The sequence below is a fragment of the Cotesia typhae genome, unplaced genomic scaffold (assembly GCF_013202065.1).
Source record: "Cotesia typhae breed Kobodo isofemale line unplaced genomic scaffold, CoteBio_Ctyphae scaffold_70, whole genome shotgun sequence".
NCBI classification, from domain to species: domain Eukaryota; kingdom Metazoa; phylum Arthropoda; class Insecta; order Hymenoptera; family Braconidae; genus Cotesia; species Cotesia typhae.
The window spans coordinates 1,926,377-2,070,555 of NW_027423780.1; the positions used below are offsets into that span (position 1 = coordinate 1,926,377).

At 33.7% G+C, this 144,179-nt stretch overlaps 11 protein-coding genes and 1 long non-coding RNA gene across 13 annotated transcripts in view; 9 read left to right on the top strand and 3 right to left on the bottom strand.

The window, feature by feature from the left end:
- Window positions 1-9,393, bottom strand: part of LOC141537271 (uncharacterized) — a 170,884-nt gene extending 161,491 nt beyond the window's left edge. The window contains exons 1-2 of one of the 2 annotated variants that reach the window (XM_074258159.1): window positions 9,196-9,229; window positions 8,273-8,886 (exon numbers count right to left, since the gene is read on the bottom strand). In XM_074258159.1, the coding sequence (XP_074114260.1) occupies window positions 8,282-8,886; window positions 9,196-9,214 (624 nt within the window). In that variant the 5' untranslated portion in view covers window positions 9,215-9,229 and the 3' untranslated portion in view covers window positions 8,273-8,281. Of the gene's footprint in view, window positions 1-7,761 lie in introns of those variants that run through there. The other variant, XR_012480898.1, reaches the window with a different exon arrangement.
- Window positions 9,394-18,614: 9,221 nt separating this feature from the next.
- Window positions 18,615-19,908, bottom strand: LOC141537256 (uncharacterized). Its single transcript, XM_074258127.1, has 2 exons — window positions 19,141-19,908; window positions 18,615-18,781 (listed from the first exon to the last, which is right to left on the bottom strand). The coding sequence occupies exon 1, from the start codon at window positions 19,879-19,881 to the stop codon at window positions 19,147-19,149; it is 735 nt and encodes a 244-aa protein (XP_074114228.1). The 5' UTR covers window positions 19,882-19,908; the 3' UTR covers window positions 18,615-18,781; window positions 19,141-19,146.
- A 25,266-nt stretch (window positions 19,909-45,174) lies between these two features.
- On the top strand, window positions 45,175-47,124 carry LOC141537176 (uncharacterized). Its single transcript, XM_074258023.1, has one exon. It carries the CDS (start codon window positions 45,175-45,177, stop codon window positions 47,122-47,124), a length of 1,950 nt encoding a protein of 649 aa, XP_074114124.1.
- A 10,380-nt stretch (window positions 47,125-57,504) lies between these two features.
- On the top strand, window positions 57,505-59,295 carry LOC141537178 (uncharacterized). The gene is made up of 3 exons (XM_074258024.1): window positions 57,505-58,252; window positions 58,417-59,013; window positions 59,201-59,295. The coding sequence occupies exons 1-3, from the start codon at window positions 57,775-57,777 to the stop codon at window positions 59,293-59,295; spliced, it is 1,170 nt and encodes a 389-aa protein (XP_074114125.1). The 5' UTR covers window positions 57,505-57,774.
- Window positions 59,296-68,068: 8,773 nt separating this feature from the next.
- LOC141537267 (uncharacterized) lies at window positions 68,069-73,924 on the top strand. The gene has a single exon (XM_074258147.1). It carries the CDS (start codon window positions 68,105-68,107, stop codon window positions 73,097-73,099), a length of 4,995 nt encoding a protein of 1,664 aa, XP_074114248.1. The 5' UTR covers window positions 68,069-68,104; the 3' UTR covers window positions 73,100-73,924.
- Window positions 73,925-80,029: 6,105 nt separating this feature from the next.
- LOC141537232 (uncharacterized) lies at window positions 80,030-85,426 on the top strand. The gene is made up of 2 exons (XM_074258089.1): window positions 80,030-81,539; window positions 85,261-85,426. The coding sequence occupies exons 1-2, from the start codon at window positions 80,513-80,515 to the stop codon at window positions 85,278-85,280; spliced, it is 1,047 nt and encodes a 348-aa protein (XP_074114190.1). The 5' UTR covers window positions 80,030-80,512; the 3' UTR covers window positions 85,281-85,426.
- A 3,050-nt stretch (window positions 85,427-88,476) lies between these two features.
- LOC141537279 (uncharacterized) lies at window positions 88,477-90,699 on the top strand. The gene is made up of 2 exons (XM_074258170.1): window positions 88,477-88,828; window positions 88,964-90,699. The coding sequence occupies exons 1-2, from the start codon at window positions 88,826-88,828 to the stop codon at window positions 89,519-89,521; spliced, it is 561 nt and encodes a 186-aa protein (XP_074114271.1). The 5' UTR covers window positions 88,477-88,825; the 3' UTR covers window positions 89,522-90,699.
- Window positions 90,700-92,880: 2,181 nt separating this feature from the next.
- LOC141537179 (uncharacterized) lies at window positions 92,881-94,357 on the top strand. The gene is made up of 6 exons (XM_074258025.1): window positions 92,881-92,994; window positions 93,055-93,240; window positions 93,305-93,382; window positions 93,452-93,637; window positions 93,777-93,950; window positions 94,053-94,357. The coding sequence occupies exons 1-6, from the start codon at window positions 92,881-92,883 to the stop codon at window positions 94,239-94,241; spliced, it is 927 nt and encodes a 308-aa protein (XP_074114126.1). The 3' UTR covers window positions 94,242-94,357.
- LOC141537239 (uncharacterized) lies at window positions 94,327-97,742 on the top strand. Its single transcript, XM_074258102.1, has 3 exons — window positions 94,327-94,993; window positions 95,065-96,774; window positions 96,863-97,742. Exons 1-3 carry the CDS (start codon window positions 94,432-94,434, stop codon window positions 97,219-97,221), a joined length of 2,631 nt encoding a protein of 876 aa, XP_074114203.1. The 5' UTR covers window positions 94,327-94,431; the 3' UTR covers window positions 97,222-97,742.
- Window positions 97,743-100,284: 2,542 nt separating this feature from the next.
- LOC141537265 (uncharacterized) lies at window positions 100,285-101,722 on the bottom strand. Its single transcript, XM_074258146.1, has 2 exons — window positions 101,642-101,722; window positions 100,285-101,503 (listed from the first exon to the last, which is right to left on the bottom strand). Exon 2 carries the CDS (start codon window positions 101,474-101,476, stop codon window positions 100,418-100,420), a length of 1,059 nt encoding a protein of 352 aa, XP_074114247.1. The 5' UTR covers window positions 101,477-101,503; window positions 101,642-101,722; the 3' UTR covers window positions 100,285-100,417.
- Window positions 101,723-117,249: 15,527 nt separating this feature from the next.
- Window positions 117,250-118,977, top strand: LOC141537264 (uncharacterized). The gene is made up of 2 exons (XR_012480897.1): window positions 117,250-117,281; window positions 117,385-118,977. It is a non-coding gene; the product is annotated as an uncharacterized LOC141537264 (long non-coding RNA).
- Window positions 118,978-136,374: 17,397 nt separating this feature from the next.
- LOC141537246 (uncharacterized) lies at window positions 136,375-137,574 on the top strand. Its single transcript, XM_074258110.1, has 2 exons — window positions 136,375-136,977; window positions 137,175-137,574. Exons 1-2 carry the CDS (start codon window positions 136,599-136,601, stop codon window positions 137,492-137,494), a joined length of 699 nt encoding a protein of 232 aa, XP_074114211.1. The 5' UTR covers window positions 136,375-136,598; the 3' UTR covers window positions 137,495-137,574.
- The last annotated feature ends 6,605 nt before the right edge of the window (window positions 137,575-144,179 follow it).

The following is a 144,179-nucleotide window of genomic DNA, read 5'->3' on the forward strand; positions in this document are numbered from 1 at the left end:
ATTTCGGCATAGTGTTATTTTGTTGTTGCATATTTGGGTTTGATCCAAAAACATTTATCAATAAATCATCTAAGTTGTCGCTCTGCGGTAAAGAGGAAGAAATCCTTAGAAAAATTATTATCGGGATTATTCGTATGACCCACATCTTATAATTCTAAAACAAAATTTAATATTTTTTCTTAAACAATAATATCATAAATGAATAATTGCATTGATAATAAAATAATTTAGGTGAGCATGATTCATTTACATGTTATTAAAGATGAGTACATGAGCGAAAACGGAAGAAAGTTTCTAAAATCCAAAAGTGCACGCCTCATAACGCTCGTTCATTTTTTAAGGAAAAAAGAAATTGTAAAATTAATTAAAAAAAAAAATCATAATCACATGCGCTATGAGCCGTGCAATAGTAATTTGTGTCCATATTAGGGTAATTCAAAAAAATCGAATATTCTTAACTTTCTGCTAAGAAAATTAAAAATTTTCATAAATTCGGAAGTTATTAGTTTTACCCCGTTTTGCAAAAATCAAGTTCCCATCAGATCTCGATGTTCTGAGGTCCCAAAAAAATGTATATATGCGGGTTTAGATTGCAAGATTGAGAAGCCTGGGAATTGTTTTCGAAAAATATAAGAAGAAATTTTTAAACAGCTGTTTAACGCGTCGATCAATGTAAAACTATTGAACGCGTCATACAGCAGTCTAAACCGACACTAAACAAAATTAAAAGGAAGAATGCTACTATTACAAAATTTTCAGTTACTTTAACAAAGATATTTACTGTATTAACTACCCAGTATTTGTTGTACCAATTGAATAGTTTTTGATAAACCCACAAAAAAATTTGTTACTCATAAGAAGCAGATCGGTTGTTTAAACAAAGGGATTCGTTAACTTAACTAAACTACTTTCTTAAAACAATTGGAGAATTCTAATACAACAACAAAATACTTTTGTTGAATTAATATCTGTAGGTAAGATAAACTGTGCGTTGTATAGCCTAAAGTTACTAAAAAAATCTATACTACTGATATAAAAAAATTAGGAATACGGTAGACCCTGGAGGCCATCCGTGCAACTTCCCGCTAATTCCATACTTAGGTGCATAAAACTGTACTAATGATGTTTTTGAGCTCTTCGAGCTCAAAAGTCTGATAGAACTATCATAGAACAATATTTTTTAAATTTTCAAACTGCACTAACTTTTCGATAAATCAACCGATTTTCGCGCGGTTGGCAGAAGTTGACGCAATTTTTTTAGTTTCATGATGAATCTTCAAGTTTGAATTGATAAAACTAGGAAATTTGGAGTAATTCCAAAAAAACACTTTTTTTGGGTTTTTTTGTTCATGATATTTCTTGAACGAATTGACCAATTTTGACCGGCTTGACGGTGATCGACGTAATTTTTTCATGCTAATAGCTGATTAGTTTTTCAAATCGATCAGTGCAGCCGTTTAAAAGTTATTCCAAAAAATGTCGGAGTTATGTTAAAAAAACACTTGTTTCCAAATATTTTATCGAGAATATCTTTCGAACCAATCGACCGATTTCCCCGTTTTTGGCGGCGATCGACGCAATTTTTTAAGCTCTAAAATTATTCTACATTATCAAAAACGATCCGAGAAGAAATGACGAAGTTATGTCAAAAAAACACTTTTTTCGATTTTCTTTCGTTCACGATATCTCTCGAACGAATCAACCGATTTTGACCGGATTGGTGACGATCGGCGTGGTTTTTCAAGCTTAAGGGCGAATTAGTTTTTGAATTTGATCGATAAAGCCGTTTAAAAGATATTCCAAAAAAACCACTTTCAAAAATGATTTTTTTCTTATTTTTTTTTTAGATTTTTCAAGATTTCTTAAAATCTATCGGTCCGAATCGGTTCAAATTCTTAGGAAATCTAAGTTTGAGGAAACTCTTTAGAATACCGTTTAGTTCGTTCCGATCAGTTCAGTCGTTCAAGAGTTATAAACGAGTTACATAGACACACACACACACACACACACACACGCGCGCGCGCGCGCGCGCGCGCACAGTGACAACATCGCGGGGGTAGTCAGGAAAGCTTCCTGTGACCTTCAAACGTCGAGATCTGATGAAAACTCGATATTTGCAAAACGGGGTGAAAACAATAACTTTCCGATTTTCGAAAATCTGAGACTTTTAGCGGGAAGTTAAAAATCACTTGTATCTGCAACGATTTTACTTCTTATAGATTACTGTTCTATTGTTTTAACTAATCTGACTTTTGAAGAAAAATGTAAACTACAACGTTCATTGAATTCGGCAAAACGGTTTAAATACAATCTAAAGCGTAATGAACATATCACGCCTTATAGACGCGAGCTTGGTTGGTTATCAGTCAAAAGTCGGCGTATTTATTACCTTGCTTATTATTTTTATAAATTGCTAGATACGGGCAAACCAGGCTATCTGCGTGAATTATTTCTTGATGATTTTGATACTAGATGTTCAGAAAGACTTGCAGTGAAGAGAAATAATGTAAATTTTAAGATGCCAAATTTTTCAACCACTTATTATGAATCCTCTTTTGTTGTCACTTCCATTCGTCTCTGGGAAGAATTACCAGTGGACATGATAAGAGCGTCTAGTATCGAAGTTTTCAAAAACAAGATGTTTGATTGTTCGTTTAATTTAGATAATTAAGTCATAAAATAAATAGTTTTAGTTTAATTCAGATCGAAATGTTAAAGTGGTTAAATCTTCAAATTTTATATATTAAACCATAAATATGATTGATTAAATTGTCATATTATATTTATACTATCTTTATGTACAAAATTGTTATATACGATGTAAATATGTTTGCTAATTGGCCAGCTTGGCCTTGGCATAAATAAAGTTATCTATCTATCTATCTATGTAAATTACTTATTGTAAGTGATGTAGTATTATCATAACATATCATTTGTGATTCCTATGTTAAATAACGATTTGTTGCCAAAACTTATTTTTTGCTATGACAAAACATTTTCATGCGTGTTAAGACTACGTCATATCCAATTACTCATTAATCTTACAAAAAAAAAATAAAGAAATCGGTTGACCCTGAAGGTCATCCTTACAATTTCCAGCTAATTCCATACCTAGGCGCTTAAAATTTCACTTATCATTTTTAATTTTTTAGCAGAACCTTAGTTTAAGCATTTCCGCTAAAAATTCAAAATTTGGCCGCAAGTGCCCAATTAAATCTCCTGTTAAAAATTCTATGAAAATCGAGCAAATCCTCTCCCCCCAAAATATCTCAGGAAATGCCCAAACACAGCCCCTGTTAAAAGCGGAACTCAAAATTCCAATTTTAAAAGGTCCTCCGCGGAAGTTACATTTTGGCCCACCCTAATATATATATATATATATATATATATATATATATATATATATATATATATATATATATATATATATATATATATTGTGACGTGGGGTCTTGACAGACCCGCAGTCATGAGCACGGCTCGATACAATTGCTAATTTTTTTTGTTTTATTTGCTACTTTGTTAATTTTAGATTTATCGTGATTCGCCGCGATCCAGTCGCCATCTAGAGACTACCAGGCGAGTACGGCGGATCCCGCAGCTCGAAGCGCGGCGCCGATACGTAATTGAAATTGAAAAATTATTTAGTTAGCCTAAGTTAGAATTAAAACTAGGATTAAGTTAGTATTAAGTATTTGGTAAGTGCCCGATAAAAGCCACTTAACAACGACGAGTCGACTTGGGAAACAACGCCGGATTCTACGCCGACAGCAAACCCAGGGGACAAGCCAGAAACTCAATCCCATATCGAACCGCTGCTCCAAAAATTGAGAAACGTTGAACACCCGATACCGTTGCCAATTGTCATCAATTAGTGCCATTCTATTTGGACAAGCCTCTGGAAGAACCACGAGACGGCGCGTCGATGCCATTGTCTACCGTCAAATTGACAAGTTCAAACGGTAGCAGCGCCAGCTACCGGCCTGCAGGACAACTCCGTAGCCAGCGAGAGTCGACGGATAAGAAGAGGAAGAAAAGATCAAAAAATTCTTCCTTCGTCGTAACCACCTGGTAGTGTTCGCCTCGTGCCTTTTATTTCTGTCTCGGTACTATATAATTAATTTCTTTTTCGATAATTGTGAAGAAGTGAATTAATTTACACCAGTATTTATATTTAATAATATAAATAAATCTTTATTTGACTTCTAAACAATCTAGATATTAATAATATGTTTATTATAATTAATGATATGCAACAATATAAATTGCAACGCAATAAGAAACAACTATCAGAACGCAATGGCACGTGGTAGTACGTAACACCGCCAAGAGTACATAGCATACCGTAGAATAAAAGAATGTAGGGGAGAGGAGTCGTATGCGCCGCCAATCGGCGCGTAGATCTCCGCCAACTCACTAGTGATAATAATAATGATATAGATATATATAATAATAATAAGCTTAAGCGGACTTGGGTAAATCTTGATTTCTTAACACTCCCTCCATTTTCCCACTTCCAGCTTCCACTGCGCTACTTCTTACGATCAATAGAGTTTTCTGTAACATAGTGAAAATATAATTATAATTAATTTTAACAATTTTATCAATTTCTAATTATTCTAGTCCAAAAGTCTATCTCTTAAATATCTAAATGATTCTGCAGGTAATGGTTTTGTAAGTATATCTGCTAGGTTCTCTTTCGTAGATATCCAACAAACTCTTATTCTATTTTCATTAATACATTGTTTAATGAAATCACCATGGGTGTTTGCCATGTGTTTTCTATTACCTGTTTTCTCTCTTTCTAGTAATTCTAATTTAATTTCATTTACACTATTATCGAACATCTTAAGTTTATGACTGCTATCTCTTTTAGTACAGTCATTTGCTGACTTGTTATCACACCAAATCGTCGTAGGAAATAGTGTTTTTCCAATAATAAATCTAATCGCTTTATCCAGAGATATTATCTCTTGATACGCATCGCTCATTGCTAAATATTCAGCTTGACACGTCGAAAGCGTAACGTAATTTTGTTTGTGACTTCTCCATGCTATTATGTCACCAAACAGTCTAATAATGTATCCACCTGAAGAAGTTGAGTCATCATTGTCTCTAAAGCTCGCATCGGAGAAAGCTTCTAATTCATCTGAGTTTCCTGCGTATTTTAGGCTTGAATTTACAGTACCTTTTAAGTATCTCAGAATTCTTTTAACATTTTTCCAGTCATCCTCGCTGGCATTTAATTGTTTTCTAGCTAAATAATGTACAGCAAACGCAATATCTGGTCTAGTTCCATTTGCTAAGTACATAAGACTTCCAATTGCCTCTCTGTATGGGACCTTTTTAGTCGTTGATGATTGTTCACATTTTGACGATCCTGATTCTTCTAGTTTTCCTCTTTTGCATCTATTTTCAGTCTGTCTTGTAATCATTGGAGTGTTTTGAGGATTACAATCTGTCATCTTGAATCTATCTAAAATACTTTCAATATAATTACTTTGATTTAATACAATGTATTTCTCTTGTCTATTTCTCTCTATTTCAATTCCAAGAAACTTCCTGGGTTCACCAAGAATTTTCATCTCAAAATTCTTGCATAAGTGATTTCCAACTTCATCTAATTTTGTTTTATCATTACTAGCGGCTAAAATGTCATCTACATAAATTAGCAACACAACTGATTCCATTTTTCCTCCAAGTATACAGACATGGTTCGTGTAGATCGTTTTCGAGACCAATTTCTTTTACCACTTGATTAAATCTAATGTTCCATTTCTTTGGACTTACCTTTAATCCATACAAAGATTTCTTTAATTTAAGTATCTTTGTTTGTTTTGTCTTTTCATCTACATCTAGACCTTCGGGTATCTTCATATAAATATCTTCATCTAAGTTTCCATAAAGGAATGCTGTTTTCACATCATATTGACATATTTCTAGGTCATATTTATTTACTATTGAGATTAATGCTCGTATGAGTGATAGTCTAGACACTGGTGAGTATGTATCTTTTAAGTCATAGTCATTCTTGTCTTTGAAACCTCGACATACTAGTCGTGCTTTATAAAGTACATCTTTATTTACTTCTACTTTCCTTTTAAATACCCATCTTGAATCAATGATGTTTAATTTTCTTTCAGTTTTACTTGCTTCTTCCAAATCTACGAATTTCCAGACGTCATTTTTAGTTATAGAATCCAGTTCATCCTTGATAGCTCTCATCCATTGACATCTTTCACTTGAATTGCTTGCCTCATCATAGTTGATTGGTTCTTTGTTTAACGAAGTGATTAGACAATTTATCAGTTCTTGTTCATCCTTCTTTGATTGATCTTCTGACGTATTGACGCTTCTTACAAAGCTTATGTCTTCAATTAATTTTCTATCTTTATCCTTTTTAGATTCTAATTTTCTTTTTATCTCACCTCTAGTACATGGTCTAATTTCTTCTGATGAATTCTTCTTTTCATTTAAGTATTTAACATCTAGTGGATTTTTGCAGGGTCTTCCTTTTTTTCTTTGTTCTGGTTTCTCCTTTTCTTCGTTGATTTGCTCTTCCAAATTGTTTGGTACATTTTCGTTTGACTTCCAACTTATTTCATCTTCAGTTTCTTCTATTCGTTTATTCTTATATACATCTTTGTACACTAATTTTTCATTAAATCTAACATGTCTTGATTCTAGAAATTTCCTTATATTTGAATGCCATAATAAGTATCCTGTGGGTCTATATCCCACCATGACTGCTTTGATTGCTCTCTCGCTGAACTTGTGTTCTGGTTTTGGGATTCTAATATATCCAATACATCCAAATCTTGTTTTAATTTTGTCAAAATGACAATTTTCATTTTTGTTAAACTTCATCAGTGGTACGTTGTAATCTATGGATTTATGTGGTGTTCGATTGTATGAGTGTACTGCTGCATCTACTGCTAACTCCTACATACTCTTAGGTAAACCAGAATCTAGCATATAGGTTCTAACTTTTCTTTGTAGCGTAGCGTTGAATCGTTCCGATACTCCATTGTGTTCAGGAGTATATGGCGGTGTTATGTCCAAGGGCGTTTTTAGAGCGGTAGCGTAAACGGTGGAGGTTTGGACTAACAATTTAAAGAATACGCAACGGAGGTTTTAATTCCGTTGTTTTAATTATTTATGTGGGACGTTTTCGAAGTACGAATTTACCCCGCCTTCGTTTGAGACTGTTCACGGATTTATTGAGAGTAGATGTACTTACTGTTACGGGAACTTTATTGATGGTCAGATCCGTGATTTTAGGGCAGCTGTTAGTGCCTGTTCCTTGATTGGGCCCTTTGGTTGGTTCTCGCAGCGGATGAAGTAGGGTGGATTTGGGCTTCTTATTTTATGAAATGACTTGTTGGAAACTGATTTCACTTTAATTGAGATTTATTTTTATTAACATTAAAACTTACACTTTCACAATTTGGATTTTAAAGAATTTAATTTAATGAATTTTAGTAATTTAAATGAGCTAACGTCCTCCAGTCCCCCGTAGGGTAAAGTGCGCAAATTTAGCTTTTTAGTGGTATTTTATTTAAACTTACTGCCCGGATTCTCGCCTAAGTGCAGAGCAAATTAGAACTTTGAGATTCCGGTTCTCTAGATTTTTAGAACTAATAACTAATACGTGGCCTGCCAGTTGAACCAAGTCTGAACTCGTCCTAAGTGCAGAGCAAATTAAGATGAGTGACTTTTACAAGGCACGGGTCCGTCAACTAAACGCGGAAGTCGAATTACTTGATCAAAGACAAGGCGTTGGCTGTTGATCGCCTTTTTAAATACTCGCGGTGCTGAGATTGCAGAAGTCCCTGCTAGTCAACCAGCAGTCGCGTAGCTTATATTTTATTGTGGCTTTCGCGCATGGAGAAGTTTTCCATCTGCGCGGGTGATTTAAATTTAAAGAAAAATTTTGGGGTGGACATAACAGCGGAGTTAATTCCAATTCTATCTTTTCTCTTCTTAAGACATCTAGAAATTTTCCACCAGTAAACTCTGTTCCTTGATCCGATCTAACATAGCATACTTTCTCATCTTTACCAAGTAGATTTCTAGTAGATATGAGAAACTTTTCTAATGTTTCTCCTGATTCATCTTTAGTCTTTACTACATATGCTCTAGCTAATCCAGAATAATCATCTATGTACACATTAATAAATCTTTTGTGTCCTGGGTATGAGGTTGGTTTTATCGGGCCCATCGTGTCCGTATGTATTATTTGTAGTGGTCTTGGTGCTCTTTGTCTAGTTTCTTTAAATGGTTATTTTTGCATCTTTGACATAATACATATTTCACAGTCTAAAATAGAATCATCAAATTTAACCTTCTCTAATTTGTTATATACTTTCTGCAATTTCTTGAGATAGTTCAATGAAGCATGACCAAGTCTTAAATGCCATAACATAGCTTCGTTTATTTTACTTGAGTCTGTTGTTCCTTGCTCTAATGGATTTGTTGTAAATAACTCTTCTAAATTCTCAATGTTCTCAATATCGTCTAACTTAATTGTATTTCTAGTTATTAAACTAGAATCCCAATGAAATATGTCGGTCTTTGAGTTCTCAGTGTGTTGTTTCATTTCTGGAGATGTTATATCTTCTTCCTTCCTTCTGATTGAAGAATCCTTTAACTCTTCATTTTCTGATTCTCCCTCCCTTCTTTGCAAATCTATTTCTACTTCATTTATGTTATAGTCCTGGATCATCACAGCTTTAAAGCGATAGGTGTTATATCCCCAGTCTGATTCATCTTCATTGCCTATGTAGTTCTTGACTTTGAAGTTCAATATCCAGTTGGGTTTTTCATATGTTCCTTCTAGTATTACTTCTTCTAAATTTTCACTGAATACTCGTAACAATTTATCATCTAAATAAATATTAAATCCTTTATCTACTAATTTTCTTAATGATAATAAATTATCTGATACATCTTTAGCACTAATAACATTTGATAATTTGATTATCTTGTTGTCTTGATTCGTATGAAGCAAAAGATCACCTTTTCCATCTATTAAAATATCAGCCGATTTATTCTTATTGGCACTCTTAATTACTTTGTTTTCACATCTTTCAAGGTTACTTAATATTAAGCTATTCTTTCCTATATGATCTGTTGCTCCTGATTCAGCAATAAATTTAATGTCATCTATTAAAACTTCATTTAATTGTTTCTTACCTTGATTTTCATCAGTCATTCGTTTTGCACTAATGCCATCCCGCTTGAATACATTTTGTACTAATTGTTGATTATTCTTATTATATTTTCTATCGCGTCTATCATTCTTATATGGTTTAAAGTTCACCTTATGTCTAACTCTATGAGTTTCCTGTCTATCTAGTTTACCTCTAAATTTGATATTATTATTATTTACAATCTTACTTTTAACTCTGCCATCCTTGCACTCTGAACCCTTATGAGATCTTATCTCCTGGCAGTAGTAGCAGAACCATAGATCTTTTGGTAGGGGACAATTTTCAATTTTATGACCAGGTTTGGCGCATCTGTGACAGTTTTTCTTGCCGTCCACCTTGACTGTTTGAGCCTTGATCGTCTCCTCCCCGTCGTTGGTTTTCCTCTCAGCTTCTAACTGCAGTATAAAAGATTTCATTTCATTTATTGTCATCTCTTTTGAATTAGATCTTTTGATGAAATCAGCAGACATTAATTGAGGATTCATTGGGGTTATGGCTTGATAAAACGCAGCTCTGATTTCTTGCTCAGTTAGTTGCTCCCCATCTCCGCAAGATTCATACTCTCTGATGATCTGGTCAAATCTTTCACAGAAATCATTGACCTTTTCATTCTTTTTCATCTTAATTGAATACAGTCTTTTTCTAACAAAACTTGAAGTGAGATTTATTTGTTCTTTTCTACAAGCTTTGATTTTCTTTAAGACTTCTATAGGTTCAGGAATATCGAGAATTTTCTTATGATAATCTTCATCTAAATGATTAATAATAATATCTCTAACCAGACATTTTCTTTTATGAATTATTGAATTTGGTAAATTATTTTCATTACTGTTATTTTCATCTATTACATCTAATAAATCACAACTTGTTAGTTCTGATTTTAAATAATCAAGCCAAATATTATAATTTGATTTTTGAGTTAACTTGTATTCTCTTTTAATGTTGATTTTATTTTGATTTAATAGTAATGCATCTTTAACCAAATTCAATTCTCTAGTGATGTTGTTATTCCCATTTGTAGTGTCTAACTGTGTTCTATCTGGTATATTGGGAATTATATGTGAATCTTTTACCTTAGTTGCTTCTAATTTAGCCTTCTCACGATCTAGTTCTGCTATTCGTCCATCTACAGTCATCTTAAGAGCTTTGACCAGTTCGTGAGTGACTTCCTCTAATCGTTTTGCAGCTCTACCGAGTGTTGCTGCCATCTCACGAGTCTGTTTGTTGGACTCGACCATCATCATCTTCATGTCTTCTAATTCTTTGTTGCCAATTATCATCATCTTTTCACAACTGACAATCTTAGCCTTGGCATTTTCAGTTTTATTCAAAATACCTTCATCTTTATCTGTAAACATATAATCTTAATTAGTATCTGGAATTTTGTTAACATCTAAGCGTCTTAATGTCTAAATAGGCCTCCTCTAATTATTCTTAAATACTTTCATACTTCTTAGAATGTATCTTCTAGTTTAGTTTACAGTTTCTAAATTATTCTATAGTCAATACTTACTTGTCGACTGGTCTGGTTTGACAGGTGTTGAGAAATTATTCATCTTAATCTGTAACTCTTGTTCCTCTTTATTCTCATCAGTTGTATTTGATCGTCCTGCATCGTTTTTATCTGTCAAGTGAATCAATCCCTTGTGGAATTGTGACAGACTATGGAGGGTATCCATATTTTTCTCAATTTTTATTTTTGATGTTGGATCTTGTCCAACATTCTCCAAGCTAGATGATGTTCTTTCATAACTTCCGTCGCTGTCATAGTCGACCAGTTGAGCCTTTTCTTCCGACTCTGACATCTATTTCGGATTTTATGAAACATAATTTAAATGTAATTAATTATACATTTAATTAATAATTTATCGTCTAATTAATAATTTCCATCTATCTCTTATTATTAATATTCTAAAATTCTATTCGTCTAATACCAGATACTCTTCATAATTAATTCTGTTTCGTGCTTCTAAATTAAAATGAACGCACTGCAATTCATTTCAATTTGAAACGCAAGATTAATTATCTACACAGCACCACCTCGAGTATGCACACCTATTCCAACGTACAGTTTCACGCACGGCAATGAGACAACGTTGAAGGCGGTTGATCACGCACACACTCGGGATACATTATGCAAACAAAACAACCTCACAAACTATAAGATACTTGATACCGAACGCAAGCATCGCATATCTCAAGTTACCGAAATATTTCTGATATGTATTTTATATTGATCAATATTTATGACATGTCCAAATACATTTTTATTTAATTTCAAAATTTATTATAATTCATAATTAAATCCAAAATCTATTTTAAACCATCTTAAAACATCGTAATCTAAGGTGTAATACACGTGATTTTTATATGTTATTATTAGTATTATGACGCCGTTATCCGACATCATGAAATTTTTCGCGCCTATCGGCTTCACTGATTCTTTCATCATAAAACAAAAGACAATCTACTCAATGTTAATCTCTTTGTCACATTCTAATATACTGAAAATTATTTTCAGAAATTTATGAATTTATTTAATGACGCAAATAAATATTTGTCAGTTTTTCCTAAATTGTCTAATTCATCGTCTGTTAATACGCATCTATTGCGATCTATCTTCTATGTGCATGCATGACTCACTCATCTATTTATATCGTCTTATCTTCTTACTTAATTTTTAAATTTATTTTCTAAATTAATGTTTGTAAATACTCTTACCTTATAATAAATCACTTCCACAAAATTTATTATATTTTTTAATAAGTAAAATCACAAACGCTGTGGTAGCGTGCACTGGGCCTCAATAACCTGTGAGGAAGTGAATTAATTTACACCAGTATTTATATTTAATAATATAAATAAATCTTTATTTGACTTCTAAACAATCTAGATATTAATAATATGTTTATTATAATTAATGATATGCAACAATATAAATTGCAACGCAATAAGAAACAACTATCAGAACGCAATGGCACGTGGTAGTACGTAACACCGCCAAGAGTACATAGCACACCGTAGAATAAAAGAATGTAGGGGAGAGGAGTCGTATGCGCCGCCAATCGGCGCGTAGATCTCCGCCAATTCACTAGTGATAATAATAATGATATAGATATATATAATAATAATAAGCTTAAGCAGACTTGCGTAAATCTTGATTTCTTAACAATAATACTATAAAAGATTCCGACCGTCATATTCAGCCCGTGTTCAAGTGCCAAAGAAAAATTTGTTCAACGCCGTACGAGGTTTCTGAAGTTATTTTGTTTTGAGGGTTTTGGCCAGGATCACCCTGGAAGGAGCTGTCTAGCCGCCATACACTCAACGTCCGCTGAAGCCATCCCACCAGCCTCTACTCGCAACGTAAGTGGCTTTTGTCAGTAGAGGGATAGCTCGTGTAACCACTTGTTGCATTGTTAATTTTGTTTCATTTTTTTTATTTATTATTATGAATTTAAATTCGGCGATTGAAGCCAATTATTATTGTGGTTGAGTTCCACGAGGGATCTCCTGGGTACCTTCCTATCAAAATTTTCCTGAGTGATCGACGCCATTGGGGCTCGATCAAAAATCTTCGTCTGTAATACTTGTTATTGTAAATCTGAGTGTGACTGCGCCGTTGTCTACCGCGAGCGAGGCGCCGCCTGTATTCGAGCTTCGGTAGTTTGTCGTGGTTAATGGTAATCAGATATCGGCCGCGGCTACGACTAGATAATTCAGCGCTCCGATAATTGAGCATCGATTTGCGATCTGATCGATCAATTATCCGCCGTTCAAGGAGCATCAATTTAGCGACCACGATTACCCGAGGAATGATATGCCGATGATTTGTCGATAATTACGTCCAAATACGCATCGATTCGGCGACTATTCGGATTTTCGTTGACTATTGTTGCCTATTATTTTGAATTATTACCTTGATTATAAAATTAAGTAAAAATTTGGAGATTTAACGCGATCATTAACTGAAGTTATTTGAATTATGACTGATTATTAGTTTTAGTATTAATTAAATACTGAATTTGATTATTATTTGAATGTTAATTAAATATTGAACTTGGTTACGTTTTGGATATTAGTTAAATAGTTTAACTTATGGGTTAATTGAATTGATTTAAATTTCCTCTGATAATAGTTACTTAATAATTACTCGAATTCTTTGTGAATTATTAACTTATGTGTTAATTGAATTGATTTAAATTTCCTTTGATAATACACTAGTCACAAAAATTAAGGGATATAAAAAAAATTCCAAATTTTTTGGTGATTTTCAGCGAGCTGTAACTCCGAGGAAAATGATCGCACAGAAAAAAAAAAAAAGCAAATTGTAGCTCCAAGTGTCTAGTTTTTAGATATGACCATGAAAATTTTTTGTCATCGTCAGGTCTGGAGAAATCCTAAGAAAACTACTGAAAAAAAATTTTTCGAAATTTTTTTTCGTCTTAAAAAAGGTCTACGGGCTTCAAAAAAATTTTTTCGATTGTTTCGTTTAAAAGCTCTTTTAGTAAATTTAATACCCTTTAATTTGACGTAATCAAAAAGCCTGTACGATAATTTGCCGCGGAGTTATCGTCAATCAAAGCAAAAAAGGTTTTTTTGACTTTGGAAATCAATAACTCTGGAAATAATGACCGTATAGGAAATCGAAGGAGGGTTTTGAAAACTACACAATATTCTTTATAAGGGAACGTAAACCGCTTTTGAAGAAAAAATTTTTTTTGAATTGAAAACTCGGACTGAAAAAAGACAAAAATTCGCATAATTAAGGATATTTGGATAACTTGGTATAACTTTGGATAAAATGGATGAACGAAGGATATCGTTGGTAATTTTTAACTTCAAAGTGTCCCCTAAAATCCCTAAGAAATTCAAAGCGCTGCGATTTTTTGTTCATAGTGCCCAGAAGCTTCAAATTCTGTGTTTTCGCAAAAATCACCATTATGAGCAATTTTGTGATTTTTATTCATTTTTCCATTGAAAAAATTTTTTCTTTCAAAATTCTTTATTTTTTCGATCAAAGAGATTGATTTTTCAAGAAATTTGAAAAAAAAAAATTTCAATTTTTTCGAAAATTTTTTCGAAATTTTTTTTATCAAAAATTTTTTTTTTTAATTTTTTTTTTTATCGTCTTCAGAATGCTTCACTATTGTCAAAAAAAATTAACTCAATTTTTTCTGTCCGCTACAACTGCCTTAGTTTTAAATCTCATTTTAAAAATTCAATAAAAACAAATTGATATACCCCCCGCGGAGTTCGGCTTTTCCTCACACAAAACTTGAATTTTACGTTTTCTTTTTAGCCTAAATTCCTTACGTGAATTTTATGTAAGCTTTTCTTTGATAAGCACCTTTTGATATGCCTCGTCGACATTTAGCTGCCACAGATGTGGCTCGCATTGTTACCCTCCTTCAAGAGGGCTACAGTCAGGTGGAAGTAGCAGCTTCTATGGGAGTGAGCCAGTCCGTTATCAGTCGGGCCTATGCCCGATTTAACGCGACTCAAAGTTACGATCGTCGTCCGGGTCAAGGTAGACTACGAATCACTACCGAGCGTGATGATCGAGCTATCATTCGAGAAGCTCGTCGAAACCCTACTGCGCATGCCCACACGATCGCTCATCAATTTCGCAATCGTCGACAACGTCCTCCCCAACAACACATATCGGCATCGACGGTTCGAAATCGCTTTCGAGAGCAAGGACTACGCGCTAGACGCGCAAATCGCGTGCCTATGCTCACTCCACGACATCGCCGAGCCCGATTGGCCTATGCTCATGATCATCACCATTGGGGTCGTAGACAGTGGACCAGTGTATTATGGACTGACGAATCTCGATTTTGTCTTCATGGCAGCGATAGACGATCTCTCGTTTGGCGCCGTCGTGGAGAACGAGATCGGGATGGTTTTACGAGACCAGTTACAGCTTTCAATGGTGGATCAGTCATGGTGTGGGCAGGCGTGTCCTTCAATACCAGAACGCCGTTGGTCATCGTTCGTGGGACGTTGACTGCCGATAGGTACGTCGACGAAATTCTGGAGCCACACGTCCTGCCTATGCGCACACGCATGGGGGCAAGACGGTTCATTTTGATGCAGGATAATGCTCGTCCTCACACTGCAGTTCGTACGCGAACTTTTCTCCGCGCCAACAACGTAACAACGCTTAATCATCCAGCGATGAGTCCTGATTTGAACCCAATTGAGCATGTTTGGGACATGCTTGGGCGTCGATTGCGGCGAGACTATCCGCAACTGCACAATCTTCATCAGTTGACTCAAGCGTTGTTACGTTGTTGGCAAGGAATTTCGCAACGTGATATTCGACGATGCATCAACATGCAAGAGCGTTTACGAGCTGTGATTCGGAACAGAGGTGGCAATACACGGTACTGAGCAGTTACTGCCGTGCGTACAGAGGTCATTCGGCAGCTGCAAACAGACAAACACGCAGACAAAGACACACACACACACACACACACACACACACACACACGTGTGTGTGTGTGTGAGAAGCGTAAATCCGACCGAGCAACCTCCACGTGGTACGCTTTGAGTAACGCTAATGCCGGCGGTAAAACAACAGTCGAAAAAAATTGAGAAAATTTCGAAAAAATTTTCGAAAAAAATTGAAATTTTTTTTTTTTCAAATTTCTTGAAAAATCAATCTCTTTGATCGAAAAAATAAAGAATTTTGAAAAAAAAAATTTTTTTCAATGGAAAAATGAATAAAAATCACAAAATTGCTCATAATGGTGATTTTTGCGAAAACACAGAATTTGAAGCTTCTGGGCACTATGAACAAAAAATCGCAGCGCTTTGAATTTCTTAGGGATTTTAGGGGACACTTTGAAGTTAAAAATTACCAACGATATCCTTCGTTCATCCATTTTATCCAAAGTTATACCAAGTTATCCAAATATCCTTAATTATGCGAATTTTTGTCTTTTTTCAGTCCGAGTTTTCAATTCAAAAAAATTTTTTCTTCAAAAGCGGTTTACGTTCCCTTATAAAGAATATTGTGTAGTTTTCAAAACCCTCCTTCGATTTCCTATACGGTCATTATTTCCAGAGTTATTGATTTCCAAAGTCAAAAAAACTTTTTGCTTTGATTGACGATAACTCCGCGGCAAATTATCGTACAGGCTTTTTGATTACGTCAAATTAAAGAGTATTAAATTTACTAAAAGAGCTTTTAAACGAAACAATCGAAAAATTTTTTTGAAGCCCGTAGACCTTTTTAAGACGAAAAAAATTTCGAAAAATTTTTTTCAGTAGTTTTCTTAGGATTTCTCCAGACCTGACGATGACAAAAAATTTTCATGGTCATATCTAAAAACTAGACACTTGGAGCTACAATTTGCTTTTTTTTTTTTTCTGTGCGATCATTTTCCTCGGAGTTACAGCTCGCTGAAAATCACCAAAAAATTTGGAATTTTTTTTATATCCCTTAATTTTTGTGACTAGTGTAGTTAATTAATAACTACTCGAATACTTTGAGACTTATTAACTTAGTGATTAATTGAGTTCTACTTGGAAAATTCAAATTGATAAATTAGTTGAAGTATTTACTAAATGATTAATGTGATTTTTAGTATCACATTGTTGAAAATTACTTGATTGTTACTTTTGGTATCATTTAAATAATTAATGCGATTACTAGTATAATATTGTTTTGACAATTAACTGATTATTATTTGAAATTGTTGGAATTGCGAACTTGATTATCAATTGAGTATTAGCGAATATTTAATAGGGTTATTGTTGCAAAATTAGTTGAAACGATCGTTTAGCCGACCGATTATATTTTCTACTTGAATAAATTGTTAATTTTTTTTTGGAATTTCGCTGTTAATTATTTCCTTAGGAACCCGCCCCCCCCTGAGCTAATTACGAAGTCTGTTGTTTTTTTTGTTTTGCTTTACTAAAATTTAACGATTAAGGATTGGAACATCCATACTGTTCCTGGCGCCCATACTGTAACCCGACGTGCTGGTAAGTCAATTATTTTGGACCCGTTGGCTCGTCGACATTTCCCGAGCCAATCGGCCATCATGATATATATATATATATATATATATATATATATATATATATATATATATATATATATATATATATATATATATATTTGGGTGGGCCAAAAAAAACTTTGAATTTTTTTTTTCTTAGTCACTACGAAAATATCGTTCAAGATGACGAAAAAAAAATTCTGGTAAAGTTTCAGCACTTAGTATTAATATTAAGAGGTGACTTGTGATGTTTGATTTCCCATTTAATTAATTTAAGAATTTTTTTTTGTTTAGATTTTTGATGCACTCGAACGAATGATTGTCTAGTAACAATAAATAGATATACTTGTAGGAAATTTGACGATCTACAAAAAAAGGTCTGAAATGATTTTTCGCTAAGTTGACTTGTTTAACAGTTATTCGAAGTTAAAGTTCAACTCCGAAATAGTTGATGATAACTTTTGCAATTTTTTATTCTCTATCACAAAATAATGACTCAAAAATATAAAATATCTTTGTTTTTGTAAATCTTATCAAGTTTTTTTTTTATGATTTAGTAGAGAAAATTTTGTGATTCATCACGATTCAAATAAAAAGCGTTAAATCGACATTTTATAACAACTTAGTTGGCAGTACTGTAAAGATTATAAATTTCATTATGTCATATAAATGTTAATTCGTTATTTAAAGTCAACTTATTACTTTTGTTGTATTTTACCTCAAAAATCACTGTAGTTTTTGATCATAGCGCCACTTCTATGGCATTATTTACATGTAAACAATACTTAAGGTTACTTAAGTCAGTCTTTTACAACTTTGTTTATACTGTGCGGCATCTTGGATGGTTTGATGTGTATTTAATTATTATATTGGAGTATTAGCAAAGTTCGCTGAGTTAGTTTTTGGTTTTCAATTTTTATTATTAAAACTTTTTGCCTTTAATTAAAAAATTAGCTGCAAGCCTATTTTTTTAATTGGTACTTCAAACCCAAATGTCTTTGGCCGTAAATTACCTACGGTTAAAGAGGTTATGTCTGTGTTTTTTTATCACCATGTTGTATTAAAAGAGACAATTAGAAAAAATACAGGGAATACCATAGTTAAAGTTGAGAAGCAATGGTATTCTGCCGGATTGCCTGTTTGTGGAAGAGAAAAAGTTGTAAAAAATTGATAGGATTACATTTTAAGTGGAAAATCTTACATAAAAATAAAAGCAAAAAAAAATTCACTAGCTCAGATGAAAAATCAGTCTCTTTTTCAAACAAAGTTGGCTGAACTCTTTGATATTACGGATCAGAAAAGCCTTCAATTAAGGGGGTATTCTGGTCTAGAAACATGAATTTCAGGTAATTTTTGAAATGTCGTAAAAAAAAGACAATTAATATTTTTACTATACATTTTTTTATTAGTTGTTTGTTAACATTAGAAGAATACAAAAAAAAATTAAAAACTAAAAAAAGTACAAAATTTTTAAAATTATAAGCTGACGGAGTGGGGGCTCTTTAAAAATTTCCACGTGACTATGACCATGATTTTAACCCTCCTAGTAATCTGAAACTAAAAAAAAAAAAAAAGATTATTAATCAAGAATAATGTCGCAATGGTCGGAATTAGGGAAAAGTTTGAAAAAAATTTTTCACAAAATGGCGACTGTTTAAAAAAATTTTTTTCGACCACTTTTTCTGACGGTTTTGAATTTTTAAAAATAGTTAAAATAAAAATTTGGGGATAGGGCTAGTTCCAACCATAGACAAGCCAATAAAGAAGACTCTATAAAAATTCCAAGTAAATCGGTCCAGTAGAACCTGAAAAATCGTGGTCATCGTTCCGAAAAAGACAGTTTTGAGAAAAACGCGTTTAAAGTTTCGCGTAAAATTTTTTCTAGTCTAAGTCATATAATGATATTTTAAACTTACATTGATTTAATCTGCCCTTCCTGCCGAATACATTGGACCTTCCTCGACTTCAAAGAAACTATTTTCTGCATTTCTTTCTTCATATCGAGCAGTTCTGGCCTCCTTTGAAGCGATGGATGCTCGTGTTTCGGAGCGGTCAATCCGGGCGTTGTCGCGTTTGCCAGCAAATGAATGAGCTTCTGGTCCAATTTTTATTCCCATCAGCTCCATCATTTTTAAAATAGGAATAAAGCCTTTATTGAAAATACAAACGCTACTAAATGTCGCTATCTCGATAATATGAAGTCCAGAATGAATGTGTTTCGGAGCAAAAGTCCAAATCAGAGAGTTCAGAGACTCATTATTATTCTGCGTTTCTGAACCTAAACATCGGGTCAATAATTCATCTGATGATAAGCTTTCGTAAATTGGCTTTATTACTTTCAAGACGTTATCAGACAGAGAAGGATTCTCGTGGTCAAACTCCTCTAATGTACGTACGGATGCAGCTTTTTGCCACTTACACCAACTGTCTGTACCAGGTGGGCAATACATATGTTGCGGATTTTCATTTGTAGAACTGCTATGATAGTAAGTAGCCCAAATTGCATTTTTCATGTTCTCAACAGAATCAGGGTGCCGGCGAATCGCTAAGCCATAATATAAAGACAATTTATTAATGACTTTATCAGTTAATTTGCCTTCACCCTTTCCACCAATCCCTCTATTTTCTTTTTTCGCTTTTCGTAACCTTGCACCCATTCTTTTTTGGACGTGACCTACGCATTCTTTTTTGGACAAATGGGTTACCATCGTAAGGATCCATATCGAGAATACCCTTGAATGTTTTAGTGTCACCATCTCCAATGTATTTAGCATATTTCACTCCGTGATTTTCATTTGATCGACAGAACATTTCGACAATAGCATCAACTTCCATTTTGCCTGCACTTCCTTTATGGTTTATTGTACATAATTCTTCATGACTTTCATACCAATCGTTATACGCAGCAATATCAGAATATTTTTTATTTTTCCAAACATTACAGCCTTGACAGAAACTAGATTTGACAACAGTATCAACAACCTTCTTGCAATTTTTTGCTACAAGTGTAGTTACTCCAAATAGAGAATTAAAACCCCTTTTTTTCCATGTCCCATCGCCAGAAACAGTAAACTCCGTAGAACAAGCATTAAGATCACTAGCTGATATTAACTCTTTTTCTTCATTCACAGCTTTGGAAATAATGAGGTTATAAACTGTACATGCGGCCAAATGGATGTTTTCGATGCAAGCGTAGTATATACTGATTGATAATCCTTGACAGATGTCCATGATACTGCAGAAGATATTTATTCCCTCCCTGCCAACTCCCAAAAGCCGCATAGCAAAAATAATTCTTCGGTTTACTTCAAAGGATTTGTCGACGAATGGACATGATGGTATATATTGAACACTATCGCAACCACATTGTAATGAAATTTTAAAACCTAATCCACGAAAAGATGTGCGTGAAAATTTAATCTCTTTTTACATTGAGCGCACAAAACTAAAGAAGAAGAAATCATCGAGAAAACCGTGAAAAACTCCAATACACAGTAGCCGTAATTATTTTCAATGATCACCTCTTCATCATTAGATTTTTTTAGTTTTGCTGCTGATGCACTTGTAAAATTGGTGTCTTCTTGTGCCGTGTATCGATTACCGTGAAATTGCCTTTTCTTCTGACGATGTGGACGGGTACGCCTTTCCGCGGAAGATTTTCTATCCATTTTATTTTTAAACAATATTTTTAACTGTTATTATTTAACTCACAGCACATACGTCCACGTGGTTCAGAGGTTAGAATTCAACTGTTAACAGCTGGATGCAAGTGAATACTAAATGTATCAGATACGGGTCACCTCAGGTTCTCATATAACTATATATGTGTATAACTATATATATATATATATATATATATATATATATATATATATATATATATATATTTGTATAGAGGAACAAATGGTTTTATTCAGAATAGGGATTCAGGTAGACGGAGAATCCCTAATGTCCTTTGTTCGATTAGTTGCGACCGAACAAGTTTGGATGCCAGGTCAGAAAAATACTTATATCTCCGAAAATAATTTAAATTTTGAAAAATCCTCTTGTACACATATTCTTAAATAGTTAAACTTTGAAAATATAAAAAACAAAAATTTTCGATTTTTTGAAATTTCTAGACCAGAATACCCCCTTAATAAATTACGATAAAAAGATTTTTTTAGAGGCGCAAAAATCTTCGAATCGAAGAGGAATTATAAATTTAAGTTCACATCAGACACTGAAGTCGATGTGATGATAGCCAATGAAATAAGTAAGTATTAAATTTTATGAACATGTACCAATTAACATTCATAGTGCTCATAACTCGATATAAATAAATTCCTAATTATCCAATTGTACAATACATAAATTGACGGTCATTAATCCTTTTAATGTATAATTATGATTTATAATCCATTTATTATTTAATTAAAAATAGTGTTAGCTATCGTTTTTTCTGAATAACTATAAGTAGATGACTAAAAATTCTTTTTACTTTCAACTTTTGATATTCAATTTTATTTTTCCTAAAATTAACAGACTTTTTTTCTACATTTAATAATATTTGTATGCTTATAAAAATATTCAAATTTTCAATTCTAGATTAGCCAGTGAAAGATAACCAGATCTCAATAATTAAACAAGAATCTGATCTAATAACATCTCAGTCATTAGCGAGCTTGACTCCGAAATCAGTCTCCGATTTTGAAAATGAATTAACACCGCCTATTGCTCCTAAAATTAACGTAATGACACCAGAATTAGTTGTTGCATTAGATCGATCGAATATTTTTTGTAGAAATGCCATGTACATTATTTTTGCGACTTTGAAAAGCGTTGGAGTTGATTTAAATAGTATAAATATCAGTTACAAAACAATTCAACGTAGCCGAATAGCTTTGCGAAAAGAAATTGCGAAGGGGTTAAAAGATGAGTTAAAGTTTGAAGATAATTATATTGTGCACTGGGAGGGGAAACTGTTGACAGACATCGCGGGAACCCATACTGTAGATAGACTTCCAATCTTTCTGACATCATGTAGTAGTGAACAAATATTGGATGTGCCGAAGTTAAAATCAGGAAGTTCCAATGATCAAGCAGTTGCTATTCTTGAAACTCCAAAGCAGTGGGGTCTTAGTTTATATGTCAAAGGGATGTCTTTTGATACAGCAGCTGTTACTACAGGTTAGTTATTTATGATATACAAGCTATTTATTTAAATCATCGATATTTTTCGATTATTCCATTCGTTTTCTAGGAATTCATCATGGGACTTGTGCTGAAATAGAAAAAGCTTTCAGTCGAAAGTTGATCCATTTACCTTGTCGCCACCACATCTTTGAACTCGTTTTGAAAGATGTGTTTGAGGTATATTGGCCAACCTCATCAGACCCAAACGTTCAATTCTTCTCTAGATTTGAAAATAAATGGAATGGCCTTAATAAGTACAATTTCAAGGCTGGGATGGATGATAGTATCGTTAATAAAATATTGTCAAAGTGCACACAAGCGTTAATTAATTTGATTGAAGAAAATTTACAGGTATGAATTTATAAATTTGACTTCACAAAAATTATACATGCTATATGTTCTTGATGAAGTTTCAGATCATCCTCACTTTATAGGATAATTTAAAATAAATTTTTTCTAAATACTTGACAGGTCCATCAACCGAGAGATGATGATAAAGAGTTGTTAGAGCTATCACTGATTTTTTTGGGTGAAAAGCCAAAAGATATCTTTACGTTAAAAAATCCAGGTCCAATTCATCATGCTGGTTGGATGTCAAAAGCCATTTATTCGTTAAAAATTTGTGATTTTAGAGATGAATTTAATTTAACTAAGCGAGCAATTAACGGTTTACGTCAAGTGTGTATTTTTCTATTAAAAATATATTTAAAAGCTTGGTTTACTGCTCCATCTGCGATTTTGGCACCAAACAATGATCTGATCTTCTTGCAAGATTTGATTGAGTAGAAAACTGTAGACAGTGACGTATCAAAAGCAGTTTGATCGAAAATGATCAATCACCTGTGATATTTGAGTGAACAGCTGGCAATTATTTCTCTGTTTGACGATAATGAGCCTCTACTCGTAAAGCAGAAAATGATTTTATCTTTGGAAAAAAATCAAATAAGCACTGATCCAAAAAAGAAGCGATTTGAAATTGAGAAAGAAAATTTAGATACGTTGTTATCAGCAGACCTGAGTGATTTTATTCCAAAAAAATCATTGACTACATTTCAAACTTTCGACTTGCCTACTAATTTCATGGACAAAAATGTTGAATTTCGGACACAGAATGAGAGCTATCAAGAGAATCTGACATTTTTTAAACGGTTCAACGTTGCTAATGATGTAGTGGAAAGAGGAGTTGCATTTATAGAAGAGTATAACAAATGTCTGACCAAAAATGAAGAACAGTTGCAATATTTATTGCAAGTAGTGAAAAATCACAGGCAAAAATTTCCCAATTGTAACAAGAAAAATTTAGTTTGATTTTGAGATAAAAAAAATGGCAAATTATAAAATAAATAGTTTTATCACGATTGAAAAATTATTGAAACATGATTCTTAATATTTTACATTACCTAATAGTTAAGTACGAATGAAGCACTTATTAATTTTTCAGAAAATAATTAATTTTTTCGTCATTACTCAGATAAAGTACAGTCCCGAGTTTTTTTTTAATTAGGTATGGAAATATAGATTTTTCTCATGATTATCGACAAATTTTATTGTTTAATTAAAAAATACTCGATATAATTTGGGAAAACTAAGATATTTTATATTATTATTATTATGAGTTTTACTTGTACACCGTTTTTCTGGTTTTTACAAGGCTGATTGTCTCAGCGTCTCCACATATAGTCTTTTCTCAACTCTCTATTATCAACATGTGCTCCCCGCTTTTATATTATCAACGCAATTTTTCAAATCTTATGATCAACATTTTCATCGACTTTTCACTTTTTGTTTATCAACATATCACTTTCAAATTCTTGCACGTATTTTTCTTTTATTCTCCATGCGGTTGTGGACCGACTTGTGCTTTCTGTACTGAATTTACCCTATTCCTCACCCCTTTCGGTCGGTTGTTGGAATAGTGGCGATGGAGAAACCACAGAGAAAACCCGTGCCAGTACAGTTCGGCTATCGGAGTGACCTCCGACGGTTGGTGTTGGAACTATTCTAACAATCGTCGGGGCTCGAATCCTCGCCTCACGGCATGATGTGCAACCGAACTACAGGGATAATGACTTAGTCCGCTTGGCCATCATGCCGCTTCAAAGATATTTTATATTTTTGTGTCATTATTTTGTGATAGAGAATAAAAAATTGTAAAAGTTATCATCAACTATTTGAGGTTGGACTTTAACCTCGAATAACTGTTAAATAAGTCAACTTAGCGAAATATATATATATATATATATATATATATATATATATATATATATATATATATATATATATATATATATATATATATATATAGGAGACTTTCTATAGATATAGTCACTCATCACAATATCTCTGGAACTATAAGATCTCGAGACTTGAAATTTGGCAGGAATATTTCTTACGCCGAGTAGAGGTCAGCTAAGAATGGATGTTACAAAATTTCCCCCACAAGGAGGGTTGCCGGGGCGTTAACAATGAAAAATTCCCGTTATTAAACTATAGCTCTTATCGACTCCAAATTTGATAGGAATCTTTTGTGAGATGTAGAAATAATCTATGAACGAATTTTACGATACCTCACCTCACAATGGGTTGCGGGGACAAGTATTAACAATCAAAATTTTGAATTTTCAAGCTATAACTCCTACCTAGAGAACACATAAATTTCATCTGACGTTAGTCGAATGTCATAAGAATGTCACAAGATTTTGACATAAGTTTGACGTAAAACTGACCTTCCCTATGATTTTACTATGATATCAAAATCTGTGATGTTATTTTTACATCATTCTGATATAAGAAATATTATGTAATATTAAAGTCATTATTTTACGTCATAATGGTGTAACTTTGCCATCATACATTTACGTCACTGGTAAGTCACGGTTTTATGTAATACCGATGTAACTTTCAAGTCATACATTTACGTTACTAGTAAGTCACAGTTTTACTTAATACTGATGCTACTTTCAAGTTGTACATTTACGTCACTGATAAGTCACGATTCTACCTAATCTGATGTGACTTCCAAGTCCCTATTTTACATCAGTAAAAAGTCATAGTTGTACGTAACATTGACATAACTTTGAAATCGTCTTTTTAGATCACTGAATATTTCTGATTGTATCTAATACTGATGTAACTCTGAAATCTTATTTTTACATTAGTAAAAAGTCACAATCGTATGTAAGGCTGATGTCATTTTGAAATCATCTTTATACCTTGTTAAAAAAGAAGTATTTAAGATAATAGAAACCATTTATGAAAAAACCAATACTTTTCAATTCTTTTTTTTTTTTGATCAGGATAAGTCAGTGTTAAGTTATGGTTTGAGATGATATTGATGTAACTCTGGAGTAATGGTTTTCCATAATAGATTCGTTGGAATCAAGCAGTAAAAAATGTATTTAAAAACAGTATGGGGGAAGGGGGAGGACAAAATGGGATATACTGAAGCAAATATTAAGTTTTTGGGGACCCAAATACCGTAAATCGTCTTCATTTTTATTCTCTTCAAAATAAATACCATTAATTTCGAACTGCTGTTTAGAACAAGATTTTTTATTTTTGTCGGCAAAACAGGGTACTCCATAAACAATTAAAAAATAATTTTTCCACAAAATCAGTATCAGTTTTGATAAAATCCAATTCTTGAGAACGATTGTGCAATAAAAACTCACTTTTGACCTGATGAATATGAAAGTAAATTTATAAGGCAAATTGTTTTAAAAACTTATTGTATTTTTCAATAATTATTGTATTTATAATGGGAAATGAAAAATTTAATAGTGAGAAGAAACCGTGATCATTGAGAAGTTGGAAAAAATTACTTTCTATGCATACTACTCACAAAGAATTATGAATTTTTCCCAATTTTTGACCTGCTATATCTCAGTGAAAAATGATCGTATTGGAAATCTAACAAGATGCATCTTAGAGCTTAAAAGCTTCATGACTCTAGTTTTTAGATTTTCTGGCAAAAAACGGCTCGAAGAAAAACTTTTTCAATTTCTTTTTTTTTCGTCTCAGAGAGATAGAAAAATATTTTAGTTTCACGACTTGATTGGTCCCCACAGAAAATTTATTTCAGGTTCCAAAAATGTCTCATAATTTGCTGTGCAACCATTGGTATCTGAAATATTAATAATTAAAGACAAATGGGCTTTGTAAAAGTATTGCTTTTATGAAAGTTATATAATTCTCTTTAATTATATTTTATGAATTTTCTAGAATTAAGGAAAAATTTTTCAACTTTAAGTGGCATTTCACGTTTAATTAGATAATCTAAACATTTTATTTCAACTTTCTGAATTTATAAGGTTAATATGACATCATTATGACGTTCTTATGACCAATGGAAGATTAATTTACGGAAATTCTGAAATTTTATAAAATTTAGAAAAAATGTATTTGATTAAACTTGATTAAAACTAATAAACTTAATCCTTTCCAACTCTTTAATTCATATATATTCAAACAAGCGTATTTGATATCAATCGTGGTGCAGACAATTGAGTAGCATTCAAGACTTCGAACTCGATGGACCCGAGTTCAAGCCCAGCATACGCCGGGATTTTTTAACTCCAAATCTTCTTTCTCAACATTTAATCAGTCTCGAAATTGTTATTCGAACCCAAAAACCCATAAGAGTAAATGTTATTTTTTTTTTCAATCATGAAGTGAATCATGACGTAGCATGACGTTATTCTAACGGCAGTTTGACATAATTGTGTTCACTGGGTACAGACTCCAAATTTTGTAAGAGTTTTCTGTAAGTAATGAAAAAATAATTTATGAACGAATGTTACGATATTCTACCCCAAAAAGGATTGCAGGGGCGGTAATAATGAAAAATTTTTGAAAAAAAGCCACGCAAATATTATAATGATTGCATATTGAAAGTTACAATGAATATTAACTGGAATAATTACATTGATAAAAGGTATATGCTAATTCGATTAAATTTGGCATTTGTGAAAGTCACAACAATACTCTAATTAAATTTCAAGTTTACATCTAAAAATACAAATCTATAACCCATACAAAGAATAAGGATCGATCGATCCTTGATGTCGATCATTGGACGATGATAGGCATCCGATCCTTGACGATCGGCCGAGAATCGGATTTTTCATTGGGCCAAGGCTGGCTGCGTATCGGATGTTAACATCGTCCCAAGACTGGCGATTAAGCATAGGCCGAGCATAGTAACCGAGCATCGACTGAGCATATTCAAACGGAAAAATGATTTTTAAATCAGACTGCAGTATCGCGAAATTATTGATATTTTTAGTCGTATTGTTATGTAGATTTTTCATTTCATCCTCGGGTTGCACAGGAGCGGCGAGCCTATCGAAGTTCCTTGAAAAAAATTTTAAGATTAAAATGCGATGGGAATCGAACCTGGTCCGTCTGCGTGGAAGTCTCGAACATTACCAACTGTTGCATGCCGTAGTTAACAGAAAGAATTTAGTTTAGCGATTTAAATGATCAACAAGTATTTTATTCCAATGGATACCAATAATTCGCTTTATAGGTACTTAATTTTCTCAATTTTTATGAGTAATTAATGAATAACTAATTGAAAAATTTTTGCAAATAAGAACGGTAAATTTATCACGGATTTTATTCGTTTGAGAATGTTTGTTATCTCCCATAAACATTCAATAATGCCAGTAAATAATATTTAAGAAACAGCTGATGTGATATTTAGAGGAAATGCATAGCAGAAAATTTATCATATCGGCCAAGCAACGTCTGATGATCGTTTGTCGTTGCTATGAGCTTAGTAGGGCGGTCGATGGTGATCCATTCATAAGCTGATCATAAGGCGCTGATCCTTGTCCAAGAATTAATAGCCTAGCCTCGAACGATACTCCGTACACAGTAAAAAAATTTATGTCATTGCGTCAAAAAATTTAATGTTAAAAATTTTTGTGTTAAATATTTAACACTTTTATGTGTTAATTCAACATTTTTATGTGTAAATTTAACAATTATTATGTTAAATCAACACAAAAAAGTGTTAAATAATGAACATAAAAATTTTTAACACAAAATTTTTTGACGCAATGACGCAAAATTTTTTTCTGTGTATGGGTATGAGTTTTTAACTTGAATAGTAATTCAGTCAATATATTTGTTAATAAAAATAAAATTTTTGTAATTTACATACAATTTTTGCATTTATTTTTTATAAGTTCTGCTGAATGTATTTTTTATAAGTTCTGCAAGAAGTAAATTCATCACATCATCGGTCACGGATAGACTGATGATCGTATGTCGTTAGTAAGAGCATGGATCGGTGGCCAATGGTGCACCAGCTATAGGGCGATGATAAAGTACCGATGCTCGGCCTAGCAGAAGTAGCCTAGTCTTGGCCGATCATCGGTTTTTTCCGAGCATCGGTGACTTCGTATGGGAAATGCCCAGCGAAGCGGGCAGGTAACTGCTAGTAACCTTATAAAGTTATATATACTTTGATAAACTTGAAAAACAAATCCGTGATCAGAGTTGATATAACTTGATATGGCTTCATATAGTCTGATATACTCATACCCTTATTACTACATAAGTAGTCTGATATACTTATATAAAGGCATACCCGAGTAATAAAATATTCATATAATGATATATGAATTATATGTAATTCTATATAATTTTTTTTACTCAGGTGAGTATTTTGTGATCACTATGAAATATTACCTTTTTTTATCTAAGATTTTGAAGAAACTCAAAAAAAAAATATAAAAAAAATTTTTTTTGATGTGATTTTTTTTGGAATGACTTTTGAACGGCTCTACCGATCGATCCCAAAAACTTATCAGTTCTTAACATCAAAAAACCATGTCGATCGCCACCAATCAGGTCAAAAGGTTTTTAAGTTTAGGAGCTACTACGTTTCTGGAACTTATCGATGAAGGCGTTTGAAATTGTTATAAGAAAACCACATTTGAAAAAATTTTTTTGTTAGTTTTTTTTAAGATTTCTCAAAATGTAACGGTTCGAATCGGTCAAAATTGTATTCAAAATCTAAGTTTAGTCAAGTCCCTTCAAATGGCACCAACCGCGGTAAAATCGGTCAAGCCGTTGAAAAGTTACGAGAGGCTTACATACGGCCTCACACACACACACACACACACACACACACACACACACACACACACACACACACGCGCGCGCGCGCGCGGCCGGACGTCTTGGCGGGAATAATCAGAATGGCTTCCTGGGACCTCAAAACGTGGAAATCCGATGAACACTCGACTTTCGAAAACCGTCACCGAAGTGAATATCTTTTCTTTTTTGAAAATTTATAATTTTACGAGCAGGAAGTTGCAAATATTTTTTTATAAAATTTTTTCGAAAAAAAAATTTTATAAAATGAAACACTTATATAAATAGTTTAATATATGTGATTATATATGAAAATCTCTTTTCGGAGACAATGACAAAATTTAGGATCAATAATTAATGAATAATTTTTCTATATGTTTTCGAGTGATTATGAAGACTCTGTTCAGAACCACGTAAATTTGACAGGGTCATGTTTATTTACCTTTCAACGAATATCGAGTTGTTATTGAAGAAAGGAGAGGGGAGTAGGATTTGAAATCTTTAACTGTGTTATTCTGTCTTCTTGAAATTGTAAATTACTGAAACTAAAACAGTATTCGGTTCGCATATAGGACATTATACTACTGCTCTAATTATCTAATATTTACTTTCGTATATATTAGATTGAATGATAAATAGATACCTATTTTATTCACGAATTCGTAAAAATTTCTGTTATGTGAGGACCAGTTTCTCAATTCAAGATTTGTATCTGAGTTTTATAATTTTACTCGGGATAAAATTGTGATCTTCAGTACAAATAAGAATGATAGCCTCTACCTTCACAACCGAATGCTAAAAAGTGGTGGTGGGGAGCCTCACTATTTCTGATTATTTTTTTTTCAAAGAATTTTAAAAATCTTGATACAGATACTTTATTACGAGTCTTGAGCTAGACTTACACAAAGCTTGAACTAAATTTCTACTAGGGTATCCATTTTTCGAGAATTGATGTGATTCATCATTAATTAATGGTTAATTAAAGAGAGATGATAAAAAGTATGGTATTCTTTTCCGAGCACTTTCGTTAAATAAATATATTAATTTTCCAGTTGTTATGTTATAGATTCGATGTTCGATTCTATAAGAATACAATATTCGCTGAAATTCTTGGTCTATAAACCTTATACTTGGCACCATGAATATTATATTTGGTAATTAACTGTGATATATTATGTAACTAGCTTTAAGATTTCTTCTCACTATTAATATCAATATTTACAACCTCTCAAATATGCAACTAATGTATATATTAACTTGATTGATAACTTTTGTGATAGTATTCATAAGCCACACTAAAAATATTGAAAGATATCTTCGTTGCTTATAGGATGAGTTATTTAACTTGAAAAATAATGTCAATTATATCGAATCATCTCCTCACTATTAATGATAAAGTTAATTTATTATTGATTGTTGTATTTATGACTTTCATTGCAATCACTGCTATTTTAAATAAATATTATTACGGCTATTTATAATCGTCTCGTGAAACAAAAAACTAAAAATTTTAATTAATAAATTTACTGTTATGAACTTACATGTAAAAAATGAACGTATTAATAAACTTATAAAACTCCAATAACGGTTTTTTGAAAAGTATAATTCTGTTGCTTGAATAACTTCTCAACTTCAACTAAAAGGCGATCTGCGAATCACAAAAATCGGAAGATTCATGATGACCCTGACCGATGCCACATGATTCCCAGTACGCCTATCTTATCCCTACTACTGATAACTTGTATGGATCTGAATCCTTCATTAATTAAAAGAAATTTTTTTTCCTCATAATAAAAGAATTAATCGATTCAAGTAAATATATAATTGGTTATATCGTTTTATATGAATGAAAATTTTATTTTTTCACTGCAAGGTCAAGTAAAATACAAATAAAAAAAACGTCACTCAGCCACACCCGACATAGATAGGTAGATTTCTTGTTTAAATATTGAGAAAAACACGTTATTAAAAGGCAATAATGTCCTAAAATTTATTTTTTATTATATTTTTGCAAATAACGATATGAGACCGACTTCACCGAATAGATATCCAAAGACATCTACCTAAAAAATAGGCTTGGTAACAGATGAAAGTCATTTGATGACAAAAGCTAAAAATTAATTTATTCTTGTTTTTTTTTTTTTTAATTTTTCTAACTGTGAACTAAATAGGAAAAAGTATCAAAGGGTGACGAAAAATTGCTCAAATTGAAGATAATTATAAGAATTTTGACATAAATTTGATAGATTTAAGCTATTTTTTACGGCTCAAAAGTTATTAAAAAAAAAGGCCGAAAAACGTTAATGTTTAGTTTTTTCCAACTTTAAAAATCACGGAATTGATCAAAAAAATTATCAAATTCCGACAAATGATAATTTATATTAGAGTTAATTAGATAAACTTTGAAATAAATTTGATAGATTTTATCTATCTGTTACATCTGGAAAATTATTTTCATGAAAGTTACAAAATTCAAAATTTTTTTGAAATGAAAAAAGTTTTTAAACACCCACAACTTGTAAACTAATCGGCCGATTTTGCTTATCTTGAAATTGATCTCGGTATTGGTCCACAGAATAAGCCCACAAAATTTCATATAGATTGGTTGAGAACTATGGGCGCAATCCTGCTGACATAGTGCGTTATGACACACACACACACACACACACACACACACACACACACACGCGCGCGCACACACACAGTGATGACATTGCGGGGGTAGTCAGGGAAGCTACCTGTGATCTTCAAACGTCGAGATCTGATGAAAACTCGATTTTTGCAAAACGGGGTAAAACCAATTGTGACCGAGATATAGGGAAATGGGACTGAGTCAGAGAGAGAGGGCAGATGGCCAGTGCAGGACAGCTGAGGAGTAGGGCGCGGAAGAAGGGACAAGGAGGGAAACAACGGCGGCTACCTACTCTTCGTCTGTTATGATCGCCTGATACTTCGACGGGAGTAATTTCTTAAAATTTATTGATATACAATGTAAATAGTCCGTTTTCCTTGATTTAAATTGTTTAGTTACGAGTTCAGTATTATTATTTTGATTATTGGTTATATTATCACCAAAGACGTGTGAAAATATTATTATTCAATTTTGTTTTGACTATTAATTCTAAAATTATTTTGGTTAGCGAATAGCGTTTTGTTTAAAACAATTAGTGTTTAATGTTTAGTTATGAACGGCGAATTCTAGACGGGCTAATAATTAGCAATTATAAAACATTTATTCGGATGAAGCGTTTTAGTTATAAGATATTATTTTGTCTACGACGATTATTAATTGTGATTATATTTCTTTTTTATGTTATTAGTGATCAGTACTATAACTATTATTATTTATACCATTATTATTACGAACGAGTATTATTTTGTTTATGATTTATCAAATTACTATTATATTGGACTTAGTTCATAGTATTTAACCAAGAGATCTCAGACAATAATTATTAATTATTGGCATATTATTATTTAATTTTGTGATATTTTGTTATTTTGATTTATAATTTTGCCAGGACTGATGCGAAAAATATTTCCTTTATTATAAGTCAAAGTTTATTGTCCACTAAAATTGTCACGGCGTTTTGTTTATAATTTTAAGATTGATTAGATTGAAGAAAACTTGTAATAATTTAAACGAGCGAAAATATTCTAAGTCCCGGGCGATATTTAGTATGGAAAAGCAAAGAATGATCAGAGAATGAAGGAAGACCGATTAAAATAGTCAAATCGAATTTCGAAACTGAGAATTTGACACAGCGAAGGGATAGATAATGAGGGAATTGCCAATTAAATAAGTAGTTTACAAACAATAGATAGATGGCAAAAACGATTATTCCGTTTCGTTAGAAGAGAATGGTTGGAAAAATAATAAGGCCCGAAAATTTGGCACGAAAAGGGGAGTCTTGTGACAGAGTGTTATTGAGGTGAATATTCTTCCATCATTAACAGCAAGAAGAGACATTACCTCGGTTCGTCTTGAACACGGGTAAATACCTTTATACTCTAAGCAAGATTCGACTCCCTGGATTTTTGACCCTCTGTCAAAAACCCAGTAGGTAATCACACGCCGTGCAGGTGGGGGCGAAGAGGACATTCTCCATTCGCTCTCAGGGTAGAGATTTAGGCCCAGGGGTGACGACTAGTCTCCTGGGGAGTGGGGAACCAGCTTTTGGAACCGTAGTTCGCGATTTTGACGAGTGCGAGAGTGTTTGGAATTTTGTAAAGACCACGTTTGATCGGATCTTCGTTGCCGACGAAGGCACGCGTATGTAAAACTCATTGTTCGTTGATAGGAGTTAGAATATTTCGTTTGTTTTGTGTTATTTGTAAATTTTCTTCACGTATTTAACTGATTGTGATAAATAAAAATACTATTTTATCGTTAACACAACCTGTTTGATCTCTCGAATTATTTCTTTAGATTTAATATCTGTTATGCCATTTATAAGTAATTGAGTTTGCTTGACATTTATTACTTTGTTTGGTTTTGTATATTAGTGCTATCCCCGTTTTGACCCTGGACTCCGGCGAGCTTCAGATTCGAGCAACGGGGGTGTTTGTGTCGCAGTATCAATAATTTCTTTTTGTTCTATCAAACACTTTGGTTTAGAAACTTAAAAGAAAACACTGAAAAATTACCCGTTACACAATAACTTCCCGACTTTTGAAAATTTTTAATTTTCTTTGCGGGAAGTTAAAAATACCACTTTCTTAGAATTAAATTCTGATTTTAATACACCAATCACCATATTTTTAAGAGCATTGTAACATCGCAGAAATCTCACTTGTCGACTAGACTATATCGGGTTGAGTCGTACTGAAACAGATTAAAAAACCGAGATTTCAGAAATCGTGTAAAAGTGAATAGGATGTTGAATCTAACTCAGTCTGATCCCGTTTGCTAGGAGTTTTCAATCGGCTCAATTGATTATTCTTCAATTTCCTAATTTCATTTTTTTCAGTATATCTTTTTTTAACTTCCCGTTAAGAAAATCGAAAATTTTAAAAAATCGGGAAGTTATTGTTTTCATCCCGTTTTTCGAAAATAGAGTTTTCATCGGATCTCAAAGTTTCGAGGTTCTAGGAAGCTTTCTTGACTATTCCCGCGATGTTGTCTGTATGTCTGTATGTATGTGTGTGTTTGTGTGTGTATGGATGTATGTAAACCTCTCATAACTTTTGAACGGCTCGACTGATTTAATCGCGGTTGGTGCCACTCGAAAAGGCTTGACTGAACTTAGGTTTTGAATATTTTTGAATATTTCAGACCGATTCGGACTAGTCAATTTTAAGAAATCTAAAAAAAAACTACGAAAAAAAATTTTTTCAAATGTGGTTTTATCCACAGATTCGGTAGAATCTGGCGCCAAGTTCCGTTCAAAAATTCCGTTGTAAACGGAGCGCCAGACTACCGACTGTGTTTACTGTAAGCATCACGTTTTTTAGAGGTTGCAAATTTATTTTTAATTCTACGGTCCTTTTTTACCTTAAATTTGTATTATAACGGTAGTTCATACCTTATTTTCCTGATATTAATTGATTATATCCAGTTATAACAATTAATCTGCTTAATATTATTAAATTTAATCAGCACAAACTATAGCAACGCAAAAATTTCGATCCTGACTTTTTTTCAATGGGCAAAGTGATCTGCCACAGACTAAATAATTCGAGAATGCATAGTAATCCTTCGATAGATGGGAAACTACAGTTAAAAAAAGATATTTCGCAGCTTGGATCTTCACTCGCCAGGGTGCACTGGAATTCTTTCTACATATACTGTCGCTTCAAGTAAACTCCAATCTTGAAGGGACTCACACACATATGTTCTAATGAACTACGGTGATTTGCTTACAATTACCTTCTTATTTAATTGCTTTGATTTACTTTAAACTTTTAGCGAGAAAGTATTAATAAATTCAAATTGAATGTGCCTAAAGGTAGGGCAAATGAACGATATGGCTCCGGATGTGTACGGAGCAATATAAATTCCCGGGAAATTCAAATTTTACTCGAAAAACTTCGCATGTATACGGAGCCGTATAATAATAATAATAATAGTAACGATAATACTGAAAATAATAATAATGGTAATACTAAATTAATGACAAAAATAATAGGAATAAAAATATTTATCTCTATTCTTATCATGATTGTTATTAAATCATTAATCATTGAATTATTAAATTCAAAGTTACTTAATTTTCTTTTAAAATTTATCTGAAATGGAAAGCTTCTAATTGATAATTTAGTTCATCAATATAAACTAATCTTCATTTCATACTTATATTTTTTCGTGAAATAAGTTTATATTTTATTTTGAATGATAAGTATTCTTCTTATCACAGAAATAAAAAATGAAAAATAAAAAATTATCTTTTTATTACAAAAATATAAAAATTAAAAAATTAAATTCATCTTTTCATTTTTCAATAGCAAAAGTGCTAGGGAGAAATTTTTTTATGAAAAAATGATTTATTTTTATAAATCAGAATTATTTCGATTCAGACAACGTTGAATATAACTGTTTAAATTAAATTTTTTTATTCAAAAATCTCTGCATAGAAACACTTCTTAACTAAAAATCTAATTTCCAATGTTTCATATTTTTAGACTACACTTAAAAATCAGTGTGATATTTTTAGGCGCTTTCAGATGTCACTACCTACGTTGTCATCCACAGATTCGGTAGAATCTGGCGCCAAGTTCCGTTCAAAAATTCCGTTGTAAACGGAGCGCCAGACTACCGACTGTGTTTACTGTAATGTTATGTCCAGTGAGGTCACTAGATTGCTCGTAACGCCTCTTCTGGACTGAAGTGTGAGTTGTAGTCATGCGGGATCAATTTAAATTTATTGTTGTTTATTAATTCAGTTTTTTGGTAATGGGATTTATTAGATTAAATTAAGAAAAGGGGAAAACTTTAGTTAGGGGGACTGTTTTAAATGATAAATAATAATTATCAGAGAGCTTGATTTTATTCAGTGGTTTCAGCTACAGCAAATGCTCGGTGACAGCTCTCAGGGAGAAGTGTCATTACAAGGAGTCTCGGTTTTAAGTTCAAGTTTTCCAGTTTCACTTCCTCCCTCTCCGGTTCACATCAATACACTTAACATATACATGTCTTCATCTAACGTTTACAGTACGCATACAATAACATATATTCGAATACACACTAATACTTAAAACTTTTATATGTAGGTTTACTATATACTAGCTAGGTACCCAAACAGAGACATACGTGAGGGCTGTCATGCTATCGTATATTATTCTTATACTTTTGATTCTTATATTTGTTAGTTACAATAGTTATTACTTTTGGTGTTTAACTAATTATTTCTACCCTTATTATTTATTATAATATTATTCTTAGTCAGTATTTTACTATTATTATTATAGTATTATAATTGCATGTATTATTGCTTATTAAATATTAACAAAGTTAGATTATAATATTTCTTTATATATTTTTAGTGTTGCGGCTGTGGTCCGACTTGTACCTTTTGTATCGCATTTGCCCTGTTTCTCACCTTTCTTTAGGCTCTAAGAACAGTGACATGGGGAAACCACAGGAAAAACCCATGTCGATACAAATATATATATATATATATATATATATATATATATATATATATATATATATATATAATTATACAAATTTACATTACATAAATTCAAGCGAAATCGTTTTTTCTCGAGTTGAAATTCGTTTGAAAAAATTTGGGGTACTCAATGACGCGCGCCAAGTACGATAAAAAAATTTTTTCTTAATTTTTAAATTTTTAACAAATTTTTTTCAATTTTTTCAACATTATGACGGTTTCTTGGTATTTTTTTGTATTTAACTTTTTTTTGTATAGAATGAAAATTATTGTAACGAGTCTTATTTTTTTTGCAAAGTGCAGATGTTATTAAGATGAGTTTTATGAACGTGGACTTGGCGCAATTTTTAACAGTGAAACTATTTTTGTTCGGATTTCATATCTTTTTGTTAAGTGTAATTCTTTGCTCGCCTCTTAATACATTCTTAATTTTAAAATTGAACTTTTCCAGCGCAAAATTAGAAATATGTAAATAAATTAATTAATGCAGGTAAAGCTATTATCATATAAAAGGTTATTTGTTCGTTAATTTTGAAAATCAAATCCTAACAACTGTTATGTAAAACAATTTTTTCTTTAAATAATTTTTAGAAATAATTTCTTTTTATTTTTCCATTAAAAACCGACATAATTTTTCCTTCGTCTGTAGATTAGATAATAAGATATATAGGGCCCATGTCCCTTACTCAGGTACTTAGTCTAAGACCTCAATGCATTTAAGACTTCAAAAACCTAAATAAACAGATAAATGGGAGTTTTATTATACAAAAAAAAAAACTAAATAAAAAAAAACCTTTAAAAGATAATATCCGAAATTTTCAAGGACATTCTTAAATGCATTGTGGCATTTGAACTTAGACTGGGAAATATTTTTTTTTCTCATTAAAAACTCATAAAAAAAACCCCCATTAAAAACTCATAAGAATAAAATAGTTTTACTGCCTAGACATATAATAAAAACTAATAATTTAAGTTTACAAATAAACTAAGAAATTTATTTAAAACACGCGTTGAATTAAATAATAAAATAGGCAAATACTGACTCAATATAAATAGTCTAGTTAACAATTATAGTACAATTATAGTTAACAAAATTATTAATTAAATCTTAATAGGGATTGATAAAATATTTAATATCAGTTAATTGTTCGATTAAATTATTTAAATATTAACTAAGTTTAATAAATAAAGTCTAATATTTAAAGTTCTAAAATAACGTAGTGTACATTAACATTGGGGTCTCTAATGCATTAGTGTGTGTGTATAGATGCGCCTATACACTATCACAGATGTATAGTACGTAACCTGTGACCTGTACTTGTACGCCAGTATACAGGGTAGACCGCCCTCGCAACATTTTCCGACGCCTCCGAAGAGAGGGAAAGCGTCCCCGAAACTCGAATGTTAATTGGACATTGAGTTCTCCCTCCAAGTAACAATCAAGGGACCACAAAAATCTTAGACCCGGAAAACTGCTGGGTGTTCCCTCTCTTCGTGCTTTGGCCGTCCTAGTGGTAACATCGCCTAAGTTTTAATAAGTCTTAACTGACCACGCGTTAATTTATCGTATCGAAACTTAAAATATTGTAAAAGAAAGTAAAATAAAGTAAAATAAAATCGTAGAGGAAACCAACTAAAATTAAATTAAATCGACAAGGCTCATCAACTTTATCAGGTATATTCTGAATTATTTAATATTTGTAAATTTGATATCATTGTAGAATCGTTATATGAAAGAAAACATTAATAGTTGATCACTGTGTAATAGCTATAATAATTGTAATAACTTTAATTCAACTAAGATTATAAATTTTCATCTACTTAAAATATATATTAAAATTATCCAACGTCCAATTTATTCAAAAAATCTATTCTCAATAAATAAAACCTCAGAATTCCCGGTCTATTAGCCTAACACGCTAGGACCAAATATCTTACATTTAATAAAAAATCAAATAATTTTTACATAATAATTTGGCGCTCGAACAGGGACACTGAGGTTTATTAATTGAGAAAAATACATTTATTAGAGAAATTTTTGAGAACTAAAATTTTTGTTAGTAAGACACAGAGATATATTTTTTTTTCTTGAAAACAGTGCAAATAATATTTTCTTTCAATTTATACTTTATATTATTGTGAATAATGAATTAATGTGTATAGTGTTTTATTATTTTCAAACGTTTGGAAATTGAAACTTGGTTGTTCAAATAAGTTAAAGATTGTACAATTAAAATAATTGATTTTGTTACGGTCATGAATTAATGTCGGATAACGATAAATCTTACGATCTAAGAAAACACGGACGAGCACTTTTTTCAGAAGGGTTACCCCCAACCACTAGGAAAAAATTTCAATTCTCATATTCACCCGACGCGACCGCGACCGTAGATTCAGGGATTGGAAAATCTTTGATTCGACCGGAAATCACTTCAGACGAGGACTCAGAGGAAGATCCGATCGCCAAAACCCCAAATAATTCTGATTTAGATAATCTTAGTGCTAATACTCTTATCGATAACAGCGGAAATAATTCAGTCGTTGACGATCTTAACGTAGAAGGTGATTTGCCGGTTCAAAATCAAGTTGATCCTAATTTAGATAATCAAATTATTCAAAACGATTTAAGAGATTTAGACAACATGGCGTTAGCAGCTAACCAAAATATCTCACTAAATGACGCGCTTACTTTTGTTCCTCGGTTTGATGGAGTCCCGAGTGAATTAATTGACTTTTTAAATTGTTGTAGAGACGCAAAGTCCGTTTTACCGGAAGCTGCGGAGAGTAATTTAACAAAGCTAATATACGGTAGTAAACTCAGTCCCAAAGTACGAACTTCCCTTAATAATCAAATACCGGAATCAATCGCGAATTTAACAACAGCTTTGAAGAAAATATATGTTCCTTCCAAAACCTTATTCCAACTGCAAGGGGAATTAGGTACGATCTACCATTTAGACCACGAATCTGTTGTCGATTTTGTAAACCGCTTGCGAAAAAAAGGTCGCGAAATAGTTGAGTATCACGTGTCAACAAATCCCAATTTAACACGTGAACAATTAGAACTTTTTAAGAATAGTATAAACACGTCCGTTGCAGAATGTTTTACACAAAACTTGCGTAACGAGATTGACCAACGCATGCCCGTGTGCGCTAATGTTGAGGAAGCGTTAGAAAATGCCATAAAAATAGAAAAAAAATTAAACGCCCGAAAAGAACTGCGCCGCGAAACCGAAGCAAAAACCCCTAATAAAGAACAGAAAAAGAGTGTTGAAAAACTTAAAAATTCTTTTAAAAATGTCAATTTTTTATCAACAGAAACTCAAAATAATTCTAAGATGTCGAACAAACCCTCCACATCCCAAATTAATAATAAAAACAAAAATAATAATGGTCAGAATTTTAATAACAATCAAAAATTTAATAGAAACCAGAATAATAATTCGAATACCGCAACTTGTTACAATTGTCATCAACCAGGCCATATTAGTAGGAATTGTCCAGACCTTCAATGTCAAATTTGTTTTGGAAAAGGGCATTCTGCCAAAAATTGTCCCCAATTAGCAGGGAGAAATAATCAAAATAACGTTTATACTCGCGCGCGGTGTCAGTTGTGCGGAATCCAGGGGCATACAGCGAAATATTGCGACCAAAATCCGAATAAAGTAAATTCAAACACAAATTCAAGTTCGCGAAGTAATAATAACTGCAACGCTAACATGAGAAAGTTTTGTAGCATCCATCAATCGACAACTCATAATACTGAAGAATGCAAATTTGCAGAACGACTACAGAATGCTCAACAAGCTCCTTTTCCAAGGGAGTCAGAGAAAAACAATCGACCGATACACATGGTAAAAACAGCGGGAACATCGAGCGGAGACGACTCCGAGTAATGAAAGTAAATTTAAATTTAGATTTGGATAATTTACCGTACGCCGTAGTTGGTAAATCATCCATAACGGGTGACGTGATAATGATGCTCGATTCAGGCGCGTCACCAAACTTGATCAAAGCTAAATATCTAACAGACAATACAGAAATTGATGTAAATAATATAATTGAATTGCATGGGATATCGAACGTCCCGGTTTTTACCTTGGGTAGTGTAAAGATTAAACTTTTTGATAAGGAAGCTGTATGTCACGTGGTTCCGAACGATATGACTATTCCCCACGCTGGTTTAGTCGGATCAGACTTTTTTGCGAAACATGGTGCGAAAATAGATTATAAAAATCGCGTTTTAGAAGTGGATCACGAAAAATATCCCTTCAAACAGTCTAATAGAGTTGAAAACGGGGTCATGTATGTTCCGCAACGCAGTGAATCCACCTTTTTGTTAATGTTAAGAACCCAGAAGTTAAAAAGGGTTATATTCCAAGGTTAAAAATTTGTAAGGGTGTTTTTGCCGGGGATTGTTTAGTTAGAGTCCGGAAAGGACGGGCCTATTTACAAATTTATAATACAACCGATAGTGAAGTCGGTATTATGATCCCTACTCTCAGGGTCCAAGAAGTCGAGCAAATAAATGAGTCTATCCCTGTTGATCCAAATGATTCCCAAAAAGATATACATCAAAGTCTGGGAATTTCTAAGCGTATTTTTACAGTTGTCAAAGATTTTGAATTCACTAACAGATTTGAACAAATTAAACCCTTTTTGCAGTTAGATTATTTAGATAACGATGAAAAAGACATGTCGAACGTTTAGTAAGAAAACACGCGGACCGGTTTTACATTCCAGGGGAGCCTTTAAAGTCTAGTAGTCTATACAAACATAGAATCCCAACAAATTGTAATTTTCCGATTTCTACAAAACAATATCGAATCCCCATCATTTAAAAACTGAAGTCGAAGCTCATGTTAAAGAGGGCCTCAAAACAGGCATTATAAGGCCTTCTGAGTCGCCCTATAATAGCCCCATTTGGATTGTCCCGAAAAAACCGGATTCACAGGGAAATAAGAGATGGCGTGTCGTGATAGATTTCCGTTTGTTAAATGAAAAAACAATTACTGACGCGTACCCTCTCCCAAATATAATAGAAATTTTGGATCAACTAGGTGGCTCGCAATATTTCTCGGTCTTTGATTTAGCGTCAGGTTATCACCAAATCGAGATGGACCCTAAAGACAGTCATAAGACAACTTTTTCTACTCCACAAGGGCATTGAGAGTATACTCGCATGCCTTTTGGATTAAAAAATGCCCCAGCAACCTTTCAGAGGTTGATGGATACTGTGTTGACAAGTCTTCATGGAGTCTCGATGTTTGTGTACCTTGACGATATTATTGTTTTTGCCAAAGACCTGGATGACCATGAAAAGAAAATCGACGAATTAATGAATAGATTGCGACGAGCGAATTTACAATTACAATCGGAAAAATGCAATTTTCTACGGCCAAAGGTGAGCTATTTAGGTCATATTATAAGTCGCGAGGGATTAAGACCAAACCCTGATAAAATAGATGCAGTCAAAAATTTTCCTGTTCCAAAGAAACAACGAAATATCAGGGAATTTTTAGGTTTAGCTGGATACTATCGTCGGTTTATTAAGAATTTTTCGAGAATAGCTAAACCCTTAACAAGGTTATTAGAAAAAGACGTGGATTTTAAATGGGACGATAAAACTCAAGCGGCTTTTGAGGAATTAAAATCAGCTCTATGTACCGCACCTGTATTGCAATACCCAGATTTTTCGCAACCCTTTATAATAACAACTGACGCTTCTGGACTCGCGGTCGGGGCTGTACTATCACAAGGGGAAATCGGCAAAGATCGACCTATCGCGTATTTCTCCAAGGTATTAAGGGGGGCAGAATTAAGATACGACACTTATGAGAAAGAAGCGTACGCCATGATTCAAGCGGTTAAAAATTTCCGAGCGTACGTGTATGGTCGTCCATTTGTAATAGTAACGGATCACAAACCTCTAGTTTGGTTTCGCACTGCAACGGACGGAAACTCTCGCGTTCTGAAATGGAGATTAAAATTAGCTGAGTATGAATACAATGTTCTTTATAAACCCGGCAAGATCAATTTAAATGCGGACGCGTTATCCAGGAACCCCGTGGAACTGGTGAATGTCACTACCCGAGCACAAAAAACAAGGGAAGAAAGCAACGAAAAATTACAGCCATTAAGAGATTATTACAAAGAACCTGCAGTAGAAACACCGAAGACTTCTCTGCAGGAAAAGGAACCTGCAGTAGAAACACCGAAGACTTCTCTGCAGGAAAAGGAACCTGCAGTAGGAACACCGAAGACTCCTCTGCAGGGAATAGTGGGCGCCCCAGCCAAGAAGAGGGGAAGACCGCCTAAACATCGAGAGAAACCTGATGAAATCAGGATCGACCCGAGCGAGTTGATGCCTTCATTAGGCCCCGGTGTTAATAACGAATCTTATTCGACGTCCGAGGATGAATCCAGTTCCAACGAACCGGACAGTTCAACTGAAACTACCAGCGAGTTAAAAAGGAAGGAATACGATAAAGCCGCGAATATTATAGTAACGAGAGATTTATTTCAGTATCGACATGATAATATGGTTTACTTTTTAAATGGAGATGGGCAACCTTGCGATGAGGGTGCTCGATCATTGAAATCAATTGGTAAACTTCCTAATGTTGGGTTTATCGACACTGGTCAAGTGTATTGGACCAAGAAAGGGAACACGAACCATTTCGGATTGGTGATTCGCGGAACAAGCGGGGAATCAATCATACGTATCAGAAGCAACATCGCTAAATATCTAGTGAAGCTCAAGGGAATATTGAAGGACAAAGGAATAACAAATTTTTCAATAGCATTCTCAGAATTCATCGAAAATATACCTTGGAAAGGAGTGTTATCGTTAATCCATGATATCTATGAAAGGGAACCGATAAAAGTTATAATCTGTCTTGGAACAATTCGCTATGTTCCATACGACAAACGCGATCAAATATTCTACGAAGCCCACAAATCAGCAATTGGGGGGCACAAAGGAGTCTCGAAGACGTACAATCGTATTAAAACAAAATATTATTGGGAAAATTTGAGGCAAGATATCCAGATACGCATCCAACAGTGTCTGGAGTGTCAGCTCAAAAAGCTCGTTCGCGTCAAGACAAAGCAACCGATGTTGATAACCGATACTCCCGGAACGGTTTTCGAAAAAATCGCTATGGATATCGTTGGTCCATTGCCGGTTACTGAACAGGGTTTTGAATATATTTTAACTATTCAAGACCAACTCTCTAAATTTTGCCTAGCGGCACCATTACATAATATGTTAGCAACGACAGTTGCTGACGTATTTATCAAACGTTTTATTTGTACATTCGGGGTCCCGAAAGTCTTATTGACTGACCAGGGCCGAAATTTTATAAGTTCCTTCATGCAAAGAATTAGTAAGAGATTTAAAATTAAAAAGATACAGACAACTGCATTTAGACCGCAATCAAATGGCTCCCTAGAGCGTTCCCATCACGTTCTGGGAGAATATTTGAAACAATTTGTAAGTCGAGACAATGAATGGGATAGCTGGCTTGAACTAGCGACCTTTTCCTATAACACTTGTGTTCATGAGGGAACTAAATTTACTCCCTATGAACTTGTGTTCGGAAAAGTCGCTCGTGTACCGACTAGTGAACCCCTTCATGAACTCGACTGCTTACCAACCTATAACGATTATATTAGTAAATTAGTGAGTAGATTAATAAACATTCGAGAATTAGCCCGCGAAAATTTAATTAAAGCAAAAGAGAAATATACGATAAACATATAAAAATTGTAACCTTTAAAGAGGGAGAAAATGTTTTTCTTTTAAAGGGGCCCAAGGCCAATAAGTTCGGGGACCATTACGATGGACCATATAAGATTTTAGAAGTTTTCCCTAATGGAAATATAAGTATAAAAATAGGGGGTAGAACGAAGATCGTACATCCGAATCGGTTAAAGAAAACAACCATTGAAGTTTCAACTCCCAAAAGGAAACGAACTAAAGTCGTGGACCCAGATCCCGACTTTAGACCTTAATTATTAATTTTTGTTTCAGATATGAATATCCAACTACTTATTGTAATGGTTATGTGTTGGGGCTGTTCCGAGGCAATAATCGGGTATGACTGTGGTAGTAAAATTTTAAATATGACTACGATATCGCTGGTAGACATCGATGAATGTGACATAGAGGAAGATCGGGTAGAAACGTCTCTCCCTGATATCGCACTCTTACAACTGAACGAGTATCAGCATACTAAAACAATCCAATGTAAAATAGAAATTCGTCGTGTCATCCAACATTGTGGGTGGCAGTCATATAATTCCATAGTCAGCCAGGGAATAAACGAATACATCTACCCGATCTCCCGCGAGCTATGTCAGGTCGCGCATGACCATAAGACGTTACGTATAGGAAATACATTCATCGATGGTCTCGAAGTAAATACCACCACAGTACGTAGTATCAGTTTGGCAGGCAGTGTTAACTCTAACGCTGACTGTACCAATTCCCAATATTCTGATCCCTTCGGTACGTGGAATAACGTTTTTGTAATAGGAACGGCTAAGATCACACTTAAGGTACAATCAATTAGAGTTAAAGTTTCAGAAAATAAGGTTTATTTCCCATCCGGACATCAATGTAATTTAGATAAAGGTAATTGTATTGATCCCGAGTACGGATATTTATATTGGAATTCGCTTCCACAAAGATTTTGTATTACCAATACATATTCAGTATTGTTTAAGGGTTTTGCAACTAGTTTAAAGTCCAAAACAGAAACAGTATACTCTATGAATGTAAAAGATACTAGTTTTTCGCTGAATACTATTGGAGCTGAGACCTCGTGTGGCGTAACGATTATCCGAACAGAACATCCTAAATTATTCATTGTCACAAATGAAGATCTAGAGTCATTGGAAAAAACAAACATAGTTCAATCAGATCCAGATAATTTGGATATCTTTATGTACACGAACGCTAAATTTGTTTACGTCGAGCGGTACATCCGGTCTCAGGTCCAATCGTTATACTTAGACGTAATGAAAAATAAATGTAAGCTAGAGGAAGAAATCTTGAAGAATACGCTGTCAATCGCCTCTACGCAGCCGGACGAGTTCGCTTTCCGTTATATGGAAGGATCTGGATATATGGCGGTTGTGGCAGGGGAAGTGATCCACATCGTGCAGTGCGTTCCAGTAGAAGTTAAGGTTCAACAGCTAGACAAGTGCTACAATAGAATGCCCGTTCAACGTGGGAACCAGAGTATGTTCTTGACTCCAAGGACCCATGTTCTCACAAATTTAGCAACAGAATTACCTTGCAACTCGCCACTTTTGCAGATTTATAAACTTGGTACCATTTGGTACAAGTTCATGCCGAGACCAGTAGAAGCTTTACCACCAAAAACTTTGAAACCCAGTACAAAGATGACATGGACTTATCAAAATCCAGCCAATTTAGCAGTCGGGGGCATCTACACCGAAAACGACCTTGACGCAACGCGTGGACGTATCATGTTCACAATGGAACAATCCGCTGTTCTCGAGACTGTAGCACAACAAATCATCAAAGACTCTCAAGGATCACCGTCGATTTTTAATGCATTCAATGAGGACGTCTTGGACAAATTAGCCGAAAGTGCATGGTCAAGAACTTGGGGAAAATTCACCGGGTTCGGCACCTATTGTGCTGGCATTATCGGAATAGTCATGTGCCTGAGGATCATCAAATTGGTTGCGGATACCGTCATCCATGGGTATGCCCTACACACGGTATACGGGTGGTCCATTTGTCTCGTTGGGGCACTGTGGGATTCATTCACTCATCTGTTGCTGCATTTAGGTAATCAGAAACGACGACAAGAAGAAACTAGTTCTATTAAACGGTCAACCTCTGAAAACAACGTTGAAAGAAAAGAAACATCACCCACTGCACCTGTGGGCTACCCCTGTCTGACCAACGCCACTATGCGAGTTGATCCGACGGATTCATCGACAACGGAACCGAAGAAAGGAGTTTTTGTTTAAGAATACATTTTAAGCGAATAATAAATTAAGTTAATAGGCCAACAAACAAAGGAAAAATCTTGGCGTCGCACTCGTTCATTTAAGGTTCATTCGTGCTTCCGTCTAACGGCGGGGGTGTTATGTAAAACAATTTTTTCTTTAAATAATTTTTAGAAATAATTTCTTTTTATTTTTCCATTAAAAACCGACATAATTTTTCCTTCGTCTGTAGATTAGATAATAAGATATATAGGGCCCATGTCCCTTACTCAGGTACTTAGTCTAAGACCTCAATGCATTTAAGACTTCAAAAACCTAAATAAACAGATAAATGGGAGTTTTATTATACAAAAAAAAAAAAACTAAATAAAAAAACCTTTAGAAGATAATATCCGAAATTTTCAAGGACATTCTTAAATGCATTGTGGCATTTGAACTTAGACTGGGAAATATTTTTTTTTCTCATTAAAAACTCATAAAAAAAACCCCCATTAAAAACTCATAAGAATAAAATAGTTTTACTGCCTAGACATATAATAAAAACTAATAATTTAAGTTTACAAATAAACTAAGAAATTTATTTAAAACACGCGTTGAATTAAATAATAAAATAGGCAAATACTGACTCAATATAAATAGTCTAGTTAACAATTATAGTACAATTATAGTTAACAAAATTATTAATTAAATCTTAATAGGGATTGATAAAATATTTAATATCAGTTAATTGTTCGATTAAATTATTTAAATATTAACTAAGTTTAATAAATAAAGTCTAATATTTAAAGTTCTAAAATAACGTAGTGTACATTAACATTGGGGTCTCTAATGCATTAGTGTGTGTGTATAGATGCGCCTATACACTATCACAGATGTATAGTACGTAACCTGTGACCTGTACTTGTACGCCAGTATACAGGGTAGACCGCCCTCGCAACATTTTCCGACGCCTCCGAAGAGAGGGAAAGCGTCCCCGAAACTCGAATGTTAATTGGACATTGAGTTCTCCCTCCAAGTAACAATCAAGGGACCACAAAAATCTTAGACCCGGAAAACTGCTGGGTGTTCCCTCTCTTCGTGCTTTGGCCGTCCTAGTGGTAACATCGCCTAAGTTTTAATAAGTCTTAACTGACCACGCGTTAATTTATCGTATCGAAACTTAAAATATTGTAAAAGAAAGTAAAATAAAGTAAAATAAAATCGTAGAGGAAACCAACTAAAATTAAATTAAATCGACAAGGCTCATCAACTTTATCAGGTATATTCTGAATTATTTAATATTTGTAAATTTGATATCATTGTAGAATCGTTATATGAAAGAAAACATTAATAGTTGATCACTGTGTAATAGCTATAATAATTGTAATAATTTTAATTCAACTAAGATTATAAATTTTCATTTATTTAATATTTGTGGACTTGATATATGAAAGAAAACATTAATAGTTGATCATTGTGTAATAGCTATAATAATTGTAATAACTTTAATTCAACTAAGATTATAAATTTTCATCTACTTAAAATATATATTAAAATTATCCAACGTCCAATTTATTCAAAAAACCTATTCTCAATAAATAAAACCTCAGAATTCCCGGTCTATTAGCCTAACACGCTAGGACCAAATATCTTACATTTAATAAAAAATCAAATAATTTTTACATAACACAACAAAACTAAAATTCTGTTTCTCTCATAGCAGCTAGTAGCATTAAAAAACTTAACGTGACTGACCCGTGTAAACTCTTCGGTTTCAATCAATTAACTAGCTTATCAATGGGGATTTTAAATTTTTTATGTATATATAGTTAAAGTTTAACATTTTTTTGAATTAAAAAAGTTGTTAATCTAGATTTAATGCTCTACTACACATTAATTTAACAATAACAATAATTATTTTGGTAATGATAAACAATGATAATGATACTTTTAACATCAAGTTATCATTACCGATATAATAAATTTCATTTTTATAATGATTATTATTGTTATTGTTACAATGACATTATTGTTAATAAAGGGGACAATGCATCATACGCATAATTGTAATATCTATGGCCTAAAAATTACAATTATTTGAAATCCACTCGATTGAATAACAATGCCACCTACAGGCAACGACTACAAAGTCGTAGAATGTGTACACTATCCAATGAGAATTGTCTAAATCTTGAACTGCTGGCCTGAAGGAAGCAAGTAATACTCAAACAATCTTTAGCCTGTTGTGTATTTAGTCTAGTTAATAAATGAAATTCAATAGAAAGAATAGGTTTGAAAACCATCCACATATGAAGTTGTTTGATAGTTTGTTCTTGAAATTTTGTATTTATATAGTATTTTAACATTCTTAATTTCAAAATTAAATTTTTCCCGCGCAACATTGATAATTTATAAATGAATAAATTAATGCACGCAAAGCTATTCTAATATGATAGGTTGTTTATTCGTTAATTTTGATAATCAAATCCTAATAAAAAAATTGAAGTTCTGTTTCTCTCATATTAGCTAGTAGCATTAAACACTTAACGTGACTGATCCGCGTAAACTCCGCGGTTAAAAGCGATTAACAATCTTATTAATAGGGATTTTACATTTTTATTTATATACAGTGTTATGCCGGACTCAATGTTCGACATTTTTATTTAATATTGAATCGGCTTTAATTATTTTAGTAATAATTTTGTAATTTTGTATTTACGAACATTTACTTTGTTATCTCAAATTTTTGTTATCTTCAAATTTATCAATAGTATTTTCAAAAGAAACTTATTTTAAAAAAATTTAGTTGTAGCTGGGCCTGACCACACTAAGAGATTTAAGCCTGAACAAATACCCTAATGGAATTTTAAACTTTGTCGAGAACCGAAATAGAAGTTTTCGATAACAAAATAAATGTATATATAAACAATAGTTTAAATAAAACGAAAGTAAATAATGATAAAAGAAAAAAATAAAAAGGAATCTCATGATAATTCTAGTATCAACAAAAAAAAAATATAAATGTTGATAATTTAAGGAACAAAAATTAAATAACTATAGTTTAAGTCTAAACAAAAAAAAATAATAAATAAATGTTTCTTTTATTTTCGAATAAAATAACGACTTAAGTAAAAAGAAAAATTTAGATCTAAGAAACTAATGATAATTTGTAATCTATGCACAAATTAATTTTTATCTAACTAATTTAATAATTCCTCGTGAGTAGAATAATAAGATATGATCATCGGAAATTATATTTTAATTAATAATTTAAATTAGTGAAAAAGATAAAAATTTAATAATAATTCTTTTCTAATTGTTAAATATAGAATTTAAGAAAAGGGGGTCAAAAGGCCCTTGAGACAACGTGGAAGGAGTAGTGCGCTACCCGAAGCGATGGGCTTTTTGAGAAGGGGAAACTCGGACCACTTAGTGTTATTGTAATTGGCCTAGAGTTTCCCTGGAACATAGAAATTAGGAAAATGTCACCGCCCACAAGGTCTTGTCGATTTCAGTTTTCCAAGTTTTTTCAAATCAGTTCAGTTCAAGTTTTTACCACCTCAACACGAGGTCAAGTTTGGAGTAGACCCAAGTTTCATCAGTTCAATTTACAATTTAAATTTTTCATTTCGTACGCGTTGTTTTAAAACAGATTCGATTTAATTCTTTCCTTAAAGCTACTGAAACAGACAAGAAGACACAGATATTGAGTAAGTGTAAAATTATAAGTTTCGTTTTGTGTATTTCTTTTATTCCGAATTGAAATTTGTATTAGAAGTTTAAAATATATCTATGAAATTTAACTCATATTTATTATTGTTCATTTCACGAAATTTTTCCTGTAAGCTTCAGATCCTTATCTATCAGCCTAACGGCTAGGATAAAAAGAATTAAATTTTAGTTGCGTTTTCGACGTTACAAAAGTAAAAATTTTAACATTTTTTTGAATTAAAAAAGTTGTTGAATTGGATTTAATACTCTAATACACATTAATTTAATAATAACAATAATTCATTCAGTAATAATAATGATAATGATATTTTTAACATCAATTTGGTATTACCGATATAATTAATTTCAGTCTCATAATTTTTATTATTAGTGTTATTGTTATTATGACATTGTTGTAAGTAAATGACACAATACACCATGCGCATAATTGTAAGACTTTTCACCTAAAGATTAAAATTATTTGAAATCCATTTGATTGGATAACAATGCAACCTATCGGCAATGACCACAAAATCATAGAATGGTACACTATCCAATGGGAATAACCTCTGTTTATGATTGTTCATGTACAAAAAACCTTTGTTCCCACTTCAAATTGTTTATTTCTTGTTTAATTAACATTTTTAATAAGCTGAATATTTGTATTCTAAATAGTTGCACTGCGCATGCGTCAACTTTACGTTTAGACTTTCAGCGTGGACTGTTGAAAATTATATTGACCAGCACAGTGATTAGAGTAAGTGTATTTTTCTTGTAATTTCAATTACAGAGGTCACAGGACAAAAGGGCAACATGTAGTTTTTAATAATTTTATAATAAGTTTTATTTTAATAAAGTATTGAAATTTTTTGTTAATTGTTATGGATTTTTTTTTTTTTTTTTTTTTTTATAGTTCGTAGTATTCATGAAAATAGAATTGATAAAAATAAAAAAAAAAATGTACATGCATTGATTAACAATTCTCTCGATATTTTTTAAGAAATTTAGAATGAAATGAATATTTATTAGTTATTTATTTATTTACTTAATGACATTGATATTGGCTGACGTCTAACAATTTTTTTTTTAATTATTTGAATTAATTAAATAGTAATTCCTAAAAATTACACTCGTAAATTTTTAATTTTTACACATGAGATGTACTTGTCACTATAATTTTCAAAAGACCGCGCTAAAAGTCTATATACGTAAAGTTGACGCATGCGCAGTGCAAATATTTAAATGCATACATACAGCTAATTAAAAATGTTAATTAAACAACAAATAAAAAATGTGAAGTAGGAACAAATGTTAAATATACATGAACAATCAAAAATAGAGGCTTGATGACTCAAATTGCTACCAAAATATTAAAAAATGCGACAGGGGGGCTAACTTAAAGGTACATTATTAATAAATTCTTTTTAAAATAAATGGAGAACGATCAAATGTTGAGAGTGAATAAATAAAGAACAAACGAAAAGCTAAAAACGTGATAGAAAAAAAAATCAAAAATTAAAAGAAAAAAATTTGGGGTTCTAACTTCAGTGAGCTATCCCGTTGAATCTACAGTTTATGTAGAAATAATTCCAGTGCACTCTGGTGGTTGTAGATGCAAGCTGTGAATTCACTTTTTTCAGTGTAGTTGCGTATCTATAGTAAGATTACTACACATTTTTATTTTATCTAGTCTGTGGCGGTGACTTTTCTCCAAGAAAAAAAAGTCAGGATCGAAATTTCTGGGGTTACTATAGTTTGTGCTGATAAAATGTAATAATTTTAAGTGAATTAAATGTTATAATTGATTATAATTAATTAATATCAGTAAAATAGAGTATGACTTACTTTTATGATATATCATTTTGGAAAAAGGAGTACCATAGTTAAATAAAATTTTGCAACCTCGAATTACCATTGTGCTTACAGTAAACACAGTCGGTAGTCTGGCGCTCCTTTTACAACGGAATTTTTGAACGGAACTTGGCGCCAGATTCTACCGAATCTGTGGATGTCCATATGACTTTCGGATACTGTCCTGTCGAGATTTGTATCGTCGGATCATGGGATGGAGGGTAAAATAATTTTCTATAGATGGCGACGTGGATATTGTTTTTTCGGTCAAATGACCATTCAGAAAGTGTTCATCTGTGCGAAAAAGAAGACCACCCGCAGTTTCAAAACCTTGATCAGGTTTAAACCTGTTGGATGACGTCATCTACTACGTAGTTTAAAAGTTCTGTAACAATATAAGTCATATACTGTTCAGTTACATGACCTTGAACAAGTTCAGACTTGTCTGATGACGTCATTAAGTACGCAGCAAAAATAGAACAAACAAAACTGCGCAGTTACCGTGACCTTGAATAGGTCGAGACCTGTCAAATGACGCCATGTATTACACAGCTAGAAGTAATGAAAGCTACCACCAAATGGCGTTTCGTAAAACCCTTTCCGCAAGTAGTTGTCATAACCTAATTTTACATATCTAAAATATGGACATATACATACGTCAAATGCGTAATCCTGAACTATTAATCTGTTACGGCCAAGTCGAAGGCAGGTTAGTAGTTGAAGATTATTTTGTCTAACCTAAAAATGGCGAAAATCAGACTCAAAATGGCCGAAAAATCCAAAATACCGGATAGCAACCACCAGATGGTGTATTTACAATTCAAAATGGCAGGATCACAATTTAAAATGATAGATAGCAGCCGAAAGATGGTAAGTAAATGGCGAGAAAATGACGGATGGTCTAGTTTAAAAAATAGTAGATTCAAATCGCAGAATTCATTTCCGGCGCCACCTATGAAAATATGAACCAAGTTGATAAGAAGACATCCACCATATCCATAACATTTTGGTAAAAACAGACCTGTCATATCTGCGGACGGCAATATGGACACGAACCAACCTTCGGTAACTTAGTATGGATATTGACCCGCAAATCTGTCTTACAGACCGGGCTCACATTTTCCCCGGTCACACTACTGTACAATAGATGGCGTTAACTTGCAAATAATTAATAGGAAGCGTAAATAATTTTGAATTAATAGGGCTCAACAATAGTTCGCCGTTGAGCAACCTTTCACTGGGTTAATTTCTCGACTGGAGACTTCAGCTGGGGAATTGAAGAAAATCCACTCTATCTGGTGTGTTCTACGGCACAGTTGAGTGGACATTATCACTCACGAGAAAAAGGCGACTCTCCACCTGGAGGTCTTCATCTAAAATGTGGTAGGTGACCACAGTCGAGTAGGTGGGGACAAGGTGGATTCTATATACTCTCCCTTGGGTATCGCGGGATAGGGCCGGCGAAGCAGCACTAGCTACCTGATAGAAGCTGGGAAATAAAAGGCCTATGATGAAAATGAGAGTTGCGCATTGTAAAAGCAACGGGAGAATGATTTTATCGACGATGATAAAATAGACTGTATACGCTGTATATGTGTGGGTTTAGTTTGATTAATCGCCACTTAAACATGTATAAGAATTATTGTTTTGTGTAACAGCCGATCACCTCTTTTTCTCGCGTCGCACTCACTGCAAGAAACGGTACCATCTTTGTTGCACTTATGATTATGGAGCTATTGCAGTTTTGTGTTTCTCTTCTAAACAAATGAAAATCTTGAAAAAAAACGTTCTGCTACGAAATAGATAATTAAAAAATCTATTACAGAGCAGATAATTTTTTTTTTGAGTTTACTCCTTAAGAATTGATTTTGATATAAGGCCCCCGGTATGAAAAAAATATGAGAAGTTAAATCTACTGAACGTAATCATCGTTTGACTGAGTGTGACTGGAAAGATACTAAGCTTTTAAAAAATAAAATTTTAGGTCATGTCCATACTATAATCATATCAAGTAATAAAAAATTTATCCTACGAACATCCAATATTATAAAGAATTAGACTGACTACCTGCGTAGGAACAATTAAAAAAAATTTTTTTTATTGTGACAGGTGGAACAAGTACAAAATGCGTACATGAAGATATTTATTAAGAAGCATTTATATTATTCTAACCTTAGAACCATTATTATTTATATACTAAACTATTTATTATTTAGGATAAATAAAATATGTAATAAAAAAACACGCATAATAAATTAAGAATGCTGTTAACACGATCTTGATAAACTTAGGTGTTAATTACTAGAGAACATAAAATAAATTTTTTTCTAAAACTCGTACGTTTTTTATCCTCTTTTCATCGGGTTATTAATGTTAGGAGAATAAAAAATATATATGTACTCCAATAATATACGAGAAATCAAGTGAGAATCGGAGAAGATTCATAAATCCGAACAAAAACAGTTCCACTGTAAAAAATTACGCCAAGTACACGTTCACAACTCTTGATTTACAAAAATGCCAAGGAGAAATTATCATTTTACAAAAAGATGTAAAATAAAAAAAAAAACGGACCAAGTAGCCGTTATGATCTTCCATAATTGAAAAAATTTTGTGATAAATTTAACGAATAAAAACAATTTTTTAGACGTACTTGGCGTGCGTCATTGAGTACCCAAAATTTTTTCAGATGAATCGTGATAACGTGATAATATCCCTCAGGTAACTCATTGATGTCAAATATCAGTAGTTCAATAATCACCTTATCTCCTGTTCTTTCCCTCTTCACAGCATTGCTGTATGTCTGATAGAAGTTTGATTAAACATCGTTTTTAATGTACAACTTTTAATACCTTTCCAATGAATGAACTGATTTTCAAGTGGCTGGCAGCATTCAACGCCGTTTTTAAGCCCCGTAAAGAATTTTTAAGTTCGCATTGATCAAACGTTAAAATTTAGGAGTACTTCCGAAAAAACACTTTTTCGGTTTTCTTTCGTTCACGATATCTTTTGAACGAATTAACCGATTTTGACTGGTCAAGCGGCAATTGACGTGATTTTTCAAGATCAAGAGCTGATTAGTTTTTGGAGATAATCGACTGAGCCGTTTAAAAGTTATTCCAAAAAGACACTTGAAAACAAAAATTTTTCTGAAATTTTTTCACGGTTTTTTTGAGATATCTTGAAACCCATCTATCGGAATCGGTCAAAATTGTATTCAAAATCCAAGTTCGTTGATGTTTTTTCAAATGGGCCAACCACGATGAAATCGGTAAAGTCGTTCATAAGTTATGGGAGGTTCACACACACACACACACACACACACACACACACACACACACACACACACACACACACACACACACACACACACACACACACACACACACACACACACACACACACACACACACACACACACACACACACACACACACACACACACACACACACACACACACACACACACACACACACACACACACACACACACACACACACACGCACGCACGCGCACACACACACACACACACACACACACACACACACACACACACACACACACACACACACACACACACACACACACACACAGTGACACCCTCATGGGGATACTCATGTAAGTTTTCTGTGACCTTCAAAAAATTTTCAATTGTCTTAGCGAGAAGTTAAAAATATACTGGTGGCAAGAAAAATGATTACTGAATTAATTATAAAAATTGCTTAGTAAATTAATGATCAAATTTCGTGATAAAATCCTGTTTTTTTTTTAATTTATAGTAGAAATAAATCTTACTTTAAAATAGGGCTCCGATGTTTCTTGAACATTTATTAATGCTATATTTTCTAATGAAGTGAATTTAACTAACAGTTCATTCAATTAATAACCTGATTCATTTTTTCTCAATCTGAATGAAATGTTTGGAAGCTATTTAGTTGTACAAATATCAATCTTATCCGTGAAATAATGAAAACAAGCATAAATTTCAATTGTTATCGATTCATATGGTTGCATCAAAATGATCATCAGTAGGGTTAATGACTTGGTGAGGAAGGGCTGAAAAAATTGTCCGTAAAATCAATTTTTATATCAATTCTCTGGCTCAGTTATCAGAAATGAAAAAATTTTGGGTACTCATTGAGTACCCAATATAGGGTGATTCAAAAAAAAAGAATATTTTTTTTTTCGTTTGGTACTCTGAAAAATAGGTTCCTAGACACCTCTAAGAAAGCCTCTCCAAGCATGAGTTCTTAATTGTAACGGGAAGGTCCTCCTTCTTACAGTTTTCTATATTTTCTTATTATCAGATAGAAAAATTTATATCTCGCTTCCAACTACTTGAAAAAATATCTTGTTCCTTAGATTTTGTAGGAAATTGAATGCTCTACAAAAAAGGTCTCTTACGATTTTTTCGTAAACCCAACCGTTTAAAAGATATTAACGGTTAAAGTTTGATTATTTTTGGGAAAATTTTTTATTTCTTATGAATTTTATAACTCAATGAAAAAAATCATTATGAATGATGAAACTCATAGTTTTGTAGAAAATTTACTGCTCTATAAAAATGGTCTCTTATGATTTTTCGATCAAGTTGAGCGTTTACGAGATATTCATCGTCAAACATAAATGCATATCAATTTTTCTAGTTTTTGATCAATAATTCGAAAAATTTCACTTTATTCTGTGAGTTTCAAGGAAATTTAGACAAATTTGAGTTTTTATTATAAAAGCAACTCCTATAGATGTTTTCTGTTCAAAAATTCATTTGAAAGTTTTTATTCTAATAATATTTTTTTAATTTTATCTTTAATAATTTAAAATCTTAATCGCGTTGTCATTTATTATTATGAAATTTGTTCAGTGCGTATTTTTAAATTGTTTTTCACAAAATATACATAAAATTTTCGTTCGAGGGGATTTTTGTTTTGAATTCCATTTCTTCTTCTGTTTGTCTTCTGAAACTAACGCCATCTATGTTTTTTACTCTCAACTATCTTCAGTATCTACCCATTTAATACCGTATTTTCAGTGTTCCTAAAACTGATCATCTTGAATACGTAATAAAATAATTCATTTTAAATAAGTCTTATAATCATCACATAAATTTATTTATCATCAATTAACCTACAATGAATAAAGAAATACGTTTTATCGGAATACCTCTACAAAGAATTTCGGAACGTAAGTTACCAAAAGTGAAAGAGGTTATGCGTGTGTTTTTCTACCAACTTAAAATTTTAAAGTATTCAATCAAACAAAGTGCTAAAAATTCAGTTGACCAAGTTATTGAACTGTGGAGAAAAAATCAGATTCCAACTAGTGGAGCTCCTAATGCAGTCAAAAAATTTCTTCGCTATCACAGTCAATGGTTAAAATTACAAAAAAATTTCGATAAAAAGAATTCAGCGCAAAACCAAAAGGAAATGAAATTTCAGACTGATCTTGAACAATTATTCGACATTGTGAGCGAAAAATCCTTAAAAGTGCTTGATGATAATATTAGAAAGTTGTATTTGGATCAAAAATTCGGTACCCATAAAGAGATTCTTTCTAATAATGTACCTGTATCAAACTTAACCACAACTATGATGGGAATAGATGAGAGTAGTAAGTATCTGAGATATTTAATTATTATAAAGTCAGGTAGTAGTGTAACTTTTCATAGATGACTAGATGACATTTGACTAGACAATTTTTGGAGTCCTTTCTTAATTATTTGTCATCAAAATGAATGAATTCTATACATTTTCTTCGTTTAATTTATAAAACAGATCTTATTCCAGACTTAGATCAACCGTCTACCAGTCATGCGATTGTTCCAAGTGAAAAATCAGAGTCGTTCTCTACGTATACATTAAGTGGAGTTACAAATTTTGGATCTGATTCAGAGTATGAACCTCCAATTCCGACAAAACGAGCAAAACTTGATGTCTTAACTCCTGAAGTCATTTTTGGACTCGACCGAGCTAATGTCAGCAGTAGAAATGCGATGTTTATTATTGCTCCGGTTTTACTAGCAGTAGGTATTAAAATTGAAGATACAACGCTCAGTTATAGTTCAATTCAACGAGCTCGTATGCTTCAAAGAGAAGACATTGCTAAAGGACTTAATGACAACTTTAAGACACACGATAAATACGTTGTGCATTGGGACGGAAAAATGCTGAATGACCTTGTTGGATCAAAATCTGTGGAACGGCTACCAGTTATTTTAACTGCATTTGGTACCGAACAATTACTTGGGGTTCCAAAAATGAATTCTGGGACGGCAGACAATCAAACATCAGCCATTTTATCGACATTGAGTGAATGGGGTATTACTAATTATGTTAAGGCGATGTGTTTTGACACGACGGCAGTTAATACAGGTAACTTATCAATGATAATTTAATCTAAAAAATATTTAATTATTAACGTTCTAGTTTAATTTTTATTGCTTACTGAATTTCACTTTTGAAATTATTGAGAATTATTTACTCATTTGGATTTTAAATATAATCTACAATTTGTTGAAAATATTAAATTTAACGATAGTTATCTATTTTCTTTATACAGGAATTCATAACGGTACATGTAAGGCAATTGAAAAGACTTTGGGAAGAGAGTTAATCTGGTTACCATGTCGTCACCACATTTTGAGATCATATTGAGAAGTGCATTTGAAGTATATTGGCCTGTGTCATCTGGGCCAAACGTACCAATGTTCGGAAGATTTAAAAAATCATGGGATGAAATAAATAAAACTAATTATAAATCTGGAATTGAAGATACTGTTGTTGCTGATATCATTTTGGATAAAAAAATGAAATATCTAGTTTAATTGCACAATCCTTACAGGTATGATTTAACTGCGATTTTAAGAAAAAAATTTTCTTGTTTCTGACAAATTTTTAATTGTTTTTGATAGTTTCTACAACCCCGAGATGACTATAAAGAATTGTTGGAATTGTCGTTGATTTTCCTTGGAGAAATGCCTCAAGAAGAAATTTTTTCAAACGTCCTGGTGCAATTCATCATGCTAGGTGGATGGCGAAGGCAATTTACAGTTTAAAAATGTTTCTATTCAGAAATGAATTTAAACTTTCTAATAAAGAATTGGACGGTCTTCGGCAAATTTGTATATTTATAGTTACACTGTATTTAAAAGCTTGGTTTTCATCAACTTCTGCAACAACTGCTGCTAATCATGACTTGCAGTTTTTGAAAAATTTATTCGAGTACAAAAATATCAATTCATTGATTTCTTCAGCAACTTGTGAAAAAATGATTTTGCATTTATGGTATTTAAGTGATGAACTTGCCATTTTATCATTATTTGACGATACCGTTTCATTGGAAGTAAAAAAATATTGTTGGAGCTGTTAATACTCGTAACGGTACAGATTCTAAAGCTAAAAATTTATAATTGATAAAAACGATTTAAATTCATTAACGCAAAAAGTCTGAGTGACTTTGTTTCTAAAAAGTCTTTAAATCTCTTTAAAATCTTTGATTTACCATATGACTTCCTTGATAAAGATATTGAATCGTGGCCTACTAATGACAGTTACATTGAAAATAAAGAATACTTTAACCAATTGAAAGTTGTTAATGATTCAGCAGAACGAGCTGTTGCATTAGTTAGTGAGTATAATCAATGCTTGACAAAAATGAAGAGCAATTCCAATACTTATTGCAAATTATCAAAGAACATCGAAAAAACTACCCAAACTGCAATAGAGGAAATTATTTACAGTAAAAGTGTACCGTTATGTTGAAAATATTGAAAATTATATGGCAGTTGATAATTAAATAAATAAATTCTTCGATAAAAAAGTGAAACACATGTGAAACACACTAAATTGAATTATATATTTAAAAAAATGCACTAATTTTTGTTTTAATGTAATCAAACATGTCCAAGACTAAAAAAACTAATTAAAAAAATAGTTCATAACATATTTCTATTCATAGAAACTCAAATTTGTCTAAATTTCCTTGAAACTCACAGAATAAATTGAAATTTTTCGAATTATTGATCAAAAACTAGAAAAATTGATATGCATTGATGTTTGACGATGAATATCTCGTAAACGCTCAACTTGATCGAAAAATCATAAGAGACCATTTTTATAGAGCAGTAAATTTTCTACAAAACTATGAGTTTCATCATTCATAATGATTTTTTTCATTGAGTTATAAAATTCATAAGAAATAAAAAATTTTCCCAAAAATAATCAAACTTTAACCGTTAATATCTTTTAAACGGTTGGGTTTACGAAAAAATCGTAAGAGACCTTTTTTGTAGAGCATTCAATTTCCTACAAAATCTAAGGAACAAGATATTTTTTCAAGTAGTTGGAAGCGAGATATAAATTTTTCTATCTGATAATAAGAAAAAATAGAAAACTGTAAGAAGGAGGACCTTCCCGTTACAATTAAGAACTCATGCTTGGAGAGGCTTTCTTAGAGGTGTCTAGGAACCTATTTTTCAGAGTACCAAACGAAAAAAAAAATATTCTTTTTTTTTGAATCACCCTAGTACTCAATGACGCACGCCAAGTACGTCTAAAAAATTGTTTTTATTCGTTAAATTTATCACAAAATTTTTTCAATTATGGAAGATCATAACGGCTACTTGGTCCGTTTTTTTTTATTTTACATCTTTTTGTAAAATGATAATTTCTCCTTGGCATTTTTGTAAATCAAGAGTTGTGAACGTGTACTTGGCGTAATTTTTTACAGTGGAACTGTTTTTGTTCGGATTTTACATCTTTTTGTGAAAATTTCTTCTTTTGACGTGATGAGCACTCGATTTTCGAAACACGAGGTAAAACCAATGACTTCACGATTTTTGAAAATCTTCGATTTTCTTAACAGATAGTTAAAAAAATCATCAAAGTAAATTTAAGATTTTTTTTAGAAATTATATTTACATTGAAATTTTTTTTTAATTACAATTTCCGCCATTTAGAAATACAGAAATTACATATTTCATAAAAAACGTTGCATTTGTTCTTTCGTTTTTTACATTCTCACAGAGTATTTAAAATTTGTCCCTTCCCATACAAGAAAATACGACGGGGCCAGGTATGGGCCTCGCTTGGCGCAATGCTGTCAATCTCTGGCCCATTCTCGTAAACCCGCTTTGGCCTAGCTTTGGTAAAAGTCTGGGATGATAACAGGGTGCCAGGCTTGGTTGTTATCATTGGCCCAGGTATGATCGCCTAGGCTGGTCCATGCGTGGTAGCCAAATCTTGGCCATGCTTGCTAACCAAGGCTGTCCCAAGCTTGTCAGCCTATCTTGGCCCAGGCTAGGTAATCAAAACCGCGCCACGTTTGATTGTCACTACTGGCCCATGCCTAGTTACCAGAACTGGATAATAGTTAATTTTCAAGTCTGGTTTATGCCATTTAATAAAAAATGATAAAAAAAGAATTTTGTAAGTGTTATTTTTTTATTTTAATTTTGATGTAGAGCTAGCGCAAATTCAGACCGTGACTCTTGATTTAAATCTAACTTTCGCTAATTATAGAAATAAAGTGAAAATCGCGTCCGTTCTAACCGAGATTCGAACCCGAGCCGTGCGCTTCCCAGACCGACGACTAACCTCTACACCATAGGACCGGTGAGTTGATGCACATCTCATCATTCTTATAAGCTAAATCTATATGGTGACCGAGTGTGACGATTTATTATTTATATAATTTATGTTATTTAATATTGTGTTTGGATGAAAATTAACTATTTTTTTACAAATGTTTATTAGTTATTAAAAAAATGCAAGCGTCACGTTCTTATATTACTTTAGATTTCGTACATCGTTCTGTATATTTTTAATATCTTATTATAAATTTTAATGTTTAAAATTATCAATATTAAAAATTCAACTGTAAATTTTATATTTTAATTTTCTAAAGACTATATCAATTTTGACGATACGCAAATGTTTTGGTTGAATAATGAATTTTCAATTTTAACGTTTGCTAACAAATATTCGTTGAGCAATAAATATTTACTGTTTAAAATTCTATTGTTTAATGATTAATTAACTTTGGATTTCCCATTGAATGGCCGTGGCTGGGGAATCTAATTCTGACTCAGGCTCGAGCAATCATTGGGCCGGCCAAGGCTAGGTTAGCAAGTCTTGGCCCAAGCTTGGGTCACCAATGAATGGCCAAGACTAGGTTAGTCAGTCTTAGCTCAAACTTGGATAATCATTGGCATGGCCGAGGCTGGGTGAGCCAGTCTTGGCCCAAGGTTTGGTGATCATTGGCATGGCCGAGGCTGGGTTAAGCATCCTGGCCCAGGCATGGGCCAATATAGGTACGCCAAAGCTATGTTTTCCAGTACTGACCCAAGCCTGGCCCCTTTGTCAACTCTGGGGGTTTCCTGCATGGGTTGTAGAGACTGAAAAAAATGGATTTATCAACCATATACATAGGCAGGCTTAGTAGAGGGTTCTATTCATAATTTACTAACAAATAGTTGTTACATACATAATATCTCGCATTTTTTGTTACAATCACATCTTTTACGCTCTTATTCTCGTTGTACTTCACTGTAAAGAGAGAATGATAATAATTACATGAAAGGAAAAAAACAGAAGTCGAGAAAAAAATTACTTACTGATCATTATATTATTCACCATGTAATAAGTCACCGTACAATATTTTGCAAGCTTTTTGTGCTTGGTATATATAACCTATACTCGATATCATTAATGGTAGCCAGTAATTGTTGCGCATGATAATTTCCATCGTTTGTTAACTACGGCAATTTTTCACAATTCATTGTCTTAATCATATTATTATTCAAATTAACACTCGAGAAATCAATAGTCTTATCAGCAAACGAAACAAAATAATGTGATTTAAAATTGATAGTAAATTTTGATTTGTACCTGGAAACACTTAAATGACTTACTGTACGTAATTTTAGTCGACTTATAACGATACAAGTCATACAAATAGTGTATGTACATCGGTATTAACAAATAATAATTATTATTTTAGTATAGCATCCTTCCCCTTCAAGGAATAAGATGTTATAAATATAATAATAAAATTTTGATTGAAATTTTGAAAATTGAATTTTCGCGCGCTATTTGGAATAAAAATGAATAATTTTCTTAATAACTAATAATTTAGCATCCTTTTCTAAACAGGAAGAATTATAATTGCTATTATTATTATTGCAATGATAATAATAAAATTTCATATGAATTTTTAACTTTAAAATTTCCCACGTTTTTTAAAATTATAACTACTATAATTTATATTAGTCGTCGCTATGTGTTTACTTAGAATTCCTTCGACTGAGGGCCGGATGTTAGATTAATTAAATAATAATCTTCATAACTATAACAATAACAATAATAATAATAATAATAATAATAATAATAATATCTCTATAACAATAATTATGATAAAGACAGAAATATACAAGTATTAAAAAAAAATAAAATAATAAAAAGTTTTCTATAATAAAGTTGTGTTAATTATTTTACAAATACATGTAAAGAAATAATCAATGAATTTAAATTCAAAATAACAGCTTAATTTTTCAGACATGCCAGGTGCATCTAAAAGCATTACAGCTTACAGCCGGGCATGTATTAGGATTATGTATGAGTACAATAAATTTGAATTAATTTTAATATAATATTTAAAATGAATTCAAATTCGCGCCTTTCTGGCACATAGTGACACCTGCTGGATACATTTAGGAGTATCCCAGTTCAAAGCTGAAAAAGTAATGAAAACAATTCACACTATATATTTACATCAAATGTCTACAACAAATATTCATTATTATAATTAAGTTAAACAATGATAACAATAATATTGATTATAATAATTAAAATTAAACGTTAAAATAGAATAAAATTACAATTTTAAATAGACTAGATTTGAATTAACCGCCTATTTTATCAAACTTTCAATGGGAATGGAACAACTCTTATACTATACAGTAGTATACTATTCTCACAAAATGTAATGTACCAACTTAAAAATAAAAAATCTGGAACAGAGTAACTATCCGGAGAGGATCTCAGGCGTTAAATGGAAACGGACTAACTCTAATACTCGGTGGTATACTATACGCAGAAAATTGAAAAGTACCAACTTCGAAATAAAAAATTCGACCGAAATTAGTAAAATCTTTCGTAGTATCGAAAAACGGGGGAGCGAAAAGTTTATAAATTAAGATAACGCTAAAAAATGAAAAAAATTATATAATTATTGCTGTTTTATAAAAAGAATTAATAATTAAACTATTTAAAGCGCGTGACAAGTGTTGACATGTATATAGTAATAAAATAAATCAAGTTGAAAATAAAGTGAGGTTATGTTGACATCTGACTCAAGAATCAAGGCACTGTAGCCTCGCGCCTACACGTTCACACACATTTCATGTGTGTTGTTGAACGTGTACTTGGCTTGAGGCACGACAGTGCCTCCGGATAAGGATGACATACAAAATCGTGAAACGTTCTACTTTTTTAAAATTAAATAATTTTGTTTAGCGGGAAAGAATAGAAGTTACAGTAAGTATTACGTGAAGCGTAATTACATTCAGGTGCTAAAAATATTCTAAAATACTCTACTGAAAACAAATCAGAGATATCCCGAGATGATGTTAAGGAATGATTAAATAAACAAGAAACTTTTACAAAACACCGTATGAACAGGAAACGTTTTATTAACTCAGGGTAATTGGGAGGATAACTAGCGAGAAAATTCAACAAGAAAAATCACCAAATTAGTGATTGTTTAGGTTAAAAAAAAATTAATCATTTAACTGAAGATCACTTACAGAAACAAAGATATAATTTCAGTACTTCAACTAAATTCGATGATGTATTGACTATAAACCAGAATCCACCAGTCACATGTGACTGGTGGGACATATGTTAAGTAATTCTGAAAACTATATTTTGGATTTTTTTGGCAGTTATAAGAAGTTTAAATGATTTTCAACATGTTTATGGTTACTTCTACAAAAAAAAAATTAAACAATTTAGATTAAGGTTGGGAAAACAATTTTTCTATCTTTTTGCGTGACTAGTGGGACATCTGATGTTCAAATACGATATATACAAAAACTGACGTATCATTTCGTTTGAATCGAACGTAATTTTTTTCTTTATTTAATTTTTTTCAAATAAAATGAATCACTAGTTGGAATTGATGAGATGATTAAAAAAACGTGTTGCTGACCTAAACAACATTTGAACCGCATACTCGTTAGTACGACTGAAAAGTGACTAGGAAACAAAAATCGATTTTCTTATTGATTAAAGAAAATGGTTCTACAAATTAGTATAATATAGATTTTGTGAAGAAGGTATCATAAGCGGGAAGGCGGAGGGGTATCGCGGGCAGCGAGAGCCGACATCGAGGGACTCATCGACGGACGCAAGCCACCGCTACCGCGACCGCGTCGACGGCCATGCCGCGAAAATTTATGTATTTAGTTTAATTTTGTTTAGGAAGTTAATTATTTTGTTTATTATTAATTATTGTTATCATTGTGATTATTATTATTAATATTATCAGTAATTGTTTATGGAAAAAAATATTAATACTCACGTCGTTTCATTAAGAATATTTATAGTACTGTTTTGCTTATTATTTTTGATTAAAGAGATTTTAGAATAGTTCGCCATCGCCGCAATAGATGGCGGATAATTTTCGGAAAACGGTGCAAAACTAATAACTTCCCGATTTCAGAAAATTTTCAATTTTCTTAGCGGTGTTATGTCCGAAAAATAGAATCTTGGAATTAGGTAGCTGGACTATGCGAGGTTCGGATAACAGATGAATTTCCCTAACGAAAGGATCGTTAGGTTTTAAGTTATAGGTTCGCGAAGGTTGAAACCTCGGAGAGGGCCCCTTGGAATAGACAATCGACCTCGGAAATAATAATAATAACCTCCTTTTACTATTACGAATCTGACTCGAATAATGATTCAGCTTTGGATTAAAGTTTATCTTTATCTTCTTCCACTGCTTAGCTGCTTTCTTTCTCCTGCTGACTGGAAATCGAAAATTGAAGGTTTTTAACTTAGAAATGATGATACGCTTCGATTCGGGTTTTTAGTTTGTATTTTCTGATTAAATGACCCTATGGATAAGCAAGTCTTAATTTACACTATTCACTAATTAACTATTAACAATATAAAATAAACATTGAAAATTTATGAGTTCGTAACTGGAGTAACAACTCCGGCAAACAAAAGTTCGCCGTTTAAAGTTCACAAAGAAAAATGAAATTTGAGAGGGGACCAGGTCACCGGAACTGCGGGAATCGCGATTATCGTAAAGACGAATCGTGGCTTGAAGAATCACTATCACAGAACTCGGAAATACCGTTAAGGAAATCGAAATGAATAATTAGGGAAAATATGACTAATTACTTTAATAATTGAAGTCCGCCTATACGTGTCAGGGTATAAGACTTAAACGGGCTTTAAAGCAGAACTGTTACCTTGTAAATAAGCTTTCGAATTATGGTGTTCTCGGTTTTTATCACCTTGGTCGCGATTTACAAGAGGGGCTACTAATTAAACATTTGGTTCTTTTAATGGGGTGACAATGCGCGGTAATGTGTATTCTTCAGGCACGAGTGAGTTGTCGTACAGTCCAGGTTGTTGTTCCCTAAATATGCAAGCGTTGCACTTTTCGGCGGGAATGGAGGCTCTGTATTATATACGGTATTCCGGATATAACAGCGGAAAGTTAAAAACCGAAAAAATTTTATTTCAACCGATCTTAAAAATTTTGTCAAAGTATAACAAAATAATGATCCTGCCAAATTAGAATTATCGATATTGATATTTCAAGGTCACAATATAATATTTTCTATTTTCTATTCCAAAAACATGAAAATATTTGTTAATTCAAATAGAAATTGTAAATTTCTGGTTCGCGACCACTAAATATCCATATTGAAAGCTTTGATTTTGATAGGTTAAAAAAAAGCTTCATTTTGGCATCCTCTGTCGAAATTTTCGGATCATTTAAAAAATTAAATTTGTTGGTTTCTTTGAAACTATTGTCTACGTTACCTTCTATTCTTTAGAGTCTTGGAGTGTACTTTCCGGTCATTACTTTCTCTATTATTCGAACAATAGTACATGCGTATGAATTTATAGAATGGACTTTAGTGAGAAATGTTGTATGACAATATAAAATATTCTAATACTATACTCGGTAACACTCGTAAAGAAAATTTAGACTAAAAGCAGTTTAAACTTTTTAATCGTGTATTAGGATACTAATGTCATAATTTATTAATAATCATAAAGCTATGTGATTGTCATAGTATTGTATAATAAGTTTAATATAATAATTATTTTTATGAATATATTACAAGCAAGTCTATGATGCTTATAATACTCTTTAGGTAGAATACTCCAAGTCAAATAAGTAGTAATAGTAAGTGTTCTAGTTTATTCTCTTACCAACAAGAAAATGGACTTCAGTCATAGTATAATTGGTGAAAAAAGAATAAATGACGGCGATGATATCACCGAAAAGTGTGATCTAAAACGTCAATGTAATCAAATTACGTCGATAGCACAATTATATCATAGTCATCTAAATAGCGCTAATCATAATGAGACTTTACTAAATGAAGATACTCTTAATACTTCCAATAATGAATACTTATCACAGCAAATTTCATATCAAGCCTTGAGAAAAAAAACTTTTGAACTTTCAAATGATGGAAACATCACTAATATGGCCTCAAGTATGAATTTGTTTTATGAAACATTTGATTCATACAATGTCACCAATGTTAATCAATATCAAGGCAATAAAATAGTATTGTATGATTCATTAAATAAGAAAACTTCATACTTTGTGCCTACCATTCCTCTATCACTGAAAAATTTTCACGATCTTTTTCATTTAACTGGGCATGCGTTATCTCTTGACTTGACTCGAAATTACGTCACAACATTAACGTTAATTTTAGATTGTGTACAATGTAAAACCAAATCATGCACATCAAAAACAATCAGTGAACGACGCGTTTTATATTATGAAGATATTTTATTTAATATATGGAAGGAAATCAATTTATATTTGGATCTATCATTTTTAAATTTTCGAAACAATGCGATAGCATGTTCACAAGATCATAGTTGCAGTGTTCATATTTATATAAATGCATCAGTGTCTATAAATGTTTATGAATACATCCTTAATACTTTGAATAAATCAAAAACGAACAATATGCAGTTCATCCTTCAACGATACGAAATCAGTCGTATGACTCGTGTACCGTTACCTTACTCAACAGACCATAGTGGATATATTTATAATTTATCTTCCCAAAGAGAAAATGAAGACTATAACATAAACATTGTTCCTTCTGTAATGAATTATATTGATTTTAAAATGCAGTTATCGAATAATTTCAAGATTGGAAAAGATATTATTTTAGCAAAAATAACATTCAATCATCACGGTGGATTAACGCAACAATTATGTCATGATGAAATATCTCGTGAATGGGATATTACAGATAATATGGAAACGGAAGTATTGTATGTGATAACAGTTTTAAAAAATAATCAATTATTAGAAAGTGCAAATGATCATAATATAACAAGATTAAGTCCCGAGTTCAATACCGAAGCATGTGAAATCCCTGCATTTATTCGTAGTCACAGAAATTTTATATTAGAAAGCAATAACCAGAATTTCCAGCTGTTTGTTGAAAATTTATTGCAAGAAAATTATAAAAATTGTAATAAAAACATTAATCATTTCCAACAACCCGTTTATCATGTCCATACTGAAGCCACTGAGTTGGAGCGTGATATTTTATTTACGCTTGATAGCATTGGAAGAAATATTGCTAGACATGTTTATCAAATTAACATATCCGAAACCAATGCATTACCACTAGTTCCGCAGTATGAACAAAATGAACTTAAAGACCGAACCATGGAAAATCATACTAATTTTAAGGAGACTTATTATTATTTAAATTACTTGATTCAGTTTTGTCATGAGCCTGACAACTCAGCTGGATATGCATTTTATATATTAATTCTGTCAGTAATGTATACGACACAAAAATTAATGATAATTTCCGATAATCAGCAAGTGATTTTCAAAGTAATTCGACAAGCTGTAACTGCATACGATACTTATGATAATCGACAGTTACTTTGGATTCTTGATTCTTTGACGGACGTTGACTGTATGGCTGAATTAGGACGTATATTCCCCGAGCCGTTGCGAATATTAAAACAACTTGCAACTTCAGTGTTTATGCGACGCCGAGTTGAATCTCGATTGATTAATGACTCACTTATTTCAGCTGCAAATGATATAAGTCGTGAACGTATAAAAAATCCTAATAATTCAACTAGTTTCGTTTCTAGTACGTCAATCAGCTATGATGTATTACTTTTCGATGAATTGTGCCGCTTATATTTACATGATGAATTACCTCTATACAAGCATTTAACAGACCTAATGTTGGAAGAAATTGTTACTACCATTTTTCGTCGTTACTTAATATTATTTTATCGTAACGTTATGAACAACAATGTGATGTACATCTATAAAGATCCTTTATATATCGAATACAAAATGTCAAATTTCGTTAGTGATACTACCGCGAATAGCAAATTAAGATTCATGTACGATAAGTTGCAAATGTATATAATACCGATATTTGCAAATAAAAACTCGTCAATTACTGAATCAAAATGTCGAAATTTAGCAATGAAGATTATAAAAAATGCATGGTATAATTATGTAAACGAACACATTCCTGTGAAAAATATTCACTTTGGTAAGTATCGCTATTTTGTTTGTACATTACGAGGTGTATTTAATAATATCACTGGCCTTTATATGAGTGGAATACCACAGTTATATTTTGAAAATGCAAGCAGCTTTTGTATTTTACCTCCGACGGGGATAAGCGACGCTAATATGGGTAAATATGATGTATATGATGATCAAAACAAGTATGACTATGAAAATTCTAGCTTAGAAGAAAATCTTACCTTTAGTAATGAAAATAATAACAACAACAACAACAACAACAACAACAACAACAACAACAACAACAACAACAACAACAACAACAACAACAACAACAACAACAACAACAACAATAATAATAATAATAATAATAATAATAATAATAATAATAATAATAACAATAGAAAAATTAAAAGAGCTAATAATACTCATAGCAAAGGTAGTAATGGCAGAAGTAGCAACTTAAATATTATGGCAACTGTTAACAATGTCAATGGACATAACTATCAAGCACAGTTACGTATTGTTAATGATGAATTGATAATTAAAATTGATAATTGGAAAAATCTAATGTACACATATTTATCATCACAAGATAAATTATTTTATTTATCAACGATGGTGCCAGGTTTGTTGAAAATTGGAGAGTCAGTATTTGATAAACAAACTCGTTCACTTGCAATTAATACACTCACAAATCGCATACTTAAGGATCAAAGCCCACAAAATGAAGATGAATTATTTTATCTATTACCAGTTATGCAATATCATTGCATTGATTGTGATTCGATAATAGCTATAGCTCATTGTATAGATTCATTAATCAAAGAAAACAATTTTATAGTGACCACGCCTTCACTGACCAATGTATTCAATAATCTTTATAAAAGTGACATAAACAATTTATATATAACGATTGGTGGTAAACGTAGTAGTCAATTTGAATATGAACGATATACAAATTCTCATGATTTGTATGAAAATATGGTAAGTTCATACTTATATCGACCATCTAAACGCCTGCTAGTTCTCGCATTCATTTGGGCTCTTGTGGAATATTATAATTCTGATGATGACATTATTCGTGTAAAATTTAATATTACAAGACGGTCTCGAAATAGCAAATTATTAAATGATTCCATCATATCATCAAAACATGAAAAAATATCCGTTACCTTACAAGGTGATCCGTTTGGTTTAATAAAGGAGAAATTCGATTTAAGTCAATATACCTGTGAAACGAACGAAAATTTCCGTCGAGCATTTAATATAACGTTCCAAAACATTTCATCATCAACTGTGTCATCAAGTGCATCGTTGTTGACTTCGGATTATGATTTTAAAACGATCGCTTTAAATGAAAATTCTGCTGGCTCTAATAGCCATAACAGTCAAAAAGATCCCTTTATTATGAATGAATCTTCGCAATCATTAGACATTTGTATGTATAATGCATTACTAAGTATATCGATTATTTTCCGTTTTGATACTAAAACAATAAGAGATTACTTAGAACACTGCACTCTTTTATTTCAACCATTCAATAATTGTCGAAAGTTTACTCTGTACTATGGAGAACCACGATGTGGAAAATCATTCCTTGCAAATTTGATTATTCGTGCTGCTGAACCTAGCGTATTCAATGTACTATCAGATCTTGCAACAGCTGCAACTGCAGCATCTCCATCACCAGATTTAATAAAAGCATTTCAATCGTACGTTGTTTGCATTAAAGAAGTACGTCGATTGGAAGAATCATTACTTAAAACAATAACTGGTGAAGATCATATGGATCAACGAGACTTGTATAAAGGATATCAAAAACTTACTCCAATTTGTTTTATCTTTGGGTGTTCTAATCAGATTCCTCAAATTGAAGCTGATGAAGCAATTAAAGATAGGCTATCAATATTCAAATTTACTAATCGTATTGAACCATGTTACAATTTCCGTGAAGTTATTGACGATAACCAACTACTTTTATTTATCAATGAATGTACTATTCAACCTTCTATTGAAGAATTAGCTACTTCAATTGGACTTTATAATTCTGTATATGCGACATTTTGTTTAACTCGAAACAAGTCCGGGCTTGTGATACCAACCATTAAAAATCGCTCTTCTCTTCAAATTATGAAAAAGTTTTTAATCCATAATAGTCTAATGTATTACGTGATGGATCTCTGCGGCTTAGAGGTAATGACTGGCTATTCAATTAAAATGGATGAATTGAAAATTAGAGCTGAACATGCTATTGAGAAATCAAAAAGAGCTTTACGAAATAATTACCAGTTAAATGATTTCATAAATGATTTCAGTCAACACTTTAGAAAAATGTGCAATCAAAATGAATATTCACATAATGATGTATCAATAGAATTTCTTGGTGTAGGCTTACCCCCAAGTGACAACAGTCATGTGAATTTAATTGAATCCGTTTTTTCTCAAGTATGCAGTTGTATTAATGAATTAGACGGTGACGGTACTTTCAGTACATCTATTGCACAAATGCGTCATCTGATTATTTGTAAAGTGGATGCAGTGACCAATGCGAATAATGACCGAAAAATGGATTATGTAACCCGTATATTACTTAAAATCAAAAACGTATATTACAAATATTATAATACCAATGAACAACAATTTGAAAACATACAAATTAAAGAAAAAAACTGATTCACTTTTGGAATGTAATGAATGCAATAGAAATTATATTCATTGGTACATTGTTTGAATGTAAAAATTATGTGTAGGTCATTCTATGTTAAATCCACCAATAGTTCAAATGAACCTCTATCAATTTTGATCAAATTTAATAAAAAATTGTGGTTTGTTCCGAAACAAAGTCTTACCAAGCGAAAAATTAATAATTTTTTTTGATAATTGTACAAAATCTAGGGCTTCACTCAAGCCGAGACACGACGAGATTTAGAAAGTCTTGTCTTGATCTCGAAATTTTTAATCGTGTCTTAATTTTGAATTTAAAATTTAAGTCGTATTGATCTTGGACAATGAGTAATTTGCAATATCATCTTGTACTGTCTTGCCACGATCTCGCCTTGGTTTTGAATAAATTATATTATTTTTAAATCGAGTCAAAATTTGTGAAGCCCTAATGAAATCCAAAATTCACAAGTCATGATGCGAAGCATCAGAGATTGCTTGACGATTGAAAAATTTGTATTGACTCAATTTCGCAACTATTTAATGAATCACACGATTGGTAATGCACGTAATCTAATTAATTTGCGCAACATTTGATAGATGATATAATGGAAATTAATTCTATCACTAGTGAAAATCAATTGAAGATAAGAGATCCAGAAAAAAATATTAAAATAATTGGAAAAAAATTCCTGTCAATCAACACTTTTTTCTGTTTGAAACACGATAACTTGCGTAAAAATTCACGACATCAATCAGTTTTTTAACTTCCCACCAGCAAAATTAAATATTTTCAAAAATGGGAAAGTTATTGGTTTCACCTCGTTTTGAAATAATTAAGTTTTCATCAGATATCGACGTTTGAAGGTCACATCAAGCTACCCTGGTTACACCTGCGATGTTGTCACTATGTCTGTATGTACAATTGCGTGCATTAATTCGGGTAGGTTTCTATGATTACAGTTTTTTCACTACTTCTGAATTTGGCTATTTCTAAACTTTAAACTTTGAAATATTTAAGTTGAGCCGTTTGTCAATTTAGCGAAACGTAAAAAATAATATCACTAAGATGGAAAAAATTAGAAAAACGGTTGACCCTGAAGACCATCCCTGCAACTTCCGGCTACTTTCGTAATCAAGCGCTCGAAATTGTATTTATTATGTTTTTAAGCTTTTCGAGCTCAAAAATCTAATTTTCGTGTAGTTTTGAGCTCTCCGAGCTCAAAAGTTTGATAGGGGTTTAATAAATCACTATCTTTTTAATTTTCAAACCGCAATAACTGTTGAATGAATAAACCGATTTTCACGCGGTTAGCGGCATTCGACGCAGTTTTTCAAATTCTATGATATACTTTCAAACACAAATTGATTAGACTAAAAATTTCGGTGTAATCCGAAAAAAACACTTATTGTCGATTTTTTTCGACAACGATAACTCACGAACGAGTCAACCGATTTTGACGAGCTTGATAGCGATCGATGTGGTTTTTTGATATTGAGAGCTAATTAGTTTTGATGATTGATCGGTCAAGCCGTTTAAAAGTTATTAAAATCCGAACAAAAACAGTTTCACTGTTAAAAATTGCGCCAAGTCCACGTTCATAAAACTCATCTCAATAACATGTGCACTTTGCAAAAAAAATAAGACTCGTTACAATAATTTTCATTCTATACAAAAAAAAGTTTTGGGAAGTGAGGGCGCCTTGAGTAAAATATGAAGTTAAAGTTTATTAATTTTATTTAAAAGATGTTAAGACTAAGTACACGCGTGTAAATTAATAGTTGAAGCTAATGGGTCAGTAGTCTAGTAGTAAGTCCCTAATAGATGACAAGTTTTTCAGTACCTCTCCTTTAATCAGGAGGAGGGGTACCTATAGGTATAGTAACATGAGTATTTAGGAGTAGGGAGTACAGAGTGTAACGAGAGTAAGTAATAGTAGGGCCTTAGAGTAGGCGTAGGTCAAAGTTGTAGATGTGCGAAAACAAGAGTAGAAGGAGTATTTTTTTGAGAATTGGTATAGTTAGAAGGAAGAGAAAGAGATAGCGATAGGAAAAAAGAGAGACAGACGAGTAAGAGTGAATTTTAATGACCTGAAGGGCTCGAGGCTCTGGTCAGTTGACCCGAGTCCTAATCCTTCAATTGTCACGTGGAAGATAATAAAGGAGGAGTATTTACTTGATATTTTACAGATAGAGATTTACGGAAGACCCATGAACTTCATTACAAATATTATAATCCTATAATTATGTCTAGCCGATTTCTAAAACCAAGTCTACCAAATTTCCCAACATCTGCCGAGCAATAACTATAAACATAAAAAAAAAATACAATGCAATAATCTTGCAGTTTATAACAGCCTTGGGAAATTCTCAGATTGGGTTTTTCTCTGTAAAACATCACCTTAAAAAAATTATTTTAAATATAATTTATGGTGATGTTACTTGAATGACAGACATACAGCATAATTATTAACACAATAATGCTGTATGTTTTAAATTATTATAATACCTAAAATTATTAACTAAAATTTTAACTATTTTGATAATGAAGTAACTATATTGCTAATGAGCATAAACTAAATGTATGACGTCATTAAGCTATTAGTAATTGAATGATTGCACATTAGGAATAAATAATTTACATTACTAATTGGCAATAATTTAAATAATTTAAATTAATACTTGTGGAGTGGACGTGAGGACTGACCCCCACAAAGTTAAATACAAAAAAGTACCAAGAAACCGACATAATGTTGAAAAAATTGAAAAAAATTTGTTGAAAATTTAAAAATTAAGAAAAAATTTTTTTATCGTACTTGGCGCGCGTCATTGAGTACCCTAAATTTTTTTAGGGTACATGAACATCCTTTTAATGTTTCAACATTTATAAGTAAGTCAACCTATAAAATCCATAAATGTAATTAATGAAATATTATTTTATGATACGTTTAACAAAAGTTAGGTAAAATCAACATGGCATACGTATTTTATTTGAAATTTTTAAATTCTCCGCACATCGTTTATGATTTCAATAAAACGCCCTCTCCTGTTCGGTTATGCAATTTGCTTACAAGTGAATACGCCTGCATACGTTGACTCTGTAGTGGAATCACTGCGAAAATTGAGTTGACTAAAAAATAAAACATATGGCTGACTAAATTGAGAAAATGCGGTGTGATTGCCAATTAAAACGTATTAATTACAATTAAACGAAGCACGATCAAGTTTCTTCATGAAAGCTGAATGACGGAACTGAAAAAAATTGAATTAAAAAATTTTGAGTTATTTCAGATATCTTCACCAGACTACCATATTGACAGTTATTTTCACTAAAAATCTGAAAAAAATTTTCGAAACGGATTTTTTCACTGAAACTGATATTAATCCAGTAAGCAGTGTTTTTAATTCGTTGAGTATACTTCACTGATGTGAATCTATAAACATAACAATGTATGAAATCATATATTATATAATTAGAGCTGATAAGATATAATATATATATATATAATTATACATATTTACATTACATAAATTTAAGCGAAATCGTTTTTTCTCAGGTTGAAATTCGTCCGAAAAAATTTGGGGTACTCAGTGACGCGAGCCAAGTACGATAAAAAAATTTTTTCTTAATTTTTAAATTTTCAACAAATTTTTTTCAATTTTTTCAACATTATGACGGTTTCTTGGTACTTTTTTGTATTTAACTTTATTTGTATAGAATGAAAATTATTGTAACGAGTCTTATTTTTTTTCCAAAGTGCAGATGTTATTAAGATGAGTTTTATGAACGTGGACTTGGCGCAATTTTTAACAGTGAAACTGTTTTTGTTCGGATTTCATATCTTTTTGTTAAGTGTAATTTTTTGCTCGCCTCTTAATACATTCTTAATTTTAAAATTGAACTTTTCCCGCGCAAAATTAGAAATATGTAAATAAATTAATTAATGCAGGTAAAGCTATTATCATATAAAAGGTTATTTGTTCGTTAATTTTGAAAATCAAATCCTAACAAAAAAATTAAAATTCTGTTTCTCTCATAGTAGCTAATAGCATTAAAAAACTTAACGTGACTGACCCGTGTAAACTCTTCGGTTTCAATCAATTAACTAGCTTATCAATGGGGATTTTAAATTTTTATGTATATATAGTTAAAGTTTAACATTTTTTTGAATTAAAAAAGTTGTTAATCTAGATTTAATGCTCTACTACACATTAATTTAACAATAACAATAATTATTTTGGTAATGATAAACAATGATAATGATACTTTTAATATCAATTTATCATTACCGATATAATAAATTTCATTTTTATAATGATTATCATTCTTATTGTTACAATGACATTATTGTTAATAAAGGGGAGAATGCATCATACGCATAATTGTAATACCTATGGCCTAAAAATTACAATTATTTGAAATCCGCTCGATTGAATAACAATGCTACCTACAGGCAACGACTACAAAGTCGTAGAATGTGTACACTATCCAATGAGAATTACCTAAATCTTGAACTGCTGGCCTGAAGGAAGAATGTAAAACTCAAACAATCTTTAGCCTGTTGTGTATTTAGTCTAGTTAATAATCGAAATTCAATAGAAAGAATAGGTTTGAAAACCATCCACATATGAAGTTGTTTGATAGTTTGTTCTAGAAATTTTGTATTTATAAAGTATTTTAACATTCTTAATTTCAAAATTAAATTTTTCCCGCGCAAAATTGAAAATTCATAAATGAATAAATTAATGTAGGCAAAGCTATTCTAATATGATAGGTTGTTTATTCGTTAATTTTGATAATCAAATCCTAATAAAAAAATTGAAATTCTGTTTCTCTCATAGTAGCTAGTAGCATTAAAAAACTTAACGTGACTGATCCGCGTAAACTCCGCGGTTAAAAGCGATTAACTATCTTATTAATAGGGATTTTACATTTTTATTTATATACAGTAAAGATTTTAACATTTTTTTGAATTAAAAAAGTTGTTGATTTGGATTTAATACTCTAATACACATTAATTTAATAATAAAAATAATTCATTCAGTAATAATAATGATAATGATATTTTTAACATCAACTTGGTATTACCGATATAATTAATTTCAGTCTCATAATTTTTATTATTAGTGTTATTGTTATTATGACAGTGTTGTAAGTAAATGACACAATACACCATGCGCATAATTGTAAGACTTTTCACCTAAAGATTAAAATTATTTGAAATCCACTTGATTGGATAACAATGCAACCTATCGGCAATGACCACAAAATCATAGAATGGTACACTATCCAATGGGAATAACCTCTGTTTATGATTGTTCATGTACAAAAAATCTTTGTTCCCACTTCAAATTGTTTATTTCTTGTTTAATTAACATTTTTAATAAGCTGAATATTTGTATTCTAAATATTTGCACTGCGCATGCGTCAACTTTACGTTTAGACTTTCAGCGTGGACTTTTGAAAATTATATTGACCAGCACAGTGATTAGAGTAAGTGTATTTTTCTTGTAATTTCAATTATAGAGGTCACAGGACAAAAGGGCAACATGTAGTTTTTAATAATTTTATAATAAATTTTATTTTAATAAAGTATTGAAATTTTTTGTTAATTGTTATGGATTTCTTTTTTTTATTTTTTTTTTTTTTTAATAGTTCGTAGTATTCATGAAAATAGAATTTATGAAAATAAAAAAAAAAAATGTACATGCATTGATTAACAATTCTCTCGATATTTTTTAAGAAATTTAGAATGAAATGAATATTTATTAGTTATTTATTTATTTTCTTAATGACATTGATATTGGCTGACGTCTAACAATGTTTTTTTTAATTATTAGAATTAATTAAATAGTAATTCCTAAAAAATTACACTCGTAAATTTTTTAATTTTTTACACATGAGATGTACTTGTCACTATAATTTTCAAAAGACCGCGCTAAAAGTCTATATACGTAAAGTTGACGCATGCGCAGTGCAAATATTTAAATGCATACATACAGCTAATTAAAAATGTTAATTAAACAACAAATAAAAAATGTGAAGTAGGAACAAATGTTAAATATACATGAACAATCAAAAATAGAGGCTCGATGACTCAAATTGCTACCAAAATATTAAAAAATGCGACAGGGGGGCTAACTTAAAGGTACATTATTAATAAATTCTTTTTAAAATAAATGGAGAACGATCAAATGTTGAGAGTGCATAATAAAGAACAAACGAAAAGCTAAAAACGTGATAGAAAAAATACCTCGAAATACCATTCTGCTTACTGTTAAATCCTAAAATATCATAGGTGTCGTTGTCGATGCATTACGCGGTAATTAATTTAAATTCAAATTACTTAACTCTATTTAAATATAAATATAAAATAAGTCTTTTATCTTGAAATCTCGAAAAACCGTTGCAACTCATAAATTTAGTTTAAATGCTCTCTCAAAACATACAATAAACAAAAGCATTTACTAAAACTTCTCAGAAACATAAATAGTACTTGAATAAAATGCACACGTGTTACTTAACAACTAGACCATTGTGAAAACTCATAAAAAGGAAAACACGTGTTGAACATTTCTCAAGGGTTTTCCTACTTAAAATTATTTTAGCTAAATATTCTCAAGAGGTCATAAATTATAAGATATAATAAATACGAAATAAAAAGCATAAAGCCTTAAAACATCCAACACTGGGACCATTTGTTAGATAAATAAACAATACTTTTAGGATATCTTATAATTATTAAATAATATTAATGTTTTAGTTTAACTAAAGAATAGTTTCAGATGGATTAATAAACAAATAATGATAGATTCATATTAATATTAATATGATGTATATAAAATATATATATATATATATATATATATATATATATATATATATATATATATATATATATATATATATATATATATGTCGGAGATAATATCGAGCTGGGTTTTCCCAGAGATTGGAAATTCCCAATATTTTAGTTTGTCTGTTAATTTTAAGCAAAATTGTAAAGCATAGAATATTTAGATATTATTTATGATTTAAGCTAGTTATATTTTTTATGGTTATAACGATGGGCTTAAGTCCGGAGTGACAATGGTCACCAAACGTAGCCGAGGTCACAGGATAGAAGTAAAAAGTATATAGTTAGAAATATCGACAGACAATGAGGGCTGTCGAAATAATTTTTGAGTGAATAAGTACTTAGGGTACTTGGGAGAGTAGTTCTCGTTGAGCATTGATCAAGTAAGGATCGCATACATCCTGCTGACCCCGGATTCGTTCTCGGTCTTATTCCCAAAACGTCTTTAACTGTTATATCAATCGCAGTAGAATATTTGTAATTAAATTTATTATTTGTACGAGTTAGTGTAAGTTATATTTTAAATCAAAGTCTTTATTATATTTGATTATTGTAAAAATAAATAAAGATGGCTGATAATGATCCAAAGGACCCTAACGATGCCCGAACCACTCTTCCTCCGACATCAGAAGTGGGATCAGGATCATCTGCTGCATTTTCTTCTGAGCAATTTAAACTGCTTTTGGAAATGCAAAACCAAAGTCTTGTAGAGTTAATAAAGTCTATGACAAAACCAGTGTCACCGAGTCGTAGTATTTCACTACCGAAATTTAACCCGGAAAATTCAAACGCGGATTCGTGTGCTTGGTGCGCGACAGTGGATATGTGTTTAGTGGAACGTCCTCTAGAAGGTAGTTCGTTAGTTATTGCACTAAGTGAAGCTCTTCAAGGATCTGCGTCTACTTGGTTATCTCAAGTATGTTACCCTGGGATAACCTGGACTGATTTCAAAGATCTTTTCATTACAAGGTTTGCCGGAATGGAGACATCAGCAGCAACTTTAATTAATCTGCAAAATAGTCGTCCAAAAGACGGTGAGTGCTTAGCATCTTACTCGAGTCGTCTCCTGGCGTCACTCATGTCAAAATGGAAAAATTTAACTGCGGAAGAAATTGCAGTATCAGTTGTTCTTGCGCATAACTCTCAGTTTGATAGTCGTCTTCAACGTTTGGCGTTCACCACAGACGTCAAGACCCGTATTCAACTACAGAAAGAGTTAAAGGCTTTTTCTTACACGCGCAAGAGACCTACATCGTCGCAAGATGAGCGATCGTCTTCTGATTTCAAGAAATTTAAGTCGGCTGTGCCTATTAAGTGTCATTCATGTGGGAAAATGGGGCACAAGAGTACAAATTGTCTCTCAACGGCAAATCAGAGGAAACCGGAGTCATCACCAAACAATCAGGTAGCTGTTAGACATATTCCAATGCACAACAAGCCTGTTACCTGCTACAAGTGTGGGAGAACTGGACATATCGCTTCCAAATGTCAATCTACGGCCAGCAGCATGAAGGATCAAGGAAGCAAGGAATTTAGAGAGCGACGAGTCGATTTCTGCACAGTGGCAGCTCCGTCAGGTTCCTTAATACATCGTGGTGAGTCGTTTTCATTTTGGTTCAATTCAGGAGCGGAATGCTCATTGGTTAAAGAAAGTATTGCGACTAGGATCGCGGGAAAGAGGAAAATAAATTAATAATTCTTAAGGGTATTGGAAATGTTAGCGTGAACTGTACGATACAAATTTTGTCTGAAATAACTATTAATAGCCATACGTTAGAGATACTTTTTCATGTTATTGCGGATGATTATTTAAAATGTGACATATTAATTGGTCGTGAAATTCTTGGGCAAGGATTTGATGTAAATATAACTTCAAATAATTTTAGCTTATCTAAAAGTAAACTGATTAATGCATGTAATAAACTCGAATCTATTAGTAAAATACATTTTAATGATATTGATACTGACGTAATTGGAGATGATAAAGAGAAACTCATTTCTATTTTAAAAGAATATACCGATTCATTTATTCAGGGGTTTCCAAGTACTCGTGTTAATACAGGGGAGCTTATAATACGTTTAGTTGACCCTAATGTAACTGTACAAAGGCGACCGTATCGTCTTAGTGCCGAGGAAAGGCAGGTAGTACGGGATAGAGTAGATGAACTATTGAAGGCTAATGTTATTCGTCCGAGTTGCTCTCCGTTTGCAAGTCCTATATTATTAGTTAAAAAGAAAGATGGTTCTGATCGTTTGTGCGTTGATTATCGGGAACTGAATTCTAATACGATAGATGATAAATTTCCCTTACCCCTCATAGCCGACCAAATAGCGCGACTCGCTGGTGCAAAGTTTTTCACATGTTTAGATATGGCCAGTGGATTTCATCAAATCCCTGTTGAGACAGAATCAATTGAACGGACAGCGTTTGTAACGCCTGATGGGCAATATGAATATTTGACCATGCCATTCGGGCTAAAGAACGCACCCTCTGTCTTTCAACGTGCTGTTATAAAAGCTTTAGGAGAACTTGCATATACATTCATTATTGTGTATATGGATGATATTATGATTATAGCTTCAACTATTGAAGAAGCTTTAGACAGACTTCAAAAAGTAGTCAGTATTCTCATTAAATCCGGATTCTCTTTTAATTTATCGAAATGCTCGTTTCTCAAAACCCAAGTACAATACCTGGGCTATGAAATTTCTGCTGGGGAAGTCCGTCCCAGCTCACGTAAAATCGAAGCCTTAACTGTCTTACCTGCACCGAGAACCGTAACTCAGTTGAGACAATTCATCGGTCTCTCTTCTTATTTTCGTAAATTTATTCCAAAGTTCTCACAGGTAATGAAACCCTTATACCGTTTGACCTCAGGTAATAAAAAAAATATTGAATGGACTGAGGTACATGAAAATATCCGTCAGAAAATAATCTCTGTATTGACTAATGAGCCTGTACTAATGATTTTCAATCCGAATTTTCCTATAGAGTTGCACACAGACGCTAGCTCTGAAGGCTATGGGGCTATATTAATGCAAAAATTTAATGGTTCAAATAGAGTTGTCGAGTATTATAGCAAAGCTACAAGTTCAGCTGAGTCACGATATCATTCATACGAATTAGAGACTCTAGCTGTATTTAACGCAGTAAAATTTTTCCGTCATTATTTGCATGGTCGACCGTTCGTAGTAATTACGGATTGTAATTCGTTAAAAGCCTCTCAGAAAAAGGCTGACCTAACACCAAGGGTTCACCGTTAGTGGGCTTTCTTACAGACTTTTAAATTTGATATTGTGTATAGAGAAGGTAAAAGAATGGCTCACGCTGATTTCTTTTCGCGTAATCCTGTTACAGAACAATTGCGTAGTAATTCAAATAAAATTTTACAGAAACGGATAAATTTGACGGAAATTTCCGATGATTGGCTTCTTGTTGAGCAACGGCATTACCCAGAAATTAGTAAGATAGTAATTGATTTAGAAAATGATGAGATTGCGTCCGATCTTGCTAAAACTTATGAAGTACGGTCAGGGTTACTCCACCGAAAAATCCAAAGGCGAGGTAAAACATTATGTTTACCTATTGTTCCACGTGCTTTTAGGTGGTCGGTAATAAATCATGTACATGAGTCAATTATGCACTTAGGATGGGAGAAAACACTTGACAAGGTTTGCGAGTATTACTGGTTTGAAGGAATTACGAAATATGTTCGTAAATTCATTGATAACTGTTATACTTGCAGAGTTTCCAAGTCAAGCTCAGGCAAAGTACAAGCAGAGCTTCATCCTATTCCTAAGACCAGCATCCCTTGGCATACAGTACACATGGATATTACAGGTAAATTAATGGGTAAAAATGATTCAAAAGAATACGTTGTCGTGTTGATAGATGCTTTCACTAAATTTGTTTTATTATATCATACTCGAAAAATAGATAGTGTCAATACTATTAAGGCTCTTAAAAACGCTATATCATTGTTTGGCCCACCGACCCGCATAATTGCGGATCAAGGTAGATGTTTCACAAGTAAAGAATTTCAAGAGTATTGTACCTCACAAAACTCAAAATTACATCTTATAGCTGCGGGTTCTAGTCGAGCTAATGGTCAGGTAGAACGCGTAATGAGTACCCTAAAAGTATGTTTACTGCAGCCGAAACGAGTAGAAACTCTTGGCAAGCAGTTGTAAATGAAATTCAGTTAGCAATGAATTGCACTACCAATCGAGTCACTAATGCGAGTCCATTAGAATTGTTAATTGGTAAAGTAGCCAGACCTTTTGGAATGGTAGTTGGCCAGGTAGATAAAGAAATAGATATCTCTGACGTAAGGCAAAAAGCTATTGAGAACATAGAAATAAATGCTAAGTATGATAAGTATAGATTTGATAAAAATAAAGCAAAAATTATACCATTTAAGATAGGAGATTTCGTGTTAATTAAGAACGAAGAGAGAAATCAAACGAAGCTTGATCCTAAGTTTAGAGGTCCATTTGTAGTGGCGGAAATTCTCGATGGCGATCGGTATACTTTGAAGTCGTTAGACAATAATAGGACTTATAAATATAGTCATGAGAATTTGAGGAAAATGCCGGAAAGTCATATCCCTATTGAATTGGATATACCAGATGATCATGAGGGTGATGAACAGGAAGTTTCTCAGAATAACTCTGAGACAGAGTCAGAAATCACCGGGGAAAGACCGAGCACTAATGGTAGTTGATGAAAGTCGCATCACTCGCATCAGGCTGTAGGTCATAATGGCAAATCAATGGTGGTTTGGCCAGAGTGTGATGAGTAGATGATGTGGTGGCGATAAGAAAATTTTACTTCTGGGGGTCAAACTACTTGGACCAAGCTGTAGTCGTAACTGCAAATCCAGGGTGATTTGAATCAATCTTGGTTGCCAAGATTGTCAGGGGGCGATGGGCAGTTGGTGAGGTAGCGGGGGCCTGAGAAGAAAATTGTGTTGTACTACATGTGTCATTGGTTGACAATGTAGAAAAGATTTTGAATACTGGTGTACATAGTCGAGTAACTATGGTGGTACAGAGTTTTGCTGTATGTAATATACAGTTGCAGACCATTGTGTGCTAAGGTTCTATACCTGGGGTGGTGATGAACATAGCCTGCATGATCGCTGGGATAGACAATCGTAGAAATTTTGAAAAGGCACCTTCAAGAAGCTAAGTCTGTTAGATTTGATAGTCGAGAGTTTTTGTAGCTTAAATGAGCCTCTGAATAAAGGAAAATTATTTGTTTAAAAAAAAAAAAAAAAAAAAAAATTGACACGGTTTGTAATAACATGTTTACAGATGCACCCGAGGACGTGTGATCGTCAGGTTGGCCGTGTCGGAGATAATATCGAGCTGGGTTTTCCCAGAGATTGGAAATTCCCAATATTTTAGTTTGTCTGTTAATTTTAAGCAAAATTGTAAAGCATAGAATATTTAGATATTATTTATGATTTAAGCTAGTTATATTTTTATGGTTATAACGATGGGCTTAAGTCCGGAGTGACAATGGTCACCAAACGTAGCCGAGGTCACAGGATAGAAGTAAAAAGTATATAGTTAGAAATATCGACAGACAATGAGGGCTGTCGAAATAATTTTTGAGTGAATAAGTACTTAGGGTACTTGGGAGAGTAGTTCTCGTTGAGCATTGATCAAGTAAGGATCGCATACATCCTGCTGACCCCGGATTCGTTCTCGGTCTTATTCCCAAAACGTCTTTAACTGTTATATCAATCGCAGTAGAATATTTGTAATTAAATTTATTATTTGTACGAGTTAGTGTACGTTATATTTTAAATCAAAGTCTTTATTATATTTGATTATTGTAAAAATAAATAAAGATGGCTGATAATGATCCAAAGGACCCTAACGATGCCCGAACCACTCTTCCTCCGACATATATATATATATATATATATATATATATATATATATATATATATATATATATATATATGTATGTATGTACGTCTTGTGGGGTTTTTGCGGACGTAAAATTCAGTTTTTTTTTCATTGCATACATTTGGTCTAAAAAAGCTCACTATTCGATGTATGCAGCAGTTCTTGTAATGTATATTTAAATACCTATTCTAAATACTCAAAAGTCGCGTGGGGTGTTAACATCACACCATTGAAACTTTATATAACTTAATCGCGCGGGGTGTTTTGTACTCCCCATCTCAAATCACTAATCTTGAGTTCTTGCCATGATACTTGGACTTTTATAGTTATTTTTTTATGTTCATCTCTGAATTTGGAAAAATTTTTTCTTTTGAACGTAAAAATTTTTATTTCTATATTTGTTGGAATTACTCATTAACTTCTGCTACTCTTTATAAATTAGAGAAATAGAAATATAATTTTTAAAATATCTTAAATTTTAGGCCGCTAGACCACCGGGACCCCTTAACAAGGAAAAATTGAAAAAAAAAATACATAATTTTTCGAAAAATCCCCAAATTCCTTTATTATCCCAGTTAAAAAATTTCCCGAAAATCACCTAAGTTTTCGATGCTCATAGTGGCCATCCCCCTTAAAGACTTAAAATTCAACAAAAAAAATTTTTTGGTTTCTGAACAATACTTTAAGTTTATTTTAAAATTAAAAATATGATTGATTTTTATGACCGAATCTAGTATATAATTTCATCAAAATTCAATCAATAATATAAAATATTATAGCGAGTACTTTTTCTTTTAGTGTTAGATAAGGGTTTCATGAAATTATGTAGAACTTCATGAAATTCCATTCAGTTTTATAAAAATTAATTTCTGTTATGTATAATATGTCATAGAAGTTAAAAAAATTCTACAAAATTAATTTTTCTGTTTGAATTGAGATTCCATTAAATTTTTTATAATTCCATAAAATATTTCAGAGACTTATAAACCATTATGAAATTTTAATTAATAAATGAATAGAATTTTATGAAAAAATTTTTTTTCCGGAAATTTTTTATATAAAATCTCTTCTGTGCACGTCATTCAATTTAGTCATTTTGAAATTGTTCAAGAATATTTGCTGATATAAAATGATCCTGAAGTTGGCACACAGCCGACAAAGATAATTTTTGGTTAGAGATATCTGAAGTATAGATAGAGCCACAGTAAATATTCCCTCGGAAATTGCTCGGTGGCAAATATCTACTAGTACAAATTTCAAAAATTTTTTATAGCCCAAAATAATTTTTTGAAAAGTTTCTTAAGCGAGTGGAAAATTTTAATCTTACAAAAATTAGCAGTCTGTTTTTATTTGAAGTTATTTATGTGTACATTTTTGTAAATTTTATCATTTTTAGTAGAAATTTTTGATAACGATATTTTCTGAAGCAATTTTTTTAAATATAAAATTGTACGTATAGAAATTTTAAAAATACACACATTTTTTTATTTTTACAAATTTAGATATTTTAAAAGATATACGTCTGCAAAAATTTTTTTCAATTTTCGGAAACGAATATGGGCTTTAAAAAATTTTTTTCTAGTCAAAAAATGTACTTGTTCATTTTTATAATATCTACTTTTACATTTTTGTTTTTGTAAAATATTCGATTAATTAAGACCAGAAAAAAATTTTTACTTACTATTTACATTTGTAATACTTTTAGATTTATGCAACGTAGTTTTAGGGGTTATTTATTTTACATTAAACGTAAAATTTTTTTTTTTAATTTTATTATTCAACTATTTTACAGAAACCAAAAATGTACAGGAAGATTTTATAGAAAATGAACAAGTACTTTATTTAATTTGAAAAAAAAATTTTAGGTTCATATCCATTTTTAAATTAAAAATTTGGACACAGATATCTTTGAAAATATCTAAATCTGGGGAAGTAAAAAAATTTTAATGTATATTAAATTTTTGCAATTTCCATACGCATAATTTTTTATAAAAAAAAAAAAAAATTTACTTCAAAAGTTATCATCAAAAGTTTTTACCGAAAATTATCAAATTTTCAAAAATGTGCATACAAATAATTGCCAATAAAAACAGACTGATAATTTTTAAAAGATTTGAATACTTTACTAGCTTTAAAAACTGTTTTAAAAAATATTTCTGTCCATAAAAAATTTTTGAACAGTAACGAAAAATTTTTGAAATTTGCACAAGTCGATATTTTGGCACTGAATAATTCCCAATAAGGATATCGACCGTGGCTCCATCTGTACTTCAGATATCTCTAGCCCAAAATTATTTTTGTTGGCTGTCCGCTGACTTCAGGGTCATATATAAAGCGAACAGAATTGTGGGATAGTATAAATGTATTTAAATAGGAAGTTAAAGCTAACTTTCTATTTCTAGTTTATAGAAGTTTTTTTTCAATCTTAGTTTTTTGTCTTTATATGAAGCTTTTTTTTCTTAAATTATTTTTAATTAATGCAGTTAATTTCCTTTTTAAATAAACTCAGAATATTGTTCAACAGAAAAATGGTCATTTTAAATAATGGGCATGTCAGAAATTCACTTCAGTGACATCTACAATCTTATAATCAAACTATATTCTCCTGTTTAATTTGTCGATAAGAAAGAACATTTTCCACCTGTTTTAATTATCCTTGATATACTACTAACCTTTAAAGTGAAATTTGTTATCGTAATTTTTTATGTGATGATGGAGCGTTATAATATTTTCATAAAATTATATGTTTTTACAAATTCAATAAATTTTAGTACACGACTATAATAAAAAAAGCAAAAACAATCTGACAACGATTATAAATAAAGCTTGATAATTACGAAGAGAGTTAATGTTAGTTGCTTGTTGTCGTATTTCAATTTGGGTAATTCAACAGTTCTGATTAATTAAATAAAGAAATTTCAAACATTCATTATACATATTTTGTTTCAAGAGTTTTAGAAAAATGGTAATTTTTTTATATCATTTTAGCTGGATATTTACTTATTTTTTTTTTTTTTTTAATTTAAACATTGCATTTACTTGTAATATTTATTTTTGACATCTGTATATTTGTTATTAATAAATATTGTTATTTTTTTAGGCTGCTAAAATGTTTAATGTTGAAGGATTGCGTGAATCTTTGATCCATCAGATTCCCTCAGAAAATGAGTGGGATGAAAGTAGTGAAAGTGACAGTGAACTACTCACTGAATTTCATTACTCACGAAAAACTTCAGAGTCTGTTGATTCTGATCAATCAAACAACTTTTTTATCTCCGACGATGATGTTACTGAAAATAATGGTTACTATTTAGGTAGAGATAGAGTTATTAAGTGGTGTAAAGTACCTTTTGAACATCAATACTCCGAAATTGATGAATATGACCAAGTTCAAGTTGCTGAGCATCATAAAAATTTATTAAACTGCAAGACTGTTATTGAATATTTCCTGTTATTTGTTAATAATGAAATCTTTAATCTCATTGTTCATTACACAAATATTTTTATCTCTCAAGGAAAATCTCGGTTTACTCGCGAGAGAGACTGTAATGATACAAATATAATTGAAGTTAAATGTTTTCTTGGCTTGTTGATATTAATAGGGATTTTCAAGACAAAAAATGAAAACTATCATGAGTTATGGGAGCAGCATGGATGAGGAGTTGAAGTTTTTAGACTGTCAATGAACATCAACCGCTTCAAGTTTTTGCTACATAATATTCAATTTGATGATGTTAATACAAGAGAATCTAGAATAAAATCTGATAATCTTACAATTATCAGAGAAATATTTGAAATATTTGCAAGCAATTGCAAGAAAAACTATTATTTAAGTGAAAATGTTACTATTTGTGATTATTTTGTTGAATACGAAAGTAAAGTTTCTAAAAATCTACGCTCACATGAAAAACTTGCAAGTCGTGGTATTAGAATTTTTGCTCTCATTGATAATAATAATGCATATATATCTAACTTGACAATTCATGTAAATAAACAACGATGTGATGATTACGAGAATTTAAATAACATCGAAAAAATCGTTCACAACTTTCTCAAAGAGGTTCCAGATCAAGTGAAAGTAACTGTTTTAGCTCCTTGTTTAAGTATTCCAGAAATTAAAAATTTAATGAAATGCCATGGTAATACTATTTTTGTTGTTACTAATACTGATCAACAAATTCCGAATGAATTCATAAAATATTCAGACAAACAACCTAATTCATGCATTTTTTGTTATCAACACCATTTAATATTAGTGTCTTATTACTCTAAAAATTTAGAGCACACAGTGTTACTAAGTAACATACGTGATAATATGCATGATAGTCAGAAAATTGGAAATTCATCCTTAATTATTGATTCTTTCGACAAGGCAAACAAGAAAGTCAGCAAGTTACAGCAAACAATTTCTACTTACTCTGTTGCAAGATGAACAAAGCGATATTCAATAAGCCTTTGGTTTAATCTTATCAATATTGCATGCATAAATAGTTACGTAGCTTACAGTGCAAGCAACAGTGTAATTTCAAGACGAGACTTTTTAAAGCAATTAGGGTTATCACTTGTAAATGATTCTATACAAAAGCGAACACTTGATAAATCTTTGCCCAAAAATTTACGAGAAAATGCTGGTGTGTACTTAGGAACTCAAGTTGTTGGTTCAAAAACGTTCGATAAAATTGCGAATAAACCAATGCGATGTACTGTTTGTCCTAGAAAAAAAGACATTAAAGTCCGTACATTTTGCTCCATGTGTGAGTTACCTATGTGTAAAAACCATATGCATTCAGTATGTGAAAAATGTAAAGACAACTTTGAGTAGTAAGCGCTCTGTTCTTTTTAAATTATAAAGATTGCCGATGAATAAATTCTAGAATTTCTCTACAATTATTAGTTGAAAAAAAAAACTTATTCTTGTAAGTTATGTGTATTATTAAGAAGTTAATATGATCAATAACATTCATCATAGATTGATTAAAAATTTTATCAACGGTTTAATGACTCATTTTTCATCCAATTCTTATTATAATATATGTATATCAGAGTACACAGAAAAAAAGGTTCACTTGAGCCAAGAAAATATTTTTCTTCCTAAAATTATTCTCTTGAGCGAAAAAAAAATTTTTTTTGGACATAAGATATTTCACTTATTCCAACAAAATTAATTCTTTTGCTTCAAGAAATACGTATCTTTATCCAAGAAAATTTGTTTAAGTGAAGAAAATCTTGTTGTTTTGAGAAAATTCAGCCTCTTGCTCCAAAAAATTTAGTTCTTGATAGAAGTAAATTTTAGTTAATATATTTATTGATAAACATGTTAAATGGGAAGATCAAATAATATAGAATCATTTTTTTTTTCATTCAATATGTATAATTGCAAGCTAAAATAATATAAAATGGGTATCAAATAATCAAGAGAAAAATTTTCTCAAGTTAACTCAAGACTAGTTAAATCCTTATAAGCCTTACAAAAGGTAAAATAACACGCTGGATTTTTTTTTTTTTGGTTTAAACTTCTGGCAGGGAACTGTTCTTAAAATGCTTGGAACAAACTTTGGTTTAATGAACTTCATGAAATAAATTAATTTTCGGTACTTTTTATTGGAGAAGATTGTTAGTTAACTAATTAAGTTTATAAATAATATTGACCAAATTATGTATTATAGACGAATAACTTAAAATTCAATCTTAAAGTTTTAATTTTGGAAATGGGACAGCCTAGGGGACTGTTATTTCGGTGGTTTACGAATTTATAGCAAAAAAACCAAAATTTATTTCATTTCAGTTTTTAACGGTCCACATAGAAATGTTTTTTTTGCTTTTGTAATAATTTTTTTTAATAACAACATAACAATTTTTCTAATAAAAAAATACCTGGGATAGTAAAAAAGATCCATACAGAGAATCACCTATATATAGTTTAGTTTGATATTTCCAGTCTAATGTTTTCATAAATTAGGTAAATTTTAAGTTTATATTAACGGAATATGACTTTTAAGTCATAAAAACGATTCCTAATTATGACATTAAAATTAGCAGTCACTTTAAAATGTTTCATTCTTATTTGACACATGAATAAATCACGAAATAATCGACTAAAAAATTAATCTATTTTGGTCGATCCGTAATCTTAATAATGATTTTATCATTTTCAAGGAGAAAATTAAATTTCCAATTAAAATTGAACATGCATCTATTCAGCAATGCAGTTGACAGAACCAATTATTTGCAGATTTAATTAAATGTAAATAAAAATCAACTCATTACATAACTGTTTTATTTTTTTTTTAATTTTTAATAAGTTAACTTAATGATATTATTTCTATAAATTACTGAAAAAAGGTAAGTAATCCTTCCAACATTTTTCAAGTTTTAGTAATTTCACGTGAAATATCTTTCAGTTAAATTAAGTTCACAAATAAATTGATATTAGTACGAATTTGGTATATGTAAAGGAGTTTCGACACTTGTTATCTAAAGAGTATTGAAAGTCGATAAGGTAACTCGTTGATTGTAACATTACCTATGCTTTGCTCTAATTGACTAATATTAATCTAGCAAGCGCGAGTTATCTCGGATCGGTTAAAGTTTTATGAATACCCCTTTCTCCTCTATTGTGACTCAAGACGTCGTTACTTTATAAATTAATTGAAGAATCGAAGCGAGTTACAAATATGAATCACTCATTGCTTTATAATAAAAAAACAAAGACTTATTTTATTAAAAAGTCAAAAAAAAATCTTATGCTGGAGAAAAGTGTTCGTGTAGCGTTTTTAAACAGTAAGTAAATTAAATATTAACTGGCTTTGTTACAATTTTTTAAAAGCAGACGCGATTGACGGAAGCCATTTTCATGTCTACAATATTACGCATTGTTATCGGTATGTCTATAAACAACTGAAATCTTCATTTTTAGATTTAAATTATTTATCAGAAATTTGTGACATGATGAATCACAATCTACCACGTGTATTATTGGAAAAATTATCTTTTTTTAAATCCACTGATCATGGTGCAATGAATTTTGATGCAAAAACTATTGACTCTGGTAATTCTCAAATAGAGAAATGTCTTCACCAGAATCATAACTTATTCAAAAAACCAGTAGGTGATTTAATCTTTCAATTGATTGTAAGTATAATTCGTTTTGTTTTTACTAAAATTAATTTATGCATATTTTTTTTGTTGTAGAAAAATATTCTAGGTAAGAAAAGCTGCTCTGCCATTTCAGTTCATACAGCAGAGACTGTTGTATCTCAGGACATTGAATTAAATTCAATTGAGAACATAAATGAAAGCAATACAACAATAATTAATGACGCCAACAGTATTAATGATAACGTTGATAATAACTTAATAAAATCTCATTCAAATGAGGTATGTGATTTTTTTCTAAATTTTTATTAATTTGTTCGATATTAACTATTTTTTTTCTATACAGGATTTAAATGATATGGTCTTAGAAGATATCAAAACAATTCATGGTGTGGTTCAACAAAATCTCGAGGGACTTACTGAAGTACTTATTTTCTATTTTAACTTTTATCAAAATTTTAGATATTTCATTGGATTATTTTTTTTTTATTAGAATGATAAAACAGACCTAGAAACTTTTCCTCAACATCTAAATTCAGCAAAAATAACACCTACTCCGAATTTTTCAATGCAATCAGATGTTATAACAATAACTAAAAAAGACCATAAGTATTTTGACGATGAGACAAAAGAAAGTTACAATACACTTGAAGATATTCATAAAAAACCATGCATCGAAGTATGAATACTTTTTTATTTTTTAAATTAAATATTTATTTTCAGTGGAAAATTTTTGAAATGTGTAAAATTATAAAAAAAAAATTGAACATTAATTTTTTAAATTAATAATTAAAAATAATAATTGTTTTTATCTATAGAAGCATCACGTGCAACAATTTGATACTGATAATGTGAAATTATTGTTGAATACAACTGAAGCAGCGAAAAGCCTAATTCAATCATTTGTTGGAGAAGAAAAAAATGCTAAAATAACAAATGTAGTTTCAAATGACTGTAAATCGGAAAAGTTTGTAGAAGAAAAATCGAGCGAAGTATAGAATTTTTTCAATACTTATAAATATACCTAAGCATTATTTGTCGACAATTTATAATAAAATGATTTAAATTTCTGTCAATTTTTTTTTTAATTTCAGATTAACTTTGATATTGTTTTTGAAGCAGAGTGTAATCTTATTGATCAAACGAAGTCATCATCATTACAATTTGATCTATGTCAAGAAGATAAACTTATAGAACTTGCAATTATTGGATATCGTGATATGGAAGACTTAAGCAATGATGACGATGATTTATCTGGATACCAAGCATCTTATGAGGCGTGATACATATAATTAAATCAATATTATGAATTCAGATAACTAATCATAGAAATAATTTTTTTAGATTTCTGACCAACTTGAAAATATTCTTGCTTTCGAATTAGAGGGTCAAGCAATCGATTTTATTAGAGATGAATCTCAAGAAGATGATGATTTCAGTTTATCTCCAATTCAAGCCACTTCAAAGAGAAAAATGGTAGATTTGAACGATACTCCTTCAAGCCCGCCATCAAAAAAGTCAAAAATAAATCTACTTAATACTTTGAGTACAGTTTCAAAAAATACTACTATATCCGACAACTCTAATGACCCAGATTTTAATCCTAATGAGGTAAGGTTTTCATCAACGGTTTTAGAAGAATCATCTTCCGGCACCATTCCTTGTAGTACTGATAGCTTAGTTCCTGATATTACTGAAGATGAAAATTATTCTAATGAGTTAACAAGAGATGTGTTCGGTACTAAATCTGGAAAACAAAATAAGATCATCAATTCTGACAGATCATTAAGTGATTCAACAATAACAGCTCCAAATTATATTAACTCGGAATCAGGATTGCGTAAAATTCCATTTTCTCGAGTAGGATCCATTGATAATACTGACTTGATAGTACAAACTAATACTGAAACTCCAAGATGGAAAAAAAAATACCACTGTATGATTTGTTACAAGCTAGTCGTTAAACTACCTAGACATCTTGAGACTGTGCACAAAAACCACGAGGAGGTAAAAAAACTCAAAAATCTTGCTCCAGGTAATATTTTCTCTATTTAAAATATATTTAATAGTAATACATTTATTTCATTCATTATTTTATGTCTACAGCTACGCGAGAAAGGAAAAAAGTGATAAGCATATTTCGCAATAACGGTAATCAAATTTACAATACAAACGCCAACTACAACAAGGACAAAGAGTTGCTTGTTCCTCGAAGACCCAAGAATAAAAGACCAGCAACAGATTATACTACCTGCCCTAACTGTTTTTTAACTGTAACAAAAACGAACTCTCGAAAACATATTTCGAAATGTTGTCGAGAAAATAACTTAATTAAAGGTTCTCGTACGTACAAAGTACTTGGAAGAATTGTTGAGGGGCGATTGCATTCGACTGCGTGTGACAAGTTACGACTAGTTATTTTTCCAGTACTAAGAGAAGATCATATTGTGAGATTGATTAGATATGACTGGTTAATCATTTTATGGGGAAACAAGTTGTGTATCAAACATGGTCCCCACTTTCAACAAAACCACATCCGTGCAAAGCTAAGACTCGTAGGTCGTTTTTTATCAGCTGCAAAGCAAATAAACTCTAATATCGAAGATCTCTCAACACTTTATACTCCTAAATATATTAATACGGTCATTGAATCTATTGATATAGTAGCAAGAATCGATCGAATGCAGAACACCTGTGAGGCTCCTGCTGTCGCGCTGAATTTAGTCACATACCTAAAACAAATTGGAATAATTCTTGAGTCTGAATATGTTAAAAGAGAAGATGAAGATAAACAAAAACAAGTTATAAACTTTTTAAAAATTTATCTAACCGAAATGCCTGACTCGGTCAACAAAGTGGGGATGGAGTCACAAGCTCAAATCAAACGTCAAAAAGTCGTTGTTCTCCCGATGACTGATGATATTCAAAAAATGCTAACTTATTTAAAAATGGAAAGAATTAAGATCTTCGATATTTTGAAAAAGGAATTCAAATTTGAAACATGGTTGAGAGGCTTAAGAATGGTTGCGGTTTATCTTTTAGTTTTTAATCGAAGACGTGTTGGCGACATTCAAAACATATTAGTGAGTGATCTAGATCAAATAGAAAAGATTGACAAAGTAAAGGATAAAGAAGAATTCAATTCACTGGATGATGCTGGGAAAAAAATTGCCCAAAGATTTTATCGCTTCAAAATTCGGGGAAAAGTTAACCGCACTGTCGCAGTTATAGCAGATTTAGATTTAATTCAAGAATTAAAACTTTTATATGACTATCGTTCTCAAGCTCACATTCCTACCCATAATCCATTTTTGTTTGGGTTACCAAATCCTGTTACTGACAGAATAAGAGTTTTAAACCTATGCAAAGAAATGAGGACCATTTCTGAAGAGTGTGGTGCTAAAGAACCTCATTTGTTGAGAGGAACAACTCTACGTAAGCATGTAGCGACAAAGTGTGTAGAGCTAGACTTAAAAGCATCGGCGCTTGGTGATGTCATTGGCCACCTAGGACATTCCGAACATATTCACAAGAATATTTATCAACAAAAATTAAAATCAAAAACAATAGTTCAAGTAACTAAAGTTTTGGAAGCTGCTCAAGGTGACCTTGGAGATGATGATTTTGATGATGACAATAATGATGATAAAAGTGATTTTATTGAAATTTCAAAAGAGGATCTTCATACATCTGTATCTTCCAATATCAATCACTCTCAGTCATTTGAGCCAATGCCATCTACGTCCACAGACGATTCAAATTGTTTTTTGAAACCAGCCGAAAATCTTCATCAAAATGAAAATATTACTGAAATCGGTAGAACTTATCAATTCTATTATTAATAAATAGTTTATTTAGTTAATTAAGACATATTTGAACGTTATTTAACTTTTTTTATTTTCAGCCACAAACCACTCAACATATCGTCTGTGGTCTCAACTTGAAAAAGATGCAATACATTCAGAATTCAAGTCCTTTATTGATCAAAAAACGTTGCCTCCATTTAGTATGATTGATGAAGTAAAGTCACGATACCCTTGTTTCAATAACCGTAAACGAGACGCTATTAAAACCTGGATTTGTAATCAATTTCAATCAGAAGTGAGCGCAAAAGGTGAACCAAGGGTAAAAAAAACGAGAGTTACGAAGCCTGGTGCTAAAAAACTCAAAATCATTGGCAACAAACCAATGAATCTTAATTTAAGAAAAATTGTAGATGAGTATAACGACGATAGTGATGCAGATATGAGTAATGATTATTAGTCTCCATTGATTTGAGTATTGATTATTACTCATTAGAGTGAAAAGTATAATTATTACTCCTTGCATCCAAATCTAGACTTAGATAGCTCATTTCATTTAAAATTTTTGAATTTTCATTACGTTAATTTTATTGACAAATTATTATACGTTCATTACTTTTTCTTTATTATATAAGTTCATATATTCAGAAACTTTCAACTGTTTATTTAAAATAAATATGCTCTGGTTATAAATAATAAATATACTCGGGATTCAATACAAGTTCGGATAAAATTGGAAAAAAGTTTATAAATAGAACGGTAAACGTTATATTTAAACATTCAACAATATCTATTTGAATAATGAAAACAAAAAAAAATTGTTTGAAAATTAATACAAAAAAGTAACAGTTTTATGATTTAATTATTAATTTAAATTTACTTATATTTTTATTTATCATTATCTATCTAGACACATGGAAGGATTTACGTTCTTTAATAAAGAATTAAAAGATACAATTAATGTCAAACGGAAGAAATGATCTTTTCTTACTTTTCTCATGTTCTATAACGTATTATGGTAAATTTATAAAAGTTCATGTTATGAATAAATATTTTTATTTTATATGCCTAAGATTTTATTTTATAAAAAATACATCACTAGAAAAAAGCGGTCTTATAACCCAACATATAATTAATAAAAAAAATGTTCTTACGAATTGAGAATCTGAAATTCAATAGTATTTTTCATTGATATTTCACAATGAATAAATGTATGATGTTCTAATTCTATAAAGTTTACATTCTGAAAATTATTCTTATCATTGTGACATTTTTAATCTACACTTTCCATGCTATAATGTATATTTGACGAAATATTTATTTTCCATGTTTTTTAATCAATATGTACGTGCGTAATTGTTACTCATTAGGTTTTTGAGTGCTACTTTCGAATGCAAAATGCATTAATTATCTACTGATATTGATCAGTTATGAGTTACACTAATATTCACTAATATTCAAGCATAGTATGGTTATTTACTTTAGGTATAGACTTTGACTCCAGTCCGTGAATAGCAAATTTATTTTTTTATTGTTGTACTGATAGATTTAAACTTCCGTTATTATTAATTTTTGATTGCATTGAATTATTAATCCTGGTTATTAAATCAAAATTCAATTATAATCTGTAGATATTTTCTTAGACATAAGACCACTAAATAAAAAACTAGATGCAATAAATTACTAATAATATTCACAAAAATAAAATAAACAAAATCTATCTACGAATTTTTCTAAGAAACTTCAAACATCAATGTTTATACTGCAAATTACTTTTATTTTTGATAAGTTGATTTCGATTGTTCAGAGAATTCAGGGAAGTGTGTTTAAATATTTTCAAAATTTTGTAGACTGTTTCCAAAATTTTTAACAATTATCGATGAATTATTTTCTCTATTATTATTATTATTATTATTTAGGACTACAAGGATGCATATGAATAAGATTTCAAGTACTGTTAATTTTGAATATATATTAAAAAATGATATTCGATAGCAAAATTTATTTGTAAACATCGTTATCCTTGAAAAATTTTAAGTTGATCAAAATGAGTTATTATACACGAAAAAAAAAAAAAAATTAATCTTTATAATTGGTATTTTTTTTTATTAGATACTAGATTTGGAATATTATTGTCATCATAGTTACTATGGAGATAGTAATAGTTAGTAAGTTATATATTTAATAAACTTATAATTATATAGATAATAGCTAAAACTGTAATCTTGATGGTAACTATTACTAGAAATTGATTTTAGTTAAAAATATTCTAAAACGAATGACCATTAAAAAAGAGTGATAATAATTATGTCGATTTATTTTTATCTGTGTGTTGACAACTCTTATTGTTTCTGGTACAGTTAATTCTCACGATATCTCTGAAAAAAGGTCAAAGAAGTAGAATCTTAAGACCAATAGATTTATAAAAATTATATTGAAATGACTATACTCATACTTATATCTGAAAGCTCCATATTATTTATGATTTAGTCAAGAAAATTGAATCTTCTACTATATTTATTTAACTGTAAATTATCGTTCTTCCAGCGTTTAAAATTTTGTAACTATTAAGGTTTAAGTATTGAGTTAATGAAATTCCAAGGTCTGTGCTTAAAGTATTTTATTACATGCAGAAATTTTCTAAATACTGTGATATTTTATTATAGCAGTCGAAACTTAGGCATAGGATCGCAAATAAAAAATAAATGAGTACAGAAATTTCTATTATTTACATGAATCTAAAAAAGCGATTTCTTGATGTCAAATTCTTGCGATTGATGAATTTATAATTTTCTCTTGTTGATGATGGAGAATTTGTTTGAATTAATTTGCACAACGAATTGATGAATTGACAAATTTTTTTTTTCGTCGATTGAAATATGGATGGAATTAAGCAATAACGTCTTAACCAACATTTAAAAAAAAATCGAGTTATTATGATGAACGTACTTAGTATCATAAGATTACTTAGTTCATCATAATAACACGATTTTTTTTTAAATGTTGGTTAAGACGTTATTGCTTAATTCCATCCATATGATAGTCTTAAAAAAAAATTATTTAACAACATTTTGTATGTTATTATTTACAAGCTCAAACAAAAAACAAAATAGATTAATCAAATTGTGATGATATAAAACGTAATTATTGAATTTGGCAGAATACTCAAGTCAACATTTTCAGATTCTTTGAATTTAAACATAATAAGTATTTGAATAAACTGCAAGCAATGTCTTCGAAACTACTTAAATTAATCAATTTTCTTGTATATTTCTCTATTTGATTTTCAATTTTGATAAATCTTGATAGCAGAATTTTTAAAACATTTACATCGCAACTTTAAAATTTTAGTTGCCATTAAATCGGAAAATCTTTTAAAAAATTTCAGAAAATTCTCGAAGTTGAATTGAATTTAATAATTTTTAACTTAATTAATCCATGGTTATAAATAGTGTGAAATTAGTTTTTAATGGAATAATAATTTTTTGTTCTTACTGAGAGTGTATTTTAATAATTAAAATTATTGGTAAAAGAAGATTGCTTTATTTCGGAACGATAAATTTTGAAAATTTAACTGAAAGGAACTGACACAAAAATTAAAATATTAAAATTGTATGATCAGGGATCAATGTTAGATATCATACAAATTGTTATAATTATTGATCTTGTTTATAAGGTATTTTACGCTTTGGCCTATTTAAATTTATACGTATTTTATTGGAATGATTTTTCTCGCATCTCCAAAGGTGGATTCGGAGAGATTGCTTCGAATAAAATCCTTTGCAATATTCACATGATGTAAAGTCATTTGCAGATCGATTGTAACCAGGTTGAGATCGACGGGCTGTTAACAATGATCCAGTATTAAATTCTTTATTTGTGTTATGCATAAGTGTTCCCTTATCGCGAATTTCTTTAATAATAGCAGCGCGTTTCTTACTTTTCAATGGTAACTTCATAAATTTTTTAACTGTCTGAATGTCTAGATGGTCTTTCTGTAAGTGTCGAGCAAATTTAGTTACCATACTTTTGCAAAATGGACAAAAGTATTGCTTTGAAATTATGCCTTTCTTCTCAGTGAGATGTTTTTTTAATCCAGGTCTTGATTGGAATATTGATAAATTTTTAACATCAAGCATACTATTATTAAGAGGTAGTAGTTCAGTCTTATTCACAGATGAATAATTGTAGTCCATTCTTATATCAACTTTATCGTGAGTAGTTAAAGATTTTTCTCTAAGTTCATTAACATGGTGACAAGATTTAAATAAAATATCAATCGTTGATGGATTTTGACGCTGTGATATTTCATTAGAAGTGATATCACTGCTACATTTCAACCTTGCATGTTTTTCGATACCCACTTTGGATAAATCTTGATGTAGTTCATTTCTATTTCCACAATTATCGTCGCTCAAATCAGTTGAACTCGGAATTTCTACTGAAAAATTATCATAAATTACGCAATCATTAAACCATTCATTGCCAACTAGTTCTAATAGTCCGGATGGAAGACTTGGGACAGAGCTTCCAGATGAATCAGAAGTGTCTAAAATAATATCGTTCGAGCAGTGAATTTCAGAAAGACGAATTTCTACTGGAGAAAAGTTTTTAAGGCTTAATGGTGTAGAACAATTAAAATTTTCTTTCTTGGAAGAGCAGCTGTCAGAGGTTGATGTTTTGAACTCATGATTATCCCCGTCGATTCGTTCCATCTTTTCTTGTAAATTGAGAATATTAATCTTATACATGAAATAAAAATTAGTTATTAATGAAAATTATAATTTAAGGATCATTACTAATATGTCAGATTGTTTAGGTATAATTAGCATAAAAATAAGGGAGTAATTGCATTTATTTTGTCATTAATCATAACTTACCACCTTCTTATTTTTTAATTTATTCCTCGAAAAGTGTTACCGAAAAAAAAATTAATCCTTAAAAATCATAGGTTAATCGAGAACTACAGTAAGAATACCAAAAAAGATTTATTTCATGATATTTCAAAGAGCATATTATAAGAAATACATTCATTGATCTTTAATTAAATTAAAAAATATATGAAATCTTTATGAAGAACTCTGTATGAGCAAAAAATTGTATAAACGATAAATATGAAAGTAAATAAAGTCAAATGAGCTATAGAAAAATGTCGAGATTGAATAAGTAATAGAATGATACTACAGCGACATCTAGTACCAATCGAAGTATAATATTTGATAGAAAATTGAAATCATATATACCGCAGTTATATAAGCAATAAGATACTTAAATGTTGAGCATCAAAGTATCATTTACTAAACATAAAAAAGTATACAATTAACTGGGAAAGATGTTAAAATTGAATCAATTACAGTATTATTCTACTATGCTATTTAATAATAATCAAGTCAAGATATTTAATAGACAGTATAAATTTTGTTGTTGGTAATATTATGAATAAAAAGATACTTCGAGAACGGACCTCAAAGTATCATTGGCTCAATGAAAAAAAATTCAGTAAATTAAGTGAGATGTCAATATGAGATACATTAGAGAATTCCACTTTTACGCCATCTAGTAATAATCGAGTCAAGATATTTTTTAATTGACAGTATGAATTGTGTTGTTGGCAGTACTATGGAAAAAAAAGATACTTTGAGGACGGACCTCAAAGTATCATTAACTAAATGGAAAAAAATTCAGTAAATTAAGTGAGATATCAAAATGAGATACATTAAAAAATTCAATTTTTACGTCATCTACTAATAATCGAGTCAAGATAATTAATAGACAGTATGAATTATGTTGTTGGCAGTACTACGAAAAAAAAGATACTTTGATGACGGACCTCAAAGTATCATTTAATCAATGAAAAAAAATTCAGTAAATTAAGTGAGATGTCAAAATGAGATACATTAGAAAATTCCACTTTTACACCATCTGCTAATAATCGAGTCAAGATATTTTGTAATAGACAGTATGAATTATGTTGTTGGCAGTACTATGAAAAAAAAGATACTTTGAGGACGGACCTCAAAGTATCATTAACTAAATGGAAAAAAAATTCAGTTAATTAAGTGAGATGTCAAAATTAAATACATTAAAGAATTACGATTTTCCGTCATTCATTAATAATCAAGTCAAGATATTTAATAGACAGTATAAATTTTATTGTTGGTAGTATTATGAATAAGAAGATACTTTGAGAACGGACCTCAAAGTATCATTTACTCAATAAAAAAAAATTCAGTATATTAAGTGAGATATCAAAATGAGATACATTAGAAAATTCCACTTTTACGACATCTACTAATAATCGAGTCACGATATTTAATAGACAGTCTGAATTATGTTGTTGGCAGTACTATGAAAAAAGAGATACTTTGAGGACGGACCTCAAAGTATTATAGACTAAATGAAGAAAAAACTGGAAAACGGTTGACCTAAAGGCCATCCCTGCAACTTCCCGCTAATTTCTAACACCAAGCGTTTATATATGATGTTTTTGAGCTCTCCGAGCTCAAAAATGTAATGATTCTGCTGTTTTTGAGCTCTTCGAGCTCAAAAAAATCGGTTTTCCAGTAGATTAAGCTCACCGAGCACAAAGAGATAGCTGTTCTATGCTTTTGGGCTCTTCGAGCTCAAAAGTCTAATGAAAGTTTGATGAAAGACGATTTTTAAAATTTTCAAACTACTATAACTTTTGAATGAATCAACTGATTTTCAAGCGGTTGGCGGCGATCGATGTAGTTTTTTAAGCCCCATAAAAAATTAAGAACGATAAAAATTGATTTGATCGATAAATTCGAAGTTATTACAAAAAAACACTTTTATCGATTTTTTTCGTCAACGATATCTCATGAACGAATCGACCGATTTTGACGCACTTGAGCTTGATCGACGTAGTTTTTCAAGGTTAAGAGCTGATTAGTTTTTGGTATCGATCAATCTAGCCGTTTAAAAGTTATTTCAAAAAAACCACATTTTGAAAAATTTTTTTTCTTAGTTTTTTTGAGATTTCTCAAAATCTACTGTTCCGAATCGGTTCCAACTCACAGGAAATCTAAGTTTGTTGAAGCCCTTTCGAATGACGCCAACCGCGATCAAATCGGTCAAGCCGTTCAAAGTTATAAAAGGTTTACACACACACACACACACACACACACACACACACACACACACACACACACAGAGAGAGAGAGAGAGACATACGGACACCATCGCGGGAAGGGTCAGGAAAGATTTCTAAGGCCTCAAACCGTCGAGATCTGTTGAAAACTCGATTTTTGCAAAACGGGGTAAAAACAATAACTTCCCGATTTTTCGAAAATCTTCGATTTTCTTAGCGGGAAGTTAAAAATTAGGAAAACGACTGACCCTAAAGGCCATCAGTACAACTTCCTGCTAATTTCGTAATTAAGTGCTCGAAACCACACTTATTACGTTTTTGAGCTCGCGGAGCTCAAAAATATAATTTTGGTGTAGTTTTGAGCTCTCCGAGCTCAAAAGTCTGTTGGAGGTTTTATAAAACACTGATTTTTGAATTTTCAAACTGCAATAACTTTTGAATAAATAAACCGATTTTTACGCGGCTGGCGGCATTCGACGTATTTTTTCAAATTCTATGATATATTTTTAAACAGAAATTGATCAGACCAAAATTTTGGTATAATTCGCAAAAAAACACTTTTTTTCGATTTCTCGCGTAAACGATACCTCACGAACAAATCGACTGATTTTGACCGGCTTGGTAGCAATCAACATTATTTTGTTTATGCTAAGAGCTGATCAGTTTTTGAAAGTGATCAGTCAAGCCATTTAAAAGTTACTCAAAAAAAACCACATTTGAAAAAATTTTTTGTCGCAATTTTTTTAAGATTTCTCAAAATCTATCGGTCAACTTATATTCAAAATCTAAGTTTAGTTGAACCCATTCGATTGGCTCCATCCGCGATTGAATCGCTCAGGCCGTTCAATATTTATGAGAGGTTTACATACAAATAAACACACACACACACACACACACACACACACACACACACAAACACAAACACACACACACACACACACACATACATACAGACATGCAGACACCATCGTAAGAATATTCAGGGAAGCTTCCTAGGACCTCAAAACTTCGAGGTCTTATGAAAACTTGATTTTCGGAAAATGGGTAAAAAAATAACTTCACGATGTTCGAAAATTTTTAATTTTCTCAGCGGAACGTTAAAAATTTTTTTTTTGTTCGACGGGCAGAAAGCGTCAAATTTAGGCCCGCTGCGCTAAACGAAATTGCCACTTTCTGCCTTCGTCGAGCGAAAAAATAGCATACACTCCTCGGGAAGTAAATAAGAAAGCCTCAGATCACATGTTTGTTGACCTCGGCTTCGCCTCGGCCAACAATTTCATGTGATTTGTGACATTTCTTACTTTACTTCCCTCGGTGTGTAATATACTATTTGTAGTTTTTTTCAAATTTCTCAAAATTGAATTCATCAAATCGGTCGAAATTGTATTCAAAATCTAAGTAATGTAAACTCTTTTGAATGGCGCAAATCGCGATAAAATCGGTGTAGTCGTTTAAAGGGTATAAGAGGTTTACATACTTACACACACACACACACACAGACGTACGGACATCATCGTAAAAATAGTTAAAGAAGCTTCTTAGAGCTTCAAAACGTCGAGATCTGTTGAAAACTCGATTTTTGTAAAACGGGGTGAAAACAATAACTCCCCGATTTTTCGAAAATCTTCGATTTTCTTAGCGGGAAATTAAAAATTCAGTTAATTGAGTTAGATGTCAAAATTGAATACATTAAAGAATTACACTTTTACGGTATTTACTAATAATGGAGTCAAGATATTCCCTGGACAGTATAAGTAATATTCAATGGACAGTATAAGTCATAACGTTAGCAGTACTATGAAGAAGAAAATACTTTAAGGACGGACCTCGAAGTATCATTCACTGAATGTAAAAAATTAGGACGACAGTTGACCTTAAAGGCCATCCCTGCAACTTCCCGCTCTTTTTGTACTTAAACGCTCAAAATTACAAATTACGTTTTTGAGTTTTTCAAGCTCAAAAATATGATTCTTGTGTCATTTCGAACTCTTCGAGCTCGAAACTCTAATAGCAATTTAATAGAACACAATTTTTTGAATTTTGAAATCACAATCTTTTTTGAATAAAAACCGATTTTCACCCGGTTGACGGCATTCAACGCAGATTCAACCGAATGATTTGATACGATAAAAAATTACTAAAAATTAAATTATTATATATCCTTCGAAATCACATAAATTCATTTGAATGATTTGTTTCTTGCATGTAGACCAAGCAACATCATTTTGTTTAAACATAGCTATATCGAACATATCGACTATTGTACTGAGAGTAGATATTTTATAAATTTTCCTGGAATTTAATGAATAATGAAAATTTAATAATAATCCATCAATTAATATTCACTCGTAATTTGATGATGCATTCGGTATGGATCTGAGATTTAACATCATTCGATTAACAGAAAATAAAAACCTGTACTGTGTCAATCTCGAAAACGAAGTCCGCGAAAACCCCTAATGACTAGAAGATTCATTGCGGACAGTCCGCATAAGCCCCTTATAAAGTATGAAAAATCATATAAAAAGTCTTCAAAAACCCCATACTATATATACAATCGTTGTAAATAGTCCGCTAAAGTCACGTATATATGAAATATTTAGTGCGGACGGTCTGCCCACAAGATGTATATCTTATACACTTTTCTCCGAAAGTCCGCAATAGTCACGTACAAGCAAGAACCTCAATGCGGACGGTCTGCGAAAACGACATTATTATCCGGACTTACTGCGGACTGTCCGCATTGACGACAAAAGTCCGCGATAGTCACAAGTTGTGACGATAAAGGTCCGCGAAAACCCCATACGATAAACATATATATATATATATATATATATATATATATATATATATATATATATATATATATATATATATATATATATATTATGATGCGTTTTTCTTCACGGTGCTGGCGTCGACAGCACCGGGGAGTTCCACCTAAATGTTGGCTTACCTGGTTCGTAGCTTGTTGGGCGCCAGGAACGTTACGTTCCGCGGTTCGAATTCAGCAATTGATCGTCGTCGGGCGGCAGGTCAACGTCGAAGAGATCCTAAATTTTGTAGAGCGAGTGTAGAAATCGAGGCGGAATAATTTTACCACCAGAGAATAGAAAAATAGAGACAACTCAAAGAAACAAGTAATGCGCAGGGACTATTCAATTAAAAAAAAGAATCTGAATATGACCGAAATTACATATAATGAGTTATTCTTGGTTCGTTTAACAAACAAAATTTCAAATTAAGGAAATTAATTGCATTCGCTTTATTATCGCCAACAACAAAAAAAAACTAACAAAAAAAAAAAAACAAAAAAAATAATCGTTTCGCTTATCGTATCGTAACAACAAATTTCGAATTTCTCAACAAAACAAATTAAATGTCGCCGCTTCGTATTAACCAATTCAAAAAAAAATTAACAAAGAGAAGGAAAAAAAATGTTCTAGTTCGCGTTTATTTTCCTAACAACAAAAATTTCGACTTCATCAATATAATTAATTATCGCCACTTTCTTCGTAACAAATAAATTTGAGTTTTCAAAAAAATTACAAAAATATAATTGTCGTAGCCTTTCTTTCGTAATAACAAATTTTTAAATAAAAAAAAAAAATCAACAACAAAAAAAATGTACTGTTTTGTATTTCTTTCCTAACAACCAATTTCGCATTTATCAATAGCATCGATTTGTCGTATACTGGTTCGATGATACAAGCGATCGATCAATTATCCGCCGCGGCGGGTAAGTGAACCGTCGGTAACTGTTGTTACCCGGCGGGCAATCTACGGGACAAAGCTCGAGGTACAGTTCCTAGTTACGCTCGTAGATGGACCTGGGTTCGCGCCAATTTTATTCGGCATGCAATCTCAAACTTTGGTCAATTAAATTGACACTGTACACAACATTCCTTACAACGGATTAAATATATTTTGGCACCGAATATCTGGCTGACGTCACCCCGAAGCCGAAAATCAACAACACAATTGCTGAATTTCGGTACGATTTTACTTTCTGACTTAATTACAACATTCGTAATTATCTGATTTTCGATAACAATAAAAAAAATAATTAATTAATTGCAAATCATAACTCTCTGCGTAATCGTGGACCGCGGTGAAGTCACCCAGGAATATTAACAAATTGCGACCGCACTTACCCCGTTCAGTCGACTCTCCAGGGTGGTTTAAAATTCCTGATAGCAGTTGTCGGCGGTGCTGACGGCGGCAGAGGCTCTCGGCGATGGCGTCACGGAATTTTTCGTTGTCGGAATGACCAAATCTCCTTTCTTGTTTTTTTTTTTTTAATTCTTGACTGCCTGGCAGTTGACAATTACAGCAATTACAGCAATTCACGAGAGAAACTCTAGCGTCGACTGGATCGACACTCAAAATAACAATTACTCAACAAAATAAGTAAATTCACCACCTAAGCGACTGAATTTTCGTAATAATAATTAACATTCGTTTTAACTTTATTTCGTAGCATAACAACAAAACTATCAGCGGTTCAACAGTGGCTTTTTCGGTGTCCGGCTCAGAATTGCTCTCAAATTGTCTCTCAAATTGTGGAGCAGCGGTTTGATGAGAGATTGGTTTTTGGCTGTTCTCTGGGTTTGCTGGTCGACGTGGAATCCGGCGTTATGTCACAGGTTGACTCGTCGTTAGTAAGTGGCTTTTATCGGGGTACTTACCAAATACTTAATACTAACTTAATTCTAGTTTACTTCTAACTCATGCTAACAGAATAATAGTTATTTCAAATAATTATCGGCGCCGCGCTTTCGAGCTGCGGGATTCGCTGTACTCGCCTGGCAGTCTCTAGATGGCGACTGGGTCGCGGCGAATAAAGATAAATCTGAATTTTAAATGAAGTAACCAAAAAAAATTATCAATTAAGTAGAGCTGTGCTCGTGACTGCGGGTCTGTCAAGGCCCCACGTCACAATACCCCCTAGCCGTCGACCAGGAGCCCAAGCGGCTTATGTCAGGCGGGTACCTGCAACAAACACAAGGGAGTCGGGAAACATAAACAACTCTCATTCATTCAACCCTTTTATTATAAAAATAGAGAACAAAACAACAAGGACTCCGCTCTGCGGCACGTGCAACACCCTCGCAGCGGCGATAGCTTACGCAACGGCGTATTCAGTCAGTCCCCGGTGGCGACGAGATCATTCGCCCAACGGCGAGTTGAGACGAAACCAATACAATAAGTAATAATAATAAAAAAAAATAAACAGAAAATACAAAAAAAATAAAAGACACGATTAATTCCTCCTTTTTTTTTTTTTTTGTGTAAGTGCTCCAATCTACTGCGACGACGTTATTGGAATCGGCAGTTGGGCTGGCAACGACGACACTCTTCGTAATATACGCCGATTTCGCCGCAATGAAGGCAGAAGGTACCCCTCGGGTACGGGCACAGCTGCATTCTGTGGTCTAACCCACAATTCCAACAGCCGGGTTGGCGTCGTGGCGGCAGATACTCGTCGTCGATGAGGCTCTTGGCTAGCAGCTTCGCATTTCGGAGCGCTTGCGCCAACGATACCTTGGGCAGCAAGGTCTCCGGCGGGTTTGCCTGGACGTAAGCTAAGGCTTGAGCCCGACGCTGTGCGACGGTCATCACCGGCTCTCGTCGTGTAATGCTCCCTCCGTGCGCAAGGATAATACTCTCCGCCTCGGCCACGCATTGTCCCCCCTTAGTGATGGGTCGGCGGCACGTGTTACATCGCCATGGCAGAGCGATGATCGTGGGGTCCTTCCCCTCGGCGGTTCCGACGTCCTTTGGCTCGAGTGCCCACTGGGCACGCAGGCGAGCCATCATCCGTGACAGCGGGTTGCGGCGACCCGCCAACACGGCGATACACGGCTCCCTCTCGTCGGGACTGGGCCTTAAGCCCCATACGTCGTCCTGGTCGTGAATAGCGGCCCAAAGGCGTAAGCTTTCGAACAATTGGTTCTCGGCGGTTGACATTCTGTAAGAAGGGGCACAAATAACATAGAACATGCGACGAATATACAAGTACAGTTATTACCAACATTCATACAGGGTTCGAGCTTCGGTTAGTCCCCAATCTCGTCGTCGGATGAACTACGCTTTATTAACCGTAATGCTTTGACGTGCTGTCGTCCAGCAGGGCGACTGTTCTCATCTATCAGTTCGTATATGACCGGTGAAACTACTTTCTAGACCGTATAGGTTTCTAGCGAGTATTTCTTTGCTAATTTCGACGAAAACCGATCCGCGCCGCGAGATAAGATGTGTTTACGCACTCTAACGACGTCTCCGACGGCGAATCGTGTATCTCGGTGGTTCTGGCGTTCAAAACTACGGCCTAAATTATCGGCTACAAGGTCGTGAAGTTGCGTTAAGCGGGTAAGACGGGTTACCCACGCGTTGGTATCGGGGCAAGGGATCTCAGTGTCTCGCTCTATCAATTTCCGATAATAATTCGGCGGTCGGGGCTGCCAACCATAGTTCAGCATGGCTGGTGAAACATGCGACGAACTGTGTACGGCGGTGTTATAGGCGTGTCGGAATTCATGGACATGTTCGTCCCATACTCGGTGATCTAGATCGACATACTAGATAATCATGGTTTTCAGTACCCTATTAACGCGTTCAACGGGATTAGCCTGCGCATGGTATGGCGGTGTCCGGGAATGGTGGATTCCATAGGCGGTGGCGACCTCTGCCATCAGTTTATTGACGAATTCCGTCCCATTGTCGGTCAGTAACACCTCCGGGCACCTGAATCGGTGTACGATGAGTTTATCAAACTCTCGGATGATCGTCGGTCCGTCAGCCTTCCGGATCGGGCATAATTCGATCCATTTCGTGAACAGATCCTGGAAGACGACCATGTATTTGAACTGGTTCTTGCTGGTTGGAAACTCCATGCAATCGGCGGCGTCCACCGTCTACGGCGTGTGTACTGTACGTCGGCACATCAGTCCAGCAGCTGGTTGCTGCGAAACTTTCGAGGTTTGACATATGGGGCATTCAGCGACGAATTTCCGGACATCCTCGTCCATCCCGGGCCAATAATAATCTGTAGCGACCCGATTCGTCGTTTTCTCTACGCCGAAGTGGCCGGCATCCGGTGGGTCATGGTTCTCGGCGATGATTCCCCAATGCGCCGCTTTCGGTGGAACCAGCTTCCACGCATCCAGGTCCTCGGCGACCTGTGCAATCATCGTATTCGGTTTGTATCGGTACAGTCGATCTTCTTCGACTCGCCAACCGTTCCACCGGTTTGGGTTCGCAAGGACGTCACCCTTACGTCGGGTGTACCAATCGTCAATTACTTCTGCGGCGGGTACGTCCATTATCTCGACTGCATCATCGACAGCACAAATTTCCTCTTCATCATAGTCGTTCTCCTCGCGCTCAAACATGCGTGACAACGCATCGGGTACGTCTTTCAGCGACCCCTTCCGATATTCGATCGGGAACTGGTACTCGGCCAATCGCATCGCCCATCGACTTAATCGCGGGGTCTTACTCTTTACATCACGTAGCCAGCGTAAACTGATGTGATCCGTAACCACCTTGAAGCGATAGCCCTCTAAGTAACGTCGGAAGTGCTCACATGCCCACAACACGGCGAGGCACTCTCGTTCGGTGGCGGAATAATTTCGTTCAGCTTTATTCATGATGCGACTGGCATATGCGACGACTTTTTCGCCCCCTTCATGCTCCTGCGTGAGGACGGCCCCTAACCCCGTGGCGCTGGCGTCCGTTTGCAGTACGAACGTATTGGAATAGTCCGGGCACGTCAGCACTGGCGCTGTAGCCAGCGCTACCTTCAACGCATCGACCGCCGCGTCCTGCTCCGCGGTCCAGGTCCAGCGAACCTTTTTGCTCGTCAGTCTCGTCAACGGCTCAGCGATCGTAACGAAGTCAGGGATGAAACGTCGATACCATGACGCCATTCCTAGAAATCGTCGCACTTGTTTCATATTCTTCGGGCGGGGAAACTCCAGCATCGGCTTGACCCGCTCTGAATCGACGAGCAGACCCTGCTCGTTTACGCGATATCCTAGATACGGGACTTCGTTGGTACAGAACTCGCACTTTTTAACATTGATTTTTAGATTGGCCGACTTCAGAGCGTCGAAGACCTCGGCCAGAGCATTCAATTGCTCGTCAAACGTTTCCGTGACAATGATGAGGTCGTCTAGGTATCCAAATACCTTCAACCCGCGTCGATTTTTCAGCATTTCGTCGATCAGGCGTTGGAAATGCGGTGGCGCGCCGGCTAGGCCAAACGGCATTCCTACATACTGGTACATGCCCCGTCCAGGTACACTGAATGCCGTATATTCGCGACTTGTTGGGTCTAGCTTCACTTGGTGATAGGCGTGCTTCAAGTCGATCTTCGAAATGAACTTCGCACCGCTTAACTGGTCCAGGATCCATGTCATCAACGGTAATGGATACGCACATGGCTTCGAGATCGCGTTCAGACGTCGGAAATCAAGGTACACCCGGTACTCGCCCGTCGCCTTTTTCACCATAATCACTGGATTGCACCAGGCGCTCGTTGACGGCTCGATAATGCCTGCTGCCAGTAATTCATCAACTTGGCGGCACACTTCCGATTCGATGATCGGCGAGGTCGGGTAGTTGCGCTGACGGATTGGCTCGTTCCCTTGTACGTCGATTACATGAGTCAGGAGATTCGTGAAGGTCGTCTCGCCGGTATATTGCACGTCTGGTAGCCTCCGAGCGAGCAATTCGTCTAATGCAGACTGCTGATCGGGCGTTATCTCCATAATGGCGGCGATCTCTTGCTTCCCGACGAATGATTTCGATTCCCAGTCGTAAATCTCATCTGTGGGGCGTAGGCACCAGTCGTTGGTGCTTCCGTCGTAGCAAATCCTAAAGGTATGGATAGCGTCCATGCCCAAAATCATATCATAATTCAATTGTGGAATTACTCGTACTTCCACAGGTCGTAGTTCGGTCGCGATTTCCAGTGGCAGTGTGATCACAGCGTGAATCAACAGCAGCGAACCGTCAGCCACGGTAGCTGTCTGTCGGTTCGTCGGTCGGACCTTGACTCCTAGCCCATTGACCCAATCACGTTCGTCGACCTCTCGTATGCACGTCACAGAAGATCCGGTGTCTAATAACGCCTTGATTGCACGGCCTCCTATTTTGACATCGATGTATGGGCGGCGATCTGATCCACTCAAGGTCGTCGGGCAGACCTCAATTGCTACGTCACGGAAGATTTTCGCTCGTTCCTCGGGCGAAGCGCAAATTTGGTGATGTAGCGGCCAATCGTCACGTTGATGGGCATCCGAACAGTACCATGCGAACTTACACGTCCGACAGCGCCTTAGCTGCTCGGTCGTCGCGCATCTACTGCATTCTTCACGCGAGTCATCGGGCCCCGTCGTTTCAGCGACTGGGCGGTGTACATACGGTTCAGGTGCGGCACGCGAGTCGGATATCAAGTTAACGGGATCGCAAGGGCCTAAGTCGATATCGAAAATGTCCGGAATCGGTTCAGTAGGTCGAAAAACACAGTCAGTTCGTTGATCTATCGAGTTCGGGGTCAGTTTCGGGTCGGTTCGGGGTTTTTCATCGAGTACTACCGGTAGAGGCAACGTAGCCATGGCGACCACCTCCTTAACCGGCACATCGATCCGTGTACTTGCGGAGAACAGCATTGAACCGCTTACTGCTGTCCCCGGGACGCATTTCCCGGCTGTTCGTTACGTCGTTGGTTCCATTGCGTGCAGCCCGGACAACCTGGTGTCAGAGTCCCCTCTGAACCACATGTCCTGCAATAGCCCACTCGTATCGGCGCGGAACACTGGCTGCGGACGTGGCCTGGTTGCTTACAGTTGAAGCACACGCCTAGTAATTCCAGTGCAATGGTGAACGGTCGGGTACTGAGTCGTTGAACTCGTTGCAGTCCGAGTTGCCCCTGTTGTATCGATGGTTGGTTTCGTGGTACAAATGGCAGCTTCGTAGGGTTCAGCGCGGCGACACCGTTAGTTGTCACCGGCGACGAAGTCTGAACCTGGTTGTCGGCCTCAGGCGAAAAGTTATGATATATATTATGATGGCTTTTTCACGGCACTGGCGTCGACAGCGCCGAAGAGGACCGCCTAAAGTTTGGCTTACCTGGTTCATAGATTGTTGGGCGCCAGGAACTTCCGTTCCACGGTTCGGTGGTTCACGTTCGATCGTCGTTGGGCGGCGGATCGAGGCCAAGGAGATTCAAAAGTTTAAACGGAGCGAGCAAGGAAATTGGTTCGGAATAATAATTAAATAAAATAAAATAAAATAAAAATAAAGAGAGAGAAAAAAAAATAAATGCCCAGGAACGATTACGAGTCACTTTATTTATTTAATAATTAAAGAGGTCGAATAACAATCGCAAGTTCAATTAAAAAAAAATAACAAAAGAACGAATAAGATCAATACGAAAAAAAAAATCTTTATAAATAATTCATTGTTGAATAATTTCGTGAAATCGCCAAAATAACAAAGCCAATCGGAATTGGGACCGCAGTCAATCGCAAACAAGGAAGCAAAAATTAATTTTCTTGCACGCCAGACAATAAACCAAATCGACAATAGTTTCGCAGACAAAGAAATAAAAAAAAAATTCCTTAGTGAAAAGCAACAACAAAAATTATGTTTATCCGTTCTTCTCTTAACAACAAATTTACGCAGGTCTCTAAAAAAATTTTAATCGTTCGCCCTTCTCGTCTTAACAACAATTGGTGAATTTATTAACAAAACAAAATAAATATAAAAAAAAAATAATTGTTTCGCTTGTCTCGTCGTAGCTACAAATTAGAGGTTTATTAATAATAATAAAGGAATTATTTGTTCGCCTTGTTCGTATTAACAACAATTTACAAATTTATCAATAATAAAAAAATTATTTGTTTCGCCGTGTTCGTCTTGACAACAAATCATGAATTTATCCACAATGGTAACAAAACGAATAGTACCAAATGAATTTATCAATGGGATCGCTCTGCAATAAATCGATTATCGATCGTACAATGTCCCTCAGTTACCCTTCGCGGCGGATAACAGGACCGTCGGTAACTGTTGTTACCCGTCGGGCAATACGCGGGAACAAAGCTCGAGGTATAGTGCCTAGTGTCGTTCTCAGATGGCCCTCTCGTCGAGCCAATTTTTTTTTTACGGCAGGTAATCGCAAACTTTACCACACAAATCGACAACGGTACACAATATTCGTTAACAACGTATTACAAAAAAAGATTTGGCACCGGTCACCTGGTTGACGTCACCTCGAAGCCGGAATTCAACAGCAATTGTTGAATGTCGGTACACAGTTAACTTCGGACTTAATGCCGAATCGTAATTAATTATTAATTCAATAACAAAAAAACTTAAGTAAGCACTTATCGTTTAGAATTCGGATTAATCGCGGATCGCGGTGAAGTCACCCAGGTACACTAAGAAACTACGACCGCACTTACCCCGTTCAGTCGACTTCTCGGCACGGTGTGAAAAAATCTAGGAAGTCGGTATCGGCTGTGCTGACGGTGGCAAAGGTCCTCGGCGATGGCGTTCCCCACGGAATTGGCGTTGTCGGAAGACCAAAAAAAAAACAACTTTTGATGTCGTCCTTGACTGTTTGGTGTACGGCAATGACACAATACAATTAACTTCGGCGGGATCGAGACTCTCAATTTACAAAATAATTAAATTTAACAACAAAGCGGCTTAATTTGCAATGTAATGAGTATTTCCGAATTTCGATTAGCAACAAAAATTTTTTTCAGCGTATCAAAGTGGCTTGAACGAGATCCAGATCAGAATTGCATTCCTTTCTCTTTCGTTTGCCAGCAACATGTGGTTTTTCTCTAGCGCAGCTGAAAAGCTGCGCGTCCAATCAGCCGTTGTCGGATAAATTTCCCTGGTCGATGGTTGGTCGATTTCCCACTTTAGTCCTTCCTTCGGCGTTCAGGTGGAGCCTCGATGTGCTCCCGTCGCTTCAACGTCCAGTCGTTCGTAAATTCCGATTCCGGGTTTCCCTCGTTGATCGTTGTCACTCCCAGATGTCTCTCTGGTCGTTGATTGCGAACTGAACTGCGGACTCACCCGGTCGCTTTTCTCATTCGCTCTCTCTCTCTCTCTCTCTCTCTCTCTCTCTCTCTCTCTCTCTCTCTCTCTCTCTCTCTCACACTCTATAAAATACATCGTGAATTGTCGGACGCATCCATCCATACTTAATATAGTTTTAATTTCTTTGGCGCGGTTCGGCTTAATGTTTACCTCGAGCTTTGCATTCTGATCGGAAACCACTTGGGGCGACACAGGCGCGTCGAATCTCAGCATTCCATCAGCTTAGCCAACACTCAAGACTAAATAATACTCAAAAAAAAAAATAATCTCTATTTTGAAATCTAGATGGGAAAATTTCCCATGTCACAATATATATATATATATATATATATATATATATATATATATATATATATATATATATATATATATGTCAGAGAGGCAGGAGTTATTGTTGGGGATTCGGTATTTTGTGATTCACTCATTTTTATTATTACAATTAATTAATATTCACAATTACAAAAAGATCAATTATTACGAATGAGTAGATAAACTCGTACAAGGTTAAGTTAATTCAGGCCGCAAACAATAGTAATAATATCTTGCGATTGACCGAGACTTAGGAAATAACGAATTCGCGATCACCAGGACGTCCGTTCAATCTCGATCTCAAAGCAAGAATGTCTTTTCAAAAACTCTTCTCAAATAATCTGCCTGCTGCACATTTCTCTTTTCCTTATTAATTTTATGATACCCCTATCGTCCTGGGATCCCGACTACGTTGACAACCATGTGCCTACCTAGGCCTAAGCCTACCGCAATAAAACATTTTAGTTATATCTTATTTTTCAAAATATTAAAGTAACAATACATTTCTTAAAATAACTAAAAAAATAGAAATATCCTGAAGAATATTCTCATCGCTTCGTCAGAAAATACTCCACTGTACTTTACTCTCCGACACGGCCATTCTGACAATCACACGCCCTCGGGTGTATCTAAAACATTGAGTTACAGTGGTATTTTAGTTTTTGATCTTGACTGACCTCGCTTATCATAAAACATTTTACAATAGGTAAACTACATAAGAAAATTTCAGAAGTCCTTTCCAGCAACAGAAATCCATTAATCATTTGTAACAGGGTAAATTACCCTAAATCGATAAGTCGCCAGAGATCGATAATTAGTCGACTCAGCACTGGCGCGCCCCGATCTTCGGAGTTTTCCGTTTAGTAATTAAGAGAAGGGGGGGGGTGGATTGGGTAAGTGCTCGGGAGTCGGAGAGTGACAAAATCAGAAGAGGTTTGATAGTCAGCCGCACCGGTCACTACTCAACAAAGCAGCAGGTAATTAATTTTTCGCACGTGAATTTTCGGAACGCTGCGATGATTTTTTAAGATTGTCTTTCCAATCTTTTAGACAAGGTTTCTAACGTTAGTTCTGTTACAGGAAAAACTGAACTTAGAGTGAGGACAATTCCCCGGAGTGAAAAAGAATCTAACAACCGGTACCTGGAGGACTCACTACGGTAGGCAGACATCGTGGACGTAGTCAGACAAAAACCCAGGTACATTATTTCATTCCGTGGGTGGAAAATAGACCGCGGTTTGTACTCGGTCTATCATTCCTCTTCTTTTCTTAAATTTTATTCAATAATTAAATCGTAGAACATTTGCTAGTTTTTGGATTAGTGATTTTCATGGGGGTTTATACCCGGGGATCGCTCGATCGACCTTGCGGGGGAAGTTTTAATATCTAAAAGTTTTCAATCAATTAACTAACATCTAAGAAAATTCATTAAATTAATTTTTCAATAATTAACTGAGTAAAATTGATTGATCTTTGTCATTGAGAAAAATAGACAAATTTTTATTCGTGGAATTTTCGTCAAGCGTCAGTTGTGTGTCACATAAATTCCAATACCCAAGGTCAAGCAAAGACTTGACTAGCGAATGTTCTAGCAATTGAAATTGACTATTTCGACTCGTGTCGAATTTTTATAATTGATAAAACAATCAGAAAATTGTTGATAATATTTTATATTAAGAATTAATTACTAAGAATGTTTTATATTAAGAAAATTATTAATTGAGAATATTATAGAGTGGAAAATTGTTAAGATTGTTATATTTAGAATTTATTATTGAAAATAAGATAGATCGGAAAATTTTTAAGTATTAATTGTGAAGAATATTATAGTAAGAATTTATTATTGAAAAACAATACCGATCAAGGAAAATTATTAAGAAGGTTATATTAGGAAATTTTTATCGAAATTATTATATTATAAAATTATTTTAACAAGTATAAATTTAAGTAAAATAATGGGGATTAAGTCCGTAAAGTAATTAAATTAAAATAAATGACACTTGATAATTGTCAGCGTGGATATTAAGTCTAAGTAATCAGTGATATTGAGTCAAGGTCAACACGAAAAAAGTTTAGTAAGAAATTGGTCATGATATAGGAATTTTCGTTTCACCGATAGCCAATGATTGAGTAAAATAAAAATAAATTTATAAAATTAAAAAATTAATTAAGCGAAGTGTGGGTTATGTGTGTGAAGAATTGTATGGGTTATGCGTGATAGAGAGTGTTAATAGTGTTAAATGCGGTAGTCCTGTGGACTTAGTTTTAAGTTAAAAGTGCGTAAAGTGTGGAGTTAGTTTTGGTCGTCCGGTGGACGTTAAATTTTAAGCTTAGTTTTAGGTCAGGTGTGGGAGACCGTTCGTTAGAAAAAGCCCAGTAGTTTTAAGCAGGTGTGGGAGACCGTTCGTTCAAAAAAGCCCATTAGTTTTAGGTCAGGTGTGGGAGACCGTTCGTTAAGAAAAGCCCATCTAGTTTTAAGCAGGTGTGGGAGACCGTTCGTTCAAAAAAGCCCGTCTAGTCATCGTATCGTCAATTGGAGGTTCGTTTGTAAATATCGTTTATTTCGCAGTTATTCTCCGCTTCGTTAGATTATAAGTGTGTGTGTGAGCGCTTAAAATTGTTAAGTTTGTTAAATTTTTATTGTTAATAAAACTGATCAGATTGCTAATTAAATTTTTATTATTTAACAGCACCTTCCTCCACTCTCTCTACCCTAACGTAAGTTTTCTCAGCTCTGGACCGGTTCCAGGAACCGTGATTAATAATCCTGGTGGCGCCCTGATAATTTTTATTGTTATTAGTTTTGTTAGTTAATTTTGAAATTGATTAGGGGCTAACCTGAACAGGTAAAACTGTTACATTGGCGCCCAACTTCTTAAAAAAACCCCATAGAGAGAGAATGGAAGTTGTTGAGTAATAAAATTTTAATTAATTAATTAGAAACATATTATTCAATCATTGGAAAAATTATCTTTTATTTTATTACTTGAATAAAAATTTTTTTTTTTTTTAACTTAGAAAAGTGCGTTACTGAGTGTCGAATAGTTTTCTTTCTAATTTTCTTTGAAATTCAAATTTTAGCATTAACTTAATTCTTAAAAAAAAAAAAAAAAAAAAAAAAAAAAATTATTATCATTCAGCTAAACCCAGTAGCTTGTGGTAGTTTTTTTTTTCTACAAGTCACAGCTATTTTGGGTATCAAAGAAAATCATCATAATAGTCAAACCCGGTAGTCGAATTAAGTCGAAGTATTTTTCTTACAATAAGGATTAAAATACTTATCGATTTTGACTACCTCGGGTAAATTTACTTTTCATTTTGAGGAATTTACATTGAGAAAATTCGACAATTGCTTTTGAAAAGAATTTTAATCCTATTCAATTTAAAATTAGCAAAAATTCTTTTCTTTCATAGAGAATTATAATAAAACATTAATTGACAAAATTTATAAAATCCTTTTTCTTTTGAACAAATTCTTTTGGTTTTTGAAATTTATTTCAATGTTAAATTTTCTTTTATTGTCTAAATTAAAATTTGACAATTGTATTACAACATCGTGAAGTACTTTTCAAAAGAAATTTTGACTAATAATCCTCAAAAGAATTTTTATCCTATTTAAATTAAATTTAACAATAGTTTCTTTTCATTCATAGAGAAAATAATTAGTTATATCTTATTGGAAAATTATAAAATCCTTTTCTCTTGAACAAATTCCTTTAGGAATTTATCACATTATAATTTTTTTTCTTTATCAAATATTTTATATTACTTATTCTAAAATTAAAATCTTCAATATTAGATACTTGAATTATAAGTTATTGTCGTGTTTCAAAAGTGAGATTCAAAAGATCTGAGAAGTATTTTATAAATTTTAACACAATGTTACGTCAAGGTGGACCGAGAACCAGGTCTCAAGGACTCGAAGAGCCAGAAGAAGAGGCCCGACGACTTTCCTTCGGTAGAGGCCAGGGTAGAACATCACCGATTATTACTAATAGACCAGGATCCAACGTTGATCAGAGACCCTTGGGGGAGTCAGCTCAAGTACCCGGGTCAGGCGTCATGCCTGCGCCCATGGGTGAGTCGACTCATTTAAACCCGGGTTGTAGACAACATGGATCCGCGGGAGTAATGTCTTCGGTCCAAAACAACCAACGTATATCAATAGGCGAGACGCCAGGTACGAGTGGGACTGCGTTGTTCCCTGGAAATCAAAACATGGCCAGAATCAGCGATGTAATTGGAGGGAATACGATTACACCAGCTCCAGCAGCTTCGTCAAACTCTTCATTACATTTCGGAGAGGTTGCTGATACCATGAACGGAATAATTGACGACATGGACCGTGAGCTCTCCTGGATACAACACAGACTCCGAGGTGATCCTACAACCAATCAAGCACCTCGAACACGACTTCTAGGAGTCGAGGAAGCAATAAGAGAACGAGAGACACGGGAACAGGCATTAAGAGACCAGTTGAGACACGAACAAATTCAACGAGAACGTCTCGAACGCCTGCATCAACAACAAGAGCAGGAAATTCGTCAACTTCGTGAACGTGAACGACTGGCTCGTGAGATTTACTCAGGGACAGCGCATCTTGGAGGAAATTCGAGTTCTCTTTTATACCAACAGATAAATAATCAAGAGACTCGACCAATCGGCTTGACTTCTCGCCCATTGATCAACACAGTAAACCGACAGAATTATCAAACAACTAATGTCGGACAACAAGATTGTTACCGGGGTTTCACACCAGGTAACACTTACATACCACAGGCTAATTATCCTGGGAATTGTCCCGATAATTATACACGTAGATCGCCTGGAGATGACTTCAACGGGTTGAACACTAACATTAGGCCTGGACACACTTCCTATAGCTGCTGGAAGGAAATCAAGGACAGCATACAGATGTCCGGCATTTCCTTTCCTCAAAAAGACATAACAGCTAACGATTTCGTGAATGCATTGGAGGCTAGAGCGAGACGAGAGGATTGGAGTGAACCAGAGCTGATGAAGGTGATCAGTTACACCCTGAAGGGAGCAGCAGCTCGCTGGGTGGATTCGAACTACTACAGATGGCAAAACTTCGCCCAGTTCAAGCAGGAGTTCCGAAAAGCTTTCGGCAGCCCTGTTACAGACCATCAGATGATCCTGGACATAAGTGAGATGAGGATGAGTCCTAGGGATAATGCCACGGAGTTCGTGCTCAATGTCCAACAAAAATATCAATCGATGGAGATTCCTCCACCAGTCCAGGAACAGGTGAACTGTATCCGTAACCACCTAACAGACGAGCTGAGACTCATGGTCTTCTCCAGACAAGTAACAACATATGAAGACCTTCTCAACGTATTACACGAGGCAGCCAGGTGTACCAAAGACTCGAGTAGCAAAAACCAGTCTGTCTCTCAATCTAAAAGCGCGGACAAACCCCGTTTTGGAGCCATTCAACATCCTGACGAGGAGACAGAGTATATTGAGGAAATTGTCGAACTCCCCCAATTCAATAATATTCAGTTAAATTGAGGGGAATACGACAACCGTTATGGAGTCATCAGACGTCCTAATAACCAGTTTCCAGCCAATAAACAATATTATCGCTCGAGGTTTTATCCATCACAGCAAACAAATGCTACTCAACTAGAAAACCAACAATTGCCGGTACAGAATATGCGAACTGAAACCCCTAATACCATCTCATCAGGACAATATGGAACTCTTCAACAACCAGGACTACAATTTTCGAATGCACCTATACAAGACCTGGGCCAAATGTATAACTTAAAATACATCAGAGGACCGAGCCCCTGTTTCAACTGCGGCACACCAGGTCATACATTCGAAGTCTGCCCGGGTCCAAGAAGAGAAGTTTGCAATTTCTGCTACAAAACAGGTCATACCAGGGAGAACTGTCCCTTATCAGCTCTCTGGAATAACCAACCTGGATCAGCAACAACCAATACTGAATCTCCTGCTGAGAAGGTCGTTCAACCAATTCAAAAAAATGCCTAGGGGTGACACGTAAGTTTCCCACGTGTTTACCAGAACAAATTGAAAAGCAGGGAAACAATAATTTCACTGTATTGAGAGAAACCAATCTGGATTCATACCCGAGAAAGGACGCGGGAATTAAACCAGTCTTTCCTCGAGGGCCAGATGAGGTAAACAGTGACCACGTCATTGATTCTGTTGCTGAGGTTGATATATAAGATAAATCAATAGCTAAACCACTCTATCTAGAGGAGGTAATAAGAGCAATTACCTTATTAGAGGACCCCTTATCGGTCCCTCCTGATGAAGTAATAGAACCCTGTATATCCTTGGTCGAACAAAACTCCGAGGAAAATTGAGCAGCAGAAGAAATCTCTGATTCGGAGTGGGAAGACGAAGTAGAGACTCTATGTGAACCAGCAACGACACCAGCTGCCTTGGTACCTTCTCAAGCTTCATTTATACCTCGAGTGCTTCAAGGCAAACCTCTCTCTGCGTCTTTTATTCACAGACTGGCTAGTAGACGAATTTTCAAACCTGGAAATGGGTCACCACCTGAAAAAACGTCACGTATCCCGACCTCGGTGTGGATATTTGGAGTAAAACTCCAGGGAATTCTGGACACAGGCAGTGAGAGGTCGTATATAAATGAAAAGGTGCACCAAGATATCAAACATCTAGCTGCTGGTGAGCTTCAAGACGATCAGACTAAGAAAGGAGTGCTTCTTGCTAATCACTCTACTTGCAAAAGTAAGGGTGGAGCCCCTTTCATAATTCAGATCGGATCTGTTGCTGGAGAACAGTATTTGAGCGTTTTACCCGACCTAGGTTATTCCTTGGTCTTGGGGATGGACTTCGCGACAAAATTTGAGGTGCAGATCGACTGCAAGAACTGTACATGGAAATTCACTGACTCTCCGGAGGTTTTTCTTTTCCAACCTATCAACTGTCACGAAAAGTCAGCACCCTTGTGCGCTATGTCAGAACTCCAAGAGGAGGAAATGGAAAAATTCTTGAAAATTGAGTTAAAAAAATTGATGAAGTGTCAAACCTGGGGGCGACAAAAATTATTCAACATGAAATTCTTTTGAAACCCGGAACACAACCTGTGCGAATAAAACCATATCGCAGAAGCCCAGTTGTGAATGAAGAGCTGAATAAACAGATCGATGAGTTGTTAGAGAAGAAGTTCATCCGCCCAAGCTGCAGTGTCTGGTCATGCTCACCATTGATGGTTTCGAAACCAAACAACAAGTGGAGATTTTGTATCGACTATCGTCCACTCAACAAAGTCACGATTCCACCAGCTCATCCATTGCCGAACATGCTCCGAATTTTCAGTGCTCTTCATGGAGCCACCTTTATTTCAACAATGGACTTACGTGAAGCATTTCATCAAATTTTAATGTCTCCAGACTCAGTTCCACTGACAGCCTTCTCTGTAGAGGGAAGAGGCCAATTCGAATGGTTAAGAATGCCATACGGACTAGTAGGAGCTCCCAGTACCTTTCAAAAAGCCATGGATCATGTGAAAACAAGATTCTGTGAACTTTTGGTCCAGAGGGAGCTGCCTCTCAAATGGGCTGAACAGGTTTTCGCTTATCTCGATGATTGGATCGCGATAAGTGAAACATTTGAAGAACACTTGAAGGTCTTGGCTCTGCTGTTCGAGGTATTTCGTGAATTTGGCCTCCTCATCAATCCAGAGAAGTGCAAATTCTGCAGAAACGAAGTTAGATTTTTGGGATTCGTGGTCAACGAAACGGGGTTATACCCGGATCCTGAAAGGATTGCACCTGTTGTCAATTTCCCTACTCCTACTAACAAGAAACAATTAAGAAGCTTTCTGGGCCTAGTAAACTGGTACCACCGTCATCTCCAGAATGTTGCGAAGGCTCAAGGTCCTTTAAATAAACTAACTGGCGTAAATTCGGAGTGGAAATGGGGTCCAGAAGAAGAAAAATCTTTCCACGAATTAAAACAAGCTCTCGTTGATGCTCAGCCCTTGGCGATTCCAAAACCAGACTGGCCGTATGTATTATACACTGACGCCTGCGATACCGGACTAGGTGCCTTTCTAGTGCAAAAAGAACCCGGAACGGACAAGGAACATTTAATTATTTGCCTTAGTCGCCAGCTCCGAGGTGCAGAAACTAGATATACGACTACAGAAAAGGAGTGCTTAGCTGTAGTCTGGGCGGTGAGGAAGCTGAGGTGCTATCTCGAAGGTGCTCCATTTACCGTAGTAACAGATCACGCTTCTCTATTATGGTTGCACTCACTTAGAGAACCCAATGGACGCCTGGCAAGATGGGCAGTTGAGTTGTTTTCTCACCAAGTTACCATCAAGCATCAACGAGGTACTACAAACGAAGGCCCAGACGCTATCTCTCGTCTATACGAAGATGATTCTCCCGAAGATTGGATGGAAATAAAAGACAGATTACAAACAGCAAGGTTTGTCCATATCCAGTCTTCCAGTTGGTATGACCTAAAATTCAACAATGTCAGAAAACACCCGAAGAACTTTCCAGACTGGCAAATACGGGAGGATTGTCTTTATTATCGTAGACCCGATTCCCTTAAGGAGATCCTGGGTGACGAAGACGCATGGAAGAAGGTCCTAAGAGACCATGAAGTACCAGAAATATTGAGAAGAAATCACGAAGAACCAAATGCTGGTCATCTAGGTCGTGACAAAATGTACGAGCGTATCAAAATCAAGTTCTACTGGCCAGGAATGTCGAAAGACGTTGAAGACTTCCTCCAGGCCTGCGAGACTTGCAAACAGGTCAAGTACAAGCAGAGTACATCAAAAGCTCCACTCCAGACGAGACAACCGATTAAACCCTGGGCAGTGGTGGCAGCGGATGTCACGGGTCCCTTCACACGGTCAAAATTAGGGAAATTATACATCCTAATAATGCAAGACCTTTATACCCGGTTCTCACTATTCTACCCGCTGCGGAAACACACTGGAAGTCTCATACTGGAGTGTTTCAAGCGCTCTTTCTCACTCTGGGGATACCCAATGTTCCTAGTTACAGATAACGGGAAAGAAAACCCATGATTCGAGCGTACATCAACAAAGACCAAACAGAATGGGATAGCCATATAGGAGAGTTCCAATTAGCCTATAATAGCGCTTTCCACTCGTCACTGAAATTGTCACCCTATTATCTATGCCATGGCCAAGAACCACGCCAAGCGGGTGACATATGCCACCTGGAATTGGAAGATCTGGATTTCAAAAGTCAAGAGTGGGTCAAGAGAGTACAACGTCTTGATGAGCTCAGGCACAAAATAGAATCCAACATGAAGAAGGAAAATGAGCGACAGGAGAAATACCACGGGTTAAATTTTAAGATTCCGGAGGTTTCTGTTGGAGATAGAGTTTATTATCCTAATCGTAAGCTTAGTAATAAGACGGCCGGTTATAGCGCGAGTCTCGGAGCTAAGTACTTAGGGCCTGCATTAGTCTCTAAGTTAATTAGTCCGTTGGTCGTAGAGTTAAAAAACGAGAAGGGGAAATTGTTAGGTCAGCATTATACCCCTGATTTAAAACTCCCAAGGCGTAGTAATCGATTAGCTTATAAGAGGCTCTAGTATTAAGGAAAGCATGTCGTGGAATTTTTCTAATTCATTATTTTTCCAGGATTATGGAGAGAGGTGGAGGAGAAGTCATAAACCAAGGGAAATACCCGAGACAGGGAGCAACAGCCCAGACCAACATCGGAGGAGTAAGGCCAGGGACCAACTCTGTGGCCGTACAATGTACTATCCTCTCTGGGCTGCCAACACGTCAGTCCTCTACGTCACGGGTATCTGCTTTTCGGAGGTTGGGACTTCATGTACCCAGTATTCCCTTGGTCCCTGCAATAACTACATCCTGGATGGCAAGCCCTGTGGGAGTTGCCGTTCCCGAGGCGGGTACCCTGGCCATAGCGGACGCTCTTCCATCGGTTTTAGATCGAGAGGAGTCGGCTGTGACCGGGGAGCACGCCTCGACGACGTCAGCTGCTAAACCCTCGGTTTGCCACCGAATGGGGGTTGCTGGAACTAGCAAGTTGGAACCAAGATCTACAGAACCCTCGGTATCTCACCGAGCGGTACCAGCTCAAAATAAAAAGAAATTGACCCAAGGGAGAGTATACACTAGTGAGTCGAAATGGTATGGCTGCACTGAAGGACAGACCTGACTCAACAGGCGTCGTGTTAGGTTCAACCAGATGCTGCGGGATCCCCAGACACCAAGGGTGAGACTGCGGGCTGCGTGGGCAAGGGCATCGACAGTGGCGGAGCGGAAAGAGGATCGAAGGCCCAGACATCTCGAGCCGTTGACGTTTGCAGCTCGAACTATTCAGAGGGAGAAGGGATCGGAGACTTCCCCTCCGGCAGTTCGAGTTTCCATTCCGCTGGAGTCAATCGGAGCACCAACTCCTGTGCTTCCTCTCGAGCCCCATCCGCCTATGCTTTCTCCCAAAAAGACCAAGGTGTCAATAATCGCTGTACCTACTGTAGCATCTGTTGGGGGGAATGGCGCTATACCCGGACACACTCCAGATGTGTCCAAGGGTGCTATACCCCGTCCTGAGACGACCTCGGCTTATAAGTCGGTTGAGCCCAAAACACCAGTGAAGACCAGGGTCTTCACCAGGTCTAAAGTCACCATGACTCCACCCCGGAAACTGTTTGCTCCTTGGAAACCTCCAACATCTCGGTCCAAGCCAGTCCCATCAAAGAAACCAACATCTAGATATGCAGTGGATGTTGAAGCTGCTCCAACCCGGAGCCAATGCGCTGCTGACACTCAGGTAGCAACAACTTCAACATCCACGTTCGTGCTTCCTGAGTGCCCACCACATCTGACGCCTGCCTTCGCTGCATATCGCGCCAGCCAATTTAAGGAGGCCATGGAACGAGCGGTCAGGACTGGTAGGATGGAGACTGGCACCCCACGCGCCGAATTGATGCCGTGGCCGGAGCCAAGTGACGTCCCGATCCGTCGACGAACGGCGAAGAGGAAGAAGAGGAGGAACAAGAGAGAACTACGAGGCCCGAACTGGAACGAGATGGAGGTTGGTGGCCGAGGCGAGCCAGTATCAGAGGACTCGGGCCTAGAAGACATTGGGGTTTTCAACGACCAAGAGACCAGTGACGAAGATGTTCTCCAACTGGACCTCGATGAAGACTTGTAAATGGGCTAAATAAAAAAAAAAAAAAAAAAAAATTTTTGTTTAAGTTAAAATTTAATTACGCTGTTTTAGTTTTAATTCATCAACCTCAAGGAGAAGCTGAGGATCGGGACCCCCAGTGCTGGTCTGGTGGGGAGGAGTGTAACAGGGTAAATTACCCTAAATCGATAAGTCGCCAGAGATCGATAATTAGTCGACTCAGCACTGGCGCGCCCCGATCTTCGGAGTTTTCCGTTTAGTAATTAAGAGAAGGGGGTGGATTGGGTAAGTGCTCGGGAGTCGGAGAGTGACAAAATCAGAAGAGGTTTGATAGTCAGCCGCACCGGTCACTACTCAACAAAGCAGCAGGTAATTAATTTTTCGCACGTGAATTTTCGGAACGCTGCGATGATTTTTTAAGATTGTCTTTCCAATCTTTTAGACAAGGTTTCTAACGTTAGTTCTGTTACAGGAAAAACTGAACTTAGAGTGAGGACAATTCCCCGGAGTGAAAAAGAATCTAACAACCGGTACCTGGAGGACTCACTACGGTAGGCAGACATCGTGGACGTAGTCAGACAAAAACCCAGGTACATTATTTCATTCCGTGGGTGGAAAATAGACCGCGGTTTGTACTCGGTCTATCATTCCTCTTCTTTTCTTAAATTTTATTCAATAATTAAATCGTAGAACATTTGCTAGTTTTTGGATTAGTGATTTTCATGGGGGTTTATACCCGGGGATCGCTCGATCGACCTTGCGGGGAAGTTTTAATATCTAAAAGTTTTCAATCAATTAACTAACATCTAAGAAAATTCATTAAATTAATTTTTCAATAATTAACTGAGTAAAATTGATTGATCTTTGTCATTGAGAAAAATAGACAAATTTTTATTCGTGGAATTTTCGTCAAGCGTCAGTTGTGTGTCACATAAATTCCAATACCCAAGGTCAAGCAAAGACTTGACTAGCGAATGTTCTAGCAATTGAAATTGACTATTTCGACTCGTGTCGAATTTTTATAATTGATAAAACAATCAGAAAATTGTTGATAATATTTTATATTAAGAATTAATTACTAAGAATGTTTTATATTAAGAAAATTATTAATTGAGAATATTATAGAGTGGAAAATTGTTAAGATTGTTATATTTAGAATTTATTATTGAAAATAAGATAGATCGGAAAATTTTTAAGTATTAATTGTGAAGAATATTATAGTAAGAATTTATTATTGAAAAACAATACCGATCAAGAAAAATTATTAAGAAGGTTATATTAGGAAATTTTTATCGAAATTATTATATTATAAAATTATTTTAACAAGTATAAATTTAAGTAAAATAATGGGGATTAAGTCCGTAAAGTAATTAAATTAAAATAAATGACACTTGATAATTGTCAGCGTGGATATTAAGTCTAAGTAATCAGTGATATTGAGTCAAGGTCAACACGAAAAAAGTTTAGTAAGAAATTGGTCATGATATAGGAATTTTCGTTTCACCGATAGCCAATGATTGAGTAAAATAAAAATAAATTTATAAAATTAAAAAATTAATTAAGCGAAGTGTGGGTTATGTGTGTGAAGAATTGTATGGGTTATGCGTGATAGAGAGTGTTAATAGTGTTAAATGCGGTAGTCTTGTGGACTTAGTTTTAAGTTAAAAGTGCGTAAAGTGTGGAGTTAGTTTTGGTCGTCCGGTGGACGTTAAATTTTAAGCTTAGTTTTAGGTCAGGTGTGGGAGACCGTTCGTTAGAAAAAGCCCAGTAGTTTTAAGCAGGTGTGGGAGACCGTTCGTTCAAAAAAGCCCATTAGTTTTAGGTCAGGTGTGGGAGACCGTTCGTTAAGAAAAGCCCATCTAGTTTTAAGCAGGTGTGGGAGACCGTTCGTTCAAAAAAGCCCGTCTAGTCATCGTATCGTCAATTGGAGGTTCGTTTGTAAATATCGTTTATTTCGCAGTTATTCTCCGCTTCGTTAGATTATAAGTGTGTGTGTGAGCGCTTAAAATTGTTAAGTTTGTTAAATTTTTATTGTTAATAAAACTGATCAGATTGCTAATTAAATTTTTATTATTTAACAGCACCTTCCTCCACTCTCTCTACCCTAAGGTAAGTTTTCTCAGCTCTGGACCGGTTCCAGGAACCGTGATTAATAATCCTGGTGGCGCCCTGATAATTTTTATTGTTATTAGTTTTGTTAGTTAATTTTGAAATTGATTAGGGGCTAACCTGAACAGGTAAAACTGTTACACATTTATTATACTAAGGAGTTAACGTATAGTACTCAAGAGATCGAAATCCGTCAATCATTATTCCTTATCATCCAATCAACAAACATCATTTCATTTTTTCTCCACCAATAGACCTTTGCACTATCTCTAGGCTACCCTGTATGCCACATACAGTATCCAACACATCTTGTGGTTGTCACAACTACCTGCAGTCACATCATCAGCTGCCCATCGCACCCTGATCAAACTAACATTAGCCACTAATTTAGTTTGCAGTTGCGACTACACACTGATGCATGTGCGTGATCAAAAATACAAAAACAATTCAGGTCCACGACCTACAGCCATCAGTGCGCCACGTCATTGGTGGTCTATCTTTCTACCAAAGTCCCTATTTCAGGACCCGCATCAACAGTCTCTCCTGCACAATTTTCATTGTCCGAGCAGACATCCAACTCAATAGGAATATGATTCTCAGGCATTTCTCTCAACTTATCATGACTATACTTAAAACTCCTATTATTACTCAAAGATTTTAGTTTGTATCGATCATTATCAAGTAATTCTGTTACCACAAATGGACCTCTAAATTTTCTGTCAAGTTTCGTCTGATTACGTTCTTCATTTCTAATTAAAACATGATCTCCGATTTTAAATCTATTGACTTTAGCTTTATTTTTATCGAATCTAATTTTCTCATAATTAGCATTCTCTTCTATACTATCGATCGCTCGTTGTCTTACATTAGAGATATCAATTTCTTTTTCGTTGTCATCAACTAACAATCCATAAGGTCTTGCTTTCTTACCGATTAATAATTCTAACGCACTAGATTTGGTAACACGATTCAGGGTTGAATTTAAAGCTAACTGGACTTCACCAATGGCCTCTTGCCATGGGCGATTATTAGATTCAACAGTAGTGAACATATTTTTTAGCGTACTCATCACACGCTCTACTTGACCATTTGCCCGACTAGTACCTGTAGCTATTAAATGCAAAATAATATTTAAAGATTCACAAAAACCTTTAAAGTCTTTTCCAGTAAAACATCTACCTTGATCGGCAATCACACGAGCTGGGACTCCAAAAATAAATATTGCAGCCTTTAAAGCTTTGATAACACTATGACTGTCAATTTTGCGAGTATGATGTAAATAGACATATTCGGTAAAACCATCAACAATAACAATAACGTATTCTTTGGTATTATTTTTACCACTCAATTTACCTGTAATATCTATATGCACAGTATGCCAAGGTATGCGGGTCTTGGGGATGGGATGCAACTCAGCTTGAATTTTACCTGAGTGGGTTTTAGAGAGTTTACAAGTAATACAACTGTCAACAAATTTACGTACATATTTAGACATACCCTCAAACCAGTAATATTCATAAACTTTATTGAGTGTTTTATCCCAACCCAAGTGCATCACAGACTCATGTACGTGGTTAATAACGGACCACCGAAAAGCTCGAGGTACGATCGGCAAACAGATGGTTTCACCTTTTCTTTGTATTTTTCGGTAAAACGTACCGGCTCTAATCTCGTAAGATTTTGAGAGGTTTTCCGATAGCTCATCATTTTGTAATTTAGTGACTATTTCCGAAATTTCTGAATCACGCCGTTGTTCGGCAAGGAGCCAATCAATTGATATTTCCGCGAGTTTTACACGTTTCTCTTCAATTTTATTAACTTGTTTTGACAAATCAGGCAAAGGATTTCGAGATAAGAAATCCGCGTGAGCCATGTATTTGCCTTCTCTATAAACTATATTGAATTGAAAAGCTTGTAAATAAGCCCACCATCTATGTACTCTATCGTTAAGGTCAATCTTATTTTGGGAAGACTTTAAAGAATTGCAATCAGTCACAACGGTAAATTGTCGTCCGTGCAAGTAATGCCGAAAGTGTTTTATTGATTTAACAACAGCCATAGTTTCAAGTTCATAGGAATGATACCTGGACTCGACTGGACTTGTTCTTTTACTAAAATATTCAATAACTTTATTTTTACCATCTACTTTATGCATAAGTATTGCTCCGTACCCATCGGAACTGGCATCGGTATGCAGTTCTATGAGATAATCCGGGTCAAAAATAATTAAAACGGGTTCATTGGTTAAAATACGAATTACTTCTTGTCGAACATTTTCATGTCCCTCAGTCCATTCAATATATTTGTTACCTGAGGTGAGTGCATATAAAGGTTTCATAATTTGTGAAAATCTCGGGACAAATCGTCGGAAGTAAGACGCAAGGCCAATAAACTGTCTAAGCTGGGTAACTGTCCGAGGAGCGGGTAACAACGTTAAAGAATTTATTTTACGAGGGTTTGGACGAACTTCCCCATCTTTAATTTCATACCCGAGATATGAAACAGATGTTTTAAGGAAAGAACATTTTAAAAAATTAAATGAGAATCCCGCATCTATAAGAATTTTTAATACCATTCGAAGTCTTTCAAACGCTTCCTCTATTGTATCCGCAATTACTAATACATCGTCTAGGTAAATTACAACGTAAGTATACGCGAGCTCACCTAGTGCTTTTAAAATTGCTCTTTGGAAAACAGAAGGAGCGCTTTTAAGCCCAAATGGCATTGTTAAAAATTAAAATTGGCCATCAGGAGTGACAAATGCCGTACGTTCTATAGATTCTGGATGTATGGGAATCTGATGGAAACCGTTGGCCATATCTAAACTAATATAAAATTTCGCTTTTCTAAGTCGCGGTATCTGATCTAAAATAAGCGGCAAAGGAAATTTATCTGCTATCGTGTTTTTATTTAATTCACGATAATCAACGCATAAGCGGTCTGATCCATCTTTTTTCTTAACTAGTAAAATAGGGCTAGCAAACGGTGAATTACTAGGACGAATAACATTCGCTTCAAGCAATTCATTAATTCTTTTTCTAACTATTTGTTTCTCTTCTACACTAAGTCTATATGGCCTTCTCTGTACCGTAATGCTCGGATCAATTAAACGTATTTCAAGTTCACCACCGTTAACGTGAGTACGAGGGAAGCCTGTGATAAAAGAACTTTCATATTCTTTTAATATTGAAACTAATCTTATTTTATCGTCTTTATCAACATCGGTATCAACGGTATCAAACTTCATGATTTCAACTTTACTACATTCATTTATGACTTTAGATTTACCGATATTAAAATTAAGTTGGGAAATATTTACTTCAAATCCCAAGCTTAAAATTTCTCGACCAATTAAAATATTTTCGTTCAAATATTCATCCGGGACAACGTGAAAAAGAATCTCTAATGTAAACGAATTCATAATAACGGTAGACAAAATTTGCAAATTACAATTTACTGCAACATTTCCGATACCCTTTAAAATTACTAATTCGTTGACTCTTCTTCCCGAGAACTTGAGAGCAATCGATTCTTTTATTAGCATTCCGCTCCCGAATCAAAACAATATGGAAACGACTCACCAAGATGGTTCAGAATACCCGTAGGAGCTGCTACTGTGCACAGATTTACACGACGATCGACGCCACCGTTGTCCTTGTTGTTTCCTGGACCGCTACGATCGCTGTCTGAAGCCGTACAGTTTGGCGCAATATGGCCAGCTGCTCCGCATTTGAAACACGTCACAGGACGCGATGACGAGGGTGATCCTTGGCTGCCACGATAGTTACTGCTTTGCTCTACGTGTTTCTTCTTAAGTTTAGGACACTCAAACTTCTTGTGACCTATTTCTCCACAAAAATGGCACTTCACTGACACCGCTGGCTTGAAACGCTTTGAATCCGGTGCAGAAGAGTTATCTGACGCTGACACGGGTCTTTTTCGAGTGTAGGAAAAGCCTCGCATTTCACTCAAAAAGTCAACTTCCGTTTTGATGTCGGTAGTCAATGCCACGCGCTCCACCCGATTGTCAAGGTGAGTTAATCGCGCAAGCACAACCGCATTGATAATTTCATCGACCGATAAAGACCTCCAGCGAGCCTTCAGCGATGATCGAAGTCGAATGCCGAATGCACCGACACTTTCATCCTTGGTTGGTAACTCCTGGTGAAGTTTCAGCACGACCGCTGTCGCAGTATCCTGTCCACCAAAACGTGACACGAAAAGTTCTTTTAATTGCGGCCACTGTATACCCGGAATTGCTGCTTGAGACAGCCACTGAGCCGCTGAGCCTCCCAAAGCTTTACTAAGCGCCGATATCAATCCGCTTCCTTGGAGAGGGTTTTCCAATAGGCACAATTCCGTTGCTGAACACCATGCAACAGGATCCGATCCCGCACTCTCTGGATTGAACCGCGGTAAAGAAACATTATTCTTTGTCAAAGACGGCTTCGGTAAAAAATTCTTCATAAGCTCGAAAAATGTATTCCACTGATCGGGTGCTGGACCAGATGGAGACGATCCCACTTCTGATGTCAGAGAGGCAGGAGTTATTGTGGGGATTCGGTATTTTGTGATTCACTCATTTTTATTATTACAATTAATTAATATTCACAATTACAAAAAGATCAATTATTACGAATGAGTAGATAAACTCGTACAAGGTTAAGTTAATTCAGGCCGCAAACAATATTAATAATATCTTGCGATTGACCGAGACTTAGGAAATAACGAATTCGCGATCACCAGGACGTCCGTTCAATCTCGATCTCAAAGCAAGAATGTCTTTTCAAAAACTCTTCTCAAATAATCTGCCTGCTGCACATTTCTCTTTTCCTTATTAATTTTATGATACCCCTATCGTCCTGGGATCCCGACTACGTTGACAACCATGTGCCTACCTAGGCCTAAGCCTACCGCAATAAAACATTTTAGTTATATCTTATTTTTCAAAATATTAAAGTAACAATACATTTCTTAAAATAACTAAAAAAATAGAAATATCCTGAAGAATATTCTCATCGCTTCGTCAGAAAATACTCCACTGTACTTTACTCTCCGACATATATATATATATATATATATATATATATATATATATATATATATATATATATATATATATATATATATATATGTATATTAGGGTGGGTCAAAAAAATCAACTATTTTTTTTTTACAATTAATACGGAAAAATGGGTTACTAGGCACCTTAAAAAAATTCTCACCAAATATGAACTCTTAATTTCAATAGGAAGATCCTCCGCGTCGCAGTTTTTCATTTTTTTCTCAGTCCAATAGAAAAAAATTCATTCCTCATCATTAATTGGTCGTACAGAAAAAATTTTTTTAAGAATTTTGTAGGAAATTTAATGTTCTACAAAAAAGGTATCTTATGTTTTTTCCGTAAACCTCACCATTTCACTAATGTTGAAGATTTAAGATTGATTATTTTAAGTCAAATGTCACTTTTGTTTATGAATTTTATAACTCGACCAGAAATGGCTATTATTGAATGGGCAATAGAAATTTTTGTAGCAAATTAACTGCTCTATAAAAATGATATCTTATGTTTTGGCGATTAAATTATTCGTTCAAAAGATATTCATCATCAAACTTTCATGTATATCGATTTTAAGAGTTTTTGATTAAATAATCGAAAAATTTCAATTTAATCTATCAGTTTTGAGAAAATTTCATTTTTTGTCTTTAATGTAAGTATTATTTGAATTTTGTTTTCCAAATTTTTATTCAATAATTCCAAACTTTTTATTTTTCATCATTAGAAATCACGATCATGTTGTTTTTTTATAACGTCTTCAAAACGTCTTAAAAAATTTTTCCACTACAGCTGTATATTGTCCTTGGGAAAATTTCTTCTGTAGAGAATTTTTGTTTTGTATTCTACTTACTCTGTTTCCCTTGTGAACTAGCGCCACCTACATTTTTCTTTATAGTTATATTGTTTTTATTTGTTTACATTTTCTACAGCATTTCTAGTGTTTTCACAAGTTATGATCTTGTATATGTGATAAAACGATTAAATATTTACAAATTTTGCGGTCATTACATAAATTTATATATTTATCGAAAATATGGATAAGGAAATTCATTTGATCGGAAAACCCATGCAAAAAATTTCAGAACGTAAGTTGCCAACAGTGAAAGAGGTTATGAGTGTTTTTTTTTATCAGCTCAAAGTGTTAAAATGTTCTATCAAACAAAGTGCTAAAAATGCAACTGATCAAGTTATTGAACTATGGAAAAACAACCAGATTCCGACTAGTGGGTCAACTAATGTAATACAAAAAATTCTTCGCTATCATAACCGATGGTTGAAATTGCAAAAATCTTTTGTGCGAAAAAAATCATCAGCCCAAAACAAAAATGTAATAATATTTCAGAATGAAATCAAAGCATTATTTGATATTGTAGATCATAAATCAATAAAACTGCTTGATAATGATATTCGTGAACTATATTCAAATCAAAAAAGTGATACCCGGGAAGAAATTCTTTCAAATAACCTAAATAAATTAAACAGTACTATGAATACGATGGAAGTAGATGAAAGTCGTGAGTATTTACAACATTTAATTATTATAAATTTTAATCAGAATTGAAAATAAATTAAATTGATTATAAATTATGAATAATAAAGTATATTATTGTTTTTCTAATTAATTATATCATAAATGTCAATATGTTCGTAGATGATAAATAAAAAACTCTTTGTGTTCCTTATTTGATGTCAAAATGAATGAGTTCCATATTTTTGCTTCCATTAATTAAATAACAACGCTTATTTTAGATTTGAATCAACCCTCAACCAGCCATGAGATTTTTCGAAGTGAGGAATCAGAGTCATCTTCAACCCTTACATTAAGTCAAGCTACAAATTTCGGTTCAGATTTAGAGTATGTGCCTCAAATACCGACAACACGAGCAAAAATAAATATTCTAACTCCAGAGCTTATCTCAGCACTCGACAGAGCTAATGTTAGTAGTAGAAATGCGATGTTCATTATTGCTCCAGTTCTATCAAGTGTTGGTGTTAATGTAGAAGATACAACTCTTAGTTATCGAACAATTCAACGAACTCGCATGCTCTTACGAAAAGGCATTGCTATAGGACTAAAAGATAACTTCAAAGCTCATGATAAATATGTCGTGCATTGGGATGGGAAAATACTGAATGACATTTCTGAATCGAAATTTGTGGATCGATTACCGATTATTTTGACTGCTTTTGGTACTGAGCAGTTACTTGGAGTTCCAAAAATGAATAATGGATCGGCAGAAAATCAAACAGCAACCATCTTGTCAACATTAAATCAATGGGGTATTATTAGTTACATCAAGGCGATGTGTTTTGACACGACTGCGGTTAATACGGGTAACTAATCAATGATAAAATATTTAAAAGAAAATTTTATTTTCATCGTTCTAGTTGAATTGTTTTCATACATTAATTAAATTTTCGACACGTGCCCATTAGTTATAATTCTTTATTTATTTATAGATTTTAAATATGCGTTACAATTTTTATTAAATACAGAACTTAAAGTGTAATTATCTATTTTTACTATACAGGAATCCATCATGGTACATGTAAAGAAATTGAAAAGGCCTTAGGAAAAGAATTAATTTGGTTACCATGTCGCCATCATATTTATGAGATCATTTTAAGGAGTGCATTCGAAGTCTATTGGCCAGTATCATCCGGACCAAATGTTCCAATATTTGGCAGATTCAAAAAATTTTGGGACACATTCGATAAAACGAAGTATAAATCTGGTGTTGAAGATAGTATTGTTGCTAATATTATTACGAATGAAAAAAATAATCTATCTTCATTTATTAAGCGATACTTACAGGTATTATTTAAATACAATTTTAAGTGTAGAGGATAATTTTTGATTTTTTACGAATAATTGATTACTTTTGGTAGTTATCGCAACCCCGAGATGACTATACAGAAATATTGGATTTGTCATTAATTTTTCTGGGAGAAATGCCACGAGAGCAAGTTTTCTTCAAGCGTCCTGGTGCAGTTCATCATGCAAGATGGATGGCAAAGGCAATTTATTGCCTAAAAATGTTTATTTTTAGAGATGAATTTGACCTTTCTAAGAAAGAATTGGATGGTCTTCGACAATTTTGTATTTTCATAGTTATGGTGTATGTAAAAGCTTGGTTTTCATCCTTCCCCTTCTGCGACTTCTGCTGCTAATCACGACTTAGAGTTTATGAAAAATTTAATTGAGTACAGTAAAATTAATTCTTTAATTTCCTTGGCTACATGTGAAAAAATGACTTCACATTTATGGTACTTAAGTGATGAACTTGCTATTTTATCACTTTTTGATGATACCGTTGTGACGTGGGGCCTTGACAGACCCGCAGTCACGAGTACAGCTCTACTTAATTGATAATTTTTTTGGTTACTTCATTTAAAATTCAGATTTATCTTTATTCGCCGCGACCCAGTCGCCATCTAGAGACTGCCAGGCGAGTACGGCGAATCCCGCAGCTCGAAAGCGCGGCGCCGATAATTATTTGAAATAACTAATATTCTGTTAGCATCAGTTAGAAGTAAACTAGAATTAAGTTAGTATTAAGTATTTGGTAAGTACCCCGATAAAAGCCACTTACTAACGACGAGTCAACCTGTGACATAACGCCGGATTCCACGCCGACCAGCAAACCCAGAGATCAGCCAACAAAACCAATCCTTCATCAAACCGCTGCTCCACAATTTGAGAGACGTGAACACACGATATTGATGCCAATTATTATCAATCAGTATTACGCCGGCATTTGGATAAGCTTCAGGAAGAGCCACTAGAAGGCGCGTCGATGCCATTGTCTACCATCAATTTGAGAAGTTCAAAAATCGTAACAGAGCCAGCTAACGGCCTGCAGGTCAACTCCGTAGCCAGCGAATGGCTACGGACAAGAAGAAGAAACGAAAAAGGCGAGACCTTCTTCGACGTAACCGCCTGGTAGTGTTCACTTCGCGTTTATTTAATTTTTGTCGGATTTTGTAATTAATTAATTTACATACAAAAATCGCCGACCGTCAGATTCGACACGTATTAGTGCCGATTGTGGGAGTAACGCCGTACCGACGTTTCTTTTGGTGAGATCTTGGTCGAGAGTTTGGCCAGGATCACCCTGGAGAGGAGCTGCCTTCGCCGCCACCCGCTCAACACCCACCGACGCCATCCAGACGACACCGATCTGCAACGTAAGTGGCTTTTGTTGCTAGGGTGATAGCTCGTGGAACCGCTACTTAGATTATTGTTAATTAATTTCTTTATTTTTACAATCCGGCGATTGCGGCCAGTTGTTGTATTGTTTGAGTTCCACGAGGTATCCCTGGGTACCTTCCCACCAAAAATATCCTGAGTGGTCGACGCCATTGGGGCTAGATCCAAAAATTTTCTCTTGTAAATTGTTATCATTGTTGAGGTTGAGTGTGCTCCCGCCCTTGGATACCGCGAGCGAGGCGTCGCCTATATTCGAGCTTCGGTAGTTCCGTCGGGAGTAAGGGTAACACCGTTACCGACCACTGTTTAATGCTAGGTAATTCAGAGCTCCGGTAATTGAGCATCGATCCGCGATCTGATCGATCACTTATCAGCAGCTCGGTTAGCATCAGTCTGCTAATTACGATATTATCCGTTGATTTGAAATTATTTGAATTGTTAACTGATTATTATTTGGATATTATTCAACTATTTAATTTGATTATTATTTGAATTGTTAACTGATTATTATTTGGATACCATTTAAATATCTAATTTGAGTATTATTTGAATTGTTAACTGATTATTATTTGTCTATTATTTAAGTATTTATTTTGATTATTATTTGAATTAGTAAATTGATTCTTAATTGGATATTACGTAGATATTTAATTTGATTATTATTTGAACATCATGTGAGCTGTTCACTGGATTATTCTTTTAGTATTATTTAAATAATTATTGTTTGACTATTACTTGAGTCTTAATTTTTGGTATTATTTAAATAATTACCGTGAGTATTATTTGAACATTGTGGAATACTACTTGATTATGAATTTTGTTGTTAATTAAATAATTACCGTGATTATTATTTAAAAATGGTTTTGAAGATTTCTTGATTATTATTTGAAATTGTTGGAATTACGAATTTGACTATTACTTGAGCATTAGTTGAATATTTGGTAGGATTATTCTAGAAACTATTTGAGTTATTGAGCTGATGATTAAATTGGGTATTACTCGCCTGATTCACATTATTATTATTCTGAAGAGTCTACGTTAGTATTTTGATTTTGTTGCGATTATTACCCGAGTTGATTACGATTGTGTCTGTATTTTGATTTATCTGGAACTGATTATTTCACCAAACCGAGTTTATTTTTTTTATTTAATAATAAATTGTTATTCGTTTCGGAACCTCTTGGTTATTTCTTCCTAGGAACCCGCCGCCCTGAGTAGAGTTAGTTTACTATTAAGTTGTTCCTGATTTAGGTTGTCGAGGATTGGAACATCCTGAATTGTTCCTGGCGCCCAATAACCGACCACGACGAACAAATCCGCCAATTATCTTGGACCTGTTGGCTCATCGACGTATCCCGAGCCCATCGGCCATTATACCGTTCTATTAAACATAAAGAAGAATATTGTCGAAGCTGTTAAGACTCGCGAAGGTACAGATTCTAAAGCAAGAAGATTTATTATTGATAGAAAAAATTTACATTTAATTCTGCAAAAAAATATAAGTGACTTAGTTTCTAAGAAGTCATTAAAACTTTTTGAGATCTTTGATCTGCCGTATGATTTTCTTGACAAAAATATTGATTTATGGTCTACTGATGAGAATTATAATGAAAATAAAAAATTTTTCGCACAATTGAAAGTTGTTAATGATGTGGCAGAGCGAGGTGTCGCATTAGTAAGTGAATATAACCAATGCTTAACGAAAGACGAAGAGCAATTTCAATTTTTATTGCAAGTTGTGAAAGAGCATCGAAAAAACTACCCTACTTGCAACAAAAAATTGTTTGAAAATAAATAGCTCAGTTGAAAATTGAAATAAAAAACTTTCTTATAACTAATTGGACATTTTTTTCTCTAAAACTGAAATCATAATATATTTATAATGAAAACTTTGCTTTTTTTATTGATAAATAATTAACTAAGCGATAAATAATGTACAATTTATTTTTTTAAATGTAGATAAAAATACTTACACATAAAAAAAAGCTTGAAAAACATTTTGAAGTTTCTCAGTTGATGAAAATTTTTTTCGTGTAAATTTTCTCAAAACTGATAGATTAAATTGAAATTTGTCGATTATTTAATCAAAAACTTAAAATAGATATACATGAAAGTTTGATGATGAATATCTTTTGAACGATTAATTTAATCGCCAAAACATAAGATACCATTTTTATAGAGCAGTTAATTTGCTATAAAAATTTCTATTGCCCATTCAATAATAGCCATTTCTTGTCGAGTTATAAAATTCATAAACAAAAGTGACATTTGACTTAAAATAATCAATCTTAAATCTTCAATATTAGTGAAATGGTGAGGTTTACGGAAAAAAACAGAAGATACCTTTTTTGTAGAGCATTAAATTTCCTACAAAATTCTTAAAAAAATTTTTTCTGTACGACCAATTAATGATGAGGAATGAATTTTTTTCTATTGGACTGAGAAAAAAATGAAAAACTGCGACGCGGAGGATCTTCCTATTGAAATTAAGAGTTCATATTTGGTGAGAATTTTTTTAAGGTGCCTAGTAACCCATTTTTCCGTATTAATTGTAAAAAAAAAATAGTTGATTTTTTTGACCCACCCTAATGTATATATACACTAGTCACAAAAATTAAGGGATATAAAAAAAATTCCAAATTTTTTGGTGATTTTCAGCGAGCTGTAACTCCGAGGAAAATGATCGCACAGAAAAAAAAAAAAAAAGCAAATTGTAGCTCCAAGTGTCTAGTTTTTAGATATGACCATGAAAATTTTTTGTCATCGTCAGGTCTGGAGAAATCCTAAGAAAACTACTGAAAAAAATTTTTCGAAATTTTTTTTCGGCTTAAAAAAGGTCTACGGGCTTCAAAAAAATTTTTTCGATTGTTTCGTTTAAAAGCTCTTTTAGTAAATTTAATACCCTTTAATTTGACGTAATCAAAAAGCCTGTACGATAATTTGCCGCGGAGTTATCGTCAATCAAAGCAAAAAGTTTTTTTGACTTTGGAAATCAATAACTCTGGAAATAAAGACCGTATAGGAAATCGAAGGAGGGTTTTGAAAACTACACAATATTCTCTATAAGAGAACGTAAACCGCTTTTGAAGAAAAAATTTTTTTGAATTGAAAACTCGGATTGAAAAAAGACAAAAATTCGCATAATTAAGGATATTTGGATAACTTGGTATAACTTTGGATAAAATGGATGAACGAAGGATATCGTTGGTAATTTTTAACTTCAAAGTGTCCCCTAAAATCCCTAAGAAATTCAAAGCGCTGCAATTTTATGTTCATAGTGCCCAGAAGCTTCAAATTCTGTGTTTTCGCAAAAATCACCATTATGAGCAATTTTGTGATTTTTATTCATTTTTCCATTGAAAAAAATTTTTTTCAAAATTCTTTATTTTTCGATCAAAGAGATTGATTTTTCAAGAAATTTGAAAAAAAAAAAAAAAAAAAATTTTCAATTTTTTCGAAAATTTTTTCGAAATTTTTTTCAAAAATTTTTTTAAAATTTTTTTTTTTATCGTCTTCAGAATGCTTCACTATTATCAAAAAAATTAACTCAATTTTTTCTGTCCGCTACAACTGCCTTAGTTTTAAATCTCATTTTAAAAATTCAATAAAAACAAATTGATATACCCCCGCGGAGTTCGGCTTTTCCTCACACAAAACTTGAATTTTACGTTTTCTTTTTAGCCTAAATTCCTTACGTGAATTTTATGTAAGCTTTTCTTTGATAAGCACCTTTGATATGCCTCGTCGACATTTAGCTGCCACAGATGTGGCTCGCATTGTTACCCTCCTTCAAGAGGGCTACAGTCAGGTGGAAGTAGCAGCTTCTATGGGAGTGAGCCAGTCCGTTATCAGTCGGGCCTATGCCCGATTTAACGCGACTCAAAGTTACGATCGTCGTCCGGGTCAAGGTAGACTACGAATCACTACCGAGCGTGATGATCGAGCGATCATTCGAGAAGCTCGTCGAAACCCTACTGCGCATGCCCACACGATCGCTCATCAATTTCGCAATCGTCGACAACGTCCTCCCCAACAACACATATCGGCATCGACGGTTCGAAATCGCTTTCGAGAGCAAGGACTACGCGCTAGACGCGCAAATCGCGTGCCTATGCTCACTCCACGACATCGCCGAGCCCGATTGGCCTATGCTCATGATCATCACCATTGGGGTCGTAGACAGTGGACCAGTGTATTATGGACTGACGAATCTCGATTTTGTCTTCATGGCAGCGATAGACGATCTCTCGTTTGGCGCCGTCGTGGAGAACGAGATCGGGATGGTTTTACGAGACCAGTTACAGCTTTCAATGGTGGATCAGTCATGGTGTGGGCAGGCGTGTCCTTCAATACCAGAACCCCGTTGGTCATCGTTCGTGGGACGTTGACTGCCGATTGGTACGTCGACGAAATTCTGGAGCCACACGTCCTGCCTATGCGCACACGCATGGGGGCAAGACGGTTCATTTTGATGCAGGATAATGCTCGTCCTCACACTGCAGTTCGTACGCGAACTTTTCTCCGCGCCAACAACGTAACAACGCTTAATCATCCAGCGATGAGTCCTGATTTGAACCCAATTGAGCATGTTTGGGACATGCTTGGGCGTCGATTGCGGCGAGACTATCCGCAACTGCACAATCTTCATCAGTTGACTCAAGCGTTGTTACGTTGTTGGCAAGGAATTTCGCAACGTGATATTCGACGATGCATCAACGTGCAAGAGCGTTTACGAGCTGTGATTCAGAACAGAGGTGGCAATACACGGTACTGAGCAGTTACTGCCGTGCGTACAGAGGTCATTCGGCAGCTGCAAACAGACAAACACGCAGACAAAGACACACACACACACACACACACACACACACACACACACACACGTGTGTGAGAGAAGCGTAAATCCGACCGAGCAACCTCCACGTGGTACGCTTTGGGTAACGCTAATGCCGGCGGTAAAACAACAATCGAAAAAAATTGAGAAAATTTCGAAAAAAATTTTCGAAAAAAATTGAAATTTTTTTTTTTTCAAATTTCTTGAAAAATCAATCTCTTTGATCGAAAAAATAAAGAATTTTGAAAAAAAAAATTTTTTTCAATGGAAAAATGAATAAAAATCACAAAATTGCTCATAATGGTGATTTTTGCGAAAACACAGAATTTGAAGCTTCTGGGCACTATGAACAAAAAATCGCAGCGCTTTGAATTTCTTAGGGATTTTAGGGGACACTTTGAAGTTAAAAAATTACCAACTATATCCTTCGTTCATCCATTTTATCCAAAGTTATACCAAGTTATCCAAATATCCTTAATTATGCGAATTTTTGTC

What these genes read in the sequence shown, in the direction of transcription:
- LOC141537246 (XM_074258110.1), top strand. Translation starts at nt 136,599, where the DNA reads ATGTTCATTATTGCTCCAGTTCTATCAAGTGTTGGTGTTAATGTAGAA. An exon ending in CACGACTGCGGTTAATACGG is followed by an intron (nt 136,978 to 137,174) that starts GTAACTAATCAA and finishes TTTACTATACAG; the next exon opens with GAATCCATCATGGTACATGT.
- LOC141537232 (XM_074258089.1), top strand. Translation starts at nt 80,513, where the DNA reads ATGGCTGATAATGATCCAAAGGACCCTAACGATGCCCGAACCACTCTT. An exon ending in AGGTTCCTTAATACATCGTG is followed by an intron (nt 81,540 to 85,260) that starts GTGAGTCGTTTT and finishes ACATGTTTACAG; the next exon opens with ATGCACCCGAGGACGTGTGA.
- LOC141537256 (XM_074258127.1), bottom strand. Translation starts at nt 19,881, where the DNA reads ATGGGTGCAAGGTTACGAAAAGCGAAAAAAGAAAATAGAGGGATTGGT.
- LOC141537179 (XM_074258025.1), top strand. Translation starts at nt 92,881, where the DNA reads ATGAATTTTGATGCAAAAACTATTGACTCTGGTAATTCTCAAATAGAG. An exon ending in ATCTCGAGGGACTTACTGAA is followed by an intron (nt 93,383 to 93,451) that starts GTACTTATTTTC and finishes TTTTTTTATTAG; the next exon opens with AATGATAAAACAGACCTAGA. An exon ending in TAGAAGAAAAATCGAGCGAA is followed by an intron (nt 93,951 to 94,052) that starts GTATAGAATTTT and finishes TTTTAATTTCAG; the next exon opens with ATTAACTTTGATATTGTTTT.
- LOC141537178 (XM_074258024.1), top strand. Translation starts at nt 57,775, where the DNA reads ATGAATAAAGAAATACGTTTTATCGGAATACCTCTACAAAGAATTTCG. An exon ending in GATGGGAATAGATGAGAGTA is followed by an intron (nt 58,253 to 58,416) that starts GTAAGTATCTGA and finishes TTTATAAAACAG; the next exon opens with ATCTTATTCCAGACTTAGAT. An exon ending in CACGACGGCAGTTAATACAG is followed by an intron (nt 59,014 to 59,200) that starts GTAACTTATCAA and finishes TTCTTTATACAG; the next exon opens with GAATTCATAACGGTACATGT.
- LOC141537265 (XM_074258146.1), bottom strand. Translation starts at nt 101,476, where the DNA reads ATGGAACGAATCGACGGGGATAATCATGAGTTCAAAACATCAACCTCT.
- LOC141537267 (XM_074258147.1), top strand. Translation starts at nt 68,105, where the DNA reads ATGGACTTCAGTCATAGTATAATTGGTGAAAAAAGAATAAATGACGGC.
- LOC141537176 (XM_074258023.1), top strand. Translation starts at nt 45,175, where the DNA reads ATGGTTATGTGTTGGGGCTGTTCCGAGGCAATAATCGGGTATGACTGT.
- LOC141537239 (XM_074258102.1), top strand. Translation starts at nt 94,432, where the DNA reads ATGGTAGATTTGAACGATACTCCTTCAAGCCCGCCATCAAAAAAGTCA. An exon ending in ACTCAAAAATCTTGCTCCAG is followed by an intron (nt 94,994 to 95,064) that starts GTAATATTTTCT and finishes TTATGTCTACAG; the next exon opens with CTACGCGAGAAAGGAAAAAA. An exon ending in TGAAAATATTACTGAAATCG is followed by an intron (nt 96,775 to 96,862) that starts GTAGAACTTATC and finishes TTTTATTTTCAG; the next exon opens with CCACAAACCACTCAACATAT.